Source organism: Sylvia atricapilla, chromosome 2 (genome assembly GCF_009819655.1).
Source record: "Sylvia atricapilla isolate bSylAtr1 chromosome 2, bSylAtr1.pri, whole genome shotgun sequence".
NCBI lineage: Eukaryota > Metazoa > Chordata > Aves > Passeriformes > Sylviidae > Sylvia > Sylvia atricapilla.
In genome coordinates, this window is record NC_089141.1 from 40,551,654 (window position 1) to 40,672,760 (window position 121,107).

General features: G+C 39.4%; 3 protein-coding genes across 7 annotated transcripts; 1 reads left to right on the forward strand and 2 right to left on the reverse strand.

Annotated features, from left to right (window-relative positions):
* Positions 1-8,888: 8,888 nt before the first annotated feature.
* On the reverse strand, positions 8,889-16,826 carry MSANTD4 (Myb/SANT DNA binding domain containing 4 with coiled-coils). 2 transcript variants are annotated; one of them, XM_066312994.1, is made up of 3 exons: positions 16,765-16,826; positions 12,621-13,249; positions 8,889-10,849 (listed from the first exon to the last, which is right to left on the reverse strand). In XM_066312994.1, the coding sequence occupies exons 2-3, from the start codon at positions 13,080-13,082 to the stop codon at positions 10,274-10,276; spliced, it is 1,038 nt and encodes a 345-aa protein (XP_066169091.1). In that variant the 5' UTR covers positions 13,083-13,249; positions 16,765-16,826; the 3' UTR covers positions 8,889-10,273. The 2 variants fall into 2 exon arrangements, with proteins under 2 accessions (XP_066169091.1, XP_066169092.1); XM_066312995.1 differs by lacking the exon at positions 16,765-16,826 and having other exon boundaries at positions 12,621-13,658.
* A 5,676-nt stretch (positions 16,827-22,502) lies between these two features.
* KBTBD3 (kelch repeat and BTB domain containing 3) lies at positions 22,503-36,268 on the reverse strand. Of its 3 annotated transcripts, none has more exons than XM_066312996.1 (3): positions 36,115-36,268; positions 27,658-29,339; positions 22,503-24,884 (listed from the first exon to the last, which is right to left on the reverse strand). In XM_066312996.1, the coding sequence occupies exons 2-3, from the start codon at positions 27,879-27,881 to the stop codon at positions 23,264-23,266; spliced, it is 1,845 nt and encodes a 614-aa protein (XP_066169093.1). In that variant the 5' UTR covers positions 27,882-29,339; positions 36,115-36,268; the 3' UTR covers positions 22,503-23,263. The 3 variants fall into 3 exon arrangements, with proteins under 3 accessions (XP_066169093.1, XP_066169096.1, XP_066169094.1); XM_066312999.1 differs by having other exon boundaries at positions 27,658-27,899; positions 36,115-36,267; XM_066312997.1 differs by lacking the exon at positions 36,115-36,268 and having other exon boundaries at positions 27,658-27,899; positions 28,999-29,559.
* A 46-nt stretch (positions 36,269-36,314) lies between these two features.
* AASDHPPT (aminoadipate-semialdehyde dehydrogenase-phosphopantetheinyl transferase) lies at positions 36,315-63,727 on the forward strand. 2 transcript variants are annotated; one of them, XM_066313000.1, is made up of 6 exons: positions 36,315-36,388; positions 37,494-37,719; positions 50,853-50,974; positions 51,672-51,833; positions 58,446-58,523; positions 62,922-63,726. In XM_066313000.1, the coding sequence occupies exons 2-6, from the start codon at positions 37,509-37,511 to the stop codon at positions 63,078-63,080; spliced, it is 732 nt and encodes a 243-aa protein (XP_066169097.1). In that variant the 5' UTR covers positions 36,315-36,388; positions 37,494-37,508; the 3' UTR covers positions 63,081-63,726. The 2 variants fall into 2 exon arrangements, with proteins under 2 accessions (XP_066169097.1, XP_066169098.1); XM_066313001.1 differs by lacking the exon at positions 36,315-36,388 and adding an exon at positions 36,521-36,679 and having other exon boundaries at positions 62,922-63,727.
* Positions 63,728-121,107: the final 57,380 nt, after the last annotated feature.

The window sequence follows — 121,107 nt, forward strand, 5'->3', positions numbered from 1 at the left end:
GGTCATATTTCTGACTCTGTCAGGGTTTCTAGGATTTTTGTTTGTTTGCCTGAGTTTTTTGTACTACTACATTTGTATTCTTAATATTCCTAGTAAAGAACTGTTATTCTTATTCCCAAATCTTTGCCTGAAAGCCCTTAATTGCAGAATTATAATAATTTGGAGGGAGGGGGTTTACATTCTCCATTCCAAGCAAAACTCCAGCTTTCTCTGGCAGATAACTGTCTTCCCAAACCAAGACACCAAGTTAATTATAAACGTGACAGTACAACAAAGTTCATTGGCAAAGTTTACTCTGCTACTTACTGGATGGTTAAGAGCAGTGAGGAAAAGCAGCATGAAGAAATGCAAGGTCAATCAATCCAAACCAAAATGAACCCAAATAAACACAAAACTATTTGTGTGGAGACGGGGATGGGGGAAGTACAGGAAGAGAGTAAAGGATTTATATAGGATTTACAATAACATAACAGTAACTTACTTACAGGCCGACCCTATTTAAAATCTAAAGTACTTAAGAATCCAGGAGAGCAGCATTCTTCCCACACTGGCTATGGCACATACATACTTGTATGCATACAGACAATGGGGTCCAGGACAGTTCAAAGGGTCTCATTTTGGACTGCTGTTTATAGGACCTCAAGAGAGTAGGCTCTACTCATAATGAAGTTTCATCCCGCCTGCACTTCAGGTCGGAACCCTTTCTTTGAAATTCTGAGAAGAAAAATGTCATTCCTCTTGAGTTTTTACTCAGGCAAAAAAAATTTCTAAGGCTGTCCATTAAAAAGAAAAAGGGCAGGAGGTTGTTAGGCAGCACATGTTCCTGGGAACAGATGGTGTTTCTGATAAGGTCAGGAGGAGCTCTTTTTGTTTGTCATAGGCTGGGGCCTCAGGAGCATTTCTCAGATCATAGTATGACCTGGGAGGAAAGGAGGGATGCACCACCACACCTCCCACTCATGAAAACCACTCAACCAAAAATGTCACATGTCAGATTTGTAGTGTGCACCTGGGTAGGAGTACACCAACACTAGAGACACAGAGTGTTCAACTGCATTACTCATGGTCTGAGGGGCAGCTCTTACCCTCTGCTCCATGGTGTCCATCTCTATTAGAACCTGTATTCTTCTAAACCTCCTTTGGTTTATAGGCACACATAGATACACATATTCCTGTTCTTGTCTCCATCAGCTGAAAAGCAGCAGAGAAACTGCTGAGCCTTCTGAGCTTCCCTTGGTGCAGACAATGGAAAGGATGCCAGCACAGTGCTCATCAGGAGAAGGACCATGATCCTGACACCATCTGTGCCAGGCAGAAGGTTCTGCTGACCCCAAGGGAAGCTGGTAGATCAAGTCTGGAGGTTGCTCCTTCCCTTTGACAATGCCAGGGCAGGTTCAGGAGCTTTTCAAAATCTGTTCCACTTATACTGTTTTTGTTTTTCCCCTAACCTCTTTCTGAACTCTCGGATAAAAAGCTGTGAACTGAAGTTCACAGAGCTTGATTTCTTTCCCAAAAGACTTTTGTTCTACAGGAAATAACTCTTTTCTACAAAAAGAATAAACATATGAACTACTCAGATTTAAAAATGCTCATGTATCAAAAAGGAAAGTATGAAGAGGGCACAAGGGATTTATTTTCTGAATGGATTTGCTCATCCTGAATAAAAGCTGGCATCTTTTAATAAGCTGAATTTTCTTTTCTGGCAAACAGTCCAGCTAAAGCTTCTGAGTACAGCCTCCTAAATAAACAGCCCTGTCTCCATCTTGCAGAAACATTGCAACTATTATAAACACTGCAGATGGAAAAACAATCTAAAGGAAGGGAAGCTGGCGTGCTCCAGAAAGAAGGAGGACCCAGCACGTGTAATTCAATTCACAGGATGGGTCCTTTTGTGATAAAAATTAAATAGTTCAAGTGAATAGTTCAAGTGAATAGTTCAAGTGTGTTCACTCGTGCCTCTGAAAGAACTGCTTCCAGAAAGTATTTTGTTATCAAGAATGTCTAGGACAAAAACAATTTTTATTATCCATATCTTTTATATGAGGTCAACTATAAATCAGTACTTTATGTGATGATGCCTATTTGACTTGACAGAAATGCTTTTCTTCAGTGTGAGACTGTTAGGAGGCTGGCAATAACCTTAGTTTGTCCTTTAGAAGTAAGAGCTCTCCTGCAAACCATTCTGGATTAGCCTACCTTTTTTCCTCTGTATTTCTGAGCCAAAAGATCTCTCCAGCTCCAACCTGTAAGAGAAAGAGTGCTAGTTCTTTTAACTGTAGTCTGCTCTGAGTGATTTAGAAAGCCATTAGTGCACCAGCCACCATCCCTAGAGCAGACCACATGCCAGTGCTCTTGGAGGTCTCTGCAGGGAGACCTGTACATGTCTAAAAGCAACTCCTACCCAGGCCCTGTGCAGGTCTTGAAAAGTAGCATCCATAGAGTCACACAACCAAAAAAAACCCATTTTTTAAATGTATTCATTAGATTGTTCTATTTTTGTCTCCTGCTCTCAGCCTGAAAATTTTTTATGTACTAAAACCAGTACAAAAGAATAGTTTCTCTTAACTATGTGGTTTTTTTTCCTTTCTGTATTGTGTGCAATTCCCCAAGCTTTGGGGCATTTGGAAGAGGACAGTTCAGCAGGATGCTGAACCTCTCCTTGTCTCCCAGCTGCTCAGAGTTGTCACAGGCTGACCCCTGCAGTCCCAGGCTTATCACACTCCCCAGGGGCCTGTGCTGATACCACTCACCATCTTAGTTTCACCTCCTGAGTTCTCAGGTTCTCTCAAAAAATCTTGAGGCTTATTTCACAAGGAAGGATCACCAAGCAGACCTGAGTTCTGCAAGTGCTAAAAGCACTAGTGTTGTTCTTGGTCAGCATATCTAAACCCAGGCATGGTAAAATCAGTAACTCATCTCTTCACCTTTGCAGATTCAATTTTCCCAGTTTTTCTGCTATGTTTTTACTTTCTTAATTGCTATTTTGATGCAATATTGAAAAAAGATGCATACCAAAAGTGGAATGACCGGACAAATTATCTGCCTTCACAGTACTTCTCCAAAATTCTCTTGGGTAGAACAGTTTGCTGTTCTTAGAAACAACCTGAAGTCCTTAGAAACAACTTGAAGTCCTTCAACTAAAAAGCTTATGTGTTAGTAGCATGTGTAAAAAATAGTAGTGATGTTTCCAATTCAAAGTCAGTTGAACACCGGAATCGATAGAGAAGCATGTTGATCCTACAGAGCCAAGAAGAGAGGTGAGATGCTATCCATTCTGTAGCTGCCATCAGTCTTGGCTGTTACTCATGTCCCTGGAATTCACTCACTGACTCTACCTCTGTAATCCAATTCCAGATGTGGTCCTTTTGTGTTGTTCTTTAATCATTACAGCTGGCCCTGCCATGTTGGTCTTGCTCATCTGCCATGTAGGGGATGCTTGAAGGAGGTGCTCTAATGGAAAATTCAAAGTAATTGCTTCTTCTTGAGAAAGGGGGAGAAGCAGTGGAAGGCAGCCTCTGTCCACCCAGAATGTTCTGTCTGATGCCTCATTTCCCTATCTCCCTCCCTATACTCTCCGCTTGTTAGCTGAAAGGTAAGTCCTCTCAGCTGTTTTAATATCTCTCAGAGCAGAGTGTGTACTACCTGCCTCACCAGTCTAGTCCTCCTGCTGCCCTCTCTCTTTGTTCTACCTCTACCTGAATTCTGAACCTCAGACTTTCCCAAAGTTTTGGCTACAAAATGATCTTGACATAATTTGAGACACAGCCACCTTGCTTTGCTTTGGTGAGGACGAAATCTCTATTAGCATACCAGGCCTTGGCTTTGGGGTTTGTAAGTTTGTTATTTCTGATTAGTGGGACCTACCTGGCATTCCTTGGGGGAAGGATTATATACAAAAAAGAACAGCAGATAGGATATAAGATGGAAAAGTCTGAGGTGCAGGCCAAGCAAGTCAAAGAGCAATGAAGACCAGAGATTTTTATTTTTATAACATAAATAGGAAATATTTCTATTTATGTTCAAAACCTAGGAAGAGGTTGTGCCCTCATATCTATAAAGATATGCAAGAACACGAACTTTGCTTTATTGAACCAAAGCAATAGTCAAAGCAATCTGTCTGTGAGATTGGGTCCTAGCAGGTCCTCTTCAGAAAAGTGTAAACATGCCCTACAAGGATCAGGCTTTCCTCTGCTACAGCCTCAGGGCACTAGGATGTCATTTGTCCCTAAAGCCCACAGCTCTCTCCACCTTTATTGCCCTGGCTGTCCTTGCAACTCATGCTACATCTTGCACTCCATATTTGCAACTCTTCCCTTGTTAGGAAAAGGCTCCTATATCCACTCTCTATATCTTAAGACTGAATGTGGCCAGCACTTCAGAAAATTGTTTGACTCACAAATACCTCTATGACAGAGAAAAAAAACCTTGGGAAATCTTTTTTTCACAGGCCTAGCACTGAGCAATAGTAGCAAGTAAGATGAGGAGCTCATTTCACATAACCCTTAGAATAGTTATAAGAAGCAGGTAATGATTTTCTCCAGTACATTAAACAGGTGACTAGAAGATTGGCAATCCATTAAGAAAATAACCCACAATAGCTTTCTGTGGAAGAACATTTAATTTTTATCTTTTCTGGTTTGCAAACCAAAACTTTATAAAATGCTTTTCAAACTTCAATTCTCTCTTGTAAGTTCTTATTCCTGTAATCTCTACAGTGAGATAAATACTGGTCTGAAAAGAAGTATTTGAGTAAGTAAATTGACAGTGGAGCAAAATTAAAAATTTGCTTCTTCCTTTAAATCCTATACACTCTGTGATGGGGCTATCCATCACAAGTGAGCTATCTCAGGATTGATCACAAGTCTGGCACAATGTAATTACTGAACCAAAAGCATTGTATTATATAGCATGAAATGAAATAGCAACTTTGCCTTCCACATTATGAACCCGTTGACTAATGATGGAGTGTTGCAATTAGAAAATATGGAAGTAACAAGACAAGGTATTTCACAGTCTACTAATGTATAGAATAAAACTACTGATAGAGTGAAGCAGGGAAATTAAAACCAATAAAGCTGGAACAGAAAATAACAATGGCATTCTTAATAATCTGTAAAAGGAGAGGATGGAAGTGTCCTCTAAAGCAGGTCAAGTTTAGAAGGATTACGTGCAGCACCTGGAAAGGGCTTCTTCTGGTCTTTTTTCAGTGGACCTATTTCTTTTTACTAGTATGTTTTGTGATACCTGAGAACTCCTGCACTCATTGGCATCATGCGCAGGATGAGGCACCAGGAGATGTCCTAGCACCAGGCAATTTTGCTTTAAGAGAGTAGAGAGGAAAACCCAATGAGTTTTGGGCAAGAGTCCCCATTGCCCAAAGCTCCCTCCCCAACTCCCAATCAATGCTGGCTCAGTGGCAAAAGGCTGATCACCACGTCACTGCTACATCACATGGGGACACCAATTGGAAATAATGAGTTTGGTACAGATTGGCAATAAAACAAACAAACTAACAACCTCCCAAAAATGAAGAAGAAAATTTGAAGTACTACAAGTTGCCCAAAGCCCATACTAAAGGTGTTCTTCCCTCTTCGTATTTGCTTGAAGCATGCATCTTCACATAAGCTGATTATCTGGAAACAAACAAACAAAAAACCCAATAGGAATTTATTTCTAAAAATACAATCTTTTTTCCTTATCCTTTTTTTTTTTTTTTTTACCCTGGATTAAAATCTTTCCATAGTCCTAATATTAACTACAAACATTTCTGATGATGAGTCCTTGATGCAAAACAAACCCATTGACCAACGGAATAATCCAGCCTCCTTAGATTTAATCTTAATGTTAGCTGCAAACTTCAACACTGCCTGAGTGAGCCAGGTTTTCAGACTTACAGTGATACACAGAAAAGAAAATGAAAAAGAGAAAGAAAAAGTAAACAGGAAAAGAGAAAAAAGGAAAAGAAAAAGAAAAAAAAAAAGACAAAAAAGGTGAATATTATCACATGTGGTGACATTTTCTGACACTGTCTGGCTTAAATTCACTAATTAATTTCAGCAACAACAGAGAAAAATTAGTCTTTCCTCCTCCCTATTCTCCCACCTATCACTTCTGTCAAGGCTCCTGACTGACAGAGAGTAGGATTTTTGAGGGTATTTTTGTGTTTGTAAAATATCAGCCCTAGGTCTGACTCCATCTCCTTGGAGCACTCTGTGCCTTTCTGGAGGGAGCTTTTGGGGGTGCAGGAGCCAGAGAGAATACTCATCACTGATGTTCTTTTGTGGCAACTGCATGAACAATTCTTTGAAAAGGTGAAGAAATATAAATTACAGGCTTCTGCTCCCACTTGCAAGGGGGAATTTAGAAACTCCTCCTCTCCTGGCTGATATTTCCCTGGCTAGTAAAGGGACCTTGAAGTGTTGAGGATACAAATGCTTATGAAATCCTAACCATCTCTTGTTTATCTTAATAAACTAATATGTTATACCCTGTGTACATTGCTTGCAGCATCTCTTTATGCTGAAAGTTGCTCAAAATGTCCTAGAAATAATGTAAGACCATTGACTCAAGGAAAGGAAGTTTTCTTTGAATCCTACTGTGCTTTGTTGGCTGTGTTCTGTTGGGACACTGTTCATCCTGGGCTATTTTTGGGGACTACATTTACAGCCTTTACTCCATGATCAATGTTGATAGAACAGTGAGTTCATGCCTATGTCCTATCTTGGGTGACGTTTACAGAGTTGAAATCTTGACCTTAGGTTTCACCATCAGGATCACAGATTGGTAAATTAAAGAGATTGCAGATTAGTATTTAAATATATGACATTTTAATTCAGATTACCACAAAACGACTGCATTTTCATTATGAAAAAAGCAAGCCATAAAACGGATGGATTAAACACTGTAATTTTCTCTAAATTTTATGTTGAAACTTTGTTTTTGATGATTTATCTCACTATCTAATTTCATAATTCAGTATTTTCCAAGATGCTTTCTATAACCAAAAGACCCATCATTTCCCTAGGAGGATGAATAGTTGTTAGGAACGGTAATTGCTTATATACAGCTCTATAAACATTTGGAAAAGTGTTCAAATTTCTAAAACAATTAAGAATTCAGAAATGGTTTGGATTTATCTACCTATTCTGAAGAGGTTCAATGTAAAATACAGATAATTATCCTAATGGATAAATGGAGCAAAACATGATGACAGAGGTGATGGGAACAAGCAGCAGCTCAACCACCTGTCAAAAGAGGAGCCAGAGTCCACATCTGCTCCTTCCTAACCAGACACATCTTCCAGATAAGATTGTAGGAACATTCTCTCTCTTTCCTGGTTTGTTCCTTCTGATCAATACGTCTTGCAGAGCCGGCTGAGTTGCTCCTTGTTCCTACTCTGACCCTCTTTGGCAGCCAGAATGGTTATCTAGAATGTTGGTCACCTCAGGGCACAGCAATCATAAAATCCGTGCTATCCCACTATCTTGGTCAATATTCTATTCACTAGACACCTGACTAATTCCGTGAATTCTGCCTCTTTCATGCTTTAAAGGGAAAAGATGAGTATTTTCTCCAAATCACAGCAAGTTACTTTTAATATCAATCTGCATGACACATATGAGGGAGCTGCCAATTTGTCCCTTATTTTGGTGTATAGGATTTGTGAGGTAATGTCTTGGTAGAAGGAAGGGCTACAGGGGTGGTTTCTGAGAGAAGCTGCCAGAAGTTGTCCACATGTCCAACCTCTGGGGGCTCCAAGGTAGACCCAGCCCTGTTAATGGCCAAGTCCATCAGTGATGGTGCTAGTGACACTGGAATAATGTATTTGACATGGGGAAAATGCACAGAAGCAAATGCAGCCAGAGAGGAATGACAATACCCAAAAAAGCCCCAGACACCAATCAGTGCACAAGGAGGGACAGGAGGTGCCCCATGTGCTGGAGCTGAAGTTCCCCTGCAGACCATGGCAAGGCAGCTGTGCCCCTCCAGCCCATGGGGGAGTAGAGATCCACCTGCAGCCCATGGAGGAACCCATACTGGAGCATGTAGAAACATCTAAAGGAGGCTGTGACCCCAGGGGAAGCCTGAACTGGAGCAGGCTCCCAGCAGGACCTGTGGAGAGGAGCTCACATTGGAACAGGTTTGCTGGCAGGACTTGAGACCCCACAGCAGACCCACATGGGAGCAGCCCATTCCTGAAGGACTGCATCCTGTAGGAGCCATACCACAGCATGTCATGAACTGCTGCCTGTGGGAAGGACTCCTGTCACAAAAATTTATGGAAGACTGTCTCTCGTGGGAAGAACCCCATGCTGGAGCAGGGGCAGAGTGTGAGGAGTCCTCCCCTTGAGGAAGGAGAGGAAGAGACAGTGTGTGATGAAGTGAGCATAGTCCCCATTCCCCATCCTTCTGTGCCACTTCCACAGAAAGGTAGAGAAAATCAGGAGTGAAGTTAAGCCTGGGACAAAGGGAATGCTGTGGGAAAGGTGGTAAAGATTTCATTTTATTTCTCATTACCCTAACCTGATATATAGTAAACTAATTTCCCCAAGTTGACACAGTTTTGCCCATGACTGTAATTGCTGAGATCTCTCTCCTTGCTCTTATCTCCACCCATGATCATTTTGTTATGTTTTCCCTCCCCTGTCCAGCTGAAGAGTGATGGAGCAATATTGGTGTGTACCTGGCCATCTCATCGAGGTCAGCTGGTTGGTGTCTCCTTCCTTTCTCAAGAAAGCCCCAGTTGATTTAAGTCCAGCTCTGAGACGCCTCATCTTTCTGACAGACTACATAGGGAATACAGGCATCAGCAACTTCGGGGTGCTGCAGTATCCAGATTTCTCTTCAGACATAGCCTAGTTTCTCTGTGAAGAAAGCCTCAAGAGCCATTTTGGTGTAGTAGTCAAATTTATTTCCACTGTAGAAGCACATTTGTTTCAGTAATAAAAAAATAATCTTTGCAGAATAAAAGTAAACCTGTAGTGGTATAAATATTATTTATTTGCACAAGAATTCATCTAAGTCACTCAGCATATGTTTAGACTTGGTATTCCCACAGTCCTACATTTCCAATGGAGTTAACACAACAGTTACTTGCAGAAAGATGAGAAAGGTGAAGTCTGGCTCAGTTGGGATTCAAACATACGTGAAATAATAGAAAGCTTCCTTTCTTGGTTGTTTGTGGTTTGTTTGTTATATGACTACATTGCCTATGAAAAATACTAACAGCCTTCAAGCACTGACCATTTCCATTTGTCTAATTTAAATATACAACATAGAGAACTACAGAAGCCTCTTCTGGCTGCCTTGCAGACGTGACTTCGGTGCTGGCCAGGCAGAACCGGCAATGAGGGTACAAGTGTTCAAGCTCAGAGGTTCTCAGCCTCTGCTCAGTCTCCATGTCTCCATTTCTGAGCCTCCCATCACCAGCTACTGCCTTCCAAGAAAAAACAAGGTCTAGCAATTTCCTTCAGGGGGTCATCACAGACTCATTAGACAGCGTACCTGATCAATCAGTAAATCCCTGTGCTATGCTAGCACAGGTGCTCTACTCCATACAGCATTATTAACGACCTGGGGAAACCAACAGGCCAGCTTATAGGTAGAGCTGATGTGTAACTTTACCTAATATGAATACTTCATCAAAAAGAAAAAACAATAAAACTCAAACATATCTTCTGCACTCCCATTCAGTTCAAGCTATGGAACAACAGTAAACACAACTGCAACAAATTTAACTTGCACTCTAACTTCTAGATATCTCTTCAACTGTTTTTCCCAATTGCAGGGGTGGACAAAAAAAAAGTGGGGGAAATAAAAATTAATGAATCGCTCTCACAATGACTCTGTATTCCTGTGTTCTGCTGAAATTATATTTCTTTATTATACAGGTGATCCTCAGCACCATGTCCTCACAGCAAATGCTGATTTATTCTGATCCTTCCTTACTGTTAGTACAGTGACAAAAAGTACAAGGTTCAGCCTTGATTCTTCTCAAGGCCTCTATGAGGAGGACACCCAACTAATACAGCACAATACTGAAGACAAGAGAACATAACACTTAAGTTCTGATACACTGAAAAGCAATTTCACACATAAGCTCATTTATGTAGGCACACTGACATATTGAGCACCATTTTTTTTCAGTTTAACATCAACATTCAACTCTGAAAAGAAGAATGTTACGCCTCTAGGACAGTTTCAGTATCAAGGAAAGAACTACTTCTAATTTAGAAACATCAAAACACTAATGTTGACACCTTAGCTGAGACTTTCACTGCAAGTGACCCTCTCTCTGAATTCGAAGGCGCTCCTTCTCCACTTGCAAGCGTTCCTTCTCAATCTGCAGCTTCTCTGACTCAAACTTTAGGAACTGCAGCCTCTCCTTCTCTAACTGCAAACGTTCCTTTTCAAGTTTTAACTTTTCCGTTTCTAGATCCAGAGGCTGCATGATGGGTTTTTCAGTTTGGGTGAGGTCATTTTCCAGGGCAGGTTTTTCAGCATGCAGAGTCTCTAGCCTGAGTTTCTCCCACTCAATCTGAAGTCGCTCCTTCTCAATCTGAAGCCTCTCACGCTCCAAGTCAACGTGCCGCAACCGCTCCTTCTCAATCTGCAGGCGCTCCTTCTCCACTTGCAACCTTTCGGCTTCGATGTCTAGACGCTGTTTCTCCAGCTCCACCTTTTGCTTCTCCAGATTTATAAGCAAGTGAGAATCTTCATAGGCTAGCCTAGCTTGAGCAGAGCTCAGATTTCCAAATTCTTCAATGTGGGGGAAGTCTGGTAGGTCATTTTCCTTTTTCGAATCTGGCAGAACTGATGACAATATTTCTTCTTCTTCCTCAATAGGAAACTGCAGAGAGGAATGCGACAGACAAGAATTACATTCCAGTCTTTATGCCAGAATAAATTAGTTACATGGAACTTGACTGAAAAAAACATACTGCATTTTTTAATCTTTAAATAATCTTTGCAGAATATTCAGAAGTGTTTAACTTATATGTTGTGAAATAACCATGCTAGGTCAGAAGATTTTTTTTATCATTACACAGGAAGAGAAACAGGCTTTATCTGCAAGTTAATATCTAGTAATGAAAAATGGAAAATCTTGTCAGTGAGGACACACAGGAACATCCAGAAAATATAGCACAGTAGTTATTACAGATAATTCAGAACAACTGATAGAAAACTGGATCTAGAAGACCATATGTTGTTCTTACCTTTCACAGAGCTGAGTGACATTTACGTAAGCCACCAGGCATTTGTTGTGACTAATTATCGGAGCAGATGGATCCATAGGCAATGCGTTATGTAAGCTAGCCTAACCTTCACTAACTTGGGCTATTCCATTCCTAAAAAACATTTAACACTGACATTTTTCACATGCTCCTAATCCTTCCAACTCTTAAGTGGAAGGGTTATTAAGTGGGTCAATAAGCAGGACTTGTTTAACCATTCTGTATTACCACATTCCCTGTAAAGCTATTTATGACAGAGATATGAGGTGGTTAGGACCACTGCTCTCCACAGACTGTAACATTTTGTGCAGTATCACAGCCCTTAACACACTACAAATTCATAGTACAAGAGATAAACTGTCTCCCAATAGGTATGTTGCAAGAGAAAGGCAAACTGAGGAAGGTTAGTGTTCAGAAACCCTTAGGACTAGGAGAGGCACTGCCAGTCCTCTAGCATTAGAGAAACACACTGTTCTTCAGCACTGTCTGACAGTAGTTCTCACTACCATCTAACAGCTTACACTGATTTTCTCCCAGCATAAATATCAACGGAGTTAAGACAGCAGTTGCTTCCCCACTCTTCCCACTCAAAAAACCCCCCAACAAACCAACAAAAAATCTACCCCGAAAAAAACCCAAAGCAATAAAATACCCCAAACAAAATTGCTTGAGTACCCCCTTTGGAAAAGAGAATTATGTATTTAAAGAGGAACAGCAAAACTATCCAAACATTTGACTGCACTCCAGCTGTTTGCTATCTCAGGGCAGTCACAGTACTACTAGGAGTATCAACTTGTCTATAGAATCCACTACTGCTTGTCAAATTCATACTAAAATTCTGACGGAGAGGAAAGGCTGGCTGACTAATTCAAGTAATGTTTTCATCTCCTGTAGGTTCATTTCAAAAAATGCAAACAGTATCATATTTCTTTCAGCATTCTATTTCTTTCTGTACCTGCAGGTAACATACACTTTCATTTGTTAGATGAGCACTTCTCCGTCCATGTATCGAGGCAGTCTAATATACTAAATGAACAGAATACTAAAATGAACAGTTCCTTTCAACAGTGTATTTTCCTTGCATTGACTTAAATAATTCTTATCTGTGGCACATGCAAAATGGAAAATACACGTGCAAAGACACACTCAAAGTTTAGAGATATCAAATCAGCAATCTACATCCAAGACTTTACATGCAATTGCAAGTTGCTAGATTTGAATACCATGTCTCTGAACTATATTTATTTCTACAGTTTAATTCACACATTCAGAAAAAAAACCAGAAACAGATGCTATGAAGGAACACAGTAAAAAGCCTCATGCTGAAATGAAGCAAAGGCCATGTTGCACACATATGTCAGTCACTTGTGTATGTCAGTCACTCACTTCAAAATTCTGTGGATCCTCCTCTTCCTCTTCTACTTTGATTTCTGTTAAAGATCCACCAGCTTCTCTGAAGTCAGTGATGTTCTGCCATTCAAAACTAGATTCAATTGCAAATCCCATTTTCTCATCCATGTCTTCATTGAGAGAGTCATCTAAATTGGATGAAGGAAGGTGAAACCCAGCACCTACTACTTTGATGTTTGGATTCAGACGTTTTCTCTTCATGAGTGCTCTCCAGTCAAGGTATCGCCTTTTCACTTCTGTCCCTGTTCTCTGCTCTCCTTCACCTACAGCATTGACACACTCTGCTATTTCCTCCCAAGCTTTCCGTTTCATCTCATTAATTGTTGTATTAAGTTGCTTCGAAAAGAGTACTTCTCTCCTTTTCCTGATTTCCTTAAGGAGAGTTTGAGTTTCCTGAACACTAAAATTGCTTTTTCTTTTTCTTTTTAACTGTTTCATTTTTTCCAGGCTTAACCCAGTAAATTCACCACAGCAGACTACAGAGATGATCTGACACTAATCAGCTACTAATAAAAATAAATTTAAAACCAAGTGAAAGCAGAGCTCTGTTCTCATGAAGTAAATTTTCTCTTCACTTTGTAGTATTATTCTATTTGTCAGGCTTCCTAAGAGAAAAAGAGCAAACAAGATAAATCTCCAAGGTATACACCATATATTTTCATTTAACAACTTGACTCCTAAGTCATTATTTAAGGAATGCATATTTTGAACTAACTGCTTATTTGATAAAGGAAAACAATTTTTTTAAACTCTCAATATAAAGCAGTCATAGATACTTCATCTAATCTCCTATGAGCTATAAAACCATTAACATATCCATGTCACGAACTGTTAAGGTTGATTTGGTACTCTATTACAAAAGTACAGCTATTTTCCTTTAGTTCTTATGAGTTTTGCCATTTGTGATTTCCTTGAGACTGAATTTTGACACATGCATTTCAGTTTGAATGCTCAGTACTTCCAAAAGAAGCTGAAATCATTATAGTATTACTTCAAAAACATTAAATGTTTAGGGGACTGAAATTTCTGCGATAAAGAGACACCACTTCCACTAAAAAAAGGTAAATTAATATGAAAAGTTGACATTTTCAAAGCTCTTCTAACTTAACATAATCATAAATAAAAGAACTGGAGCAATCTTGTTGCATGTCATAAAGTAACTACTAGTTCAAACGAATGTCATATGCTAGAGACATTTTAACAGCAAACAGATTTAAGCCACTATATGCCCATGGTAAAACCCTCCCGTGTCCTTCTCACGCTGCTAAACATCTCATGTCAGAACCATGGCAGCTTTAAAGTTCATGCTGTGCCCTACCCTCAGCATCGGCTGGTCCTGTGCCTGATGCTGAAGAGAACACGAACCCCCAAAATTCACCTGACAGACTGTGTGCAGCCACTTACTTCCAATGATTACTAGGTAGCAAGTCTGCAAAACTAAGTCTCAGGAAGAAATTAACTGCATAAAGCACAGGCCTGTCTCAGCATGCACCACTTGCACTTTGGACTCCTCAGACTCAAGGAGGAAGCTGCATGCTGCTGTTCTTTTGGCCATTCCAAAATGGAAGATTCCAACAAGGAACCACGGGAATTTAGAGACTCATTTGGTATCTCCAGTTACCCTGGCTTCTTCTAAATTTCTCAGGGCTAGCACAGCAGGATAATGTGGGCACAAAAAAAAAAAAAAAAAAAAAAAAAAAAAACCTGGGTTTCCAAATCAAATTTTCATCATCTTCCAGAGTTCTACATCAACATGGAATATGCTGACAGGAAAGGTTTCTCCTTAGCTCCAGAGAGGGCTGAGAGTTAAAACACACGAATGTCAGGCCACCCTGTGGGCCAGCTCACTGCTCCTTGCACCAGCACTCTGCATCACCTAACTGATCTCCCCAGCCACACTCTGTTTAGTGTCTAATCTCAGTTTGGGATTTTATGCCAGAAACCAAGGGCACAACCTTTAAGAACTACAATACTAACTTGGAAACTATTGGCATCCAATTCCTTTATTAGGTAAAGTTTTCTTTCAGGCTTTTTTAAACTTTTGCTAGAACATATCTGATACAAGCCCCTGAATTTCCCAGTGAAACATCAGCAAAACCTATATATTTTAAAACTCAAGATTATGAACTTCCAATTGGTAAGGACATCCTACCTCTTTAACTCTTTCCTTTTTGAAAGCACATTGCTTTGTTAAGGACAATTACTTTCTAATTAATATAAATGGAGTTAGTGAATTATCTTAACAGTGTATTTACTCCCAGTATATTTCCAGAGATGGCTCTGTGTATCTAGCTGATATACTAACTAAAAAACATTATTATCTAACAAAAGCTGAGATTTGGGATATCCAGTTCTTAGCCATTGGCAGATGGTCTCCAGGATATTACTCTTTAATGAGGAAAAATGAGCAGTTACATTCTCAAAGTACCTAAGAGATGGGAAGGTAAATAAGCTAGGATTTGTACACCTTCTAGATAGCTACAGGAAAGAAAAAAAACCAACCCTAATATTCCAAACCTCAGCAGCTGGGAAAGCATTAGTGTTCATCCTAGTAGCTGGGACAATGTTGTGTTCTGGATTAATGTGACAATAATGTTGGCAACACACCAGTGTGTCAGTTGTGGTTAAGTAGTGCTTACTTTAAACCAAGGTCTTTTCAGATTCCCGTGTTCCGCCACCGAGGAGGTGCACGAGAAGCTCGGGTGAACTGCAATGCAAAATGTGTGCTCTTACATCTAGGATAGAAATGGGAAGTGCTGGTTAACAAAACCCCTCAAAACAATTCTGATGACATCATAAAGACTTCAAGGGTCTTCCAGAAAAGATGGCAACATGGAGCTTTGACTTTGGGCCTGTCAGGCCAAAAGCAACCTGTGATGAAGAAGGCTCGCACAACTGCACCAAAAAACCACAAACTGTTGGGGTTGAAAAGAAACAAGTACTGTAAAACTAAGCCAGAAACTCCATAAACAAACAGAATATGCACACACTGAACACCCTGGCATAATCTAAAGACTGAAGCATCCTCATTCTGCCTCTATCTTTTCTGTCTCCTTTGCTCACACTTTATTGTCAGACCACACGTAGAATCAACAATAAAAAAATTAGCAAATGCTCCAAACAAAAAGATACATGCATTTACCAGGAATGGAAGACTGTTGCTAGCATCAAGCTTGAATATTATAAAAATCATGACTTTTTACAAAGGATGATGGCTTGTTTTGCTCTTTTTTAACTTTCGGGGCATATGCTCAAATAGAAAATGCCATTCAAACTATGAGGCCCTGCTATCTCTAAGGTTTTTTTAAACAAAATTAGAGTCTTTAGTGTCTCCTGCCTACGGCTTTCTGGAAAACTTTTTTGTGATTATTAACAGATGGCTACATTGACTTGGAGCAACTTACGCTTTTGTACAAAGGTTTTTAGTACAGGAGGATCTGGGCGCTGCAGAACACACCACCCCACGCAGCCCTACAAGCCCAGGATTTACACACACGAAAAGGCAGGCACAGAAGGGAACCAACGACACCCAAAAGGATAATTCAAGGAAGGAGGGAGAAAGCACGGAAGATGGGAAGCAGCTGGGGGTTCAGGCTATTGAAGGCACAGACTTATGAGGCAGAAGCTCCCCTTCTCCTGGACAAGCCACGGCCGCGAAGGGGAAGAGAGCGCCTCGTCCCTGCGCGGGAAGCGCGCTCGGAGCCGTGAGGGCGGGCACAGCCGGGGCAGCGGCGGCCACCCGGAGCGCCGCAGGGAAAGCACGGCGGCAACAAAGGGAGGCGGGGGCACGGCCGCCTGCCCCGGCCAGCACAGCCCGAGTCCCGGGAGCAGATGGAGGCGTGGGCCCCGCCGCAAGCCAGGGCTCCCCGGCCAGCGGGGCCCTGCGACTCTCCCGGGAGAAGGAGAAATAGGAACGGGACCTCCCCGTGTGGAGATAAGACGGCGGGCAATCACCTCATCACCCTCACGGGCCGAGGGCGGCAGAGCCCCACCGCTCTACCCCCTCGAGGGCGGCGGGGGCAGCCCACGCTCCGCGGGGCGGGGGCCGCCCCAGCCCCGGGCCCGGGCCGGTCCCGCTGCCCGCCCCGCCCGGTCCCCGGGGGCCGCGCGCGCGACTCACCTGCGCCCGGCGCTCCCCTCCGGGCCGCCGGCCCTTTAACGGCCACCGCCCTCCCATTGGGCGAGCTGCCTGCCTGTCACTCTTCTCCACACGCCTATTGGTGGTCCGTGTCCGCCGCTTCCCCCGCCCCGCCCAGCCGCGCCAGGAGGGCCGGAATCCCCGTCGTTCCTCCGCCGGCGGGGCCGCGCCGCGCGCAGCGGCCGGGCACCCATTGGCTGCAGCAGCCGCCTGTCTTCCCCAGACGTGCCGGTGATTTGCTACAGGTTGTCTCTGCCCGCCCCCAACGAGGGCCCTTCCGCGGCTGGGGTTGGTGCTGCCGCTTCGCCGGAGGGCGCGGCGCAGGGAGGGGTCGGTGCCTCTCGGTGGCGGCCGGGGGGGAGGAGGGAGAAGGGAGGAGGGAGAAGGGAGCTCAGGCCGAGCGTGCGGGATAACCGTGGATAAGCCACCGCTGTGGCCGCCAGGTTTATGATGCTGCTACCCAGAGCGAGCGCACGGCAGCCGGCTGTTCCTCCTGAACTGCGCGGTTTGTGGTTAAAATGGAGAAATGACGTCTATTACACACTGTGATGAAAGAATTGAAAGTATTTTTCGGGTAGTGCTGCATGCGTGGGTCACCATGCCGTTGATGTGGGTGAATATACGCACAAAACGCTTTCCTGGAGCTTTCGGGCTTGGGGCTCCCGGTCCCCTCCGCCGCACAAGATGTGCGTGGTCCTTGCCTTCTGTGTGATGTCCTGGTGTCTTGCTCAGAGGTACCAACTTTGTCGAAGTTTGGTACCTCTGTTTTGCCTAACCTGATGTGTGCATTTATTATTTTGCATATTCGTTAACAGTTACTTGTTTAGTCTTTCCAAGTTCTTTCACTGGACAAGTAGTTATTTGATTAATACAACTTTAAGTGATCATAACTCTGATGTAACTACAAATCCCGCTAAAATGGTACTTTCCAGTTTTAGCCAACTATTAATTTACCAGTTTGCTAACAGGTAGTGATAGTTTTGCTGCCATACTTGCCCATTGTGTACTGAAAATCAAGTCAAAAAGGAGAATGGTGAGGAGGAGTAGTGTAGCAAGACCGTACCTGATCGCTAACATACATAATACAGGGATATTTCTTACTGAGACCCATACATGAACTTGGCTTCCCTTTACATTATTACCAGTATTTTAACAGTGCTCAGAAATAAGATTCAAGAGCATCCTTAAAGGTCTTGCAAGCTACTTCAAACTAGATTCATGTGCAAGTCGGTGGACAAATGATGGAAAGGGGAGGTCATTAACACTCTGAACCTCTGCTAGTCTGCATGAATAATTAGTCCTAATTATCCCTCATTGAATATCTTTCTTTTATTGTGAAGGACAAACCCACTAAACAGAGGTAGTACCCATTAGAATAATTTTAATTAGGCATGATTTGATTTCCTAGAGTAGCCATGCACATAAACCTAAATAGCTCTACTTTCTCCCAAAATCGTTACTCTGCTTTTATGGAGGATGTTGATCACTGGTGAAAAATCCTGGTGTATACCGGCTTCCTCCAACAAAAATCCTTGGACCTTCTTAATTTATGTGAACTGTCGTGAATTTATGTGTATTTTAATCAATTAATCCTGATGCTTTATTCCTTGCTTTTGATAACAGTAAGAAAATCCCTACAATATCATCTACTTCAGATGCAAACTGTTCAAGTCCATGGTGAATTCCCTGGATCTGTAGAACATGCATATACAATTTCCTTCTGATTGTGCACAGGGTTATGCAACTTAAGCTCTCAGATTTGGTCTGTGAATCCCTTCATTGTTCAATATAAGCCCTTAATATTATGAATGCTGGTGGAATGCTTTGTACATGTCTCCAAAAGGCTTTTTCGAGCTGAAAGGCTTTTGGGGCAAAGGCCTTGGAGTGTTGTAAGGTTAATTTGTATTGTGTAATTCTGATTTATCTATAGAGGAGTCTCGGGGTTACAGAATTTTAAGTTTTGGAAGAATACAAGACAACACTGGGCTCCATCACTTTGTATTGATGCCAGTTCCACAAGCCCTGGCATGCAAATTTTAGACTATGTAGCTTTTATTTCCTTTTATTTAGAGCTACTTCTACTAGTATGGAAGGTCCATTTCAGAAAAAATAAACACCCAGTCCTTTGTAATACTTAAACTGTTAAAAAACCCTGTATATCAACTGGATCTAATTTTAAAAATTTTACCAATTTAAATGAGTACCTTACAATGGTAAACTTAAGAACTTTTCAGCAGGCATTTAAAATTAGCATGGGAACATTAACTCAATATGCAAAGGGTATACAAATACACAGCCCAAGGATATTTATAACCCCCCCTCACTGCAGTTTTCATCTATGCTAACTGCATTCTGGGTTATAGCATTCAAAATGTTCTCCAATTGAGAAAAACAAACAAACTCCAAAAGAGATTACCTGCATTAGAAACACTGTAGATTCTCTGCAGTTTGAAACTCACTGGGGAAAAAAAAAAAAAAAAAAAAAAAAAAAAAAAAAAAAAAAAAAAAAAAAAAAAAAAAACACAGAGACAGGAGAAGGATTCAGTTGCTCAGTGCTTTATTTCACAAAAGAATGAACATCTCAGCAAATGTGTAGTATCGTACTTTCCACATATCAGCAGAGCCCAGGCAGCAGGAAAATGTTACTGTTCTCTATGCTTTATTGGGTGTTAGAAGGAAAAAAAGTAAATTGAGCATAATGTTCAACTATAAATATTGTCAAATACATCCCTGTTTTCAGTCTGTTTTAATTAAAACAGATCTTATGCTGCCTCCTGTTGGTCACCTACAAATAGAAACATCTAAAATCAATCTCCACATTAGGAACTGCAGTCAGCACATTCTATAGCCTATACCTTACCTACTACCCTATACTAACCAGAGGAGGTGAACAGTTTTCTTCACTCAATAATGCCAAAAGTAAATCTGGCCCAGAAAATCTACTTCATTTTGTGAATATAATGAATTTTAACAGCAGTAAACTGACTTGCTATGAATATATTTAGAATATAAGAAACAAATTAATTAGTCCTTAAATAATATTCTGTGCAAACATAATCAATAAAACGCCGGAATAATTGATATTTATTATAACAACTAAACTAATACGGTAATATTACCAAAGTGCCATAATGTTTTGATAGCATTCTTAAAAAAATGAAGATTACCCAATATAATCATCACTGGATATTAAAATCCCACATACAATATATATTATCTTCGTGAATATTATACTGGTCATGCTTATAATGTATTCTGTGACATAAAATAGAATACTATTAGAAATGTTTTGGTTACATCATTTAAGTGCAAATAGTAGATTATAATTTTACATGCATTTTGTATGTTTAAACATCACTATTTCAGTGAGAACATACATAATCATTAATCTAGTTATTGATCATTTTTAGAGGAAGGTACTTTTTCATAAAGCTTTCATTCAAATAGCTTTGAAAAGTCGTAAAAGACATTTAAAAACTCACTTTGCATTAATTTTGTGACTTTTGTTTTTAATTGCATAAATGCTGTGTAGACTGAAAAATCTGTTTGATCCGGACTGCAACAATTACTCATGCAAATAATTCAGATTCTTTTGTGTAGTTCACTGAGATTTCTTACATTTTTAGCAATTAATCACAGGGTTTGGAACATAGGTCCTTACTTTTATTATAAAGCTTGGTTTTTAACCATGACTTTCCAACACTTGTGCTTCTTCTGCATTCAGTTCTGCTACCAGATTTAACACTTTGTATGTGGAAATGTGGCAAATGATCCTTTTTCCTTCTGTGAGAGCTGAAGTACATGTTTACCTGTCTAACTGCTGAAAATCAGTACCATTTCACAGTAACTTTTCTGTAGGCAATGCTTGAAAGTAACTGACATCACTACATTATTTCCTGATCACTGAGTAAGAGCTCAGCTCCCTGTGAAATCCATGAATGATCTGTCAAACTGGGAACTGACATTAGTTCCTGCTCAAGTATAGTGTAGAATATTAAAGATGCATCCCTATTTTCCCAGTTCAGCTCCACTGAATAGTTTTCACTGCCTATACTGGGGAATTTCTCACACATGTCATGGCTCTGTCTGATGTTAGATGCCAGAGTCTTACAGCAAGTAGCTGGGTGGAAGACTGTCAACAAGATCTGCTGTAGGGAAAAATTTAGGGGAAAGAGCATCACCTGAACGACTTGCTTGCTGTTCATGTGCAATTTGGTCATGCAATGACCATGGCAATTAAAACACCCTTGCAATTCTTTAGTCTCTTCCAATTTGCATAGCTATTTATACCCATGTACTACGGGCATAATATGTTACCTTTCTCAATGCATAAATTGCATACTCATATTACTCGGGTATAAACACAAGACAAATACACAAGTAAAGCTGAATTGGACCTTGTATTCCAATGATGTGACAAGCTGCAATAATTAATGAAGTCTCTATACTACCCTGAGTAGCTTCATTAAAACTAAAACTACTATTTTCCTATGCGTTTGGTTTTTTCCTATTGTTTCAGTAAGTAGGAATAGTATTCTTCCTCTCTCTACTCAATACATTTGCTTTGCACTAACAAAAAGTAGTTGTGTCCCAATATAAAAATACTTGCATTTCTGTAAGGTGATTGTAAAGGTTACCTAGCTACTTTTAGTTAAAGTATGATTTGGAGACGACTTAGGGAAAAAAAAAAATGTGGAAGGTGCCTGAAATACTATAGCAAGCTACTTCTACAGAACTGACACATGTATTAATATACAGAAATTACTGAGTGGAAGCATCCTGTTTTATTAACATGTTCTCCAAATGTACATTATTTTATTTTACATACTTATGAAAATCGTTATGTGAATGTTATGTAAATTTGTAAAGGTATCTGGTAACAACTTACAGAGTCAATCACAGAATCAGAACCTTCCACTGTTTACTGTTTAAAACAGAAGCATGTTCTGGGCAATATTAAGCTTTAAGCATTAATATTCAGCTTGGGTTTTGCAAAAAGTACATGCAGTAGTGATATGATAATGAACTTACCATAGTTGTCTCAAGACATATAAAAGATGTCTCTGATGCCTCACTAAATTTTATTCATGTTTTAAACTGCTTGAAAAGATGTGATTAAATGTTTAGAACCATTATTCTGTAAGACAATCTTACTGCTTTCACAATACTTATATGGAACAACATAAGGGCTCTCAGTGTCTTATCTGGATACCTGGTAAGAAAATTCTTAGGCTGCAGAAGATTACAAATTAATTTATTAAATCTAGCTAATTTCAGTGTCCTCCTGTCAGAAAGAGGACTGACTTCATAAGCATGAGATCAAATCTACCTCACAATGTATGGCTAGACTAATATTAGCACTAAAAGTCCATTGGAATTTTAACATTATAATAGCTGACTACTTAAAGTTTATCAAGCAATATATTGTGTAGTGTTTACTGTGTAATATTTCAACATCTAAAATTACCACAAAGTTCAAGATAAAGTGTTTTAATTAATATAAACCACAATAGATGATTTCTCACCTCAGAAATACTATTTTACTATTTACCATTGACTTTTAATATGGGGGATCCAGTTTTGTAACTTTGTATTTGATGTACGACAAGATACAACTTTTCCCATAGTTAACCGAAGCAACAGTTGCAATTCATTTTACAGCTTGCTTCTATAAGCAGCCTAGTGACTGGTTAGCAGGTAGCACTGAAGACTTCAGAGATCTGTTAGAAAACATCCTGAAGTATTTTTTTAGTTAGCAACATGACTGAAGGAAAGGTACCACATGAATCGTCCATCCTGTAGAAATCTTACCTACGCTGCAATATGTTATTGAAGTTTACTTTGCCACAGTTAATGGGATAGAAACAGAAAATAATGCTACTACTAAGGCACAAGGATGGAGAAAAACTGGTAAAACTGAAGAGCTGAAGTAAGATGACAAGAATTATCAGTCTCTTCAAGTTAGATACCTGGTTTTAAAACTGTGAAGGTCACTTTGGCTCTTGTCCTTGCTAAGGTCATTGTGCTAAGATAAAGCTGACAATGAATTCCTCTTACAGGTTTATGAACACAAGAAAATCTAAATAACACTAATGAAAATGTCTTTTAAACTTCAGTTACATAGGGAAAACCGCATCAGTCAGTTTTCTCATTTAGCAATTTGTCTATTGGGGCAACTGAATATTACAGAAATAATGGCACATATTGCACAACTAATTCCTCATGAATATTCTTTTTGGAAAATTAATATCATTTTGAAAATTATTCTGATAATTACAGAGAAGAGCTGTATATAAAATTAAGTAATACTGTCTGTATAATGACTAGCATGAATGACATTTTAATGGACTCTTCCAAAAGCAATCCTACAGCATTTAATTTAAACTGAAAATTTAAACAAACGAGTACACATCTGTAAACTAATACTTTAAAACTGTTCAACAACTTGTGCATTTAAATAGATTCTTTTGACTTGGGAGTTTCAAAATTCTCCAGGGCAAATCGTCAGTATGGGCGACCAGGGATCTCTATATTTATTAAACTGAATGACTTGACAGTAAAATTCAGTTAAGGCTTTTGGCATTGGTGAAACTTCTTCCCACTCAGACCTACTACTGTGGTAGACTTGAACTTCATCTGTGATTTCTTCTGGAGCATAATCACCACCTAGTATATAAATTTTGTCTTCTGTCCCAACTGCCCCTGCATTAAAGCCAGCGCATTCAAAAGATCCTTCCCCTTTCCAAACACAAGTTTCTGGGCAAAAACTGTAGACCTTGTAGGTGGAGAGATCACATATGTACAATGTACAGTTCACTGGAACAGCTTTGATTAGAGTTGCATGAAAAAACTGCCCAAATTCTGCTACAAGCTCAGACCACTGATCAGTCATAGCGTTATACTTAAAGAAACAGTCAAGAGATGGATTAAAGGCATCAGTAATCTCTACTTCTGAGCCAAGGACATAAATTATATTCTGGCATGCACTGGCTTCTGGATAGTAGATACCTCTTGGTAACTGGCTTACAGATTTCCAGTCTTTGGAAAGAGGATTATAGGATTCTACATCCAAAAGACTCCGAGTTTCTTGAGCTCCTCTGGTCTTTCCACCTATCACAAAGAGCTGATTTAAGGTTACAACAGATGTGTGCATTGTCCTCGGTTTTTTCATAGCTGACACTATGGAGAATTCATTGCTGACTGGACAGTAGCACCAGGTTTGGTCAGTGGCATCATGAAACGGTTCAGCAATATGAAGCCGGACAGTCCTATAACAATTTCCCTTGCATCCTCCAGTTATAAATATTTTTTCTCCATAGCTAGACAAACTTGACCCTGGCAGATCAATCATGTGGGTGTGAGGTAGTTCTCTCCATTTATCCGTTTTGATATTGTAGCAGAATGTATGTCTGCTTTCTCCATCTTCATCGGTTTTATGAACAAATATATATTTTTCTGTTGTTGAAGGACGTGCATCTGGAAACAATCCACTGAAGTTCTGAACACTTTTAACTGCATCATTGATTATTACTGAGCAATTAGCACTCTTAAGTAAGTGTTCTTCAGAATGCAAGAAGTCCTGCAAAGTCTTTTCAGGTAACTGGTGTAATCTCACTTTTTTAATCAAATTAGGCAGGTATTTCTGTCGTGTTTCTAAGTTGTGTTTGGTCCACTGGAGGACAGCTTTCAACACTGATTCTTCCTCAGGGACATTTAGTTCATCAGCTTCAAGACATTTTTGTAGTATCTCAAAATTCATCTCCAAGAAATCACTGGATCTGAGCAGCAGTGAAAAGTGGTGTTGTACAAAATCTAGTGCATGGTCAAACAAGCGGACAGACCCATAACTTTCTGACAGAGAAAGCAACTGTAAGCAATTCACAAGATCAATACTTTTTATTAGGAAGTCACTGCAAGCTTTAGAAAGGAGTGAAACTTGAAGAAATGATGACAGTTGGAAGAGCATTTCCACATTATCATTGGTTATCTCTGTTTTTCCTGTGTAAGCATAATCAAGAAAAGCTTTCACTGCCTTGGGTGATAGGTTACTAATAGTAACATTGCCATCATCCCGTTCTTTCATATTAACTTCAAACATGGCTCTGTGAATAAAATACAGAAGATATACACACAAATTAAAGATTTAGCAAACAGACGAGAACACTGAGGTGGAAGGAGACAATCAGGGGCACAAACAATGTGAGCTGGTCTAAAATATGGAAGTTCTTATATGAACAATAAATTTAGTTGGTGTGTTTGAAGAAAAAAATGATTGGTGATAAGAACATATTCAAAGTGATGGCTTAATGTAGCAGCACCTGTGTTTTGTATGGATTTTCACAGTGATGAAGTCTGCAGCTCTCAATGTGAGAGAAAATGTGAAATTGTTCAGAACAGCATCAGTTTCAACTTTGGGAAAGAAAGGCTGCTTTTAAAAAAATACATATTAAAAAAGCCCCATGAGTTGGGTCATGCAGTGTGGATGAGTACATAAAATTATGGGGAAAAAAAAAAGCCTTCTAAATTGCAGGCTGAGCAAATGGCAGGACAGATGATGGGTGTAGTCCTCAGAAATAAAAGTAGGTGAGGGGGTAAATGGGGAGAAAAAACACAGGAGAAATTTAATTCTTGCTTTAGAGTTCATAGAGAGACATATGAGTACAGGCCAATGTCAGAGTAAAAATGAAGTTTTGACATATGACTGCATGACACAAACTGTGCAGAAAGCAGATTGTGACTGAATACAAAGATGACGGTTGAAATTGTGGAATGAACTATTGATCAGGAGATATTTGGAAATTTTATTACAACTTTAACTGCTTTATTTTAAGTATGTAATAACATTTAACTCTTTCACACAATCAAACATGGCAAGCTAAAATAATTAAAGTTTTACAAGCAGGTAAATGCTGGCAATAGAACAGTGCTGCAATATCCTTGCCCTTCCCTCTCAGAGCCTAAGCATCAAGGTAGGATAGCAGTGGCTTCTGAATATGACACAAGATAATAGTAGAGAAAGATAAATCATCAAAAGCAAAGTAGACAATCTGGATATTAATATATCATAGTTAATTTATATTTAAAAAGTGTTATATCATAGTTCAGTTATACACTTAATATCTCTGTCATATGGGATTTTTAAAATCTCATCCTTTTCTGAAGCCAAAGGGGGAAAAAAACCCACCACTGTGTATAGCATATACTCTTTGGGACATGAACATCTGTTAAAGCAGGAACTCGCCTGACTTCCTGAACAAGAACATAAATTTACAATAAGACACCTGTGTTCCAAAGTGCACACTAAGTGATGACCCTTATAACGCTTTCCTCATTAACCCATGAGCTATGAAATCTCTAACTAGGGAGTAAAATAGCAACGGAACAATAGCAGTAGAAGAGCAATGTAGGCAAAGTCTTTGACTCTGAAAACTAACAAGTAAGGATCAAAATGTTGCTGATTCTTCACTTTACACAATGAAGCCAAAACTAAGAGAAGTCCAAAGGCCAAGGAAGACAACAGATGTTCCATTTTAAAATGTATGTAGTGGACTTAGGTACTTTTTATTCCTTGAAGGTAAAAAAATGGGCCTTGCATTCCAGGATAACTTATGAATCTGATGGCTGCTATTATCCACCATATCAACCATTAGGAGCAGGGAGAGATGTCTCCTGGCAGATTTTAATCTGAAGAGGTAGGTAATGAAAAGGACATGTGCATTTCCATGTACTTAACTTCAGTTCTAAAAATTCCTCTGGAAGCTATTTCATCCAAGTATTTCTTTCTACCAGATCACCTAGGTGCTGTCAAGCAGTTAAAGACAAATTAAAGTAGGCCTGTGAGTCAGAAAAAAACCCAAATCTGCTCCTACAGTGGAGAAAGTGCTAATTTCATCTGCATTTCTTCTTTTTTTTCAGTAATTCTTAGAACACATCTAGCTATCTTCTGTCACATATGGCAGACTCACTTAGACCATGGGATGTTCCCAGGATATTTGAAAATAACACTTGCCTAGGTACAGGCAACCAAATTGAGGTTATTATTAACTCATTCCCAGGAGTCCATTTTTGCATTGTTAGTCTTAGCTTTTAGTAAACTGTATTCAGAAACACTTTCAGTGTGGAACTGCAAGTTTGAACCTTTCTAATAAAAAGGTTAGCAAGGCATCTTTATAAATTAATATTCTGTATGTGAATGAAGGCTTTCCCTTAAGAATACATAGCTTTAAGCACAAGAAGAAAGATCCATTTCATGCTGAAAGGCTGAAATCTGTACTTTGGGAAAAGTATGCATATCTGTTTAAAATGCCTCTTAAGACAATCTCTACTATACTGACCACTCTTTTTGGGTAAACAAAAACCAGTTCCATTCCAAAGTTATGTACAATTTATCCACAATTGCTCAGTACAAGATGTATTCATGACCAATCTGTTATGTTTCATAACATAAATATGTCAAAGTACATAGACTATCATAGAAAAAAATCAAGCAATATCCTTGCAGGCCTTCAAGTACTTATATGGGCAACAGGTAACTCTTAAATATACATAACTTGTGTCAGTTCAACCTAACAGCAGAACCACACATTTATGATTTGAAACTTTTATTTCAGATTTTCAACTGCTAATGAAATCTGATTCATAAAGTCCTCATGCCTTTTTGAAAATACAAAAAGCCGTATCTGGCATACCCTTAAAACGATGTTTGAATGCTTTCCTCAAAACTCAGCAGATATATGTAAATTGTGATAATTGTTTCAACCTTTTTTTTTTTTTTTTTTTTTTTTTTTTTTTTTTTTTTTTTAATTCTATTCCTTCCTTCCCTCCCAGAGAACTTAAAATCTATTTCCTGCAAACTCATGCCAAAATTATGTTTACCTGAAAAAATCACTGCATGCTGCCAGTACACAACGATGACAGGGAATTATTTCATCTTTCACAAGAATTTTAAAATCAAAAAATATATTTTGTTCTCTGAATTTTTGTAGTACTTTTAGAATTTGTTGTCCATGACCTTCAGCCACTAAGGAATTGATTTTATTTTCAGGAACAGAAATTCCATTGCAAATAGGTCTGCTAATGTAATCCCGTTGATTTGCCATGTTTTCTTCAATTTATCCCTGAAATGGAAAAATAAGTAATTGATTCTACAGTCTTATTATTAGGAAAACCCAAACAAGATCAATACACCATAAAACAAAGATGTTCCCACCATTGAATTTACTTTGTAAATCATATGCAGAGTTAAAAATTTGTGTTACAAATGACTTTTACAATGAATTTGATAATACTAGTACTTTGTAACATATATTCACACGGCGAATTTTGAAAAGTTAATTATGTGCCATATATCAGAGAACACTTCTACGGATAATACCCACCTGTAGGATTTTTTTCAGTAAAGTCCACAGGAAGCACATCAAGGAAATGTGTTTAACTGTCATTTAACAGTAAGACTAGTCCTAGGCTTACCCTCAAAAAAACCCACAAAATCTTACAATTTCATGTAAAATTAAGATGGAAAAAGAAAACTTTGTTAGATATTTCACATTCCAAAAGGCTGATCACTTTACATCTTGTAGGCAAGGGAGACACAGGCTATTAGACTGCATCCTAAGTGGATTCCCATGAGGCACTCTGGACTGCAATAACAGAATACAAACAACACCAACAGCCTGCCTGAGTAACAGGATTGCTGGGGCTTTCCAAATAGAGTCATTTAGAGACAGTTTGGTGACAGTACACACCTTTGAGTGTTTAGTCAATTGCAACTGATTTTGTCATGTACCTCTAGTCTCGTTAGGAAGCTTTATGTTTGCCCACTCTGAGTTTCATTTACAGTGGTGTAAATTAACTGGCTTTAGAACATATATAAATTTAAGACCATCTCCCTTTCAGCAGCCAAGGTTTTTTTCTGGTGAAAATTCAGTGTACTGAAGAGTCGTGTTTTTTCTATGGTAAATTTGTTTTAATTGTTTTTCACAATGAAAATATTTTATTCCACTTTGTCAACATAAAGAAACTTTAAACGTGAGTATATTTTATTTACACCTATTCGAAGAGCTATTTATATATTGCAGATGCATAAAATGCCCTTACTGCCAATCTGAGTCAAGATTGCCTATTTTAAAGCTTAAAGAAACATTCCAATTTTTTTTTTTTATTCCAGGATTTTGCTTCCACAATTCCAATTAAAATTAGCAACAGATAATGGCCCACCTGAATTGACAGAGGACAAAAAATTCCAAACAAAACCCAGAAACAAGAAAATACTAGTTTTGGTTTTTAATTTTGTGGAAAAGCTCATCTGATGACATGATACATTCACAGCAAACTAAACCATCAGGCAGTCTTCTTCATGTGAGGTACTTTCACAGCAGACTGATCTATACTTTATCTAGTCAGGTAGCTCCAAGCACAAATAGACCTCCATGTCTCCTGGAAGAGAAGAGATCCAGTGATCTTGCTGCCAGCACTGGCACCCTTGGAGCAGGCATCTTCTCCTTCCCATGGCCAGACAATCTCAACGTATTCACTCTTTCCATTCTAAGCCTGAGGAACTAGGAAAATACAGAAGAACAAGACCACCATTTATTCTGATAATGTATGGCCTCATAAACCCCAACTTCCATAAATCATAAAGCTTTTTCATGTCAGAATTCTCTAGAATGCCCTTTTCTTACAAATTTAAAAGCCTGCTCCTCAAAAGGCTGAATCTTCAAAAGCAGAGTTGCTTCAATAACATTAGTTTCTCACATTTGAATGAAAGTTAAAAAAAAAAAAAAACTCAGTGAACTTCAAAGTTTGTTTGGAATCATGTAAAATACCACTTCTTCTAAAAGAAATGTAAACCTTTCTGCAAAATTCTGGAACTGACAATAGATATTAGACATTTTTCTCCACTTACAGGTAATTTCTATAGCAAGCTCCAACCTAAAACGTGCTTTCTGTAGATAAAATTACCAATTTCAGTAATATTCATATTTGTATAATGAACATGGAAACATCTACTGTAATCAAGTCCAACTATGCTATTTTAGACAAGACATCATATGATCACTTTCATACAAGCAATCAATGTTTCAGAAGGTTTTCTTTTACTACACTATTACCACAAAAACTCTATTCCAGTACATTGGTGTAGAGACTGTAAACCTCATAATTACACAGTCAATTTATTAATGCTTACCTATATTTGTTCTTCTGTTAAAATTGTTATTTGACTTATTTTTCCTTTATATATTTAGTCACTCTTACAGTTATCAAGTGTTGATATCCTCTCTCAAGTTTCATTAGAATGAAAAATTGTCAAACTTTCCAAGGTCCACTTATAAGGCTGAGTTTCTGGTTTTCCTTATTATTTTTTGCTGTTTTCTCCCTACTCCAGTTTGATCCTAAATTTCTTTCACTGATACAAGATTTGTTGTACAACATTATGGTTCAGATCTCATCACTGTCTTACTAGTCCAATTTGCAAGTCATCTAGTGCATCCTAATCCTAATCTCTAATAGCAGTATCTCATTATTTTTTTAAAAGCAAAATTCAGCAGTCTATCTTTAATGATTTTGTCCCCGATTAAGGAATGTAGTAATGAATATTGTGCAATGACTTAGCTTGACCCACCCTTCTCTCCATTAAAAAAAGTAGATATAAAAAAATTCAATTTCCAGTTGTCTTGTAGCCAATTCCTGACTTATTTTACAATTTTGGTATTCATGTACCACTTCAGTGAATCTGCTGATGATTTTAGAGCCCTCCAAACTCTCTTAACAATTCAGCTAAAGCTTGGTATGTTAAACAAGGCATTTATAATTATTTCATGCATTCTTCTACAAAGCCATATGAATTAATCAATAGGGTTTTTTATAAATATTTGATCAATTCTGACAAAAGGGTAAGAAACATAGGGGGTGCAGATATATGTTGAAGAGGTCTGCAGTACAGAAATGCTGGGGAACAGCCCTCCTTTTATTTGCTCCATAAACTCCCACAGGATTCCAATTACAAAGTCTGTCCTCATGTGGATTACCAAGAACCAAGCTCCAGTAAATGGTTCATTAGAGTTGGGATCTCTTTTGCTTTTTAAGACATGTGTATGTGCTGTTGAGCGGCCTTGCAGCCTCTCCTGGGACACAACACAAGTACTGGTGTATGTGATGTGATCTCTCATCATTTGACAAAACCTCCCTGCTCATGTCCTGGACCTTTACAATCTTACACTGACAAATGCCCCATTAGCCATTAGCCCACTTTTCTGGAAAAAAAACAAAACAAAACAAAACAAAACAAAAAGCTGGTTGACACAGACAACTAAAAACAACTGAAAACAATTCCAAAACTTAACTCCCCTAGAGTTAAAAGTTAAACATTTGCCCAGGCTTATAAGGGCTTTTCTTGTAAGCCACCTCAAACACAAGGCCAGTTGGCTGCTACAGTAAAAACTGACACAAACTTCACAGTTATTAAGGTCAACCCCATATAACACATGTGGAGGACACATATGTACCTCTCAAAACTATCTGTAGAGGTTTCCAGCTGAGGGCCCAAGCATTGCGCATGCCTGACAGTCCAGTGGCAAGCAATGGCCAGTCTGTGTAGGGCCATAGAGCAGCCAGCAGTTGAACAGAAGGCTGGGGATTAGTAAACTACTTCTGGTCATTATGATGGATGAAAAAAGGGACCAGTTGGGAGCTCTGAGGGTAAGAGGATTCTTATCATCTGTCACAAAATCCAGTAATAAGGGCCCAAACTTCACTAGCCGTGCTTCTTCTGTTGTAGAAGCATAGAGTGGTTTGGGTTAGAAGGGCTGTAAGGGATCACCCCGTCAGAGCCCTTTGCCAGTTTGATACTGTCCTTTTCCCAAGACACTAAGGGACAGAGCAGTCCAGAACACAACAAGCTCATTGACCCAGATGCCAAGTAACCACACCAAGAACTCTGATAAGACCAATAGGCAAAATATGAGATATACACACGTTCCTCTTAGTATCTAAGCATTGGTAAAAACCTACAAAGAAAGTGTTTAACTGACCTTAATTCCATGCAAACAGCTGCCAAGGCCTCACTGAATTTCTAGTGGAATTTTGCAATGCTAATGCTCCCTTTCCAAAGATATATGGAGGACCTAAGATATTTATGATTGTTTTTTTAGTTAACACCATCAAAAATCCTTCTTAAGTGTTCTTATAATTCTGTACCTAGAAGATACTGAAATCTCAATTTATTTTCTTATACCTTTCCTTTGAAAGTCCAAATGACTTTCAAAGGAAAGGTATAAGAAAATGAAAGACCAAATGAAAGACCTTTAGACTGAATTTAATAACCTGGATATATGTTGAATCCTAGATATTATACTAGGAGACTATAAACACAGCATACTGCTACACTTGTAAAGGAGACCACAAACATCCAAGACATTTCAAGATCCAAGACATTTTCAGAACATACAGGCATACACTAAAATCATAACCACTGCAGTACACCTCCTAGAAATGATTTTCACATCCATTCCACCAGATCAGAAAAAGCAAAGCAAACAGAACTGTGAAGTGACCTTTGAGCAGAGATGAACTTTAGTTTGCGCAGAATCTGTTGTAGGAAGCACTGATTGGAACATACATAATGTATGTATATTAATAAACACTTCTGCTGAAAAGATTTTGCTAAACCAACAGTCCAAACAGCCTTAGCTGCTACAACTGATAAATAAAATGGTTACGGAAGTTTAAACATGCTAATGAAGTTGAGAGTGGTGGAAGATGTGCAATTATTTCTTAGTGAATAACCAAGGAAAAGGTATCAAACTAGGGAGAGGACGTGTAATAACAGTGAAGCATGAACACCCAGATGAGGGTCCAGAAAGACAGTGGCAAAGACACCAAACTGATCACTTTGTAATAGTGACATAAAAATATACACACAAATATGATGGAAATAGCCTAGGGAATTCTGTTTTGTGGAAGCACTGAGCACATATAACAATCACATAGCTCAGCTGGTACTTTGCCAGGAAAAGCCCCTCAGGGCTGTGCCTGCCTGACAATAAACAGGACCAAACTCTTGCAATGGGACTGAGGCTCAAGACTATTCCCAGTCATTCAGAAATTACAAATAACACTGTGCAGGTAGATGTTCTCTCCTCTTCCAACACAGCTGGTAAAACCAGTCTAAACTCAACCCTGATTTGGTACTTTATTATTTACAAGCAATTGTAAAACAATCTATCTGCTTTTATCGGAAATACAGCTGTGCTACAGCACTCATCAATTAAAAAAAATCAATCTTTGTACTTCATAGCAGGTATCTTATGAGAAATTAATTGATCTTCAATGAAAAGTTACATTTATAATGTGGCCTTCTCCCAGCTTGGATAGTATGTCTTACTAGGAAGTAGGATATTTAAAAAGGAAAATCTAAGAGCTGGTATTTTACAGAACATTTTATGTACCTGGGATGAAAGAATTAAGCACAGTGAAGATGAAGAAATTGTATAGATTTCTCTAGAGAATTTTAGCGGTTTTTTTCATACAAAATTTAACTGTGCATTAATATACATTTTCAAAAGGTCAAGATCAGGATTCTAACATCTAATATTAAAAGTATTATATTATTGAGTCTACTGTATACTCTTCAAGATGATTTGCTATTTTCATTCCTTGTCCGTTCAAAAGGAGAGAAATTAATGACTTGTTAATAAGTTTTAAAGACACCATTCTACACTACGCACCTAATTTAACATTCACTAAGGAAATTATGAGTGGAACAGATATCTGTAGGATTTGGTGACACTTCTAATTGCTGACTAAAAAGCAAGAGTGGTTTAAAATGTAATTAAACTATAAATACTAAGTACAAGTTCTGTGCTTTTATATTCCATTAATGTGTTGATTGTCGCTGATTGCCTGAGATTGAAAACACTAAAAGAATTCCAAGTTCCTGCCTGGAAATTTCAATGCAACTGAGTCTCACAGATTTTAAAAAATAACTGAACTTCAAAGAAAAATAATATTCAGTCAATCATTTTAGGACAAGCAAAAAAAACCGCACAGGACATTTTGAGACATTTAATCCACAAAACTGACATTTATAAATAATAAATGTTGAGATAGTATTCTCAGATTGAAAGGTGACACAGAGACTTCAAAGGTTTGTGTTCTTTAGAAGTGATAAAAAATACCTCAACATGGAAAGAATCCCAGCATGGTAACAGTAGGAAGTAAGGAAATCACACTAATTCCTGGAAGCATTCCAAAAGTGGAAGACTCCCACTCTGCAAGCAGTGATCATTACCTACATGTTCCCTGATAAACACATGAACCCATTAAGACAAAGCAGTAATCACTTAAAACATCTAAAACCAGCTGGATTCTACCCTAAAATTAAATTTCTCCAATTCATCAAGTTACTTTGCAAATTATTTTCTTAGTCAAAAAAGATCAAGAAGTGGAATTTTAATTTTCAGAAAAAAATTGAATTAAATTAACATATTGTACTTCTAATTCTGGTGAAAATAACTGCAAATTCTGTAAAAGAAAAAGACAGCTTTTAATGACTTCTATAGTCTGTCCCTTTTGCATGTGATTAAAATCTGGGCTTTTTTCAAAACATGCATGCAATACTGGGCATTTTTAAAGAATAATTTAGCATACCTTACTATAATAGCATGCTTTACTTAAAATAAAGATGTTGGTTCCTATTGAATACTTATATAATCCATCATTATATTACGTATTATACAGTGCATCTTAAGCTTCAGTTTGCATTTACGCAAGAAGCTCATTTAAAAAAAATAATCCATCAGTGAAAAAAATGCTACATCTTTAAATCTCTTCAGTAGAGAGAATGGACAAGCCAAACCTATCAGTGAAACCAGAGGGGTTTTTTTGCAACTAGGTAAGATCCACAATCCATTTGTGTTATCATATAATATACAAAAGGCCACAATTTCTTCTTCAAAGTGTGCAGAATTACAAAGTTTGAAATGTAAGCCTCAGCGACAGTTTGGTATTGGTGAAGAGCATTTTCCTGGGTTTTCGTCTTGATTATGTTAAATCCTCCTCTGCTGTCAGTTAACTTTGTCTATCGGTTTGGATAATGCATAAGATTATGCTATTCCTTGCTTCACTAAATCATGAAGAAAAATATGAATAATATTTCAAAGTAAGTGAAATACCCAACTGATTCCTTGATTACACATTTGTTTATGCAATGTAACTTCTGTGTTTAAAATATTTTGCAAAGGCCAATCTATACTCAGCTATAACTGAGACTTATTCTAGACAGAAAGTCGTGGCCTATGTAGAAACAGCATATTAACATTTCCATATTAACAGCGAGCTGGCAATGTCAAACAACAAAAAAAGAGGGTTGTAACAAATACCTGCAATAATACAACTTTCAGCATTTTTGCATCATTTGTGCACGGTCAATAGAGGATGGATGAAGTGTAAGTATTTCTCAAGGCAAGCAACAGAAAGACGGGTAGGAAATTTTCAAATCGGCTGTAATTTTTTAGCTAAGGCTCAACTCCAGAACCAAAGGACAAGCAAATTGTTTACTTTTTGAGGATCTGAGATGGCCTATAATTGAGGGCACTTGGGAATCCATCCAGTTCTGACAACCATCGGAATTCTTAACAGAACAATGAGCACAAGAGGCTTTTGTTCGGACAGATCCTTAGGAGCCAGAACCCTGCTAGGTTGATGCAGCGCGCTGCATCTGCTCTCGGGACAATCAGCTCCCCTTTACAGTCAATAAAAGGCAAACAGAGCCCAGCCCGCCGCGACAGCTCTGCCAGGGGCCCGGACAGCTCTGCAGCACGATGAACGCGCTGACGGCAACACCTCAGCAGGGTGCGCGGATGGCGGAGATGAGCCGCGCATCACCTGTCCTCAACGGGGCGCGCTGCCACCAAGAACCACCTCCTCCCTCCCAGTCCCCTCGGGGATAACCACCTCCCTGTACCGCACACGGCCGAGGGAGGTACAATTTAGCGAGCAACTCTGTGCCAGGGCTGTCGGCCGCCCCCAGCCCCGTCAGCCCCGAGCGCGCAGCAGCGACCTCCATCGCCCCCGCCCCGCCCGCCGGGGAACGGCAGCGGCGTCCGCGCCCCTACTGCGCATGCTCAGGCCGCCCGCGCCTGCGCCCCGCGGCGGCTCCGTTCATTCTAAGGGAGGACTAATTCTGACAGGACGGGCGGGATGGGGCAAAGGGATCCCCTTCTCTCACAGCGCGACCCGGCCGCGGCATGCGGCGCTCCCCGCCGCTGCCGCCTCTCCGCAGGCGGCGAAGCGCCAATCCCCCCTGAGCGCTCCCTCCGAGCAGCGCGCACCCACCTGCAGCCAACACCCGCAGCTCACCGACCGGTCTGCCCCACCCTCTGCAGCAGCCACGCCAGCAGATTGGCTCCTTCCGACGTCATTCTCCTGCTCCTTGCACTCGGAATGGTCCCGCCGGCCGCCACTCCAGGTGAGAGCCCGCCCATCCCCCTGAGAGTGTTCCTCTGACGACACCGCGGGTGCAGCTCCGCCGCAGGCACCGCCTTTTTCCTGATAGGTCGCTGCTTGGCGCATTCCGCTGTCACTCACAGGGCGCTCTGCCATCGGATTGGTTAATGCTCTCGGGGGCGAGGCCGTCCCTGTATCCCGTACGCCGATAGGCTCCCGCCAGGCCCTAGGGGGCGGGTCGTCGCGGCGCGGGGCGGGCCTATGGGAGGGCGCCGAGAGCGCGGTCGGGCTGGGGCCGCGGGGCCGGGCCATGGGCAGCGTGCGCTGGGCCTTCCCCTGCGGCGCCTGGCGACCCCGCCGCCGCGAGTGGCTGCTGGCCGCGCAGCTGGTGCAGCCCGAGGAGAAGGAGCGCATCGGCCAGTTTGTCTTTGCCCGCGATGCCAAAGCCGCCTTGGTACATGGGGAGCGGGGACGCGGTTGTCGCTTTGCGCTGTCAGCGTTGCCCAAATTCCTGATTGGTCGTAGGAAAACATGCCCTGCAAGAGCATTTCAGGCATATAAAACTAAAGGATAAGCATTGTATGAAAGTATGAAGCTCTGCCTCACTGAGGAGCGAAGAGGCACAGCAGGCTGCTCTCAGTAGTTACTTTGAAAGACCTCACAACTTCTGTGTCGTGATCCCAAACAGGAGACAAAATCAGCGTACCTGGGACACTATATATAAGAGTGTATATATATATACACTACAGTGTAACAAGTAGGAAAATAAAGCTGTTTTGCATGACTCAGTTTTTAAATATCGGCTAATAATATAGTAATACACACCTGCTAGTGAGTCTGGAAGCAGTTACTCATCACTTCTAGCTGTTGAGTATTTCATTTAGCACCTACATAATGGATGGATGTACTCAAAGGAAGGCTCTTGAGATAATTTTACTCTTCAAGGTGGTGTAAAAAAAGCATTTATTTGTGCCATAAAGTATGGTATATAAGGTAGAGAAAGGAACTACTGTGATTTGTCTAGGCTGGGACTGTTGTTCGTCTGGTGTTAATTGTGCTAATAGCGACAGTATATTTGATGCTCTGTCGAACTCTTATGCTTAAACTTGCTTGACACAGCTTTTATAAAAGGGAGAAATTTAAATTATTTGCTTAAAATACACGACTTGATATGAACAGTAATAGACCAACATTTTTTGGTCAGGATGTTTTCTAGCAACCACATAGCACAATAGTTCTGTATGAATTACTTCCATTTTATTTCATAGGCTGGTCGCCTGCTGATGCGGAAGTTAATTTCAGAAGAGCTGTGCATACCTTGGAATGAAGTACACTTGCAAAGGACATCAAAAGGAAAACCTTTCCTGGCCAATAACTTACTCGGTATCAAGTCAAACTACAGCTTCAATGTCTCTCATCAAGGAGATTATGCAGTCCTTGCAGCTGAGCCTGAGCTTCAAGTTGGTATTGATATTATGAAGACTGATTTACCAGGTAATGTCTTATGGTGACTAAAGCATTGGTGTTTGAGTACTGACAATTTTCACTTTTCCTAAAGAACCTATCTGTGTCCTAGAAATTTAGTGTAATTAGAAGAGAGTGTATGAATGTATTGTGTATTTGGGATTTCTAGCTGTTAAATACATTCCTCGTTGTTTAGTTTGGGGTGCATTATAGGACAGATACAGATATATTTCTCATTTAGAGAAGCAGAACTCTGGGAAAATAAGGTCATGAATCCTTCTATTGCATGGGCAGTACCAGCATCTGCAGATACTTGAATTATGGATTTTCTGCCTGTGAGGCAGACGCAGGGGCATCTTTCCAAACAGGGATAGTGGGATCCATCCCCATGAGAACTTCATAGACTGTTACTCAGTTGTCCCAAAAGTCCCATGGACATTTTATGTGTCAGCCAACTGGCAAGGCAGATTCTCTCTGAATGTGCAGTAATCCTCAGGGAGAGGGGATCATGAGGAGGGATGTGTGTCTTGGGAAAAGACTAAACTTTACAAAATTTAGTTATTGGCCTATTTATTTGTATGAAATGACTGTATAGATTAGTGAACTTCAGGATCAAAATTTGGACTGTAGCAAAGCGTATTTTTATATACACTTTTATGGAGAGCATTTAGTTTGCAAATGTTCATCGGTGCATGACTGGGTTAAAGGAGAAATATACTGGGATTTATGATTGACTGGAATTCTGGTTTTTTAGGATCTTCCATAAATGTTTAACAAAATACAACAATAGTAGTTGTGTTCTTAGAGAATCTTTCTTCACAATTTTTGGAGTTACCCGCCATTTTATGCTGCAAGATACATTGTGCTGTTAGGGATTCAGATAAACCCTGGCTGGATAACTTTCTGTCTGATCACCTTACACCTTTTTAATGATAACTGTAAGTGTACAATTTTGGGTTGTCACGTTCAACTAGGAGGCACAGAAACTTTGCTGCAACCTGAAGTTCTTTCCTATGACTCCCACCTGCTGTAGACCCTCACTCTGAACGTGGTGGTCAGTGTGCAAGGCCACAGGGTAGCCTTTGGAGGATCCTCCACCAGAGCTGTTGTGTGTTTCGTGACAGGAATTGTGTCCAGTGGGTAAGGCTGCTTTGGTACAGGGACACACCTGACAGGACTGCAGTAACACAGGGCCCAAATAACCAGCTTGAGGCTGGTGCATTTATCATGGGCCTCTCAGGCAGAGCAGGCAAGGCCATGTCCCACCTGTGTCTCCTCGCAGCATCTTGCACACCTTCAGCCTGTTTGCTGGGGGAGCAGAGTTACAGAGAAAGCCTTGATGCTGTACAGACACTGCTGATACCAGTGTTGTGTCAACACTGGGCTGGGCGTTGGCCTAAAACACAACACTCTACAGGCTGCCATGAAAAAAGGTAACACCTGGACCCAGTCGTACCCTTGGAAACACTCTGGTTCGGCTGCCACTGACTTTACCACAGGACTCAATAGTTTTAATTCCTCATTCCAAAAAGTTTCTAGTTTTAGGAGGTAAATAGTGAAAATCAAAACCTTCAAGATTTTGTATTTGAAGCTTTTCTCGGGAAGTGCAAAATTCAAATTTACACAGAAAAATTGAAAAATTTATATGTGGAAGTAGGGATACCTTACATCCTCTCCTGGCATTTTAAACAGCTGTAAATGTAGCTGGCATTTTAAAGGCATGTTGTCAATGTCAAGCTGACAAGTTTTATGAAGTATGTTAAACTTTATTTCTGAAGTCTAATGATTAAGTAATAGTTTGAGATCTGATACCAACAGGCTTCAGTGTTTTTACCCAGAGAGTGAAAAATGGTGGTTATTTTGGAGATGATGGTGATTCCAAAAACTGAACAATGACTCATATGTCTTCCTTTTTGTAACTATAATTTGTATTTTTGAAAAAGAAATAAGATACTAATGTAAATGTAATAATTGTATGTGGGAAACAGAGCAAGTAAATACAAATATTAAGGATAGAACTTCATATTACAGAGGCGATAATTTAAAGCTGGCCATCTTTTCACCTAAAATTTTTCTGAGAAAGATTTTTGTCTTAGTACAATCACCTGCAACGTTTTTGTTGTTGTTGGGCTATGAGTAGGTAACACTGACATTACCAGTAATATTTTCTCTGATAGTTCCACTGAGTGGTGCTCTTGTTCTGTGCTTGCTAAGTACGTTATGTTTCTGTAGGTGGATTCAGTATAAATCTCTTTCCTTGCAACAGCTACAAGGACAAAGAGTTCCCTGTGAACAAAGTACATTTCAGTAGGTTTGTTTGTTTTCTTAAACACTTGTTTAAATACAAAGTACTTCATCTTGTGATGTTATCCAACAGCATCTTGATCGATGCTCTTATATTCCTTTATTGTTCAACCAGCAAGCATGCAAAATCTGCAGTGCAGATATACAAGAGTGTGGTGCAGCTGAAAGTTTGGGGAAGTCTGCTGTTTGTGTGCTACTATGTAACAATGAGTCCTGGTGCACATAAACGTTTTATGTCACTTCCTAATGCGTACTGAATTTTTGTTTTACGTACTGTTTGTGAGAAGCTGCCTCTTTCCATATTAGTTGTCCTTCATTATTAAAATCTGAGAAGTGAAACTACAAGACAGCCTTCTTCAAAGGTGAGGGCAGGCCACACTAGAAGCTGTTCTTACCACTGCAAACACCAGCAGTTCTACAAAAGTTCCACAGGTTTGCAACAGTTTATCACCTTTTTTCCTCTATTCAGATATTGCAGTAAATACTGTAGTGATAGTAGAAAAGGAAATGTCCTCTTTAGGTATTGTGTATTGCTGCCTTTTGGTTATCTGGCAGGTTATTGTAGATTTAAATCAGTCTTTCAGTTAAATTGTTTTTGTAGAATTACTGAGATCAATGATTATTTTTCTTCTCTTCAGATCAGTTTAAGATGAACTCTTGAGTCATTTGGAAAAATGCACAGTGTCCTGTACATTTGTTAGTAGAAGTGTCTGTGGACATTACTTGGCCAGAGAGGTAATGCATATGAATTTATTTAGGCCTTTCAAAAAAGAAGTAAGAAGGATTCTCACAATACTCTTAATTCCTGTGGAAAAAGCTGAACTTGCACTTAATATTTTAACTTATGGAAAAGAAATTCTGCAACAAGTGTCAACTTGGTTTGAGTGGTGTGTGGGATGTTGATTGACCGGTCAATTAAACTCCGTAAAGTAGAACATTTTCAGAGACTTAGGAAATAATTATAGCTTAATAAAGATTGCCTTGAGCATTTGTAAAAAGTTTAGACTTTAGGCTCAAGAGCTATCCTGCTGTGCCAGTGAATTTCTTTTCACTAATGCAATTTTTAAACTTAGATGGATTTGCAAAGATAAATTTACAGTTCATATGTTCATTTGAAAATCAGCCTGCAGTCTTTCTCACCTATCCCACTATATTTACTTTGATCCAGGTGTCTCCAATCTCAATTTTATTCCGCAATTAAATATTTGACATGCAGCAGAATTAGCTTTTCTCATTAATATCTTGGTTTTATGCTAGGCTTGCTTGTTAAAAGACACAAAAGGGTAAATTTTCTGCACGTGAATTTCGCAGAAGTAATTTGGTCTAAAAATACTCCAATAAACGCTTTTTTAGGAAAGTAGGCTATTATGTGCAAACACCTAATTATTTGAAACTGATTTTCTCTGAGGCAAGGAAATATAAAAAGAACTTGACTAATTTTTCTCTTTTTATACTCATTACTATGTTATGGAGGTGAGGTAATGCAAGAGATGATAGAGATCTTCAAATCAGAGACAGGTCACACATGTATATAAGTCCCACATGAAGAGGCTAAATACCATACTTCAGTCTAGCTACAGGAGAAAGCTCTCTCCAGACAGTTTTAAACTTTGTGCTGTTAATTTTGGTGTATTCATAAGTCTAATTGAGTTAGGCACACGTACGTCATAGTTAAGATATTTAGCATGTCTTTTAGCTAGCAGCCCGGTTCAATTTTTTTGACTTGCAGTGCTTATTTAATTGCTTTATTTTAGCTTTTAAATAATAATTTCCTGACCTTGAAACAAATTCCAAATTAGATTGTTCTTTAGAGTGCTTTTGTCCTTGAGGTGATTTACCTTTCCCTTAAACAAAGTTTTAACTGTTTCTGCTCTTATTGTTGTATTTCAGTAAATATCATAGCAGCAATCAGCATCTAATCTTTTATTGCTAGAGATAATCACCAAATTGTTAGCTAATGTTACATCTTTAGGTGTGTAGATGTGCAGCTTGAAATGAGGAAATCAACAAAGGGTTTGATTTTAATGTTACTTCTTATGGTTCAAAGAAGTCATAATTTATAAATGCATGTGTAAACACATTATTTTTAGATGTGAAGGATGTTAAAACAACTGATATCCCTGTTGAGCTAAATAATCCCAGTGATGCTGTGCTCTTACAATGAGTAAACAGGGAGGTATTTCTTTGTTCTTGTTCTATTTGCAACTGTGTAGAAACAGCCATCTTAAATGTGTTCTTAAAGAATAGATAATATATAGCAATTTCACTGCTGTGCTTTGTTCACATTTCTAACACAGTTTTAACCTGGAATTACACAATTCTGTAATTGATAAAGCACCAGTGCTTCATAAACTATGAAAAAAAGTTGATACTGTGATTAAATCCCCTCTTTAAAGAAAAACTTCTTTATTTTCCAGAGAAGCGCTCTTAATCCTTTATGACTCTTTCTTTCATAGAAAACTGCAAAACCATTTGGATTAAAATATAAACTGATAGTAAAATGCAGAACTGCAGAATTAGGATGTGGGGAATATATGTTTGAAATGAGGGATAAACTAGTGATAAAGAATCCCTAAACTAGGAGCTTTTATTAAAAATACAAGTTTGAACAAAGAGTAACTGTAAGAATCCATGTCAGATTGTTTCGGTGTTGTGGGATTGTTTTTCATTCTGCACACTGAATTTACAATAATCACAATTTGTTACTTAATTGGTGTTTTGGGAAATTAAGTTACACAGTCACAATGAGCAGCTAAATAGAACTGATTTTTTTTTTAAGCAAAACTAAAAGTGCCTCTCAACCTGCACTAATGACAGTTAGCTTTGGCTTTCCAAAGTAAGAAAGTGTAGCAGATAAATCCAGTCCAAGGACTAAGGTTAAGTAATTCCTATGTTGGTATTAAAAAATTGCCTTCTTGTTAACCCTGCCCATTTCCAATAGCTTCAGCTCTACAGATACATGTATTTATTGCAAGAGCTGGAATATATAAGCTGACTTTATTTTGTGTTGTCAGAAGCTTATTTGGATATTGACTGTGCAGATATTAAAGTTTGGAGCCCTTACTGGTTTCAAGGTTGTGAGACAGTCTTTTGGAGATAGGGACTTGTAGATTTTTTAGACTGATTTATGAAATGGTAGAAATTTACCTTAAATATTTCAAAACTCTCCCTAGTAAATGTAAAAAATAAAAAAGTAGCCTCAGCTGCATTTCACTGATGTATTTCCTTTCTAAGAGAAATTCTGATTTTCAACAAAGCAAATATTTTTATATTTGCCTTGTTGAAAATAAAGATTACAAGTTGCTTATGTTGTGTCAGGAAAGTAGGGCCAGGAGACATTTGCTACTTCCATAGGTAGCTGTTTTCTTGCCATTTATTGGGTTGGTTCTGGGAATTCTCTTATGTGCAGTGTTGTATTTTAATGGAAAATCCAATTTTGTAGTGTATTAAAAAGTTATTACTTGCCCTGCATAGTTTTCCTGTTTTTTTCATCAGACTTGTTGGGTTCTGTATTAAGCCTGTATGTCTTCCTTTTTTTCTTTCCTAGTAAAAACAGATTTAATAAAAGCAAAGCAAACATTTGGAGATGATATCTACAAGAGTAGATTCAACTGATACAGGTGAATAGACCATTGAAGTTCATCAGTTTTTCATCTGTGGGCCTCTGCTTTTTCATCTGCTTTTGCTATGTTGCAGCACATTTATCTTCCACTTGCATCTTTCCTTGGATATTTTGGCTGGATAAAAGACAGCTCCTGCAGTGGCAAAATTTGATTTGTGTGATGTTAAGAGGAAAGATGTGGAGGGACAACATGCCAATGACTAGCTGACTGCTGTCTCTTCTCTGTGGGAAGACCAAACAAAGCAAAACATGTTGGATTTTAGCTGTCAAGTGGGACAAACAATCTTTCAGCTTCTGGCAAGCCAAACAAATGGCTTTATAAGGTTTTGTTTTTTGGATTTTCATTAATTTGTTTTAAAAAATGTCCTTATGTAGAAGAGATTGATTCCCAAATTTAAAACACTAATACTACTCACATTGGGCTTTTTGGACTTCATTATGAAGGGGGAGAAGAGGGAAGAACAGTGTGCAGGCAGACATGAGAAAGTTTTCAGTGTGAAAATAAGGGATATTTCTACTGCATTCAGCTGTACAATTCATGTTCTGGAACAGGCTTCTTCTATGCAGTGTCCTGACTTCTGCCATTAAAAAGCAACCCTGTTGTTTGCTGGGTTCATTTACTGCAGAGGGTATGCTGAGGCTGGAGGACATAGTCCCAGAGTGTGTGTCTCGATATTGAGAAACATTTCCACACCAAGTTTAGAGGAGGCATCTCTCATCAAATCATTTCAGGAAAACCACCTCAGTTTGTGTCAGCTTGTGCTTTCTAAGGTCACAGAGCTTCCCAAGAAAAATTTGCATTAGTCAGGTCAAGGAGGTGTTAGAAAGTGTGAATCATGTAGTGAAATTCATGTGGAAGATGAGGATGGCTTAATACTGAGAACTGGCTACCCCCCCCACCCCTTTTATCTGATATAGTGTTTTATACACCAAATACCAACTGCAACTCCAGGCTCTGCTGTGGTGTTAGCTTCTTAAGGATGGGCCTATATTCCCGATAATTACACTGTCACTAAATACCTAACCTTTCCTGTTTGATAAACTGTGAAAGGGAGATCTGCTATTGTGATGAAATCTCCTGAGCAGATTGAATCTGTTCATCTGTTTTCTTGGACTAGTAAGTGTGGGTTTTGCTTGTTTGTTTACTTGGACTAGTGAATGATGTTAAGTTATAGATTTTCTTTAAAATGTTAGTTTAAAAGCAAAGGATTAATTTCCAGAGATTTCAGTCAATATCTCTGAATGTAGAAAGGCCTTCTAATATATTACTTCATAAAATGTAATAAAACTTTTCAGAGATCTGATGGCATGGTAGTACTATGTAATGTAAGGCTATAGATGGTCAGACACCATCTGGACTTTTTTTATATCTGTAGTTGTGTCCTCATTACTTGCTTTATAAAGGAAAGTGTATTTTTATGCTTATTTAGATTTTGGGGATTGTGTTTTAGTGTGATGCAGCATAACTTCCTAAGTGTTGAAAGGAAGTAGAGTTCCTGCTGTTCTGGCAGTGCAATGATTGCTGTAACTGTTTGATGTATGCTCTATAGTGAAAAACTGATTAAAGTGTCATTTTTGTGGGGTATTTTTTTGGTTTTGCCGAAATATTATGGCTGCCTAGAGCTCTGCTAGCTGTAGTCATACAACTTCTTGGAAAGATCTTAAGGAAGTAAAAGGTACAAGACAAACACAAACTTCTTATTTTATTACTGCTCATTTTCTTATTTGCTATCACTGTTTAGTTGTAAGTACATTTTTCATAAATAATTTGAGATCCCTGAGTCATCTTAGTGATTAAGACTCTGTATTTTAACTGCTTTTATTTTCTCCACTCAGAAGCAAGCTAAAACCATGAGCTTGAACCCAAGTGTTTGCCTGCAAGTGCTTCAATAGCAAGTATATGTTCCAGCTAAATGTTTGGCATGGAAAGAACATGTAAAAATATTCTGGAGTCTGAACAAAATATGAGAGGATCTGGATTTTTTTTTTTTTAATTTTCAGAATAAATGACAAAAAGCATTAATCTCTTGCAGATACTGTGCCACTTGTGTTTAAATTGATCAGATATGAGGTATCCTATTAACAGCTTTTAATTTTATTTTAGTTTTTTTTTATCTAAGTCATAGCTGTATCAAAGCTGCTATTTTCGCAGTCAAGTTTTAGAAGTAGAGCTATCTAAGCCATTATGATTCTTTACTTCCTTTTGTTTTACATTGATTATCAAGGCAGCTTGTTTAATGTTCATCACTGCTGTTAGACCAAACCACACTAATGCAGTTGAAGCCTTAGCAGTTTCTCTAATATTGCAGAGACTTAATGATGCTATCTGCAGAGAAAATATCAAACATTATCAAATTATTTCAGTCTCTTTCTGACTTTTCCATTTTTACAATCTGGAAAATGTTGAGTAATTTATAGGAGACAGTGTCAAATCTTCAGGCATTTTAAAGTTAGTGCTTCTCTGGAGTGTGCCAAGATAAAACACATCAAAGTTAACATGATGAGAATGGATGTTTAACATACGTATAATTGGGTGAATTGTCGGACACTGACAGGAAGTGTGGAGGTCAGAGAATGTAAATCCAATTTGCAATTCACACTAAAGCTGTGTGAGCTACTAGATTGGAAAAAAACATGCGTTGTTAATGTTCTGTCTGGTTCTTGTAAGTTAGTGATGTATCTCAGTAATTATTTGCCTTGTGTTGTTTCTAAACATCTGTAAAAGGGCTAGTTGGTATTAATAATCAATTAGGGCTTGGGCATCTGTTGCAGAAGAAATGTTTTCCTCTGTATCAGGTTACTTTGGTTTCCTTTAGAGACAATGTGATCAAATATGGTACTGCACCAAAAGGATTGTCAGGCCAAGATTCCAGGACTTGAAACATCCATCCAATACAGTTGGTTAGTTTATAAGTTTAATGGCTATTTTGTGTTTCACATTATTTGGTAGATTGAACTGTTAACGCTTCAATTGTTCATTTTGCTATGTATGGCATGTCACATTGCCACTTTACCTGTTTTCCATCTGAAAGTAAACTGGTTGTATTGATTAAGTATTAGTTCTTGATCACTGAACTGTTTGTTTTATGCAATTCAAGTTGGTGAGGAGGCTGTTTGCATCCTGGAGTTTGTTTGGTATTTTTGTTTTGAATGTTTGTTTGGGTTCGGTTTTGTTTGTTGTTTTTTCCAGGAGATTAGTTGATCAATAATCTGGCAGCAGTAGCTTTATAAACTAGTTTGTTTGTGTCTGACTAAACCAAGTTGAAGACTGTAAACTTGTAAAAAGTGAAGTGGAAATGGTTAGTCATTTACTTTTCTCACTGTTTTTGAGAATACATGGCGTGGTTTTAATAATTTTTTGGTACAAGTTTGTACCCTGCCTTTGTGAAATGTACACTATTACGAAGCTGACTTGTGATTAACCCGATGTTTGTAAAAATGTAATAAATTGTATGAAGATTTCTGTATTAGCCTTATAGGTAGTAATCTTCACTATTAATCATAGTTTACATGCATCTTAATTTTGATTGCCTTTATCTTCCTACAAATGCAGCTTGTTGGGATTCCTTAGCAGGTAGAAAAATGGGGGGAAATTATGCTGTATTTATGTACTATTTTTGCAGTGCATTTGCAAACACTAGACTAGAGAATACAGTCTGTTTTCTTATTCTTCACTCCTGCCTCTTTTTAAAATCAATCTTTTGTATCTGGTCTCTGGCATTACTGTTCTGCAGGGAAAATGCAAAGCAGATTTTTTGCCTAGTCTTTAAAAAAACTAATGAAACACACCAGTTGTCATTGCAGTGGAAAACATGGCATTATGTATTAATGTAAATAGCTCATGCAAAAAATCCAAAGTTAATATAATATGAACATGGACATATACTTGCATATAGCATCTTTACTTTCCAGGCTTAATATTGGAGTCTTTTTTCCAGTATCACTCGCTATTTCCTCTCCTCACGTTTCCTGTAATTTCCAGGGTGTTGTGTGCTTTTAATCTAATGAAGAAACTTAACTTTGGGTTTAGATTTTATTTTTAATTACTAGAATGCAATTTTTGAAAGATTATTCAGTTTATATTCTTAAGGAGCTAATGTACTTGAAAGTTTATTAACAAGGAATGTATTTTAAAATCAGAGAAGGCAATATAATTAATGCTCAGGATTAAAAGAAGTTAATTTATTTGGAAGAGCAATATTCCCTAACACAGGCAAGTAAAAAGCACTTACTTAAGAAGTAAATTTATTTCTGAAACTAGTTGACAAGGGGGAGCTACTTTAGAAATGCAAATTTAAAACCAAATAATTAATTGCTATGTGGACTTGTTCCCGTTCTTTCAAAGGAAATTTTTTATAAATTGTGGCAAGTACACTTGAGGCTTTTTTTTAAATCAAACTAAAAGCAAAAAACATAGTATTTAAACAGAAGCTTTCTGCTGCTTCTAGTTTTATCCCCTTCATATTTCCTATGTTATGACAGACATGGGAAAATTGAGAGGGGTTTAGCGAAGGGCCACCAAAGTCATTAGAGGGTTGGAGGACTTGACTTATGTAGAAATTCTGATGGAGCTTGGTTTGTTGAACCTGAAGAGTTGAAAGTTTTGAAGACGGGAATCAAATCACAACATCCATGAAATGTAGCTGCAGAAAGGATGTGCGTAGTTGTCTTCATGAGCGTGCACAGGAACAGGGGGAAAGGCAGCAGGCTCAGGTTGCTTCAGGGGGAGTTCTGTCTCTACAGAACAAGTCTTCACCACGAGAACAGCAGAATACTGGACCAGGTTCCTTAGAGAGGGGTGAAATACTCTGCTTGACAGGGCCCTGGGTAACCCAACATGAGGCTCTGGTTTTCAACAGAAGGTTAGACCAGGTGGTCTCCAAATGTCCTTTTCTACCTACGTTTTCCCCATGATTCTGTGAATCTTTCCCTGATACTGAAGCAAATGTGGGGAAAGGGATTAGGCAGGCTGTGGTACTGCGAGTAACTTGTGGAGAATAGTAGTCCTAAGTCCTCTGATCTCTTCCTCAGAGCAAAGCAACTGTACTGCCTTAAGGAAACAGAGAGTGAGCACACTTAAGGACAAAGTGGTGCCTGAGCTTTTCAGAGGAGGAGTGCGACAGACAGTGGGAGTGGAGGGGAAAGTACTGTGTGAATTTGAACATGAGTGTTGAGAAGGGTAGCTGAACAGTTGAAGAAACCTAGGACAAGAAAAGGGGTGAACAATGAGGAGGAAAGCAGTAGCATATGGGTTTGATATACTCTTGATGTACTAAATGGTTTAAGCACCACATGTATTCACCACATGTGATAAAGTTGGCAATGCAGGAGCATTTATATGCCTCTACATGCTAAAGGTAGCGTAGTGTGAATAGTCTTGGGTGGTTTTCTCTGATAGTCCTGGGTTATTGAAAGGAGGAGAACTGTCTGAAAGTAATAGAGGAGGAAGGGTACATCAGGACAATCTGGAATTTATGTAGTTTGAATCACAAGAACAGGCTGGAACCTCACCACTGTTGTTTTAAATATTCAAGAAAAGAGAGACAAGGGAAAAAGAAGTGGATTGTTTAGAGCAGGTATTAATGTAGTTATTTGATTGTGAAATGGCCCATGCAAACACACAGGTGAAAGAAAACACCCTTCTCCAAGTTATTTTTTATTGTTTCAGGGAAGTTGGATTGTGTAAGTAGATGGATATTGAATTTGCCTTGGTAATTCATCAAAGCATTGTGGTTGCTTTTTTCTTCTGCTGTTACTTTCTCCAGAGGGAAGTTAGTCCTGTCCTTAGATTGTTCTGGATCATTCCATTAGCTTAGTACTGCAATTGTCAACAGAATTCTATCTTAAGATGTTTGCTTTAAAATGTCTTTGAGGGCATCTCTGAAATGTCACTACCATATTTTGTGGGATATGTATGTCAGATAACATTTTGCAGAATGGTTTGGAAATTCTGAGATGTGAATGTGTGCTTTAGTGTAACATCAGTTTGTTCAGGTCAGTTATTACTGCTGCCTTTACCTGTTTTTATTTACTACTTAGGATCTGTAGAAGACAGCCACTTTATAGAAAAGGCTTAATGCCTTTAGCCCTGGTTTAGGGTGGGGAACATGAGCGTAGGTAAGGAAAGTTCCTTACTCAGTCAATTCAAAGAATTACTGGCACAACTACAGTTAGAATCTGCATCTCAAGCAATTATTTAGTGAATGGGTTCTTCGAAGTAGCATAGTATGGAGAGGGAAAATGTTTTGGATTAAATATGACAATTTTATTTGTTTTTTTTTAGTAAGAACATTGAGTAACCTATCAAAGAAATTGTGTCAATATGTAGAATTGTCTCTATCCAGATTTTTATTATCCCTACTAAAGAAAATAGATTCTTTTCTGCCATTGTCTTTTTAGCCACCTGTAAACCCAGTTGGACTTGGATGCTTGCATGGGATACTGATTAACATAGGCTATGAGTAGCCAAGCTTGTAACGAGATCCATAGATTTCAATCTACTATAGAAATGCCATTGATCAATAAAACCACACACTGTAGTGTCTTCTACAAGGTAAATTTAGACTAGTGGGAAAAAGTGGTGTAGCCCCCAAAGAGCTGCTGCAGTGCCATACAGCTGTGATTATTTTTAGAGGAAGCTTAAATTCGATCTAAGGATTTGAAGGTTTGATAGTTTGAGGCTGGGTTTTTTGGAGGGCTTTTTTTTCCATTGGTATATTTCTTACTGTTATCATGGGCACCTGTCTACCCTAATTTTTCTTCCAGAATAAATCCAATCTGAATAGCTGAATATGTGTGTGATAAATTTGGAAGACTGTGCTTCTACAAGTGCTTAAAAAAGTGTTTATTTTGTATCCCAGCATCCAAGGGCGGGAGGCAGAATAGCTTGATAAATTTTGACAAACAGCATGCTGTTTTATAAAATATTACTAGATGAAGCTGTCAGGTGCCAGAGACTGTATATGCTACTTTTGTAGCTGAAAAAATTTTTTTTTATGTTTATATGAAATCATTGTTGATTAAGTACTTTGCCTTTTAGAGAGTGCTGGAAATACTGCCTCCTGAACATTTGTCAGGCTCACTGCTTTGAGGCTGCATAAATTCAAACTGTGGAGCAGAGTTGGTTCATACATTTTTTTTTTAAGAGTTTTTTCTAGAACAGTAATGTGAGGTAATTAAATTGCTTATTATTACCACTCTGTTAAAATTTCTGTAAATATCTCTGTCTGATTTATAGGTAGTAGCTCAATTCCAAACTTCTTTCACATAATGAAGCGACAGTTTACTGAAACGGAGTGGGATGTAATCAAGTCTATGAGTAATGAATGGATGCAGCTGGATATGTTCTATCGGCACTGGGTAATACTTCTTTTCCTGTTTAAAGTCTGCAAGGGTTCACATTATTTGCTGATACAGTTTATTATTTTCATTATAGGAAAAATGTAATCTCTTTGTAGTTGCATAGACTCATAGAATGGTTTGGGTTGGAAAAGACATCTAAGATCATCAAACCCACCACTCAACTGTGTCCCTAAGCACTACCTCTACCCATATTTTTAAGAATTTCAGGGTGACTCAACCACTTCCCTGGGCAGTTTGTTCCAGTTCTTGAAAAGCCATTTAATGAAAAAGTTTCTCCCATTATCCAATCTAAACTCCCCTGGTGCAGATACCATTTAATGTGAAGATATTCTTGGACTTTATATTTCAGTGATCATTTTAATATCAGAATAACTTTGAGAACCGTGGTACAGCTGACATTTCCAGTGGCATTTATTAGTAGTTTTAAACACATAGCCAGAGCAAGGTACAATGTTCATATCTGTATGTGCCCCTGACTAATTTCAGCTGCATGTTTATTTTAATGCAGCAGCTTAGGCTGGGTATAAGCTATGCTGATAACTTCTTCTCTTGATTATTTCATCACTCTACCCTCACATTTACAGTCTTAAATTTATTTTGTCTGCTCAGAAGTAATGTGTATGGAACAGTAAATAGCAGTTTAAAAATCAGTTGATAGCCAGCATAAATAAAATACTTTTTTTATGTCTTTTAGGCCTTAAAAGAAAGCTTCTTAAAGGCCATTGGAGTTGGAATTGGCTTTAACTTGCAGAGAATTGAATTTAATGTGTCTCCATTGCAACTGGAAATAGGGAAGGTGTATAAGGACACAAAAATGCTTCTGGATGGAGAAAAAGAAGAGGAGTGGACATTTGAGGTAAAGAACATGTTTTCACTAGTGATAAGAAGTCTCAGTTCCTTATGGTTGCATTGCATGTTTGATTTTTTTAATTGCAACTTCACATCTTTATTCTGTATAATCGCATTGAGCTTATATTAATCAAAACTTAGGATATAAATCTGCAGCATTTTAAATTTTTTTAAATGTTTGCAAGGACACCCCATAGATGGATTTGTTATAATGTCTTTTTATTTTTTCCTGTGCCAGCAATATATTCCCTGTGCTCTGGGAAGGTCATCCTACCTAAGGTACACAGGAAGTTCACAGAAATATATTCAGACTTGATTTCTTGAACAGGTCTAAGATTTTAAAGTTCTTTATCAGTTGGTCTCAATAGACTAAGTCCTGGGGTCTGCACCTTTTATTTCCTTCTTTGAAGTTATTGGGGCTTGTCACTAAAGCATCTGTCCTTTCAGATTTGGTAAGAAATTATCAGTATCATGTCAAGTAGTTTAAAGGATATGTAGAGGAAGAACTGATAGGGACATGGTTTACTGGTAGACCTGGCAGTGCTGGGTTAACAGTTGGACTTGCTGATGTTAAAGGTGTTTTCCAGCCTAAATTTTTCTGATTCATAGTGATGTCAAATTATTTAATTACAAAAAAAACCCCAGGTTTTAAAAACAAATCACAATCCCATTTCTCTACACCCCAGAGGCGTGTTTACTCAGCCACTTTAAACAAAGCAAAAAATGGAACAAAGGCTCAAGTGCACTTTTCAATAAGGTTATTCAGTTTCAAATTAATATTTGCATTTTTAAAATACCTATATTGTTGGGAGACAGCTGTTTCAATAGAGCTATCTAAATGACAAATTTCTGCTGTATGTTTATTTTCTTTGGTATACAAACTACATGTACCCTGTGCATGTGGAATGAAAGAATGAATGTTCCAGTAATGTTTAATTTCAGAGTATAAGTTTCTTTCTTTACAGTTCATTCCTTCATTCAGCATTCCTATCCACTTTTGGTTTTGTGTTACAAGTCTATGCATACTAAATCAGTCCTCTTACTCAATTCCTGTGTAGTACAGCAATATCACTATGTCATGAAATCCACTAGTTGGAATTACACTGGCAAAGGAAGTTATTGGGAAGGCCTGTGATATATCTTGTACCAGAATGCTTTCTGTGTTATTGCAATGTGCCATGGCAAAGGGAACATCTACCTGTCTTCATTGAATTCTGGAGCTCCTAATTTTGGTCTTTGATGTGCATGTGGTTGATTGACAGAAATAGCCTGAAGATGATGATGCAGATAGCTCCCTGTAATACTTAAATGCCTTCTAATTGTTTGAATTTTCCTTATTACTTAGTAGTTACTGCTAGAACATTTGTGCAGTTCTTGTCTGAGGGATGTCTCCACTTCCACGCTTGCCCTCCTGCTTCCCAAAAGTGCAGCATTATAATGAGGCAGATCCTTGTATTTCAAAAAAAGGGCTTAATATCATGTTTCCTTTAAATACAAGCTCAATTGGGATATAATTTAATTTAAATATCAACATTCATTAAATAAATAAAATGCTTTTCAGTTGCCAATCTCCAGAGAGCCTAAAATTAGGCATTGCTTTACTTCTTTGTCTCTTCCCAAGTTTATTTTAGTTTTGTGTCTGTTTTCTTACTTAGAAAAGTCTCTTTGTCTCATCAGATTTTTGAAATAACTTTTTAGTTGAAAACACTAATTTTGAGAAATCTGAAAGAGTCACCCAAGAGCAGATATTAAGTCACCTGTAAGACTACATATTACTGATTCAGACTTTTCATTGGGTTCCCTGTTGTGCCCATGTTGTGTGAGGGAGCTTCTTCTATTAAAAAAAATACAATGACCTCACTTCTATATTTCAGAACTGCCTATGTCTTAGTGAAAGAAAATTATCAAAGAGAGCAAGACTGTTTAAAATTCCATTATCACATATTTTTGATTGATTAATTTCATTTTTAAAGAGAAGCTAATTTACTAAAAATGGAAGTGACTAATAAAGCAGATTTTATCCATTTAAGTTACACAAAATATCCTGAAATCTCCTTCAGAAAGTACCATGAAATATGAAAAAGATAATTTCAAATTCGTAAAGACCACGAAAAGCTCCACCACCTTATACTTGTCATGACTAAAAGGTCAAGAGAAATACTAATGAATCAGAACAAATCAAAGTTGACACCATTTAGACACCCTGTAACTCTTCACTGTTAGAGCAAAGCCAGTTCAAACTGGAGATAGAATTTTCTGTGAACAGTCCGAAAGGTTTCTCTTATTTCATTGTAAATACCAAATTACCTACTTCTTTAAATAGTTGACAGTGGTCCTTTTACCAAGGAATTAGTTTTGCTCAAAGTACCTTGCCTCCATTCACTCCCAGTATTTTTTGGCTTGAATGGAAAGCAGTTGGTCAGAAACAGCCTCTATTTGTTTGACCTTGATGGAAGGATTTAGCTTTAGAGTCTTGTTTTCTAGATATCTTACTCTAGAGATTGCTGTGCAGGTTCCCTTCAGCTGTTTTGGAAGGAGTTGGAGGAAAAAAGGCTTTGTTTCAAAGCATCAAATTAATTTTGAGATATTTCTGTTATATGTGTTGAATATGCTTTATTCAAATAGACAGTACACGCTTTCCTCATTTTGAAAAGGTGACTTTGTTTAGTTATACCTAAAAGACAGCTAACCCAGTGAAGAGTGATAACAGTATTTTGTCAGAGTGTTGATTTAGGATGGTCATTATGATGATGGTGATGATGATTGTTATTATTATGGGCAATTCTGTACGCTCCGTTTACTTCCTTTGAAGAAAATAAACTTGGACAATTATCCTAGTTTCATGTCTGGTACAGTTAATTTTCTTTTTAGAAAGAAATCACTGGCATAGTGCTATGTTTTGAATTTAGGATGAGAACAGTGCTGATAACACACTGAAACAAAGTCAAGCACTCCAGTTTCTCTTAGTGCTCTGCCAGTGAGGAGGCTGTGTGGTACGAGCTGCCTACTATATATGAGCTGCCTACTGCTATGACAAGAATAAAGTAGTAGTTAATTTTAGTAAAAATGAAAGAAGTTGATTGAAAACAGTTATGACAAGCTCTATCATTTAAAGAGATCAATACAAGTTTATAAGCTAGATTTGTAGCAGATCTTATATATGGAAAAATATATTGGCACTGGAACTATATTGGCACAGGAACAGGTTTCCCAGAGAACTTCTGGATGTCCCATCCCTGGAAGTGTGTAAGGCTAGATTGGATGGGGCTCTGAGCAACTTGGACTTGTGGAAGGTATCCCTGTTCAAGGCAGGGGCGTTGCAATGAGATGGTCTTTGAGGTCCCTTCCAATGTAAGACATTCTATGAGATGATGAAAAATAAATTCCTAGTTAGTGATTTGCAAATTGTTAAATGTATTCATGTATTCATGACCCTTTCCATACGGGTCCCAGTTGTGTACAATTGATCAAGAAGAATAACTGGATAGCACTTACTAGAATTGATATTAAAGAAGAATCTTAAATGAGACATAAGGCATTTTTGGTTTTGTACCTACCTCAACTTTGGATACAATTATTTTGTATAGGAAGCACATGATTTATACTAAACTTCATTCTGGGATTAAGAATCACCTGGCAGGATTGCTGTTACACAAATAACTTTCTGCAGTTTTTCACAACAAATATTTGCTTGGTTTGTTTATATGCAAATAGATTCCTTCCAGAACATGCATTTCAAAGAGAGATTACCCAGGTCAATTTGAAACATATTTAGTAATTGCTGGTGTGCAACTGTAGTTGGCATCTTTCACCCTCAGTAAGAGAAGTTAATCCTGTTGCATTGTCAGGAATAAATAAGAATAGAAATTTATATTTCTAAGATTGATCCACCTGTTTTCACTCATCAATCAATTCTGCTGGCTGGGAAGGTACAGACTCATCTTAAGCTGTCTGTTGTTGAGTGAATTCATAATGATTTGAATTCCAGACACATCATTCTGCTGAGTCTTTGAAATCAGATCATTGTAAATCTCTGTGTGCTCTAGTAACACTTTTGTTCTGTGCACACAAAACCAAATTTTGGTCCATTATATGTTTTCTGGTTTATAGAGAGGAATCTTGACAAAACAAACTCTCTGCCCTGAAGGAATTCTATATTATTGTCCTCTTTTTGTTTAATAATCTATTTCCATTTAAGATACTAGTTTTATAAGCTGGTATAGCAATATCTTCGGGGAAGTGAGCTGGTCCACTGTTTTTTATAGTTTCAGTATGTTTCATTAATTCCATTTCTTAAGGTTTTTGCTGGCCACTAGTAAAGGCCAGGAAAGATGTTCCTTTCTGTATTTCATTTAGATTAACATTGCTCTGAAACAGCAAAGATAGATGAAGGGCATAGTTTATGTTTTATTGTAATAGGCTGAAAACTCTCTTGTGACCACAGAGGATACATGAAATAAATGAAATGGAACTTTTTTCATTCACTGTTCATTGGGCAGGGTCTCTGCAGGGAAGGTCTGTCTAAACAGTCACTGCCTGTTAAATGCAGCTTTGAACTGAAAAAAACATTATTTTGCTAACAATATGTAAAATACTGTCTGTTGAACAAACAAGAAGTAATATAAGTTGACTTCACAAAAAGAAAATTCTGTGCTTAAAAAAGAAAACGCTGTTTGCAGACTTCTGATTACAGGTGTAAGCCACTGCTGAATGTGCTGTACTGTGCCCTCGGTTGTGATCTGCCTTTGACCTCTTGGACATGCAAAAAAAAAATGAAAGAAGGGCAGAAACTGAAGCAATTAAAAAGAGGATATAGTAATTTTTCCATCTAGAGAAACACAAAACACTGCCACCCCAGAACTATAGAAATGTTTTACCAACACCTGATAAAGCATCTAATATTCATAGTATTTCTTACTTTTGAGGAAGTTGCAGAAATGTGCACACTGAATACAAGTGGTTGCCTATGAGATAGCATTCTTTTTGCTTGACTTCCTTTCAGTTTTGTATCCTAGTAAAGGAGTGGAAAACCCAGTAAAATACCCCATAGGAAGTACATTTATAGCTCTTTCAGTCATGTAAAGTACTGCTTATGCTGTAGGCATATATGTAGTGTTTCTTATATTAAATATTTTTCTTCATCTAGACAAAACTGAAACACTCATTTTCGTACTAGCACTTTGCAGAAAGGTATGACAACATGAGCTTTTCATGTTTGTTTTGGTTTTTTTTTAAGTAGGTGAGGATTCTAAAGTGCCCTGCTAAAGCTGTCAAATGGGCACTGTTTTGGTGCTGAAGAGATCAAAGAAAAAGCACAGTTCTATTTCCTCAGCAGCACCTCTCAGCCAAGGCCCCCACATTTGCCAGAAAGTTCCCTCAACTTTACAGTTGTATTGGTGCTACACATGACTGGAGCAGCTGCTGCCTTGTCTGAGCTGGCCTGAGTAGATTTGAGCTGAACAGCTTGGTACCTTTTTATATATATGTATATATACAGGGCTGTTTTGGAAATGGTATCCTGGCAACTGAAGCCTTTGAAAATTCTGTATAGTAGATGAACTGTAGAAAAGCCTGATGCACACTCATGATTGTCCTTAAAGACATTTTGTTTACATTAAAAGGGGAGGAAGATGAGGCAACCAACAACATGTCAGAGGAAATAGGAGGAGGTCATGGTGCTTTCTTCATATTATAATTTAGTGGAGTTAGAATATTTCCCAAGGGAGCCAAAATTCAAGGTTCAGTCTTGTGTCCCAGGAGAATATCTCAATTACATTTTAATTTTCAGATTAATGGCAGTATTGAAATGGATCACTTTCCTAGGTAAAATTCTTGTTATTCTTGATTTCTACTTTAAAAAGTGTGCAGACATTACATGAAAGCTTTTGAATAAAGAAGCAGGAAAAATTTTAATTTCTCCCCTTAGTTATATATATTTTTTTAAAGTCATTGGAATAATGGCTTGGCTGTAGAATAAGCATTATTCAGAAACAGTAAAAGTATTTGGGTTTCTTTTTCCTAAAATTGTTTAGGATACATTTTTATCTTTCTAGAAAACACTTTCAAACCAAACTATTAAATAGGTAAAAACTATATTACTAAATATATACTTACACATCTAAAAATGTATTCGTATTTACACATAGCAGTACTCAGACTGTGTCAGGAATGTGAAGTTGTGCTTTTATATGCTGACTGAAGGAAAGAAGGAGAGAGTTGTTGGTTTAAGTTTACACTGACATAATATGTTCTGGAGGTTCTCAGTTCATCTCACTGGAAAAGGATAGCTAAGATGGGTTATGTGGTTTGAGACTTAGAAGGGACTGGTAAAGGAATGCTCAGGTCACAAACTTGAATACAAATATGTACAAGTGGATAAGGTATTGGTAACCTGTAGTAATCCATCCTCAGCATGTGAACATTTTAATGTATCTGCATCATTGAGCTCTCCAACAAAAGTGCTAAGAAGTAATATTGCTTTTTGAATGTCATTATTTTAAAGTAGTTTAAATTATCTTGTGGTATTGTTCTGAACTATACTCTAACCACTTACCTAATCTATACTCTGGAAACAGAGTAAAGAAAATGCATTTACATTGTCATCTTTCATCTTTACTAGGAAACCCGCTTGGATGACCATCATCATGTTGCAGTGGCACTTGGGAAACAGGAGGGATTTGTACAGGAGGATTCTGATGTAAGGAATTGTGAAGTAGTTTCATGTCTCAGTGATCACCTGAGTATAAACTTCTGCTGTGGTTAAAAGGGTGTCATATATACAGGGCCAAGAAGGCTTATCTTAGGCACAGTATTAACTAGAGCCAAGCAGTATTACTGAAGTGTTTTCTCTAGTTCTGTTGCACCTGTTTCAGAAAAAGTCCATGAGGGAGTAATAGTTTCAGAGGACAGCAACAGATAATGTCAAGTCTGTAATAAGTGTATTCAGTGTGTTCATTCAAGAGAAGATTAAGTGATTTTTGTCATAGCCTGCTACTACTCATGTGGGAAAGATGGTTTTCACAGAGGGAAATGGAAACAGTGAACCAATCTGGACTGCTAAACTTGTATAACACCTCACCAAGTTGATTTTAGTGAGGGGCTGTCAGTGCGTGTATCCCCAAGCAGATCCATCGCTCAGACACCATTATGACAAGATAACCCTTGAGACAAGCAACAACAACCAACAGATGGGAAGAACAGCAGTGTTAGTCTTCATTCCATGTGGTGTCTCTATTGAGAGAAAGAGAAAAGCTACTTAAAAGATTTTCGTGGTTTTCTGTGCAATTTAAAAAAGACCCCAGTCATGAAAATAGCAATAAAAGTCAAATTTAAGGGACAGGCAGACTGACAAGTTGTAGCCAAAACAGCCAGACAGTCAGCAAATGAGAATGTGACAAATTGCCAGATTTTTCTCTGGTGTTCTAGTTGCTCACAAGAAAATTGGTTAGTTGTTTTCTGTTATTTAGATACAAAGATTTTACCAGGAACTAGAAAAAAAAAGAAAATTAGTATAGGAATGGATAAAAGCAGGAAACGGACACTACACACTATCTATCATGGTAACAAAGTCTATGTTCATGGACAGCAAATGGAGACAGACTTTTTAACTAGTATTGGTTAGATGGAGAAAAAGAGGTATTGAACTCCGTTTGACTATTTACTGTGATAAATCAGTGGACAAATATTTTTTAACAAATTATGTACATTGGTTTTGGCAGAACATACTTATGTTCCTGATGGGGTTGTACATTATCGTTCTGACAGGAATACTGATAACTCTAAGTCTGAGGTGAAAAGGTGGCTGTTTTTTGAAAAACAATTACATAAATATTCTACAGGAATCCAGGATTTTTAAGTATTGACCTTCACCATCATAGTCACTTACCTTAAACATATCAGAAAAAATCGTCATGATATCAAAGGTTATGATGAAAAGTCTTTGAATCAAGAGGAGTCTCAAAGGCTTACTCTTCTACAGACTAAATTTGTGATGACCTAAATTTCATTACATCAGTTCAATGAAAAAAGGTCATTTTAAGCAGAAAAAGAGAGCATTCTGAGACTTCCCAGTAAGGAAATTAAGTGAAAATTTATGTACTGTTGCATTGTGCCTTTTTAGGCTTCCTTCTAATAGGAACATGGAGGAAATGAAAGTTGCTTTCTCTCTTTGTAAAAGAACTATATAAAGGATTATATTTATTGCTAGGTGTGTTGAAAGAAAACAGCCTAGCTCAATGTGAGTGTAAATGTTACCCAGTTGTTTCAGGATGTTAGTGCTTGTGTCTGTTCCCTCTCTGCAATCACAGGAGTAATTCATTATGGCCTGCTTGCAGAACATCTATCTGCAGCTTTCTTCACAAAATACAGCATGTACCTACAATTCGCAGGAAAGACCGTTGTTATGTCAATGTACTGTAATTAAAAATCTCTAGTGTTGAGAGTCTTATCAAAATGCTAGTGACTGTTACATGCTTGAAGAAACAGAACATTTATCTGTGCTCTTAACCTAGATCTAGACATTTATCTGAGGCTAGTCTCAGTAAAAGATGGCTGAGTTTAAAATTCTTTATAAATCCTGTGTAGGATATAAATGTCTTCTGTCTGTCACTTGCTGTACTTCCCAAGAGTTGTGACGCATTCAGTCAGGACACACTTCCTTCAGACAAGCACGTGCTGAAGTTCAAACTACATCTGTTAACAAGCACTTATAGCTGGGAGTCTTGGTTCGTATTTGTAATGTCATTTGCATGGCTCTAGGCACCATTCCAGCAGCTTTACATCATCTTCAAAATGTCAGAGGAGCGGAAATGTCCACACACCATGTCACTTGTGTAAACACATGAAGTGAGAAGCAGCTCAATCCTTTTCGCTTTCAGTCTGCATTGACATCTAAGAGTTTTTCTGTCTTGTTACGACAAGCGCATACCATTTTGTTGTCTGCATTTATTCCTAATAGTAGCCTACTGCTCCTATGCTGAACTGGAGATTTTTTTGGTTTTGCCTATTTACTGACCTACCTTCATCAGTGTGACAAAAAAGGATAACAAAATCCTCAAAATTGACCTTGGACTGAGTCACCTCCAGCACTTGGATGTAAACAAGGAAGGATCATCTCCTCCACTCTCAAGAGAGTTCCATCTCACTGCATGTGAAGTCAAGCAAAAAGGCCAGAAGGTCTGCATGGATGAACAGGGAGCTCCTAGCCAAACTTGGACAGTACATACAGGGCAGCATGCAGAGGTTGGGGGCAAGAATGGGTAACATGAGAAGAATACAGAAATATTATCTGAGCATCCAGGGATGAAGTTAGAAAAGCTAAAGCCCAGATAGAATTTTATCTGGCCAAGGATGTTCAAAGCAACAAGAAGCACTTCTGTAGGTGCAAAGAAGCCAAAGGGAAGGGTTTTGCTCAATAAGACAAATGTTCAAAGAGGCTGAGGTGCTACATGCCATCTTTGCATCAGTATTTATTAGCCAGGCTGGCTAATAAATAAGAGGGAGGAGCAAGGAAGATATGCCCTTGGAGGAAGAGGATTAGGTCAGGGATGCTTGAGCAAACTGGATGGGTGTAAGTCAGTGAATATTTATGGGATACAGCTGGCATTGCAAGGCCCCTCGCAATAATCTTTGGTTGATTACGGGAACTGGGAGAAGTGCCCAAAGACTGGAAAAAAAACATGGAAGGAGGACCCAGGCAATTACAGGTCTGACAGCTTCACCATGATTGCTGGAAAGATGGCTGAACAGCTGATTGTGAACACCATTTCCAGGCACGGCAAGGACAAAGAAATCATCACGACTAGTCAGCATAGCTTTGCCAAGAGAAAGTCATGCTCGACCAACTGGGCAAATTTCTGCAATTAAATGGCTGGTCTGGTAGATGAGTTTAGAGCTGTGGGTAATTGTCTACCTGTATTTCAGTACCCTCTGTCTCTGGCACTGTGTCTCATAAGATCCTCCTAGAAAAATGCTGAGCACTGGGTAAGCAGACAGTGAGGTGTGTTGGAAATTGACTTAACGTTTGTGCCCAGGGTGTGGAGATAGTGCTGCAAAGTCTGGTTGGAAGCCAGTTACCAGGAGTCAGTATTGGGTCCAGTACTGTGTGACATCTTCATTAATGAACTGGATGATGGTGCAGTGCACCCTCAGCAGGTTTGCTGTTGACACCAAACTGGGAGGAGTGGCTGATACACCAGAGGCTTGTAGTGCCACACAGAGAGACCCTGACAGGCTCATCAAAAATGAGTCAGTTTGTCTGATGTACTAAGTAACAACACTGCAAAGGAGCCCTACTGAATTTTATGAAATATTAAACATTAAGAATATGTCACTCGAGCAAATGCCTGTTTAGAAGAATCAGCTATATTTATGTTTGATTCATGCAAGCTGTACTATCTGCCCTGCTGTCTGGAAACAATTACATTTGGAGATGGCATACAGCAGGCTGCACAGTAGTATATTAAAAAAGAAGACCCTCACCCAAATCTTTTTCTTCTTTGAAATGTGATTTTTTTTAAAATTCTTGGCGTGATGAAACTAACATGGAGACCATGACACTGCCATCTCTAATATCTCAGTCTACATTTAATTGGATTTAACGTGGGGAATTGCAGGTTGATTGTGACCACTTTAGTTTTTAAGTAGCATTTGAGTCTGAGAGAAGCATGCAAAATGTCAGTGACTACTGGTATTAAAAAGAGTACAAATAGGCACATCTAGTGGAATAAATCTTCGCACAATTGTCTGAAATAATCATATCTGCTGAAGAATGAAGTCTGATTTGTTTGACGGTGGTCTTTTTCTTTTTTACTGGACTTAAACAGTCATTCTGTTGTACTTGCAGCATTCTATAGCCCTTGTTCATCAGTTTTGTGAACTGTGTTTCAATAAAAAACTCAATTTTTCTGTGTGGCCTGTTACATGCTTCTAATAGTTAATGTGTAGCCTAAATGAGGTGAAGTTACATTAGTCTCAAATGTAGAATGTTTTCTTTATTCTTCAGTAAGCATTGTGTAGTTAAAATGTGATAGAGAATTTTACAAGAGGAAAATTGATACTTATTGATTCATGTTCTGCTAATATGTGTTTTCTTTAGGTTCATTCCATGGAGCCTAACCAACCACAATTTACAGTATTGACTTTTGAAGATTTAGTTGCATCTGGTATTCCAGTCACACCTGAGGATTCTGCATATTGGGACAATTTCTGTTCAAAGCAGGAGGGTCCAGTGAAACAGAGTTCACATTCAAGATAAGACGGTGTATAAGGAAAAGAAATTTATAAAAATTCTTATGTTGTTACCCTGTTTAATTTGAAGAATGGGAATAAGTGCACATATGTAAATGAAACGTATCTTTCCCTATTTAAGCTGACAACCTGATTTTCATGACACTTCATTGGAATTGTAAGGATGACATGTTTCCTTTCTGAAGGAATTCTGAATGAAAAGCCTAAACCAACATGCCTTTTTGCATCTCCTTGCCTGTGGTTCTTACACTTTAGTAATTATTCAGGCTAGGAGCAGAAAGTGGTTGTATAATGATGTTGTTTACTAGTGAACAAGTGTTTAGTATATAAAAATGTGTTTCCATACTTATTTATGCTGGAGCTTGAATTATGATACTGCTTTTTCTCTTACAAAAATTATTCATTTATTCTCATAAATGAATGGACTAATAAAGTCAGGAAAATTGGTACAAATTCTTGTGCTGTTATTGTGTGGTGCAAGTGTTTGTACTATGCCTGGCTGAAAAGGTCTGAGTCTTAGTAGTCTTGGAGCTACGTGTGCAAAAATAGTTTGAGACAGGGAATTAACTTACAAATATTTCATAGTATTTTCACTTCTTATCTTTGTTAATTAAAGCTTCCTGTACACACCTTGGTATTTGTCTTCTAACAGTTCTTTTTTGTATTTTGTCCCTCAGTGATAGATGCAAGCCAAGCAGCAGTTCAGTTTCCTAGGCTTGCATTTGCATCAGTCATAGGGGGAAAACCAAAGAAAAAAAGAAAGCTATTTACTTTTTTCCAAACAGTCTTGTAACATCTGATGACAGAACATTTTACTACCAGCAAATTGTCCTACCAGCAAATGATGGTTTCTGGAGATCAGTAGATCTTGAGTGCACATCTAAAATATTTTGTCTTCTTTTTCAAAACAAATCCCTTTTTGTGTCATTATGTCTCACTCTTCTTTCTAGAAATCATAGATACAATGTGGTCCATCTAAATTAAAGAAAACACACTGAACAGAATGACCTTTGCACAAAAATAATTACCTTCTGTCCTACAGTTAAATATAGATCTTCATTGAATTTGGGGTTGTGTACAACTAGGCTGCACCCTGTGTTGTGGTGTAGACCATAAAAAGGAGACCCTATTTGTAGTGTAACCAATGAATTTATGCTTTATTACAAGGATGAAGAAAAGTTTGCGAGAGTGGATGATTTTTACAACTATTATACAAGCATTTGGAGTTCTGATGTATATAATTCTGAATTCAAACATGTTGTTAAACTCTCCTGCTTTCAGGACTGATTAATATTTTTGTTTCCATTTTTCTGACTCTCTCATTCTGCATGATAATCATAGTTTTTAGTGTTCTACTTTTTTTCCCTCCAAAAATACAAATTAGTGACACAATGACACTTCCCTCTAGATTCCACAGGGGCTAAATTAGATGTTCAGTAACTTCAAATCTGAAGTTTAAAAAAATACGGGATGTTTTATAAACCAATTCTAAGTTATGTATTCCAGATTGTTTGTCTTTTTAAAAAAGGAAATTCAGCTTGCAATAAATAATTTACAATCCACAGAGATCCAGTTTATGCCAGTCAGTCACTGGACCCATCAATTGCAGCTTTGCCAGATAGTTTGAGGTTACCAACTTTTTTGCTAGGACAGTGAATCGAATTGCAAATATGGGATGAACTGAATAGAGAAATTTCAGATCTAGATAAGAGAATTAATTTCATATTAGAGGTTTGTTATTTTTGCATGGAAGCAGTTCTCAAACCAGAAATTTTCTTTCATTGGAAAGAGTTTTAAAAGTTTTAATGAAATTATTGTAATAATTGCGCTTGCATGTAAGTAGAGAACAAGCCAATTTTGTTAAATTAGAAAATTGTGATTGGTTTTCTAGCAAGGAATAAGATAGTTTTCAAGGCTGTATCTAATTAAAAAAAAAAAAAACCAAACACTAAAAGAGTTTGTTTTGGTTAGTTTTCCATGAAATAAAATCTTAGTTTAGAGTGGTTCATAAAGAGTTGTCAAAGAGTTGTCTAGAAGACTGCAGTCTCTCACATTGTGATTTTTTCCCTGTCTTAATTTATACTGAATTACTGGAAAATAAGAATAATCTCCTTTTTAATATTAATAGCAATAAGGTTAGCTGATGGTAATGCCTTTTGAAGAGCCACTTGAGTCAGGTTGTTTCATGTCAGTGCAAATGGACACAATTGTTACACTTGCTTTTACCTCAGTAGGAAAGGGCGGCTGGATCATTATGGAATTTTTTGCTAAAAGCATGCTGCTAAAAGGCCAGCAGGACATTCTGACTCCTTATGAATGTGAATGATCCTTCTTAAAGTCAGAAGAAAGTTTTTCTGAGTGTCTGTGCTGTGGAGGCACATACTGAAGATTTGGTTTTTAATTAGGACATAGAACACAAAGGTTCTTTAGGTTGTAGTAGGAGCTTCTTCACACAGAACAAAGCTCTTTTACTTGCACAAGACTTTTCTTTAAAACGTGAGAAAACCCATTTTGTATTTTTAAGTGATTTAAACAGTAAGAAAACAGGTGTTTCTGTTGAAATGAATCTTCTCTTTTCCAACACCTAGAGTACTTCAGAAGTTTTCCAGGATGCTTGTCAGATATGTCCTAGGGATTTAGTGATGCCTTTTGACATTTGAGGGAGGAACATCAAGGTTCCCAGCATAACCAAGATGCAGTGCCAGACCAAGAGGCAACTTAGAATGACTTATGGAGCTTTTGCAAATGCTAATGCTATACTTATGAATGGCAGAGCTCTGAAGGGGCTGTATAACCTGTATTCTTCAGGTTCATACTTTTAAAGTTGTATAAATGTCTCACTTTGGATTTGGTAATTACCTCATAAACTTAGGTATTTAAGTCTAGTCAGATATTCCACAAGAGCACTGAGATACTCATTGCAAACTTGCCCTTTTTTGTTAAAACACCTGACATAGGCAGGTGCATCATTTCTGTCCTGTTTCTGTGTGTGTTGGTGTGCCTTGTGCTGTGCCTTTGGTACCACAGAACCTCTGACACATCCACCTGAGGTACTTTTGTTGCAACAGCTTTCACTGGAGTTCGTCCCAGCAATTCCTGTTGTCTTTGAGCTGAGAAGAAAATGTATTGGTACTATTACCAAACTCTAGTAAATTAATGGAAAATATGAGTAAAGAAATTGCATGTAATGACTTAAAAATAATGCTGTATTGCAAATAATGAGAAGTAAAAGAAAAGGTATACTAATGCTAGGTTTAACTCACAGAAGTTATTAGTTTTGCTCTGTTCCAAGATCACAAAGCAGCTGAACTTACTTAAATCCTATTATTTGGGATTCTGGTGTTTTTTCCCCTCAAGATTAAATAGTAGCATCTATATTACAACCTCAAAGTCCCAGTAAAGATTTCCCAATTGTGAGTTTCTCTTGTCCCTGTAGCTTAATGTTTCCAGACTTGGTTCAGGGCTCTAAAAAATCACTTTCCTTTAATCATGAAATAGGCTGAAGTTTACCCAAGTAGATGGTCACATCCACTTAATTTGTGGGTGTCTTAGTCCAGAGACAGAGATAGGAGCTTGGCATGCCCTACTTCACCAGCCTGGTGCTGCTTGAGCAGGCAGAGGTTTCTCAGCTGTTGGGTGTGACACTGGTTTGCTCAGAGGAGAGGAGGATGTGCTCCTGCTGCAGTGGCTCTAAATCTGCCTCCTGATTCCTGGAATTACCTCACTCAGCTGATACTGACATCACTTCTTGATGCCACTGACTATTAAACTCTCGATTGCATGATCTCGAATGTTATGATTTTTTTGTTTCGCAGTGTTGGAGCTAAACCAGCTGTTTTCACCAGTGTTTGCATTTTTTGCCTTTATATCAGTATACTGCTGGTTTTGGTTTTAAGGCATCATAAATAGCAATCTTAATAACTAGTGTAGAACGGAAATGCAATAAGACTAGTAGAAATATAAATAATCTTTATAAACACGATTACAGATTTTATAGGATCATTGCAAGTTATATTTAATAAGTTGAATATGCAATATTTAACAATAATAATTTAATAAATTAATTATATATTTATAAATGTGGACTACTATATATATGTACAAACTGCTTTACAGTATCTTTCAGTTAAGCACGGGACTCTGTTTTCCTCTGCAATAATGTAAGTACACAATTACCTATATATAGTTGAAATACTCTTTTATTATTTTTCATCATGGGAGTGTTTTGATATAGTTAAATGATTCCCTGTTAAAATTACTTGGGGTTTGCATTTAAAACAGCACTCAGGCAAAAATCCAAAAACACTGGCTTGAAAATAATTTCTCTTTAAAATGAATACCCCGTGTTTTCTCAGCTTCAGCAGCAAAGTTTTCAGTAATTTATCACAGCTGCCATCAGGTAAGTGGATTCTCAGTCCTTGTATCTGTTGATTGTACAATGTGCTCCTCATCCTAATTGAGAGCTTTTGTGAAAGGCACAGGTGAGCTGCCTATTCAGTGAGGTCACTGGTCTCTTTGTAAGAGAAATGGAATTTTCCTGCAGTTATTAAGTTCAAACACTGTATACTGAATAGAATAATATTCTTAGCAAGCAGTGTTTACTAGCTGCATAAAAGCATTTTGTTAATCTTGTGATGGTTACGTGGTCTACAATTAATTAGCTTCTTGTACAACATTAGGAAAATGTATTAGATTAATTTTGTATAGTAAAACTGTGTGGGTAGGGGTTGTACTCCAGTTTTGTATTTCCACATACCACAATTACTATTCTCATGTGAATGAAAGCAATGTATTACAAAGAGACTGATCTTTCTGATATCATTGTTTCTGCCTAATTGCTTGTTAGGATATTTAGATTATTTGCTTTGTTAATTTAGAGTATTTCCCCTAGAGTGCAGCAGGATATTTATTTGCATTTCAACTCTACCAGTCAGACAACTTTTGTTTGCAGAAGTCGTTGTTATCTCTTGGTCACCTTTTAGGATAAAACCAGAAAATAGCAAATTGCTGATTGCAGTGGAAGCATATTTGTTTCAGTTGGATTAGATAAAGTCAGATGTGCTGGCCGTAGGGCTATGTAGCACTGGTTGTGTAAATGTCTTCAAGAAATCAGAAAATACTTTTATTCTCTGAGGCAAGCCTTAAGTTAAAAGAAGGAAGGAAGAAAGTAATATCAGATGAAGGCAATCATTTCTCCTAAAGGACTGCTGAAAGAGTGAAGACCCCCTGAATATGCTAGGCATTCTAAATTCTGATTTATTTATAGAAGTCAATTTGGGGACTTCAGAATTCTTCTGATTGGATAATTATGGTTTTAGTTTTGTTGAGGTTTTTTTGGAGCTACAGCAGTTTGGATGCAGCATTGGTTGGATTGAGTTGTTTAGTTTGTATAAACAGGCTTTTAAAAGGAAGATGAAAATTCGATTGCATTAAAATTTAAATGTGCTGATGCAAGTATGTTTGCTAAGTTGATAAAAATGTGTAGAGTACACACATATACATATGTGTATATATATATAATACATAATCAGTCTTACAAGAACTAGAAACCAACCCCATCCTTAACAACTCTGTAACCAGGAAGTGTCAGAGAACTCCTTCAAGAGTGGGTAATACAAATGGTACAAATTGTTGCGGAGATCAAGTACACGATTTATACTTGGAGTGAAAGTTGAGCAATTCCAGGCTGGGCCCTTTGACCTGCAAGGCCTGTGGACCTCTGGGGTCCCACGAGGGACCCCTGCAGGCCTTGATGGCGCAGCAAAATTTCAGAAATTCACAGTTATGGCACAGCAAGAATTCACATTACAGTGTCCCAGGGAATAGTGGGTTTTTAAATGTAGTTTTATAATACTGACAACCTTAAAACTAAGATAAATAAGGCTTGCTTGCATTCTTTGTATACTCTGTAATTGTAAACTATGTTGTGAATCTATATAACTCACTGTCCCGAAATAATAAATTGGAGAACGATATGGTAGCCACATTGGTTGAGACATGCCATTGCTCTGTCCAGCCTCCTATTAATTAGAGTCCCTTGCAACAACAAATAACCTGGGCTGACACAAGAGAAAATTTAAAACCCAGCAGCTGAGAAATAATAAACAGTGCCTTGAGCAAATAGGAGAAGGAGCAGATTAAGATAGAATTTTTTATCTCTTGGAAGCTTTTATGAAAAATGCATGAGTTAAAATACTGTGAAAATGGGTGAATACAGTAGGTAAATATCTATTTTCTTTGTCATTTAATGATTGGTACTTTGTATGAAGGAAGTCAACAGAAACTGAAGAAACTGCATTGAATTTTTTTTGCTTTAGCCCATCGGTCTTAACGGCTTTCCTAGTTCAACATTCAGTGGGACACAGGAAAATCCATGGTATCTTTACAGTACATGCTTGAAATATTTTTGAAAAGAAGAGACCAGATGCAACTATTTCAGAAAACAAATGCTTCTGAGAAAGAGAAGCTCCTCTTATGCTGAGTTGGCATGTAGAAAAACACCTGTTAATTAGAAAAACTGGTGGGCACATCACAGTCAAGTAACTACAAAGTATTGCTTTTAAGAGGGGGTTTCATGGTGTTGGTGTAAGGCAGAATATCAGAAATGCTGCTTACATCTTCTTTGTGCAGTAGAGGTCCTGTTTGACTTAGACAACATGCTCTTGGTTTCTGAAAAATAACATTATTGGTAAAAGACTTACCAAGAGCGTAAGTGTTAATGGAAGTCTTAATCTCAACTTTTATGAATTCTTCCATCCTGAGCTTCTGAGAATGGACCTGTTATCTTTTATGCATGAGGATTCCCCAGCTCTAAACTATCTCATTTCTACCATGGGACACTAAATAAGATGTTTGTCCATTAGAGCATGCAGGGCTTCCCTCCTGACCCCAGGAGTGTCTCTCAGAACTCTCATACGTTGGGGAAATTTGGTAAGAAAAGTGAATCAGGACAAGCACTGCAAACCAGTCCAGCACCTGAGCTGACATCAAACAAGTCTTTGGAAGAGAAGCTTTAATTCTTCAGCAAGTACAACCGCAGCTAAAACTAGATTCTCTAGCGTGCTATTTGTGGTGCAAAGAACTGTTCTAGGATTTATAGAATCTAAGATAAGAATCCCAGTCTGTCTGTTTTTTTGTTTATGTACATCAAAGCATGGACTTTCAATTACAAATAGTATGGGACAATGGCACAGTGGGAAGGTAAGAATTATGGAGCTTCCAATTCTGGTGATAAAATATTTTTCTCCATTCTTTCAGCTTCCAAAGTGTAACATTTCTGTATGTCTAACATACATTTTCTTGTTGTTATTATTATGTATTATATATAATAATTATATATATTATTTTATATATTTTATTTTATTGGTCTAAAATTGCCTTTCTTCTATTTTAAGTATGGAAGGGCATGTGGTTATGTTTTAACCGAATGTTTGCTAATATAAAAGTGTCATTTTAGAATTAGTGTCTGCCTGCTGGCTGTATTTCTGTGCAAACATAATAAAATCTCTTCTTCATTCCTCTGTTTACCCTCTGTGTATCATCAGCTGAAACTGCAAGCCCCTTTTGAGAAGGAAACTGTCTCCCAGTAAAATGAAGGCCTAGTCCCAGCTGGAGCCCCTTTGCATTACTCTTACTTAAATACTGCAGAAATAATTGAATCCCACCAATGGCAAACCTAATAATCCAACAGCAGCTCCTTCGAGCTCAGATGATGTTGTTGTGCATGGGGATCATCCTGAGCTGCTGTGCTGATACAAGAATGACTTGGATGATGTCTGCTAATACACTAAAGAGATGAGCAGAGACCTTGGGTGGCCCCTGTGAAGACATCACTGCCACCCTGGCACATTGCATCTCTCTGTCTGAACCAGAGGTGGGTTTCAGATGAAATTTCCAGCTGGTTTCATGCCTGTCTGCTCCTCCATTTGAATTAGTAAGTCTGTAATGGAATTACAGAATATCTGTGCCAGTAATGTTTATACAGCAGGCAGTATGCCAAAGGCTTGACAATATCATAATTAAATATGAGTGTATGTATGAACAAAAAGATAATTCAGTTGTGCTTAGGGTATATGTCCTCTGCTTGTCAGGCTTTGCTGCTTAACCTACAACTTTCTGGACAGGATATTTTTATCTTCGGCAGGCCAAGGTCTCTTTTGTGATGCTGCTTACATCCCAAGCCAGTTCACAAACACTTTGTAATCACAGCACATTTCCAGCATTCTCTTCCTCCTTTTCATGTTCTTTTCCCCATTTCACTTTCTTTTCCCTCTATGCAGGACTGAGTCAGAGTCCCTCTTGCAGGGGGGATTATCCTTCCCTTGACTGCAAGGGCATTCTGAGCAATGGACGCCCATTTTGTACAAGCATCATTGAATATCTGCAGTGTGAGTCTGGATATTTTCTCTCCCACTTTTATAATTTCCCCTTTTTCTTTCTCAGTTCCTTTTTTCTCTGGATATGTTTTCCTCTTCTTCAGTCTAAAGCCTCTTCTTTTTTTTCTCATAAAACAAATCCACATTTTGCTTCCCAGTTTGCTCCCTCTTCACAGCCTGAATATCTCACACTGCTGTGTGCTGGCTACAAAGGTGGGGAAGGTGGCATCGAATTGGACTGGCTCAAGCTGCCTTGTGACACTGTTTTCAGGCAGGAGTAGAGTCTTCCAGGTTCTGGCATTGATGATGAAATGGCTGTTCACTCTTTGTGAACAGCAGGCAGACTAGGGTTACAGTGATTTAATAAATATTTTTTATTTTATATTTTTGGGACCTGAATTTATAATGAGGCAAGGAAGGTGTATGGCCACATGGGTCTCACTGGCATTGTTTTCCTCTTTATGTGAGACCTGCATCAAGTTATCAACGCATTTCCTTCTTCACACGTAAAATGGGCAGATACATTTCTATTATCCAGTGGTTTGATTTATTTAGTGCTTCAGAACCCGTGGATTCAAGCTTTTGAAAATGTCCTGAAAAATTGTTATTCCAGTTGAGTCTATGGGTTTTGGAAAGACATCAATGGATTTTAGAGGCTTTGGTAGCTGTGTTCAAGCAGAAATCAGCATAATCCACTGTGAAGGTTCCTGAGTACATCCACACACACCAGCAGCATAGTGTTAAGCTATAGATTGTGCCTGAATGGATTTTGGTGCTTTCTTTACCTCTAGCAGTGCAGGTAGAGCCAAAAATCCAACTACACAGCCACTGTGAGCCCTCTGGGATGCACTGAGCCTCTGCTGCTTCTTTGGACCTTCCAGGCTATTCCAGTCTGGCACTGAGTCAACTAAAACAAAAACGTCCAATTTACTAGTTTGATGGAAAGGATGAAATCACACACAAGATGGTTAAGCCTCCTCACTGAAGTGGTTGATGCTAGGCAAAAGACTGCAAAAAGCAGATAACTCCACCAAAAGACTTCAAAAAACAGGTACCCCAACACTGCGGCAAGTCAAAAAAGAGCACTGGTTTCCCGTGGTTTGTGTGAGCAGTCTGTGTGCAGTTAGAATTTTTGATGAGATCATTTGCATCAAGGGCATATAAAGTTTCATTTTAAGTCTTAAGGTATTTAGAAGTTTATAAGGATAAAATTATTTCTCACAGGTATCAAAATGTAGTAAATGGCTGGAGGCCACACTGCTAAGCTGTAGGAATTGGATAAATGTTCATTTAATGTGACAAGTGAATAATTTTATGTTAGCTTAATGCTTTCAAAAGCTTGTTTCATATTTTAATTGCTTATAAATGATTTATGTTGCACACCACAGGAAGAGAAACAGTGACTAGCTTAATTATGCATAAAAAGTAAAATGCTTATGATTTTATTATTTTCTGCAGTACATAATAAGTTTTCTATTATTTTCCCATGAGAGAAACATAAATATTTCAGTATATTTGAATATATTATCCAGTAAATATAAACTGAGCCATTGCTTCTCTTTAATCTTTGTCCAACACAATTATGAGGTCCAAATCACTCATTATGTCATCTATGATAGAGAATTGTGTATCTGGACATTTACCTTCTGGCTGATTTGTATTGGACAGTGAACAAAGCTGTAATCAAAGCAGCATTTAAACTTGACATATAACTAGTTTGCTGCTTCTCTTCAACTGGGTATGTAAGTCATAAGAAATGAAGGAGATTGTCATTGTGGGAATAGCATGCAGCAGTCTAGAAAAAACACCTTTGTGGTTTTAAAATACCAGCCATTTTGATAGGTTTTAAACATCCTGGGGCAACTTCAAGAAGATCTCGGGAGCATCCCTGTCCAAAAGGTACGTATGAGCTGGTGAAGGGAATCTACAGCCCAGAAGCCTTTAAATAGCATTCTCAATAGAAGGGATTTGGGGCCCAGATGCATTTAAGCTGTGAAAGAAGCAATATCTAGTCATTCCTGGAGGACGGACAACAGGCCAATGGATGAAATGGAATTCCGTCATTGTAGGTGACAAACCCCAAGAGGCAGAGACCCCAGACCTTTTATGCCCACAACCATTTGAGAAATCAGAGCAGTAGAGGCAAGACAGAACATCCCATGCCCTTCTGGATACCCACTGTAATCCATAAACTGTTACAGGTTACAGGATGATGGGTTTGAAATTCTATATTATGTTAATTTAATATTATGTTATTTTTTTAATTCTTAGTGTTATGTCTGTGTTGGGAAGGAAGATGTAATAAGCTCTGTCTTACTGAACTCTGGTAAGAGCTGGGCAGTGCATAATGCCCAGATCATTCCATACAGTGGTATATCATGAGAAACAGACCTCAGACTCCTTGCAAGGTCCAGCCCTGTACAGCCATAGAGGCAAAATCGAATTTTGCCACAAAGAGGATGAAAACAAAATAATGAGAATGCGCTGGCTGGGCTAGAAAATGTATCATTGCCATGCAGAAAAGGTGAGATGAAGGGAATATGGTTGCACTGTGCTTCCCTCCCTTTATTCTGCTCCATTTCTGATCTAAAGGCATTCTTCTATTCAGACCTTCCCCCTCTATTTCATGGGCAGTCACTGGGTGAAGACTGAGCTGGATATGCTGCAGGGTGGCCGAGCTGTCACTGGGACTGGGGAGGTCCTTAGATGGAGTCACATAGAAGTGGTGCCTACCCCTGCCTCTGTTGGCAAGGGCAGCTGAATTACCTGCCTGTGCCTGAAGGCAGCTGAAGTTTGTGTGATTGCTGCACAGTGCTGCAGCCAGGAAACTTGATATGCACGTGGGATCAAAAGCTTGTGTTGGCTGTTGATGCTGGTCTTTTTCTGCAAGTGCCTTACTGTCCCACATTGACAGGATCAGCATCCAGCTCAGCCTATGGTTAGTCCTACCTGGATGCAGCAAAGGAGAGTATTCGAGCCAGCAGAGTGCCTGTGGGTAGTTGTCCTGTAGGCACTGACTGACAGATGGACCAGGAGAGAGTCAGACCCTTGTGTGAGAGCTGTACTGCCATATGGGAGCAAATGAGACTTTCTCCTCCTTGATTCCAGGCACGGGAAATCTTCAGAAAGAATCAGAAAGCTAAGTTCACTCATCAGCTTCTTTCTTTACCCTCTCTACGCCTTGTGTCAGCAGTTGCAAAAAGAAGAAACCATTTTGAAATTGTACTTAGGCTTCTGCTCTAGGTTTGTCACAGGTTTATCCTCTCCTTCAAGTCAGATGTAATCATAAAAATGTAGAGAAATTCAAACAGCGTTTGGGAATGCTTTCTGGAGAAAAGCCTTTCCAAGTTTCTCTTTTTTCCATATACAAGGCTTCTGATTACTTTTAAATTTATTTTTTATCCATGGTTTTTGGTTATAAAAATTGTGTCTTTTAAGTTTGAGCAGTCTCTTCTCCAGCTTTTCTTACTTCAATACCACATATTTTATTCTTGAATTTAGAACAACTTACAGAATATGACAAAGGAATAAGAAGAACTGTTCATATAAATCAACCTTGGCTGAATGGCCAATATAAATTTTCTTTTAAATTATTTCTATAACATAGTTATTATTTAAATTCTTGCAGGAGAACACATTTCTGGGGCTATTGCCAGACAGCTTGCAGACTTTGATGGATATAAATGAGGATGGATTTACTCTGGATCAGCGAAGGCAGATATATGGGCAGACCTCTCTGCCACTGAGGTGCATCGGGCTAGGAGGCTCCCAGTGAGAATACTGGGTTCACATTTCCAAAGGATCTGGAGCTGTTCCTAGGAAGAGCAGGGGCTGTATCCACTCACTCTTGGGACCTCTAGTTAAGTGTGTGCTGTATTTAACTTTTTGTTTCAAATTTATTTTCAAGTGGTATCTTTTGTACAATTGTTTGAAAATCCTCCAGCCTATTTCCACCAGATTATAGTTTGGCCCAATATTCTGGGAATAATGATCCCATTCAAAATCCACACCCTGCCTGATGTTTTCAAGGCTGGCCTTGATTTGAGTGTAGAAGTACTGGGTGTCTAATGCAAATCTAATGATGCATAGAAAGTAACTATTTAAGCTAAGTGGAGCATAGCATTTACAACTAGAAGCCATTAAGTATTCTCAAAATCGCTACTACTTAAGCTGTGTTTATAATGTTTATCTAAATGCAAATGAGAACATTGCTGTTCCTATCTGTTTGTCATTTTGTTTTACTTAGTTTGTCAGGAAAAGAGCTTTGGTAAAATTTCTGAAAAGAATATAACTTTCTAAAATAAAACTTTGATCAATGCAAGAAACAGATGTGAAGGGGTTTTTATATTAAAACTCTGCTTAAAAAACTGCTGAATTTTTCAGTAAATATTTTCTGTTAGGTGTTTAGAACATGTCCTGTACCTTTGTCTATTGCAAAATAATAAATAAAGCTAAATCAATTGATGTTCATCTAGTCTGCATCTCTTTTCTGTAAAAGACCTTCTTCATTCTATTCGTGATTCACATGCTTAGACTACTGCCCCCTTTTCACTACTGCAATCCATCAAGGAAAAGGTTGTATTCGTCACAATGCTGAAGAGCAAAAGTGCAATGAGATGCTACCTCTGAAGGTACTGCTTGACAACACAAGTCAAACACAATGCATATTTTGTGTAGGTGTTCCCTAGAGAGGCCTGTAGGCTTTAGAGGGCTCAGTTTTCAGCTAGCTCAGTTCCCTTCACTGACCTGCCCACCATGGCTTCAGCACTGGTACTCACAGGGGGAGGTTGAGTGGCAGAGGAAGGGCATGTGGAACAGCCTCAGTCACAGCCTCTAACTGCTTCTTCATTTATCTTGGGTAGGCTTCCATGTGACAGAAAGGCCCATTTTTAAAGCTCAGCATTTATTTCAGCACAAAGCAGTGGTGGGATATCCCTGCCTCTTACCTCATCACTTACATCTTTTCATGTTGCAAAAAGAATACTCGTGGAAACCAGGGTTTATGTTGCAATAGGAAAACTGACGGAAGCCAAGGTTCATGTTGAAACCCTCCCAGTTATTCGTGGGCTGGAGCTGATGTCTTGCTCTCCACATGGATGACAAAAAAAGTCACCTGAATTCCAGAGTGGGGGATGCCTCTTATGGGGAGCAGAGTCTGCGTACCTGCTCAGCCCAGGGGTGGGTAATGACTGCAGTGCCCTCAGCCTACTCTTGTGGGAAACAACCAGCTATGACTGAAGCTGAGGGATTAAACCCATGCTTCACCTTATACAAGGTACTTTTCTTGCAGTGGATTTGGCTTTTCTTGGTGCTGGGGCAGGCATAGATTCCAGAGAGGAGGAAAGTTTCAACCATATATTTAAAATGTCGGTTTCATGCCTTTACATTCAGCCGTGTTGAGCACATTGGGTGTCTTTGGGGAAAGACATACATCATTAAATGGAGTCTGTTGGTGCCCAGCCCGGGGGGGCCTAAGTGCTGTGTTGAGCTTTAAAGGGTGTAATTTGTGCTGTCCAGCATGAGAAGAGTGGCTGTAATTTGCTGCCTGCTTTCCTCATGGATGGTGAAAGAAGGCTAATTATGTGGCCAGATTTGTTGGTATTTGGCACCCAATGAATTTTATCATACTACTTGATTAGTTTTCCAAAGAGATGCTCCGAGTTATGTTTTGTCAGGGAACAAGCAATTTGTTGGAGTTCCTTCTGAGTATTTCCCATTCCCCATCTACCCACCCCAAAATCACACACTCTCTCTTAGCACTCAGTTGCTATCAGCCTGGGAGCAGTACCATCTCTCGGGTTACTCTGCCTGTCACAGAGCTCAGTTTATAACCACATTAATGTGCAATGTGCTTTTTGGGCAAAGGCTCTTCTCATTTCTTGGAGGCATTTAGCTGCTTTTCAGTTTTATTCTGAGTGAAAGGTGAATGCTGATGTTCTTAGCTTTGGGAGTCTTCCTCCACCCTCCTGGTTAAAAAATTTAATAGTGACTTACCTAAACAAGATGGTGCCTTCTGAGCAATTACTGATTAAAAGCTTGCACAGGACGTGGAACATGTAAAAGCCTTAACATCAGCAACAAACTGGGAAAACAGTCATTTCAAAAATTATTTTAAATGGAAGTATTTAAGTATTTTGCAGTACATTAAAATATATCATGTCATATTATACATAATCAAAATCCCCCCCTAGGAAACAGCACCAGATGTAAGGTTGTTGTTATTTTAAGAAGCATAATTATGCTTTGTGCTTTGCACAATGCTACATTAGTGACAGCTCAGAGAACCACTTCAAGAATGCAATTTCATTTGTGTCAATGATCATTGCTTTGGAGGGTGTGTACTGTGAGAATGGCAACTTAAATCCAGCCTAACATGGAGTCAGCGCTGGTGCTGCTGTAGGGAGCAGGTGTTTATTTTGCAGCCGGTCCCCAGTGCAGATACCTTGCAGGAGGCAGGAATACCTCCTACACTGCTGGTGCCTGCAACTGAGAAGTCATCCTCAGAGAATATATAGTATTTTTTGTCTTCTGTAACCTGGGAGTATTTCAGAAGTCTATCTAAAAATGGCAGAAAGCAGAACAGTAACTTGACTTGTCTTAGACTGGCATTTTCCAGGAGAAGAGAAATACAAGACTAATAATTACTAACCTTTCCTGGAAAACTGCTTGACTAAACAGCTAAAGCCATTGTAAGTCACTATTAAGCCCCATGACCAAGTGTTGCTGAGCAAAAAGCATTTCTTAAAAATCTTGCATAGCTGTTTTCCATTCATTTTTTAACAATCATCTGTGATTACTTCAATTTTCAAGATGCAATGTACAGAGAGAGCTCTGAAACTCATTGCTTTTCACTGTTCAAACCTTATACAGCTAAACCTGTTGGAATAAAACCATTTAAGAATGTACAAAGTAGATAAGAACTGATTTTTTTTCTTTCTGATAGAAGTGGAGGAATTTTTAGTAAACCACTTCAGTTCAGCATTTTTAGGTGAAATTGCAGAGATTAACATGTGCTGTTAAGATAGAGCTTCTGAAAAAATTGTTCCTTGATAGTTATTTGGAAGCTATTAGCTATAACCTGAACCATCAAAATGTAACAGTTACTGTTTGCAGCATGAGTTTTCCAATTCTTGAACATTATTGACAACTTCTCGAAAGTGGTCCAAAAAACATAAAAAAAATAAAATTTGAGAGTGTCAGCAATAGAAGCCAAAACAGAAGGATGAAAACAGTCCAGAGATTTACATGTTTCTCAGAAATAATTGCTCTCCTCTTTGCAAGCAAAGTCACTTCAAAAGGTATGAGATTTTGCAAAAAGAGAATTTTAAAAAGAAATTAAAATTGGGTGTGAAATCTTTTGGAAAATAGTATAGGATGGGAACCAACTGAATTTGCTGAGTTATAAGAACTTCTCCAACTGGCTGTATGGCAAATGAATGGCTGTGCCCCTTGAATCAGCAGGGAAATGCTGCAGCACTTCTTGCCAGATCTGAAGTGGGGCAGACTGCTCATTATCTCTGCAGCATTTCAAAACTGTAGAAAAGAACAAAATTACCTATCCAAAATAAATCCCCAATATAAAAAGGTTGTGCACTCAGACGTGAATTTTTCCATCTGGAGAAGAAGACTGTCAGCAGCAAGATGATGCTTAAAAGACCAGCCAGGGGATGCAATCTGGCTGTTTCTTTGAGGTCAGGGGCCATCTGAAAGTGAACAAGTGACCCAAGGGCAGCATTCGGGTTACAAAGCTTTTGTAACTTTTCATGAAAAAGGCAGTTTGTACCAATTATTATAAATATTAAAATAAACGCCATAAACATAGAATAAAAAAGACCGTCTCTCTGCAGAAACACATATGATCCAAGCATTGTGCCAAATACAGAAATTGGAAAAGGGCAAAGGGCTGGAAATGAAGATTTTTTTCTAATTAATTTATCAGTTTCTGATAGGAACACCAGCACAGCAAGGTCTCATTATGAAGTTTCCAAGGGGAAAAATAAGGAAAGATGAACTCTTTGGTGGCTCTTCACCCAGGGCTAGTGCCCAGGCTCCTTCTCCACAGTACTGACCAGCTCATCCCTTGGCTTCTGAGAGGGGCCCCAGTCACTGGAAAAAGCGCTGCAAAGTGAAATAAGTGTAAGAGGTTGAATAAGTTGTGAGTCACTGGGTGGGAAAGCAGGGACAAAGGAATATGTGATTTTCCCCATGGAGCTGCCTACTTAAACAGGATAGTGTTGCAGGCACTGACATGCTTTTCTTTGTTTAAATGAGCACCACAAGCAGATTATTTTGATGGCAACGCTATGCTCAGAGACCCAGACTATAAATTCCTTTTCACTTCATGAAGGTCCCTTTCACTTTCGCTGTCAATGAAACCTGAGACGAATTTCACTTCACCTTTTCCTCTCTCCAGAATACTGGAGTGCAGTTACAGCGAGGTGAGAATGGGTTTCTTTGTAACTTTCACTATCTTTAACAGTGACTTATTTCTCCACTTCGAATCTTTTTCACTGCTCCTTTGCCAACATCATCCTCCTAACAGTATTTGATTTAAGTAGCACCATGGCACAGAATGAGATAATATTTTGTATTGGCAACAAAATTTACATTTGTCTGAGGGAAATAAGTGCAATATAATTTTAATTTGCTATCAGGTAATCACCTATAGGGTGAGGTAATTGTTAAATACTCTTTTTTTCAGAGTTTGAAGAAACACTCCACCACTCTCCCCACAGCCACCCGAGCCTGTCTTTTCATGACAGATGGTTATCAGGTTGGTCAGGCAGGATCTCACCTTCATAAATCCATGCTGGTGTGTGCAAACACAACCAGAGCGCACTCAGTCACCTCCTCCAGCTTCTGAGCTGTTGTTAAGCAGACAGATCCCAGTGGAGACCCCTGTGTGATGCTCCCCTTGGACCATTCTGTGCTGCTCTCCTCTTGAAAAATCTGGTCATTTTATAACCACAGGCCATCAAGCTGTTCAGGCAGAGTTTATCCTCAGTAAATTTGTACCAACTGTTCCCAGCCAGCAGCTTCTTGTCCTCAGAAATGCTTTATTAGAGTCCTCACTCGGGGAGGAAGTTCTCAAGTGAGGCTGAGTGACCTGCAAATCCCCACATTGTTCCTCTGACCTCTTTTGAAGGGGTCTGCATCCTTTGCCTCTTTTTTGTCTGATTTACACTCTTGACTGAAGGGACAGGGAGCAAGGGATATGTATCTGCAGGGCTGATGTCTGCAGCAGAGTGAACTTTGTGCATCTCCTTTATCTGGAGGAACACAGGCTCATCCAGGGCACAATCCTTACCAGCTTAATCAAGGTGTTTGCACATACTGAGATGAAACTGCTGGCTGAAAATGCCACTTTTCTCCGCTAACAGTGGGATACAGGGAACAAGCTCCACAGGGAACATGTGTGAGGAATCTCAGCACTTCAGAAGAGGTTTGCTCCCGTGATACCTGACTGCCTTGACACTGCCTGCCACTGTGGTGGAGAGGGTTGCAGTCACACAGGGAGTAGACTAAAACCTTTGTATCTTTTTTTATTATTTTTTTTTCTTAACAGTAGAAGATGTGATTTCTAATTAGTGGCAACTGCAGAAAATCCCAAAGACTTTGAGCTTGAACAAAGGATTAGCATTTGTTGGGTTTTGTCCATATGCTACTGAAAATTATGGTCATTTATCAAATACACAGTGTCTAAGACATTCAGGTAGATTTTGTATTCTGGCATTAGTGTCATTAGGAAATAATCTAAACCTTTTTTTCTCCTAAGACACTGAGGAAATAATTACATATCTTAGAATAACAGTATGTAGCATAGATGGCATGACCTCTTCATGTTACTGTTGATTTTTTGTTACTTTTAATTCAACTGTCTATAAATTCTCTTACATGTTCTTCTCACAACTAACATTTCCAAGGAAATCCATTTGGTTAAAGCAGGAATTAAACTTTCCAGAAACTGTATACAAGCAAACAATTCCTTCTAGCAGCAGACTGCAGATAAAATGTTTTAAAAGCAGATGCAGGTGTAGGGACCATGCATGGAGTTTCCCCTTTTTGGAATGTCTCTGGTTTGTACTAAGGTCACACTAATGAGAGTCACTCAGCTGTGTGGTCAACCTTCCATCCATGTGTCCTTTGAGAAAGGCAATATTTGTCTGCTGGAGTCCTGAGGAGATCTGTATCTGCAGAATTGCCTTTTCAGTTCACTTTGTTGGATGTGATGTGCTGTCTCATCACCTTATCCTTAATTACTGATTTCTGAAGATTGAAATCTGAACAAATAGTGACTATTTGTATTAAAGATTTTTAAATCCACTTTTTTATTCTAACTTTCATTTACTCTCAAGGCAGCTGTGAACATTAATTAAACAGTATTTGAAATGTCACTACAAAATATAATTATAGAAATAGCCGATTTTAATGCAAAATCCACAGAAGGGATAAACCTCTGAATTTGAAGAAATCTACTTTAGCAAATCTAGTTTAAATATTTTAAAATTTACTTCATGAAATCATAATGAGCTATAGTAATGTCCTGTGCATATCTTAACATTTTCCTTCAGTTTTCCACAATGCTTAGTTTTCAGCTATCAGAACAGAAGGACTTGGGCAGATTTTGCTGTGGATTTCAAGAATGAGAGGAAATAAACCTTTCTTAGCCTTGAAAGCAGTCATCACTTCACTGTCAGCACAGGTTCTCTCCAGGTACAGAGTTGTAACCAGCTCTGACAAAAGCACAGACATTTGCAGCCTGCAACATCTGCTCAGAGAATTAGAACTCTGTATTTGAAATTCTTTGAGTAAACTGGGCACTGAAAATCATGTTTTTCAAAGTGACCTGACCCTGTGACTAGAATATACAATGTTTCAATGGAGGAAGAATAAAAAATAGAATTGCAACAGAGTTGAACTCTGCAAAGATGCATTTAAAGGTACTAGGTCAGTGAAAGGCTTTCTAACAGTTCCATCTGGGATATATAGCAGTGCAAACTGTTTGTACCAGCCTCAGGAGCACAACTTCTCCAGAACCTGGTACAGCTTTGATGGTGGTGTCTCAGTTCTACGGCCTCATGCAAAGCATTTTAGTTTTGTCTCACAAAGGAAGAATGACCATACAGTCCCTTCTCCCACCAATATTTTCTCTGAAACTCAAATTTTTCTTTTGAACTGGGGTGGAGACCATTACTGTCTACAGTAGGTGTTAAAAAAAAAAAAACCATGTTTGGTCTGATTTGTCATCTTCATTCCAGCCTAGAGGAGGTGCTCACCCTCAGGTCCTGCTGTGGCACAGCCCATAAGGGAGCCCAATGGCTACACTGCACCTTTTGATTTCAGCAACCGCAGAATTCATGTGCCAGTCATGCGGTACAGGAATTATCCTTCCATTTCTCTCCCAGTTCCCCTTCTCTTAGGAGCCAGCAGACAGCCAGGGAATGTTGCACACCTTCTTTCTCTGCTGTTACCCACCTGATGCTGTTCTTACATGCAGGGTGGACAGATAAGAAAGAAAATCCCAGTCCCAAGTGTTCTCTCCCTCCCTATGAACACAGACAGCTTTTAAACCTCTGTATGTGCCTTTCCTAGCGCAAATACTTTCACAGGTTCTTTTAAGTGTAATATATTAAAAATTTAAAAAGAAATTTGGACTGGAACTGCCAACCTGAATTTGCTTTTGTCAGTGCGTTGCATAGCAGCCTCGATGACAGGTTTCTTTCAAGACCACATTTTGATTGAAGATTTTTTTCAGTTCATCATATAGAGCATGCAAGTTTGATTTGTTTGTAATGTTTTTGCTTGCTTATCAGTTTCTGTAGCCGTGTATTATCACACCCATTCTTGGAAGGAACACTGCAGCACAGAGTATTTGTTTGCATTAGGTTATCACAAATGTGGTTCAGTCAGAGCTTAAAAAGAGAAAAAGAATAAATTACAAGTCTCTTGAGATACGATAACTCGCTTCAGCACTTCAGTTTTATATAAGGAGGGCAGGAGAATAAATTAAAACTACAAAGATAGTCCTACTCTTCTTAATTCTTGAATTCAAGTGTTTTATCCTCCTGAGATTGTTCCTCCAACCTATCTCTTTTTTGTGCATAGTATATGTAAGTATTTATATATAGCCTCTTCACCTACAAGTAGCAGCTACTGTTTCAAAAATTTCAGGTGATAGGAGAAGAGGAGACTTTTTAAAAACCTGACATAAAATTGGTGCAGTGCAGGGGAATGGTAAACAGGAAGGAAAAGCAGCAGTGTAGTAATATTGACAGTCAAAGCCTGTAACACATAACCTTTGGGCTGGCAGCTTGGCATGCACTGCCAGTCTGGCATTAGCATTGCCTCCGGGGAGGCCTCGGTCTCTTTGACCTTGAGAGTCTTTGAATGAGCAGAAAATGAGATAATACTGAGGTAATACCTTCTCTCCTGAGGGATGTGCCATTTATTAACAGCTTTTACATGCTGTTATTTTGTTTATCATGGAAAATAGCCTCAGAAAGAGCAGGTTGCCTCAGTTCCTTGAACACAATTATGCGTTAAGGGACTGTGGGAACATCGAGTTAGGAGAAGCAGACCACAAAAATAAAGGAGAGCGTTGCATTAAAGGCACAGCTGACACAAAAGCAGAGCAGAGCTTCTGCAAACATGCTGCAGTGAGGTGTGGGGGTCCTGATACATCCCAGCCACAAGCATCCTTGTGTCCTGCCCAGGCAGGTCAGCATCTCTGGGCAGGTTGATCCACTTGAGACCTTCAAGGTTTTCTGGTTAAACAGTTTGCTGTTGGAAAGGGCTGCCTCAATGAGACTGAAATGTCAATTGTGACTCAATTCAACTTTGAAACAAGCTTTGGTTTCTACTTTGAAAAAAACTTGTTGATTTTCAAGGTGGCAAATATAATATTTCTTCAGTGATGATTTGCTTTGCCACTTCTGAATTATTTTTATTTTTATAGTGCTTTGTGGCTTGCAATTTGTTGTCTTGGAGTCATATGCATAACTAAATCAGACATGAAACACAATTAGTGATCGTTTAAAAACAATATTTAACAGGACTTTTCACAAATTTGCCCTTAATTTTAAGGAGAAACCATTGTAATCATGTAGAGACCAATTCCAGCATGATATGGTTCAGATTTTCTTCTGTACATTTCAGTTTTAACTCTAGTGGTTGGAATAGGAACCCTCTCTTTGTACAACACCATTACACATTGGTACAGTCACTGCTGAGTTCTCTGGGAAATAGTGCTTGGATGTGCATTTTTCATTGAAAAATGAAAAATGGGAGTGATGCATGGCCATTCTGCTTAGCTAACACAAACTGCACTCTTACAATATTAACTACAAAATCATCAGAACACTAAGAACTCCAGAGAAGCAGATAAGAAAATTAAAGGAGCAGCATCTGTAATATGATAAGTAGATATAAGGTGGGCAGGTACTCTAACACAACAACAGTCCAGTCTCCCAATAAATTTATACAGAAATGAAAATTTTGATAATCCAGTGCATCTAACTAGGTTATACCATCATTAAGGGATGTTCTGTGTACATCAGTATAGTAATGTACCATTAAAAAGCAAGCAATCTGTTTCCTTTACAGGAAAAAATTGAGTATGACAACACCAATAAGACAGATTTAGAAAGGGCTTTTTCAAAGGAGTTTGACAGATAGCCATCCATTTTCCATTTAAAATCTAATAGAGTGTCTCATTTTCTCTGGTTTGTATCAAAATCACAGAAAAAAAGTACTTGTTTTCATCATGTAACTGTATATTTGAGTAAAACATTATTTATTTGGCTATAGCATATTTCTCCAAAAGACATCAATATCTTCACCTGAAGGTAATAGAAATCTTCAGCTGAGGACACCAAAGGCTGGAACCCCCCCCCACACACACACCTTCTTAGGTGCCTTCTTAATCACTGTTGTTCATATCTCATCTTTTTATGGTATCTACAATTTCATTATAGCTCACAGCAGGTTTCACCATTCCTCATCTGCATTTTTTCCCTGCTGGACATCTGATACTTTGAGATTATGGATTAAAAACATTCAAAACTGATGGTCTTTTGATTCCTCTGAGCATCTAAGGGCGTGCTTATACACCGTAATCAGTTTAGGCATGAATTCACCACAAGGTGACTTTATTCATCATATTGTTTCATCCAAAGAATATTTTTTTCTGTTTTCAAATTTTGTTGTGATTGTTGTCTTGGAAAAGCAATGTACATTCTTTTTTGCTCCAGCAGTTCAAGGCTGTTTTGTTAAATAAATATTAAAAAAATATTGAGATGTTTTTCAACATTTATATAAATATATACTGTTTGACATTGATGTTCATGATTCATTTTTACTCTGAAATTCTGAAATCACGCTACTCAGAAATATTGCATCTGGCTATTTCCCAACATGGATCCAAAAAATTTGTAATTGGTGTTTACATTAGAGTTACCCTCTGACTATGGGCATATAAAACTAGTAATAACAGAAAAAAAAATTGGGCTTGTTTATCATTTTGAAAGCAAGAGGTCTATGAACCTGTTCTGTCTAAGACATGTCAAATATTTATTATACACACCCACAAGTTGTCAGTAGACCTTCATACCAGCTCCAGTTCAGAAGACTGTCACAAAATGTCTAACATTACTTACAGTAAGTTTTGAAAATGCTTAAAAATATGAATTCCTGATGTTGAATTTTGCTCTTCAGCAGCTGGGTTTCAGTGCTTGGTTACGGTTTGTCAAAACTGCTCAGAATTGCCATTCCTCTGAGGAGCATACTCCCACACACGAGCAGCCTTGAGTATCATGGTGTCATTTGGGTGCCATGCAACCTTTGGACAGTGTGATATGGGTATGTTTTAAACTGACAGGTCCTAAAATAACAAGCTTAAATTCCAACAGGAGAGGTGTTGGATTGAAAAGAATTTCATGTGCAGCCAACAGGCAAAAAAGCTGGGAAGCAAGCTACTAGTCATATTGTCACAGGTGCACAATAATGCAATATTGATTTTAAACTTGAACAGTTTTGGCATATAGAACAGTCATGACGAAAATGTGTGTCTGCTTATTAGGCCTAATTCAGATACAAATGGATTTGATGCAAATCTTTGCATCAAACTGATAAACAGTCTTGAAAGGCAAATATGCTACTGGCAGCACATGGAGTAATGCTCGTTTTTCAGTTTTAGAACAAAAAATGCAGGAACAATAGAAATAATAATTTCTGAATGCTTTATGTACCTGAAATTAAAAATCCTCTACAGACCTTGAAATTGTTTGGACCATCTGCTTCTCAGAGAGCAGCAGCTGTGGGCTGCTTCATGGAAGGAGGTGACTGGGAGCCAAGGGTGGCAGCTACAGTAGCACGGCTGTCCCTGTTCCTCCAAGGTGCCGTGCCCCATGGCACTCAGGCAGCAAGGACAGAGCAGGTGTCATGTCCATGACCACAGCCCAGTGACTGCCAGGCAGTGCAGTGACCAGGCAACACCGTGGCCAAGCCAGGAATTCAGATCACTGGGCCGGGGGGAAGTGTGGTACAGTGCTGTGTGCAGGCACCCCTGCAACGCAGCTCAGCCAACCACTGAGTTCATCAAACAATGAAGAAGTGAGGCCCCAAAGTTTTCCAGCTCCTGTGCTGCATGTCTGAGCCAAGGTTATCCAGCCACACTGTGTCAGGGCAGGCTTGAAACACAGGCAGCCAAATCCAGGGGAGATGGGAAGGACTTGCAGAGCCTCTCAGTGCAGTCAGAGCCCTGACACTGCTCACCTTTGGGTAACACAGTTGAAAAACTGGGCAACAGCACTTACAAACTTTCCGAGACCTGGAAACTTTCAAAGATCCTTGCCAGCCTGTGGTCACTGCCCTGTCAAGAAAGTGCTATGAATTGAATTATTTTCTGGTACCGTCTGTTGGTAGGTTTTGAACACCGGAATATTCCACTGGAATAAGTCATCCTGCAGCAGATATGACAGAAGTGGAGAACATTTGGATAACCAGTGCATCTAGGTTTCAGGGCAGAAATAACAACTATTAACAAGTTATAATGTGCTATTTAGCAAACCTAAAAGCTATCTCAGCCCTACTGAATCCACATACCTAATTTTTTCTCACTGGTGTTTTTGAGAAACAGTAATAGAATTTTATGAAACAAAAAGTGCTGCAGAGTTTATTAAAAGCAAGAGGTTTTGGCAATACCCAACTAAGAGCTACAAAAAATATGGAAAGCACTCTGTGCTTCTATTCACATTAAACTTCTGCACCTCAATTAGCCACTGCCTTTTTACTCCTAGATCACCAAAACAGTGAAGAGATGCCTTAGTCTGCCAGCATGGTCAATTTTCAATTCTGACAGGAGAAGGATGGTGGAATATTGCAGAAAACAGTTTCTGTTCTAATGAGTCCAACAAAATGACTATCAATACCTTTCCGCTTGCGCTGAGTGCAAACATTTAAATACCATTGTAAAGTGTGAGTTGCATCTGATCTTCTTTGGTGTGAAGCTAGCTCAAGTGATAGACTTTTAGGAAGGTATGTCAAAAATAACCCTTGTAATGCACTTTTGTATTCACTAGCTGGCTCAGCCTGGTTGCACATGCTCATAATACTTCTCCAATCTGCAACTCAGTTTCAGAACTCTGTTCATCTCATGTTATTTGCCATAGAGAGCTGGCTTCATTCTGTTTAACACAGGAAAGTGTTTCTATCTTAACAGTTGCCGGTGTTGAGCATATGTGCTCATCACAGAGATGCAACCCATTAACTACTAAGGAAGTTCCAAGCTATAATTTGTTTGCAGTCTTTGAAATAATCCCTGTGGTGTAAGACTGAACACAGACAATCTGGAGTCAGTCTGGTGAGTAGTACGTTCCTCATCTGGAACATGAGAAAGATTCAGCAGTTCTACAATCTAGAATGAAGGCTCTTCAATGGCAGAAGCTGAACAGGTAACAAACTGGCCAGCTTGCATTCAGCTTACAACCCATCTTCACAGGGATGGCCACCGTGTCTTGCAGGAATAAATAAAGAGCTGTGAATAAAGAAGACAGAAAGCAGACAGAGTTCTACAATTTTTTTGTCTGTAACTGTTCATTCTTGAGAAATTTCTGAAGTAGCCACCATGATGGACAATTCTGCCTCCATCCTTTCCTGTGTGACCATCACATGAGGGTTGCTAACATCCTTTCTGCCTTGGATAGATCCTAATGAGATCAGGATTTAATTGTATGGCCTCTCCCAAGGACTACCTCTTGGTGAGCAATTCTAGTTAAAAGAAGCTCCAAACATCTGAAGCTTGAACATTTTTTGAAGTTAATACACCTGAGCTGACTCCGTGGAATTTCTAGTTTGGAGAAAGGGAGGCTGAGTGGCAACCTCATCTCACTCCACAACTTTCTGAGGAGGGGAGGTGAAGAGGGAGGTGCTGAGCTCTTCTCCCTGGTATCCAGTGGCAGGGTATGTGGGAATGGTTCAGCTCTGCAGCAAGGGAGGACCAGACAGGACATTAAAAAATGTTTCTTCACCTAGATGGCATATTTCTTTAGCAGTGGTCAAACCCTGAAGCTGGCTTCCTGGAAAGGTGGTCAGTGTCCCAAGGCTGTCAATGTTTAAGAGGCATTTGGACAATGTGCTCAATGCAGTTGGACTGAAATGGCAATGGCAACTTCATTTCAGAGGCAACTCAGTGACAGGGACATGTTTGCACAGATTTATTGTGTTGTGCATGAGCATTAAGTTCATTTTTGCATAGTAATGATGAATCTACTATTTTCTCAGGGGGGCACGGATTTAACTTACTTAAAGTATTTTTAGGAATGTGCCATGTTCTGGACACAAAAGGCTGTCAGGGAATTTATGTTTTAAAAATTAAATTGGATTATTTATCTCTATATTTTAATAATTTTATCTAGATTATGAATAATAATCTGATCAAAAGGTACAACTTTCCCTATTTAAACTATTCATTGTATTCCAATCTGAATTTGATTTACTTCAAATTCAATCCATTTTACAATGTTCTGCTCTTAACTGCCAGATTAGAGTCCACTAACGTGTTTGTGTACTGTATTACAGAAGGAGCTAGAGAAGTGATTTGAAGATTAAATAAGATTAGACAGATACAGCTGCTTAATTCAACCATCTGAATTTGTTTGTCATTGAAACATATATTGCTTTGGTCTAGACACTGAAGTTTTAATCACTGTTGATTTTCAGCTCTCAGAATTAAATTTGATCAGGATTTTCCTTAATAGGAAAAGATTTCATATTTAGAATAAGATCGGAAGTGCTATGACTATGTTTTGCAAGAAGTATCTGTGTGCTTGCTTCCAGAGAACAAAAAAAACCTCTAGTCTGTACTGTAAGAACTTTTCTTATCCAGAAAAGGTACTTGCTTACAAATAATCCTTCAGGGAAACCTGTGAAGACTTGTAGCAGCAAGAGGCAATCCTTTTACTAAAAAAGTTACTTCTCACTCCTGCAGAAGCTTAATTGCAGCTTGTCAGATAACATTGTCAGAGCTCGTGGCTGGAACTGCTGTTTTTTGATTCCATTGAGTGTACCAGTGAGGTAATGCATGGCCAGAAAGATCAAATGATGGGAAAAATCCAGCAGTATCAAATCAATTTCTGGATAGTTTTAGAAGTTCAGTTAGGTAATTGAATGAAGTGTTATTTGTGCCCAAATATCTCCTCCTGAATGTGTTAAAAGACACTACCTTTAATTTCATGGGAATTAATATTTCCCTAATTTCTGGTGACCATGACAAGAATAGCTGACACAATGAGTGAAAACATCAAAGGCCTCTGACTTGCTCTGCTCCATGCCAGAAGGTAAGAGGCTGAAGTACAAACACACACACAGTCTCTAGGCACTGATGGACAAAGGGAGCCCCATGGCACCTGCACCCACTTGGCTGTGGTTACTGATCAAGCCAGAGGCACATGGGATAATCATGTTCCTACATCTGTGCAGTCTTAAAAACAACAAATATTGCAAGATTAATGAAGAACATGAGGAACTACAGCCCTGAATCCCTTTTATGGGAGCCTAAATGTTAAACCTCCAGTTTTAACAAGTAGTTATATCAGAGCAGTTATCAAAGCCAGATTCCCCATTAGCAAAGAGCTTGGCACAGGGTGCTGGGTTGCAAATATGGCCTCCTGAGGTAAACCTGGATAATGTCTGCTGTAATCTGCAGGCACAGCTCAAGAGGCTACTCTGACCTGCCAGAGAAGGCTGCAATGCACATGCTCGTCTGACATGGGCATGGCGTGGTCACTGTCTTGTGCTTACTTAGACCCCTTGGCTTCCCCTGGGAGCAGCGTGGTGCAAGTTATTCTGCCAACTGCACAGTACCAGATGTGCAGCTTTAAACCTCCTTGTAGAGGCTTGCAGGCCACTGCAGGCTGAGGAAGGCTGACTTGAGAAGATCCGACCATGATGTCCACAGTTGCTACCATTTGGATTTGTAACTCAATGTTTCACATTTTCCCAGGAGCATCCTCTCTGGGAGCCATGAAATAGTATAGGATTCTGCACTGAAAAAGCTGAGTATAACGAGGTTTAAGAGTATCTTTCCCAAACAATAACACAAGGAAATCTCCTTCCTCCATGTATTGAACAATGTAAGCATTTTGATCATGATTTAGGGAAATTTGAAAATAATTTCCTATAAATCCTAATTTCAAAAGCAATCACTGCACTACCTCAAACTCCAGATTGCATTCCTCTCTGCATCAGGACATGTGTGTGCCAGAAAAAGAGACTGCTCTGTGCTCTATCTTCTGGTAGCATCATGTGGCAGACCTCCAAGGACTTCTGCATGGCTCTGCTGACTTTGCACCACTCCTTGTGATGAATAAGACAGAGGATCTCGTCATGGAGAAGACTGATGTTGTCAACAACTTTTTGGTGTCAGTTTTCACTGGCGATTGCTCTTCCCACATCTTTCGAGTCCCTGAATCTCCAAAAAGGAAAAAAGTGTTCAATGCATATTCAACTGAAATATAGGCCAAGCAATAGACAAGACTTCTTGCTCAGGATAATGCTTTTAAGTGTATCAGAGATGATTAAAACTGGAAAGCAGAAGAACATAAAATTAACATGATTTCAGTAGTAACTTCAGCAACTTCCTACAAGGGTTTTTTCCTCCAGGCATCTGAATAGCAACAGACATTCCCAGAAGCTACTTGCTTCTCCAAGAGCAAAACTCATCAAAACACATAATGAGAAGGAAAGAAAGCAAGAAAAACAAGAGAAGAGGGAGCAGGTGAGAAGCAAACCTCAAAACTGACTTCCTCTCCTCCAACCCCCAAATTCAAAGAACAAAGAAGACCTCAGGGCAAAAGAAGCCCAAGTGAGTCCTAGAAATTTGAAGAGCTGTATGGGAAACCTAGGCAAAGTGCTTCTGCTGGTTTCAAGAGGAGACAATTCTTTCATCAATGCATCTAGAACATAAGTAAAAGCTTTTTGTAAATGAAAAAGTCATCATCAGTCTCTTCAGCTTCCCAGTGTGGGCAGAGTTCTCACGCTCATCTTCCCCATGAGAAACACTCAAAGCTACCAGGAAGAGGAAGAGAAGAAGAAGCAGGAAAGTTAATTAACACAAATAAAGGTTTTAAAACTTAAATCATCATGATGTCCCTTTGTTCCTGAAAACTCCAGGCAAAAGAAGCAAGAGGAGTAGCAACATTGTTCTAGCAACATTGTCTGTCTGTAACTATACAGGTGCAAGCATGCAACACAGCAGAATGGGCAAGCAGAGCAGAGCGTGCCTAGGGAGAGCCTTCCCTACCACATGGTACTGGATCCCAGTTGCATCCCAGATTTGGTGCTATCTGCAGTCTTGCTGAGAGGAGAATTTTCTCCTCCTTTAGATAATAGATATGTGCTATTCCCCTTGTTCTTGACCTCCAGGAGGAGTACAGCCCATTAAACACTGCTCTCCAAATATAAAACCATCTGCTTGTCCACCTTCCAGACGATCATGTCCTCACGTGCATCCAAAGATATTGTGGGACACACTGCTCTCCTTTCATCCAGAATCATAATTGTTTCATTAGAAAAGGCCACTGAGTCAGGTATGTCCCACATCTCCACACTTATCCTGTATCCTCAAACAAGGTCTTGTGGTTTTAAGGACCCTGTCAACAAAACACTCCCTATTGACAATACCAGTTATGGAGCTGGTTGTGGACCTGCAGGATCTATCACCTTCTCCTCAAGCCCTTCCCTTTCAGGCAGGACCAAGTAGAAACCACCTGGGACCCCATGGTCTTGATGTTTTCCTCAGAGCCATGTAGTCACTCCAAGCCCACTCCAGGTCTTCTGGGCCATATGGTTGGTGCCCATTTGGAGGAGCATTGTGAGTTATAGTCCAAGGGCTGCATGAACCTCAGCAGTCTTTCTTCTGACCTGCATACCTTAGCAAAGCCTTACTTCTGGCTGGGATAGTTGTGATAGTTGTGACCTTGCCTGCTTCCCCCAACAAAACTTTCTGTAAAAAAAGCCATCTGTCTTCTCCCCTAGGACTCACATCCAGTATTCACCATTTGTTATGAGAATCTGCCAGTTCTCCGGAGATGCTAAAAGTATCAATTTTTGTTGGTTTTGTTTGGGGGTTTTTGAAAGTATTTTTTTCTTCCTTTTTTTTTTTTTTTGTAGAATGAGCTTTCATTGCCTGAGTTGCTGGTTTTTTCAGGTAAAATAACAAGTCCACATAATCCAGATGGCAGATCACATGGCATCTATTTTCAGTTTGTAGCAGGATTTCACAGTTTGTATCCATCCAGTACATGTATTGATTAAACAGAAATAAAGAAACCTGAAAAAATTTAGAAGACCCTATCTTCTCTGAACCATTCAGCAAAGGCATAAAACATCTAAATTCCACAAAAACAATCACAGCAAATATTTATACAGCTCTGCAAGGGAGAGAACTACATCATTTCCTCCGCTCTCTGATCTAACTCATGGATCGATCTGTCAGTCTGTCTTCTAGATTGAGCAGTGCTGCCTTGTTCCAATGTCTCCAGGAATTCGCCACAGCAGGATTTCAGTCAGATTATTTAGACAAGATCCTTTTTTATCCTTAAGAAAATATCTTCTTTTTTTCACCATCTGCATAATTTTTCTCATTAAGTTATGTCAACATCAGAAGGAGATTATTTATTACCTGCATAATAAATGCATCCTGGTGCCCTGGTTATGCTTTTTAACTTGTGACAGGAAAAAAAACTTTTTTTTTTCTTCTTGTCTTTTTCTTTTAAATTACCTTACTACTTAAAGTTGCCTATCTTCTCTTTTGGGAAAGCTACCCCTAAATGACAGAGACCATACACCAGCCATCAGTTCACTTCTCATAAGTTGAAAAGCACTCAGAGCTTTCTGTGGGGCAAATTTACCAGCTGAGGACCTGGTTTGTTCAGACTGAGACTGGTGTTAGTCAGGGCAAACGGGCTCTTCTTCCCTTGTCTGGGCATGTGGGAGCAGTTTCATTCCTGGAATAACTTGAGTCAGTTTTGAGAGTCCACATGTCTCAGTTGTGCTCAGACTCCTCCTGAGACACTGCAGGACTGTGGACCCACCAGAAGACAATAATCCTTAGCTATTGCTTTTCCTACTCCACTTCCTCTCAAAAATTGAGGAGCCTCAGAAGTATCAATTCATCTTTGGATTTTCAAGAATATGCCTGAACTCAGATGCCCTTATGCTGGATGGGAAAGATAAATTTAATCTCAAAATCCCTGTGCAGATCTGACTCTTTTTACCTTACTGCCTGATTCTGTCTTCATTACAGCTAATGAAGAAGACAGCACGAAGTCATATGAAATTTTGTGTGTGAGTTGTAAATAGCTGCAATGGTCATCAAGCACGCTGAACTAAATGGAACTCTTCTAGGTTGGTCTGAGCCCCACAGAGAAGTGCACCCTCTTACATAGCCAGCTGGAAATGCTTGACAGTGAGGAAAGGGAGCATCTGGGAAGCATTCCTCAGACGGAGTCCTCATTAGAAGATTCTGTGTGGAGAGCCATAAAACTCAGAGATTTTTTTGGCTGTTTTTTACCTACATTCATTTTGCTTGTGTAAGAGAGAAGGTAATCTCATGCACCAAGGAGCCACCATGGCACACATTCTACAGGGACTTATTTCATGGTGTAACTCTAGTTTTACACCATTTATAGTATCCCTTTATTTATAATTCCACTGGGACTATTACAGGATGAAATCAAGAACTGACTGGGATTACTCCTGATACACAGCTGAGGATGTCAGAGCGAGCTCACTGACTGCTTCTTATCATGTACTTTAATTATAATTTTTTAATACTACTTAATGCTCTGAAATCTTTGTTTGCAGGGACTGACATAAGCCCAAGATATAGAGTGTTAACTACCTTCCATAAACAAAGTCCTTGAGGAGTTTCTGAAGCCCCTCCCATGGTGCTCATCTTACTTGGAGGAGAGTACTTGTTTTACATTGGTTTTATTTTTGGCTGGTTTCTTTGGTACAACTTCTAGTTGTTTGCTCTGAGAATATCAGCATTTTCATTACACAAAAGTTGATATGCAAATTAAGAAATGCTTATTTTGCTTTGTGTTTGGTTGCTACAGAAGGATTGCACTCACACTGAGTTGACAGAAGGAGCACTCATGTTTAGAGATGGATGAGATGAAATGGAAGGGCTGGGTCAGAGAAAGTCCAAAGAAGGGCTTAATAACACCACTTCAAAGGGGTAAGAATTTTCTCCTCAGAAGGGGAAAGCTTTCAAATATCCATCTGACCCTTTATATCTTTGAATGATAATACTAAGAATAATCTTTTGACTTTCTTTTCCTTCTCTTTAATCACTGCCTTTAAAAAACTCTTCCAGAAAATACTTTACTGCAGTATTTAGTGTAGCAGTTCGCTGTTTCTGCCACAGTGGAGGCTCTGGTATTTAGGCATACAGCACGACTTCCACTTTGCTTTCATGAGTGGGTCGGGTCTTGTAACAGACGCATTGTACCAATGTGGCAGACGGTTACAAAAGACGTTTATTAAGTAAAAGGTTCAGGTTTTATACCTCGGATCTACTACTACGTCAAACAGGATATTGCCACACTTCCTGGGTTAGTAGTTGGAGTGGAAAAGTACTGGCACATGTTAGTAGAGGGTCTACATTCCTTTCAGGGGTAGCTTATCTTGAGAGGGGGATGGGGCTTGCTCTTTTCCTCACCGTTACAGTTCGAAATCTTCCGCGCCGCCTGTCCCTATCTAACCACATCTCCCCCCCCTCTCTCACAAAAGAACGAGGTAGTTATACGCATATATATATATATAGATATAGGCACTAAATGAGGTAGAAGGTTAGGACTTAATCAAGGGAAAAAGGAGTTTGGAAACCTGAGTAATTTTCTGCCAGGCAAGTTTGGAAATCTTGTGACTGGCAATTTTAAATTCACAGCATCTCATGTTGGCCTATGAACAGAATGTTAGTCTGATCTAGGCGAGCTTTGACAAATGAGACTATCTTGTTCAGCAGGCATGGTCCGAAGGTAACAGCTAGAAGTAGCATTGCCAATGGGCCTACCAAGGTGGAAATTAAAGTGGTTAACCAAGGGGATTGGTTAAACCAGGATTCGAACCAGCCTTGCTGAGCTTCCCTATCTTTCTGTCTCTGAGCCAGTCTGTTTCGGAGTTCGGCCATGGAGTCCCTTACGACTCCGGTGTGGTCTGCATAGAAGCAGCATTCCTCTTTCAAGGCTGCACACAGGCCTCCCTGCTGCATGAACAGGAGATCCAGTCCGCGCCGGTTTTGTAAAACCACTTCTGAAAGCGAAGAGACTGACTTCTCCAAGTAGGAAATGGACTTCTCGATCCTCTGCAGGTCCTCATCTATAGTTATTTGCAGCTGAGACAGACCCTGGTGTTGTGTTGCCAGGGCTGAGACACCTGTCGCTGTGCCGGCTGCTCCTAAGGCGAGTAGCATTGCGATGGTAACACCTGTCAATATCTCTCTTTTGTGGAGCCTGTTGGATTCTTCGAGAAGGCTGTACATTTCTTCCTCTGAGTGGTACAGGACTCTAGGAACAATCAGAACTTGGACACAGAAATCGTTAGAATCATCAAACTTGGGAAGAAATACACACGGACTTACTCCAGACCTCTGACAAACCCACATTGCCGATGTAGCAGGTATTACCCACTTGTTATTCTTTCTGTTAGGCTTTACAACTCTGGTGCAGACATTCCCTTTTCGCTCAGCCAGGGTTGCATTTCCAAAGCATTTGCCTCAGCCTGAGACCTGGCTTAGGGTGATGCCTCTGCGAGGTGTGTCCCATCGGCACTGCTGGGGTGCATCAGCGGCTGAGTAACTGAATGGGGTGTTTAAAGCAACTCCTTCATAAAAAGGTGGTTGGACATCATAACAAAGCCAACAGGAATTGGTTAGGTTAGGGTTAGATTCATTCAAGGATAGGAAGGTAGCTTCTAACATACGAAGGATTGGATCGGGATCTGACCTAGCTAATTTGTCCATCTGAAAGGCTTTTGCATCACTAGTTGGGGTTCTGCTGACACCTGTAGGTGCAGCCTTAGGGTAGGTCATATTTCTCTTTGTCTGTGTGCTTTTAATTATCTTGTTGGGCCCCACAGCTCTGGGTTCTGAGGGTTGAGACTTGGTAATTTGCACGTTCACCCACTTTTTTGACCCTTGAAGGACCACTGTCCAGGTTTTGCCCACCGTCCAGCTAGGATGAGTGGGTTGCAAAACTGTCATGTTATAGTATATGCATTTTCGGATTTTTGGGATCTTGTAGCTATATCGATAGGAATTCCCGTGTACAGAGAGAGGTGTTTTACAACCTGCGGGTGCCCAGGTGAACTGCAGGAATTTGTCAGGTTCTTGTGGGTCCCACCCAGGCCCTGACGGCCTGGCGTCTGTTACAATGGTCTCACATCCCCAATGTCCGCAATATCCCCAGCCGGGGTTATTACAATAACTTTTTCCTGCGTTTGAAGCTGGGCACCAATAGGATAGGTATGTGTGTGATGAAAATGGAGAATGAGGATCTACCTTTGGTTGTCCTGGAAACAAATCGATAATACGAAGCACGAAGGATGGACTGTTTGGTGTGGTGATGTCTCTGAGCACCTTACCACTGGTAAGATGTCTCATGACCCACCTGAATGGCTGGTGTGGGTAGAAATCTGAGCTGGCTTGTCCTCTGGCGACAAACCCCAGCAACAAAATCACACAGGCATATCGTTGGTGCTTGGATCTCGCCCGCGTGGGTTTCTCTGGTGCTTTCTGACGGCTTGGTGGTGTGTCTCGTTCCTCTGGGAGAGGCATGTACGCGTTACGTGGTCGCCCCACCAGCATGTCCTGTAAACAGAAACTCACAGTTCTCATTAGTCTCATCCTGCTCACTGTGGAGATCAGGTTTAATTGATTTAATAGGACACCACCTGATTTTCCCATCCCTTTTGACAGCTGCATACCCTCGCCCTGTAAGCATTAATCTCCAGCCCCGTTCCCATTCACCCAGCTCATTTTTAATTACAACCTGCGGGCCCTCCTCTAGTGCTCTGGAGGCCCAGTGCTTTTGAATGGGATTATTTGCTTCACTTCCTCTGGGGAATTGATTTAATGCTATCAGTGCGGTTGCCAGTATGCGTGCCTGTTCTCCTGAGGGAATGGAATTGTTAAAGCCTTCTGCTTTTGCCAACACCTCTATCTTAGTTTTCAGGGTTTGATTTGCCCGCTCAACTATAGCTTGCCCAGTACTGTTATATGGGATACCTTGCACTAATGTGATCCTCCATTTGGAGGCGAATTCCTGCACTGGTTTAGAAATAAAATTGGAACCATTATCTGTTTTGATCTGCTTGGGGATACCAAGCCACACCATAGCTGTCAGCCAGTGCTGGATTGTGGCTTTGGAGTTAGTCTTGGGATGCTGGGTGGCTACAATCGTTCCACTGAACGTGTCCACTGTTACTGCAAGCCATGCTCGAGGCTTCAGCAGCTGACACAAGGTGAAGTCCGACTGCCAGATTTCTGAGGGCTTAAGACCTCTTGGGTTGACTCCACTAGTCCACAGGGGTGACTTCTGGCAGTGAGGGCAGGTAGCCACTACATGTTTGGCATCCGCTGTTGTGATTCCACATCTCTTCGCCAGTGCTTTGGGTCCAATGTGGAGGGATTCGTGCAGTTGACGGGCCTCCTGCAGTGTCCAGACCCCTTTCGCTGCAGCATCTGCTTTGTCGTTGCCAATCTGAAAGTACCCTTTGATTGGGTTGTGGCTATTGACGTGAATGATTGATACAGTGCCCTTTCGTGAAGAGAGTGCCTCTTCTAGCATTAGGGCAGCTGCTGATGTTGACACACCTGGTCCTGCCATGGCTAGGCAGAGCCTTGCCACGAATATAGAGTCTGTTACAATGTTAAGGTGTTCCTCTTGGAAAAGTCCACAGGCCAGGGCTACTGCTGTAGCTTCCAGCTGCTGCACTGACAGTGTGGGGTCACATGCTTTGATGCAATGCCACTGCTCTCCTACCTGCCACACTGCTGTCGCCGTAGAAGTGGTGGAGGAAGCGTCTGTGAAAGCTGTTGGTCCTGGCTGTGGTCTGTCCATAACCTTTGGTGGCAGGTCTATGTCGACTATGGTCAGCAGCTGAGTCCAGGGTGGTCTGGTGGAGTAGGAGATTTCTCCTCCAAATCCGACGAGAGCAAGGGCTAGATGCTCCGAGATTGTGGTTGATTCTATGGTCGGTTGCTTGCGAAAAGGAAGGTGGATTCTCGCTGGCTCAGTCCCTAGGTGTTTCAAGGCGAGTTTCCTGCCTTTCATGATGAGGTTAGCGATGCATTCTACTGCTGGGGAAAATGCACGAGCAGGCCTTCCAAGGACCACCCATTGAATCGGTCGGGCCTTTTCAGAAGGTCCTTGGGCCAATGCTCCCACTCCCCCCTTTTGTGTAAAATGCACATATAAGTCCAGGGGCATCGCTGGGTTCCATCTGGCAAGTGTGCCAGTGGACATCTGCTGTTCGATGAAGTCGAGGGAGCTCGCTGCTTGTGGTGTCAGCTCCTTGGGTTCCCAGGGGTGCTTTCCTTTCAGGAGGTCGTACAGAGGGTCCATGATCTCAGGAGGAACCAGGACGATGTTGCGAAGCCACTGCAGTGATCCTACCAGGCGTTGCACGTCGTGGAGCGTCTTAACATCTCGGTGGACTTTCACCTTAGGAGGTGTCACGTAGGAGCTTGTGATTCCCACTCCTAGGAAGGTGACACAGGGTCCTTTCTTGATCTTCGCGCTCGCAATCTCGAAGCCGTTGGCCTGGAGGGTCTCTGTGATCCTGGATACCAGATGATCCACTTGGCTCGCTGATGGTGCTGAGACCAGAATGTCGTCCATGTACTGGATGATGGTGGCAGCAGGATAGGAGTGTCGGACTGGCATCAGTGCTTTGTCCACGGTGATCTGGCAGATGGTTGGGCTGTCGACCATACCTTGAGGTAGCACTTTCCACTGGAAACGCAGGCTGGGCCGGTTGCCATTCGGGAAAACCACGGAGAAGGCAAATCGTTCCCTGTCCTCAGGATGCAAAGGTATTGAAAAGAAACAGTCTTTAATGTCCAATACTGCACATGGCTGTCCTTCAGGAATAGCTGAGTTCATGGGCAACAGTGTCTGAACTGGGCCTATGGGTCGGATTGTTTTATTCACTTCTCTCAGGTCATGGACTAAGCGATAGCCCTCTCCTGACCTTTTGGGAACAGGAAAAACGGGCGTGTTCCATGGACTCACAGTGGCTTCTATATGATCCTTTTGCAGTTCCCTCTCAACCAGTTCTATTAAAGCTGCCAAGCGAGGCTCGCATAGGGGCCACTGCTCAACCCATACAGGGTCTGATGATTTCCAAGTCAATTTGATCGGCAGCAAAGGGTGTAAGGCAGTGGCCCTCATTATAAATTTGTAATCCTGACTCCGAGCATAGCCAGGACATCCCTTCCTATTAAGGGTGGAGAATCCTGTAAAATGTAAGGGTAAATGGCAACTGTTTGTTCTGGCCCCTTTTTTGTGTGGAGTGTTATCGCCACCAATTGGGTGCTTTTCCATGCCCTGGATTGTCCCCCCACCCCGTTCACAGGAGGGACTTCTTTAATTTGCCAATGTCTGGGCCAGTGTGATTGAGGAAAAATGGTGCAGTCTGATCCAGTGTCTGCCAAAAACTGAAGCCCTAAAACGTGAGGGTCCTGGCTGCCATAGAGCTGACACGTCCCCCACACCCTCAAGGGCTCCCTCCCCACTTTCATGACCAAGGCCACCCAGGGGTTCCGCTCTGGTTTGTCCCCTGTTGACCCTGTGACACTGGAGCAGTTTGTGGTGGTGAGAGGTGCATGTTGGCTGCTGGTGGTGGTGCATTGTTCTGCCACTGAATGACTGGTGGGGATGAGATAGTGACTGGTTCCTGTATATATATGGGGTATGAAGGTCCCCTGCCCCACTGGGTATTGGGAAGGCTGGGCCATCTCGCAGTGGGAGGAGGCTGAATATGGCCCGCACGCCCCCTCCCCCTTCCGTTTCCCTGAGGCCTGGATCTGCACTCCTTGGCCATGTGTCCCCTTTTTCCACAATTCCAGCAGGTGGGTCTCTGGCGCTGCTGGGTCGGGGGTGCTGCCACTGGCTGCTGTGCTGGCTGGGGACAGCTTGCTGCTACATGACCTGTTTGGCCACATTTCAGGCAAGCCATTGCATTTGTTAGGGTATGAACCGCTGCCTGCATGGGTATTAGGTGTTCTTCCTTTACCACATGTTTGATCATGTCAGCTAAGCTGGCTCCTGCAGGCAGAGACCGTAAAATTTCCTTGGTTACAGTATTACACTGTTGCTTTAGGCAGTCTGTCACCACCGGTCCCCTTGCAGCTGCAGGCAGGGTGGATGAATCAATTGCAGCCTGTAATCGGTCCACAAAATGTGTAAAACTCTCACTTTCCCCCTGTTTGATCGTTGACCACGGCGTGGACTTGTCCACAACCCGGGAGGCTGCCCTTATTGCCTCCTTAGCTGCCCTGGTTGTTGCTTTCACCTCCTCTGCTGTGAGGTGTGCAGCTTGGTTTTGGGGCGTGGCCACATCGTCATGTTTGCCAAGCAGCCTGGACAGGGTAGAGCCATGCAGAGGCTGTCCCTGCCCTGAGGCTTGAGCTAGGGCAGCTGCGCATGAATTGGACCACTCCTGCTGAAATACAATCAATCCTGCTCCATCAAAAAACATACGGGTTATTTGTGAGATATCAAAAGGCAGCATATCATCATTGCTAAAAAGACCATCGATCAGTGTGGACACCAGGGCTGAATTAATTCCTTTTTCCTGCACCGCTTTCACCACAATCTGCACTTCTTTCGTACTAAGCGGGGTGTAACTCCGCCTCTGGTTCTGCCGGGTGCCAGAAACCCGTACCGGGAACGCATGTATTGCAGCCGCAGGTTCCCACTCTGCACAGGCTAATTTTATCTTCCCCCAATCGGTTAATTTGCCCTGAATTTGTTCCCTTACATTATTAAAAGCTTTGCTCGGTTTCGCTGAAAACTTTATAAAATCTGTTATCTCCGTTTCCGAATCGGACTCGGAGCTCTCTGCAGAGCTCGCCGTGGAGCTGTAACTCCCTTCCGCATCGGAAGTGAACTGGTGGTAAGCTTCCGGTTTGCTATGCTTTTTCCCCGGACTCCGCCCCCGTTCCGCCTTCCGCGGGTGGGCTCGGATGTCCCCTATACTTTGATTCCATTCCGCCTCCCGCGCCCGGCCCCCCCCTTCCGACCGGGGGTGACGCCGGCGCCTTGCGCGGGGGTAGTCCCACGTTCCCCCTCCTTGCTCGCCCCCGCGCCTGGTAGACGACACCGGTAAGGGACCTTGTCCGCGTGTTCGCCCCCCCCCGCTCTCCTGCGCATGCGCCATGTAGGTCGGTGGTTCCGGAATTCCTCCGACCCCCCACGCATGCTCGGTCGCGGCGTTTTGCACTTCCGGGTTCCCATCGCCACGTGGCGCCCTCCCCCGCGCGCGCTCCACGTGGCCGGCGCCATCTTGGCCACATGGCGGGAGGGGTAGCGGCGATTGGTCGCCCCGCCCCCGCGCCGGACCGTCGGCGCCATATTGGCCGTATGGCGGGGGGTGTATGCCCTCCGCGGCAGCCAATCTCTCTGCGTCTCTCGCCTGCCGCGCGAGTTCTTCCCAGACGGACCGCGCACGCTCCTCCGCCCGCCCGCGCTGCGTCTCCGCGCCCGGAGAGACCGCCGTTTCGGACCGCGCCGGACCGCCGCCGCTCTGCGCGGACGGCGCCGCCGCCGGTCCTAGCGCCATGTCGCCGCTCGGACCCTGGACGCGGCAAGAAGGGACTATCGGGGAAGCCGCGGTTTTTTCGGGGGTGTTCGGATCTGGGGGCTCTCGCGGGGGGACCCGGGGTTTTTCCGCGTGCTCCGCGGCTTTTATGCATGTATTTGTGGAGGGGGATGAGGCGTCTGACTCCCGCTTTTCCCCTGGGGTCTCTGCTGCACTGCGCCCCCCCCCCGTCTCTTCTGGGGCTTCTCCGGAGGGTCCTGCGCCCCCTCGGTCCCCTCTCCCCGGCTGCTTAGCCGTGAATAAACACGTTTTTGCAGCGTTCCAAGCCTCCTGTTCTTCCATTGCTTTTCGCAACACTTTTTCAACTTTTCCCCATGCTTTTAAAACTTTTCCGCTGCCGGTGGCTTTTGTATCTTCCGCCAGGGCAACTGTATATTTCTCCCACCCCTCTGAATTTAATATGTCTATAGGGCGTGAAATCGCGCCTAGATCCGATAACCTTGCAATAGCAAGAAATAAATCTTTTTTGTCCCACGCAATTCCTGAGTGGGTTGCTATTTTACTCACGACCATCGTCACGGGGTCCATGTTTCCCGCGGGGTCCTTGGGGCGTCCCCCTTCTCCTTCTCCTCCTCAGGAGTTCGGACCGGCCGACTCCTACCCGCTGTGCCTTTCCCAAAGCGTGGCTCCCGTCCTCCGAGGTAATCGTTCCCGGGTTTACGGCACCACTTGTAGCAGTTCGCTGTTTCTGCCACAGTGGAGGCTCTGGTATTTAGGCATACAGCACGACTTCCACTTTGCTTTCATGAGTGGGTCGGGTCTTGTAACAGACGCATTGTACCAATGTGGCAGACGGTTACAAAAGACGTTTATTAAGTAAAAGGTTCAGGTTTTATACCTCGGATCTACTACTACGTCAAACAGGATATTGCCACACTTCCTGGGTTAGTAGTTGGAGTGGAAAAGTACTGGCACATGTTAGTAGAGGGTCTACATTCCTTTCAGGGGTAGCTTATCTTGAGAGGGGGATGGGGCTTGCTCTTTTCCTCACCGTTACAGTTCGAAATCTTCCGCACCGCCTGTCCCTATCTAACCACAATTTAGGGAAGTGAAAAACTGTTGCAATTTAATAGTGGCCGGTAAGGAATGAGTTGTTTCAATGTGTTGTTAACACACTACTGCTGTTCTTAACTTTTAAAAAAATCATCTATCTTCAACTCTGCATACCAAATCATGTAAGCTTGCAGACTAATGACTTGCCTACCAATGATCCCCAAAGGCATCTGTATCCATGCCATCAGTCTCTGATGCAGTACATTAAGAACCGAATTCCTTCCACCCATTGGCCCATCATTAAGTTTTCTTTCATGCTGGTAATCTCCCTGAAACAGAAAATGTGAAGTTCAGAAAAGAGGGAGAAAGGAAAACTAGTTCCTTTATAACATAGTAGGTAAGCGTGACTCATGAGCATCAGTGCCTCATGAACTGCAGCACATTGAAATGACTACTAAAAACTGAGTTTGTCAGAAGATGCTGCACAAAATTTACAAAGAAGAGACTCAAGAGTTTGTGCAGCTACTCTTTTAAGTAGATATTTGAAGAACAGAGCTTGGGATTTGTGGCTACATTTTGTTGGTATAAAAATCTGGTCAAAAATCTTGCCTGATACCTAGTACTTCTGAATTTTTTTGACCATCAGAGCTTAATTTAAGTACTAAAGTTTCCATTCTGCTATTATTGGAAGAACAGTTGCATTTTATATGCAGTTTAAGATGCCAGAACAGGACCCTGTTGCAGACTGTACATGGTGAACCTCACCATGTCCAGTCCACATTCTGCAGTTCTGCAATGCAGAGGATGAGCTATAACCAGAAGAATCTGCCCTGCTACCCAGCCCAACAGGGCCAAATTCCTTTGCAAAAGGAGATGCATGTAGTTCTATAAAAACTCCAGAGATGCAATGAAAAACATGAGTAAAAAAATCCTTTTCCTATTTTAGGTCTTCAGGGGTTGTTATAGCATTTTTGAATGGTGCATGCAGAAGAATTAAAATGGAAATTATTAATTATGAATAATATTTGAGCTTGTCAGACTAAGACAAAAAGATGTAATACATGATAATAAATAACAATGAATGGTGAATCATACACTTAGATATATTTTTCTTTCCCATCAACTTTTTAACAATGGTTTAATAAATTAGACTGGAAAAGGAAGCATTTCTACAATGTCTATAGAATAATCGGTGTAGACTATTAGGATATTTAAGTCTTTAATCTCTATGCCTCTTGTCAAGATTTGCAATGGCTTGTTCTACATCTTCTTATGCTAGACTTTCACTGCAGTCTCCGTTTGGGCTCTTATTTAACTCAGCTTTTTAAATTGTGGATAAGGTTGATGCCCAATCTGATTCAGTTCAAACAGCATAGATAAAAGTTGTCAGGAGTCTCAGATCTGGGTCTGTCATTCATAAGCATCTCTCATGTGGGTTTTTTTTTATTGCCTGCTCCCCCTGGAACCTTCAGAGGCACAGGGAAGTAGCATGCTGCTGCTCGGCTCTGCCACTCTGGCTCCTAAAATCTGACCTTGAAAGGGAGAGAAAAGGAAAGCTAAAAAGTACACCACAATATCCCAGTCACCAACACTGAGATAAATTCAGTCAAAAGACAATGATATGAGAGAGTACAATGCATATGGACTTGCCAGCACAGCTCAAAGTTAAAAAAGGGGTGGAGGCCAAAAGTTGACAAAAACCATTAAAACAGCAATTCTAAAACATGTGCCTCTGCTCTGTATGCAACATGTGATGAGGAGGTATATAAAAACCCTGTGATTTTTATGTGATGTAGAGATATATAAAAATCCTGTGAACTATTCCCAGACATCCATCAAAAAGTGAATCTTTACATGCTGAAAAACGAATTGCTTAAAAATAGATTTAAGTAAAGAAAATAATAAAATGCTTGGAAATTTATTTAAGGAGACAGTTTCTGATGTACAGCACAAAACAAAGATTATATAATGGGTGTCAAGATAATAAATTGTACTCAAATTCTTCTCACGCTTCTGAGTCATTTAGCCTGCTGTCATTTTGAGCTGTCACTTGAACAAAGCAGCCGAAATGAACTAATTTGATAGCTTATCTCATTTGTCTTTCTTTGGGAAACATTCCTTTTCTCCACAAGCCTCTAACAACAGGCTAAAAGGAGAGACAAATATAAGTGAAAATGCCAGTGAGAAAGAGAGTTAGGTCTTTTCATTATCTGAAAATTTGATATCTATTCTAGGCACATTTGCTGTGTACACCACATCTCTGATATTCAGTTCGGAATATCAAGAAAAGTCATGGAAATTGTCTCTCTTACTGGAGGGCCTTTCAGAATCCAACAACACAACTACAACACGAGAACACAGCACAGCTGTAATATTGTGAAAGAATACTCAAACTGGCCTGGCCATCAGAAGCCTTACATCTGCCTTAGCAGGACTCCTCCCTGGAGCACATGGACAAATTGCAGAGCCACTTGTTCTGTCTTAGGGTGCCTGCCCACACATAATGGAATTATTTGCACTCCTCTGACCACTGAGGCTGGAAAAGTGCTGAGGCCACCAGCATTTTCCTGCTGAGTCTCCTGATGCTATGTAGCACAAATAGATAATAATTACCACTAACATGCCTAATGAGAGATCTCTTTGAAGGCACAAGAAGGATGCCAGGCTCACCCACTTTTGTGTGCCTGTCTGAACAGACGTGTGCCTCTTAACCCACCTGTCAGGTTATCTTTTCTTGCACTCCTAGAGAATCCATGATTGTGTCTCATTTTTCAAACAATTATTTGACATTTTTTTCTTAGCAATCACCTGGATTAGGACAGACACTTAAAGGGAATTTAGTAATGCTTGCTTCATTACCCAGCCTGGGTACACTCACGCTTGCAGCATTCTGAAAAGGTTTAAGAGATTGAAGAGAGTATGAAAGTTGCATGAAGCCCTAAACTTCAATGGAATTTTTCAGGGGGGATGTCAATGTGTCAGACTCTCTAACAGACAAGTGGACCTGGAGCTCAACAGAATGGATTTACTCTGGAATAAAACTGAAAACACGTTTATGTGTGGGGAAATATCTAGCAGCTGGACTAAGGTGAAATGAATTCTGAAATGTAGTATGCCTTAAACCAATCAAAATGAGATTAGTGGAGAATTTAAGAACTCACAGAAATATATAGGGGATTATTTGACAACATTATCATCCACAGACAGAGATAGGGAAAACTAAGTAACAATATTCTGAAACATTGTTACCGTCATTCAAGTGTTTTAACATGAAACAAGAAATTTAAAGCTTTTGCTTTGGTAGTTATGCTATTCTGTAGCACCTCGACTGCTCTATCTCTCCCTCTTTTTCTTTTTGGCATTTGTGAATATTTCACATTTTCCATATGGCTGGGGAGAAAAATCACTGAATTGTAATTCTTAAAGTCTTAAAAAGCACAAGGCAAATAGATCTTAAAACATTTTTTAATCAATCTCTTCAATCTAAATAGAAGCTGGATGGTTTTTTGAGCCAAGATCATGATTTTTGAATACATACAATAATTTTTAATGGATTTTTTTGTAATTCTGACAGAAAGTATAGAGTGCTGGATGACAGCACAAATGTACTAAACCACTCAAGTTTATTTGCACCCAAAAAAACCCATTAACAAACATGAAAATGAAAATTAGTCAAAGCAGAGAACAAGGGAAAAGCTAGTATGAACATAGATACATTAATACCCATGTTAATATTAGGGCTTCTCCTATTTTATTTTTATGAGGAGCAATGCAAAAGCATGGGTGAATAATAACTACCTGAATATCAATAAATAGAAAAATTATATAAGATGTAGGAGAGACATCTAATACAAAGGAACTTAGACAGCCAAAGTAGTAAAAATAAATTTTTAAAAGTCAATCTGATGAAAAACAAGGTAGTATAAAAAGGGAAAACAATCTTTTAGAGTGGGATTAATATTGCCTAATTTAAACCATTTGAAATGTTAGCTATTTAAATTCATTATAATTGTCTAGTTTCTTGTGTAGTCAGTGGAAAGAAATATGTTACAGCCAAATTTAATTCATCTCGCCTATCTTGAACAATGCTTTAGGGTGGCTGCCTTGGAAAGATCTGGGCTCTCTTTTAACTCTAAGGGAATTTGGAACCACTGCCTTTGGAATTACATACTGGATAATTAAGATTAGTTCAGATAAATTTCACTCTTACATGGGGTGAAACTGTAGGGGAAAAAAAAGCCAATACAGATTTAAGAACGATGAAAGGAAAAAACAAGTCAAAGACATAAAACTATATAAAATATTTTCTTACAGTTTTTAAATGGCATTTGAAGATTCTTAGCCTGTGTTTTAACCAATACCCTAGTAATGCAGACAATCTTGTCATCTGAGGAATTTCTAAAATGTCTGCTTTTTTTTCTTCTGCAGGTGGTGAATTTAGCCATTTTTAGGAGAATTAATTCAGGAAAATTTGGAAGCCCAACTCATGTGTTTAAATCTGAAGAATGAATTTGATTGCAGCTTTGAAACAAATTTTGATAGAAAAAATTATAGAAGACAGAGAGAAAAATTAAAAAAAAATAAAGGCAATATGATTTTGTCAAAGTTAAGTTCTGTCAAAATCTTATTAATTTTCTTTAAAAATTAAAATAGTTTTTTTAAATATAGTAGTCATTTTATGTTAAGAAAATCATAGTGAGACTGAAGAACAAGAGAGCTAATTGGAATGTGGGTAATGTATTAGTGTAATTACTTTAAGGTGGGAAGTGCACAAAGACAAAATGAAAATTGTGCTCTCCAGAGAGTAAGTCACCAGGGAAAGGTAACAGTGAGGATCCTCAAAAATTGCTTGTGAAATTAATTTACTAGTATTTTCATTGTCTTAGCTCAAAAACAAATATGTGGTGATAGAATTCTCTGCTATCATGACTTTGCCAGCAGACAGGCAGGTCAGGAGGAAAAGCATGATGCTGGAGATCGCAGTGATGGAAGTGGGATTAAATTTAATGGTGTATTAAATGAAAGACCATGTTCTTAAGAAGACTTCCTGCAGTAATAAGGAATTCATCAGCTGAATGAGGCAGAGAAACGGTGTTATGTGAGCACAGTTACCTTCTGAGATACCATGGGGAAGTGGACACAAAAAAGTAAGTGTTCCTAAATGTGTTGAGAGAGGTATTTCCAGCAGAGGCTTCTTGGCTGATTTATCTGCATGGCCAGCTGAAGTTCAGCACAGGTAAAAAATTACTAATGGTTCTTGTGAGAAGTATTAATGTTTTTGTGAATCTTCCTCTGCTGTTCTACAAACCCATGTTCAACCCTGCATGCACTCCTTTGCAGTTCCAAAAAAAAAAAAAAAAAAGTGGCATATAACAAAGGATAAACTCATTACGTGAACACATATTAAAATTGAAGCACAGTATTAGAGCAGAAGGGAGGAAGCAAAAAAACAATCCTTAAAAACAAACCTTAATAAACTCCAAAATGGATATATACTGAGCAGGAATGTGTTTAGGCTCAAAATAATAAAAGTAAAAGATTTCCTTATCATCATTACATGCAATTAATGAGACTTTCAATAGATGGCATCTAAGTAGTTTCAAGGTAGAGCTCAATTGTCTTCTGGAAAAAATGATGCAGTAATGATGCAACTCAAGGAGGGGACTGGACACACTGATTTAAGAGCATCCTTCCAGTTTTCTGTCACAAACACGTGCAAAAAACCCAGTTTTTTCTGACAAAAAAATGTGCAGAACAACAACAAGTTCAGGGAGTAACAGGCTCTTTTCTAGAACATTTTGTTACAATATTTTGAAAGATTCTACAAGAAAAAGAAGAATGTCTTTATTTCCATTTCTGGAGGAATAAAATGAGGCATATGAAGATAAAATGTCTTTCTTTAGTTACACATCAGGTTTATGGAAGATAGAATAAGGTTCTTTAATTCCTGTATAACTTCCTACTTCTGGAAATGAGTGTGAAAGGAGGGGGTTTTTTCTGTTAAAAATAGCTATTTGTAAGCTTATAATTAGAAACAAATACACACGAAGTCAATTTTCCTTTTAGAGATGGTTATAAAAGAGTGGGGCTGTTTCCTAAGAAATTGCCTAGGAAAAAAAAAACCAATTTTTTGCATTTGGGTATGGCTCCAGGTGGGGAACAGAGTGTTGTTTGGAGATCAATAAGTTAAAAGAGCTCTGTGTTCCTCAATTCCCATGGGAAAGTGTAGTCTTGCAGCTCACTGGCTTTCAGATTTGTATTGCATTTAGTGTGGTCCTGCCCATGCACAAACTGAGGGATTTTGTCTTTGTAGGTCTGGAACAGGGGTATTTTCCCTGGAGACCCCAGATGTCCAGGCCTAGAGACAGCATGGGTGGTGCTGTGCATAAACACAGCTTCAAGATAATCCCAGACCATAATGACATTTTGTCAACCTGACTTCGAGGTTTTTGCAGGATGAATTTGGATAATTCAAACAATCTAATACAAAGTTTTCAGAAGTTTGCTTTAGCAGGCTAGACTGACAGTGAGGAAAGGAAATACCAGCCATAAATGAACAGAAGTAATTTACTCTGAATTTGTTGTGTAGATGTGCTGTCTATTCAGATTAGCTGAAATGTAACTGCCTCTAATTCTGTTTCATCTCTGCTTTCAAAATTGTGTTCATCCCAATAGACTTTTTCGTTTTCAGTGACAGACTTAGATAAAACTCTTTCTGTTTACCCAAACAAATGGAACTTTGTAATAAATTACTTTATTACATTTTTAGAAAGAAGATGCCAGAGAATTATTCAGTAGGGCATGTATGTATTAGATATTGCTCATTGGCTCTCACACTTGATAGATTTACAGATTTAGAAAATAATGCCTTGTACTGAATAAAAGAAAATTATTTACAAATACAAAAAAGCATTGATCTGCAGCCTGGGGACTTTAAGTTATCTTTACAGTTCTGGGACAGGAAATAAATAGTATGTATATTATTGACCTAGGAAGGTTGGATTAGATCATTAAAAATCCTGTATTTTTAACCGCATTAATTATTCTATATGAACAAACCAAACAAACTAATAATAAAGTAATTTCAATGATGTTGTTGCTTTATCCTTCAACAGTCTTATCTGGACAATTGCTGGATTTTCAGTTGCATTAATTATCCATTTATTTGGCTTCGTAACAGCATTTACAAGGCACTCCATGGCATGGCACTCACACGAGGAATTTATTCATCCTGTATTAAGGTTATGGAAGGTCCAGGCAAGTGTCAGATTGTGGGACTCAGAATGACTCACTGAGAGAAAATGGTCAGAATCATTTTCTCTCTTTCACTGTTATATGACCTTTTCCAATGCCCATGGTCCACTGGCTTCAGAGCATATAAGAGTAGTGTGAGGCAGGTATCATTGAGAAATCTCTTCTAGAGGGTTAGTACATTGCCTATCCCATCCCTGACTGACTGAAAGTTTATAGGCTGTTTTAAAACACCATGGAATAGCAGTTAAAAAGAATAGTTCCTTGAAAATCTGAATAAGGTCTTTAATCCACTGTTCTCATAGCCCACTACCTGCTCCATGATCTTAAATGTATTGCCCTTTTGTGACATATCATTCAGATTTTGCATCCAATTTTTTGCTTGTTTTCTTTTAATATTAGCTTAAATGTTTGATTGCATCTAAATTACATGGTATCTAATACTAATGCACAGCACAAAGTCAAGAATTTTGCTTTCAGAATTTGATCAGAAATTTCAAATTGCATAAGAAATAATTTGTGGTAGAAATTGTCTGCCAAGATTAAAATGCAATCTAATGAAGAAGAATAGAGACATACAATCAATTACGTCCTTAAGGAATACACAAATATCTTGGATTTTATATGCAAATGCTGTCACAACTCTGAGCCTTACTTATAAATATACAATGGCAATTGTGACTGTGAACATCTTGCATTTCACTCACATTCCCAAATGCAAAATCTCAGCACTCAGGAAAACTGTTATGAATTTATAACTCTGCCTAAAATCTTCAAGTCTGTGAACAAATAGATGGAGCTTCTGTTAAGAATCCATAATTTTGCCAAAGGATTTTTTTGGAGAGTAGATTTTTATGCGTTTTACCAGGTACCTTCAAGCAGAGATTGAGCTTTCTTATTTCTTTGGCAGTAAAAATTTGTAGCCTTTCACTTGGTGTCACAGACCCACCAAAACGCACAAATAATCTTTATGGCGTGATTTATTCTTCACTGTTGTACCTTGTAGTGATATTCACTCCATCCCACAGTCAGTCCCTGAACAGCAATGTTGCTGTACGAGTCCCAGGACATAGGAGGATGCTAATACCAAGGGGCATCCCAAAAATAAACATCATAGTTTATATTGCTGGCTAGATAACTGTTTAATATTTATATAAACAGCTATAAAACCAAACATACCCAAACCCAGCAAAAGAGAAAATAATTTTTCATTCCTAAGTGCTCTGTTTAGTCGTAAGTGTACTGGTAAGATTATAAGTGGCATATTGGATATCTGTGTCTGTCATATCTTGGCTAGACTGAAATCCAGAATTGCAGCTGAATAGTCCTCCTCTGTGTTTGAGACATCTCTTGGACTCCTTCTACAAAAGGAAAAAGGATGTTTTAGGCTGCTTACCTGCTTGTATGATCCTGGGTTTTGTCAAACTGTCTCTACAGAAAACACAGCTCTTCTGTAAGCTGTAAAAAAGTGTGTTTTCCCCAGCAGCCTGGTGTTCCTGATGACAGTAAAGCCACCTCTGTGCAGCAGTAGGAACATATAAAAGTGCCTCTTTCTCATCCTCACCTCCATCCCCCTGGTCATGAGGATTCATCAGCCATCAAGATGTGGCTCTGCCCTCAGTTCTTCAAGAAGGTCGTGTTGAAGTCTGGCCAGCAGGTCTGGCTGCCCTGGGCACCAGGGTATGCTCTGCATCTGCTGCTGTGCCAAGTAATTCCCATATCATCATGGGCTTATACTGGTTTTGTGTTGTTCCTTGTCTGCTGAGAAAAACTGAACAAAAGTGGCTCATAACTTATAAAACTGAGTAAAATACTCATAAATGGAGTAACTAAGCAGGTTAGTCAACTCCCAGAGATCTTGTTATCTCTGGGATAACAGAGATATTGTTATCCTTGTTATCTCCTTAAAAACAATTAGTCCAGAAAAACTTCACAGCACAGTGACAAATGAGGATGTCTGAAAATAATGGTAACAAGAGCAGTTTACTCCAGAAGATGAAATGAGAAGTACGTCTACCAGGAATAATTTCCAGGGGACTGTGAGCATCACTGAGACCCAGGCAGGGAATGAGAAGCAAAACCACCCTTGGTAGGGATTAAGCACCACAGGAAAGCACAGCAGTGAATAAATGCCACATCTCCATGACAGGGACTCAGGTATGAAACAAGACATTTAAATTTGATATTTTGGTCATAGAAATGATCAATATAAGCTAACATGCTCTGAAACATTTGAGGAAATCTGAGGAAAGAGCTAACAACTCTTCTGTCTGGACTGGTTGTGCCACACAGCACCTTTGGGCAGAGCTTGGGGCAAAATGCTGAGAGGACTCCAGAAGACTGTGATACAGACACCAGGAAGGGGATGCAACAGGGGTAGGGGACAGGTCAGGCATGTTCTGCCAGAGCCACTGCTGGAATATTGTGTTTGTAGCCTACAAAAGTCACTGTTCTCTCTTGCTATTCACCTCACAAAATGAGATAAAAAAGAGCATTAAGGGCCAACAATCGATTTTCCTGTCTTAAAATTGACTCTGGTAGAGCAATTCTAAGGCTTTGCCTAGATGTCTAAAGACAATCTATCTGAAATTAAGGGTTGAAATAGCTTTAAGCAACAGGATAAATAGAAAGCATAAATACAAAATCTCATTTGTGTGCACAAAAAGGACTGTTACGTATTTTGCACTCTAAAACTTGTGTTTTTTAGGATTTACTCTTTAAAAATATTTAAAATGTATTACTTTTATTTTTTTAAGTAAGCTATATTTCATTTATATATTCATCTAAACTTAATGGATGGGAGAATGTAAAGTTTTCATAAAAATAATGGGAAACTTTCAATGAAGAAAGAGAATTTCTATTCTTGTCATCAGATTTGAACTTAAACTTGTTATATTTTGATTAATATAATAATATTTTTTGTTATTTGTTCAACTTTAATATTAAACTGAGTGTGAAGGATGGTTGGGCTATTTTACTTTTTTGAGACTGTACTGCAGTCAAGTGCTATTTTCCTGAAAGCAAGTTTGTTTAGTTCCACCATTCTTCTATCACATCTAGGTACCTTTCAAAGTATTCTCCCTAGCAACTTTGTCAAACAGTGTTTCCCACAACTTTCAATTTTACTGTATGCAATTAGACTTTGGTTTCTCAACAGCCTTCTGCAAATTTGTCTTGTTCTTCTGCAGTCTCTGGTTTCTTCTACACAGATAGATTGAAATTATTTTTCTCAATGAAACCCATTAACACTTAATTATTTTTTTTTCATTCTCCCTACTCAGTTCTTTCTCTTAGTTTTGAGCAGGTAATAGCACGATGAGCAGACAATATTTGGATCTGTTTGCTCACAGTTTGCTATCTCAGAGCTTTGGCACAATTAATTCACCAATGTCTTCCTTGAGCAAATTAACATCCCCTTAGCTCTGCTCTCTCACTTGCACTGCAACTGGAGCTGTTTCATAATGCATAAATTACTTAATATTAACTGGACTAGAAGCTGACTACAGTCTCAGTTCTCAGGGCATAACTTTTGACAGAGAAATTGCTGTTAGGCCCCACATTCACAGAGATTGTTTTGCAGTGGGTTTGGGTACCCTCATTGCATCTGGATTGGGCTGGATGATCTTTAAAGGGCCCTTATAACTCAAGCTATTCCATGACTCAGTAATGCTGATCCATCTGAAATTTCTGCTATTGTGGGCAGAAGAGTCACATAAAACCACTCTCCATTATCAGTTTCTGCTACTCAAGATCTAAACAGGGAAGCTGCCTCCCATATTCCAAAGGGCAGGCTGGTGATTCTGACTTTAGTTCTGTGGGTTTTCTTAGAAGAATAAAGCTTTAGATACTCTCACCACCAAAAATGCTTTTGAATGTGCTCATTAAGGAAAGGAACATAAGGCCCCAGATGCTTTTTAGGACAATATTTGAGAGCATAATGTGTCTCTCCTGCACTGCCTGCTCTCAGTAGCTGATCTCAATAATAGAAACAGGAGATCTCAGTATCCCAATAACAGAAACAAGAATGCATGAAAACACAAGTGGTGCATATTTAAAACACTTAGCCACTACTCCTGATGCAGTCATTCCGATGTGTGCTCAGATATGGAACATTTCAACACCATTGACACATCCAGATGTATTTTATCTTGGCCTTGATGGTGCTTTTCCTCACATCCCTGAACAACTATAATGCTTTGAGAGCTCCAAAGCTCAGCAAATAATGAGATTACCCACAATTTTCTTTAATTCTCTGCCTTCTCACACATGCCAGGTTGGGTTTATGCCTGTGTGAGAGGAGGTAACACTGCCCAAGCAGCCATGGGGGTGATGGGTCTGAGGTCAGTGGCACAGACACTGGCTGATGCTCTCTGCTGTGGGACAATCTGCACAACAGTGGATGTACAGGCTTCTCAAACACAGCCTCACATCTCCTGTTCCTGTTCCTGTGCAGAGAAGTGAAAAATGGGTAGACATTTCTTCAAGAGGAGAAGTCAAGAACATCCATTTGAACTTCACTGAATACTTCAGAAGCCGTGAAAGGCAAGCAATGAAGGTTATACAGAGGCAAAGCATTTCACCAAAATCATTGGAGTGATCTGGGCCAGCAGCATGCACTGCAGACTCAGCACCTTGCTTAGGCAATGTTACCATGGATTTGTTTGTGGTACCACAGTTTTTCAAAGCAGGTGATGAATAAAACTGTTCAACAGGGTTCAAAAATGAATTTAAGGAAACCTAGTTTAAGAAGTCCTAAAGCTTCAGATTGCTCAAATCTTGATGCCATCACTAGTCCTACTTTTGCTATTCCTGTGCTGATAGCTGCTCTTGGAGCAGGAGACTTGCTAAGATACATCTTTGGTTTGAGCCAACATGAATGTCCTAATGTATTTACATTTTCTTCTTTTCTTCTTCCTAGAATGTGCATAATAGGAGATGCAGAAAGCTATTCAAAGAAAAAAATAAAGTTCTGTTTTTCAAGACATTGTACAGATGGGAAGAGGCAGATGGAAGCAAAAAGGAATCAGTGCCCCAGCATCAGTCAACATGAGTGTCATTAAGATCATTGCAGCAGCAGTTTTACCACTGTAAGTTTGTTCCTGACATTAGGGCAAGAAATGTTTTAAAAGGAGGCTTGGAGAAGGATAATGAGGCATTTTTACTGGTGTTGACAAAAAAGTCCTCCAGAGTGTGAAGATGAAAATACTTATTTTCTCTAAATTAGGAGTTAGGGATTTCACTTTATATTTTCAGATTTTAATTTCCTGAACAGAATTCCAATTACTTTCCATTACCAGCGCTCTGTTACTCAAGATTATAAAAAAAACTAGGTAAATGCCTTTTCCCTGTATTACAATTTTGTATATTTAGAGGTCTGAAAGTCTTTCAAAGCCTTGCATGCTTTGGTGCATTTTCTGTGGCACATGGGTTCCAAAATAATGTGGTGTGACAGCTTCCCACCTGGGAACTAGGGACAAAGGTGTATCTTTAATAAAGAGTGTGACTTAATGCACTATTAAAATATACTTGAGAGAGTTGAAAACTAAAAAATCCAATGTAGCAGAAGAGGGAAGAGATGATATAATAGCCAAAACCCCAGGAGGTGAGAAAGAAGAGTTGAGGTGGCAAAGCCTTCACTGGATTCAGAGTTTCCTCCTGTCCTTGTCTACTTTGTTTTCCAGAGTGGCTTATAAGAAGAACTATGTCTCCCCTCCAGTGAGCTTTCTGTGTGCCAAATGGATATTAGATTACTCCCCACTCAGCAGCATCAGCTAGGAACCTGCAGTGACCCAGCACCTGTAAATAAAGCCTTGTTTTACTCTTGCTAATGTCTCCTTGCTGGAGGGTAGTAGAGAAAGTGAGCAGTAGAGAACTACTTGGACTGTCTGGCCGGAGACAGTGGTCTGTGTACACTGTACATGTACAAGCAGGACTCCTCTGTCCCCTTCCTGGACTCAGGAAAGCTGAAAGAGTTGGGGGAAGCAATTCAGAAACACCTTCACCTTCAGCATTCGCAGAGGAGGCTCAGCCAGGCTCTGCCACACTTTCCATGTGCACTCTCCACACGCAGCTTTCAAACCTCTGCTGCTTCTTCCCCAAGTCCACTGTAGGCTTAACTCTGTGCACAAAGTGAACTTCTATTTCTGGTTCATCTTCCAAATGTCCTCATTAGCAGGATAAGAATGATCTCGTTCTAACTCGCTCTTTACAAAACAGAATTGCTGCTTTAGCTGGATGTTATACTGAAATCAAGTTTATGTCTTTTTAAAGGGAAAAATGCATCAGTCCTAGCCACCTCCTGAGCTACCATATTTCACACCTAGAGAATTCGTCAAGCACCTGGTAATTTTTCAGAAAGGGAATGAAATCTATGTGTGTTTTCATCAGTTTTGAGGGGGAAATCCTAACCCTGAACAATTGAAAATCTGAGTGCCAAGAAACAAACAAAAAAAAAGCCTCAAACCAATATTTTAAAAATCCATGTTTTTTTTAAGATTCTGGTTTTAGAGTCCTAGAGAAATTTTAGAGACAAATTCCAAACATTTCTCCTTGCTCTAAAGGTAAGAAATCCTGACATATTTCACCTTAGTAAATTCACACCTTTTGTTTGTGTAGCTAATGTTACTATTTAACAGTATTAGTGTGAACTTCCATGAAGCAGGTGTATACTTACTTCACTTAGCAAGAAGAAAGAAATGGAATCAAGCCAATCTTTCTTTACTTCATTTTTTCATTTTTACAGCCAGGATATTATGCAGCCTAGTGGTCTCTGAGCTGTAGTGATATTCAGAGCTAAAACCCACCAGTTATACCCAGAGAGACTTTTGGGAGCTGCTCTATCCCATTAAGCAGGATGCTTTAGCAGAGCTTCTCTTCACACCTGAAAGCTGCCCGAGCCTCCATGCTTCAGTCTCTCGTGCTTCTGGAGCTGTCAGCTCTCACTCGCTCACAGCTGGCAACAGATCCAACAGGGAGCCACATGTGGCACATTACATGGATAAAGCCCCTTGACATTTCTCCTCTATCCCATGAATTTTTCTCACGTGATTTGAAGAGTCTGTTTTCTTTTTGATGAACGGCAGCAGTGATTGTGATCTGTGATCTCTTAATGACGACAGGAATTTGTCAGTCCCACATCTTTCCAGTACACAGTTTTTAAATCCGAATCTGTGTTGGCTGCCTGTTACAGATAGGGGGCTTTGTAGGCGTGTAAAGATTGTAAATGAGTAATATCTGAAAGTATCCTGTTACTTTATTTTTACTTCAGTGTTTCCCACAAATTAAACATTAGATAAACTCCACCTTGTTACTTGCTAACTCATCAGTAAATGAATGCCTATCCAGTAGTAGATAGGATTTATCAGCCAGCTTTTCTTATTATTTATGGTTTTGAATGTTGGAAAGGAGTAGTATATTAATATACTAATTAATATACTAGTATATTAATTAGGACAGGTAATTCTTGAGAAAGGTGGAGTCATTCCTCTTCAAAAAGATTTTAAGTAATTGATGTCCACTGGACAATCCACTGCAGTTCTCAGTAGTTCCTCCAGTCATTAGTAACCCTCTCTGTTAGAGATGCATATCTCATTTCTAGTCTAAATGCATTTGCTACAGCACCTAGCTATTTAATTTCATTATGTTTATACGGGCAAGACTGGAGCCCTCACAACCCTCTGTTCCCTCCCGCCCACTAAGGTATTTAGAGACAGGACTTAGTCACTGTTACTTTTCCCTGCTTGATAACCAAGGTTCTTAATTTGCATTCTAATGCAGCTCAAGGTCAAAAAGTTGAGGCAGCAGAAAGGGCTCCAAGCTGCAGGGAGTCATTTTCCCCTCAGGCCAAGGAAGGGAACAGGTCTACTGCTTGTTGCCGAATGGCTGTGCGGGTCTATTCATTTCACAGAAGATCACTATTGCAGTGCTGCCCCCAGTTGTGCAGAGGATGGGATGGATCACGAAGTGGTAAATGCTTGGGATTCTAAAGGCGTAGTGGTGCTATTGAGTTTTCACATATTATGACAGCAAATGATAAGAAGGGTAAGAAATTATTTTAGTGTGGTATAGTAGTACCAGTATTAAGAGAAAAGTTAAACGAGAGTGGTATTAAATTTCCCTTTTCCCTGATGTGTAAAGGAATAACATGAAGCAGCATCTTAAGACTGTGGTCATCACACTCAACCTTGAAATTAGCTGTAATTTTCTAGCAATAAATTTCCAGTTGTAGACATTACATAGAGAAGTGATAGTTTTCCATTTCATTGGAGTCTTCAAAATGAGATTAAGTGTCTTTTAAAGAGCAAACAATTCTTTAATTTGGCTTCTGGGAAAAAAGCACAAACACAGATTACATATAGAGGAAAGGAGATAAAATGTTTAGAACAACTTCTGGTGTCAGAATCAAGAAGTACAAATAAGTCTTTCCACTGCATTTACAATTTTTTAAGAAGAAGTCAAGAGCATGGTAAAGGGTGTGGTACTGTAAGCAACATCCAAGAAACAGCCCAGCAGTGTGGAGGAAGCACTGCTTGGAGCTGTTAAGCTATCTTTAATTTATTCTTTATGCAGATTTCAGTGATGTTGGATATACCTGTATAACAAAAACTTGTTTTGACTTTAGTGCTTGCAATACCATAATAGACAACTAATTTTTAAAGACAAATATCATAATTATTATTTACAATTCATTTTTCTTGTTATTAATTTAGATGATATACTTAAGTTCCTTTAACTGCTCAGTTACAAATTCATACATACTATTATGTTAAATTTTACATTAAGAAATAATGACTGTTTAAGGAAAATTACTATATTCTTGATGACTGTCATAATCTTGACATTACTGGTATGTGTTCTCAATCTTTTAAGTTTTTTTTTTTTTTTCTGCATCGGTTTGTTTTTCTCAATTACATCTTACGGCAGACACACATTAAGAATAAGCTCTGAAAATTTCTGTACCTGATCTAGTACTATTCCCTTCAAATAAATTAAATATAGAATGAACAGTATAGTAATGCAGTTCTCTCTATTCAGAACTGATCTATGAAGGCAGTGCAGTCAAATTTTAATTGCTATTTGAAGAAAGCAGAACAGTTGACCTGTTTTGGGAGTCTAATTCCAGGGCCTGATCAGTAGTCACTTTGCCCAAGTGCCACTGAAATGCAATTTCTCTTTTACAAATCTGTTTTCCTCCTCAACTAATATCAGAGGCACGGGAGCCTCAAGCCCTTCTTGCTTCTCCTGACACCTAAATAGCAATGTTCCATGTAAGAAAAAAAAAAAAAAATCTGTGTCTCAGTTCCCTAAATTTCATGTAAAGCTGTCTGAAAGTTTTTTAATTTCTTTCTTTCTTTCTCCTCTCTTTGCTCAAAAGTTTATTGTGGTAATAGCCTGTGCCTGTTCTACAAGTTTCATGTCACTCAAAGTTCCTTTTGTCCCTTGAAAACTAGACATCTAGTCTTTGGCAGAATCATCTGTCTGCAAGGTACAACATTTACAGCAAATCCTCAATTTTCAAAATACTATTCAGCCTTCTAGCCATAGCATATCCATTAAAATCAATTCCTGAACCAAAAACATGTTCTTATTGTCAGGAAATCTATCTCATTGAGTGATTATTCTGGATACACCAACCTGCTACTCTATTTCTGCTATTTGATGCATCAGAATCACCTGTAAATGAACATGCACTCACTGAATACATTATTTCCCTGTCTCCTTTCTGTCAACACAAAGTGTTTCTTACTTAGTTTCATCAATGCCTTTTAAGACTGCTGCTAGTATTTGATGTTATTTTATTATGCGCTATAAATAAACTAAAAATATACAGTGGCAAAAATCACACACATACACTCAGTTGCATGTGTGTAAAAATGTGACCTGACCTACAGACCAGAAGTCAGCTCTCCTTTCCTGTGACTGGTTAAGGGCTTTGAATGTTCAGTGCAGCAGATGTTTGGAGGATCCTTGAAGTTTAGTGCCTGCTGTGCCAGCACAGAAATTAACACATTGGAATGTCAGACCCTGCACCTA

Coding starts and splice junctions, on each gene's coding strand:
- MSANTD4 (XM_066312994.1), bottom strand. CDS start 13,082: ATGAAACAGTTAAAAAGAAAAAGAAAAAGCAATTTTAGTGTTCAGGAA. Junction 10,850..12,620: donor AGGATCCACAGAATTTTGAA/GTGAGTGACTGA, acceptor TCCTCTCTGCAG/TTTCCTATTGAGGAAGAAGA.
- KBTBD3 (XM_066312996.1), bottom strand. CDS start 27,881: ATGGCAAATCAACGGGATTACATTAGCAGACCTATTTGCAATGGAATT. Junction 24,885..27,657: donor GCATGCAGTGATTTTTTCAG/GTAAACATAATT, acceptor TTTTATTCACAG/AGCCATGTTTGAAGTTAATA.
- AASDHPPT (XM_066313001.1), top strand. CDS start 36,536: ATGGGCAGCGTGCGCTGGGCCTTCCCCTGCGGCGCCTGGCGACCCCGC. Junction 50,975..51,671: donor ATATGTTCTATCGGCACTGG/GTAATACTTCTT, acceptor TATGTCTTTTAG/GCCTTAAAAGAAAGCTTCTT. Junction 58,524..62,921: donor TTGTACAGGAGGATTCTGAT/GTAAGGAATTGT, acceptor TGTTTTCTTTAG/GTTCATTCCATGGAGCCTAA.